At 36.3% G+C, this 127,852-nt stretch overlaps 1 protein-coding gene across 1 annotated transcript; it reads right to left on the bottom strand.

Annotated features, from left to right (window-relative positions):
* Positions 1-45,776: 45,776 nt before the first annotated feature.
* On the bottom strand, positions 45,777-127,581 carry FAM171B (family with sequence similarity 171 member B). The gene is made up of 8 exons (XM_036746936.1): positions 127,202-127,581; positions 64,196-64,429; positions 61,173-61,265; positions 58,479-58,637; positions 55,753-55,923; positions 54,368-54,484; positions 50,781-50,904; positions 45,777-50,464 (listed from the first exon to the last, which is right to left on the bottom strand). The coding sequence occupies exons 1-8, from the start codon at positions 127,443-127,445 to the stop codon at positions 49,111-49,113; spliced, it is 2,496 nt and encodes an 831-aa protein (XP_036602831.1). The 5' UTR covers positions 127,446-127,581; the 3' UTR covers positions 45,777-49,110.
* Between the last annotated feature and the right edge of the window lie 271 nt (positions 127,582-127,852).

Here is a 127,852-nt window from a genome sequence, read left to right as displayed (position 1 = left end):
AGTCGTTGACTTCTGCATCTTGTGTACCTATCCTATTCCACTGATCCACAACTCTGTTTCTTAGCCAGTACCAAGTAGGTTTGATGCCTGCTGCTTTATAGTACAGTTTAATATCTGGTATGGCTAGGCCACCTACCCTAGCATTTCTTTTCATTAATACCCTAGATATTCTAGACCTCTTGTTCTTCCAGATGAATTTTGTTATTATTTTATCCAGCTCTGTAAAATAATTTTTTAGTAGTTTGATTGGTGTGGCACTGAATAGATAGATTAATTTAGGTAAAAGTGTCATTTTTGTTATATTAGCTTGGCCTAACCATGAGCAACTGACATTTTTCCATTTATTTAGATCTGACTTTATTCACATGAAAACTGTTTCATAATTATGTTCATATAGCCCCCGGGTCCATCTTGGCAGATAGACTCTCAAATAGTTTATAGTGTCTACAGTAACTTTGAATGGAATTTCTCTTTCTATCTCTTGCCGTTGGGCTTTGTTAGTAATGTATAGGAATGCTGAGGATTTATGTGGGTTTATTTTATATCCTGCAACTTTGCTAAAGTTGTTTATTATTTCAAGTAGTTTTTTACTTGATCCTCTAGGATTCTCTAAGTAAACCATCATATCATCCTCAAAAAGTGATAATTTAGTTTCTTCTTTGCCTATTCTAACTCCTTCAATTTCTTTTTCTTCTCTTATTGCTACAGCTAATGTTTCTAGTACCAAACTGAATAGTAGGGGTGATAATGGACATCCTTGTTTCACCCCTGATCTTATTGGGAATGCATCTAGCTTATCCCCATTACAAATAATGTTTGCTGATGGTTTTAGGTAAATGCTGTTTATAATTTTAGGGAAGGCTCCATTTATTCCTATGCTTTCCAGTGTTTTATAGAACCTAGCCCTTGCACTTTCTTTTTTACTTATTTATTCATTTATTTATTATTTTTAGTTTTCAGCATTAATTTTCACAAGAGTTTGAATTACAAATTTTCTCCCCATTTCTACCCTACCCCCCACTCCAAGATGGCATATATTCTGGTTCTTGATTTCTCTTAAAGTCACTAGCTTCCACTTGCTCCAATCTAATTTTTAAGGTAGCATTTTCTTCAGTGGTTTTTTGGACCTTCTTTTTCATTTGGCTAATTCTGCCTTTCAAGGCATTCTTTTCCTCATTGGCTTTTTGGAGCTCTTTTGCCATTTGAGTTAGTCTATTTTTTAAGGTGTTATTTTCTTCAATATTTTTTGGGTCTCCTTTAGCCAGTCCTTTACTTGTTTTTCATGCTTTTCTTGTATCACTCTCCTTTCTCTTCCCACTTTTTCTTCTACTTCTCTTACTTGCTTTTCCACATCCTTTTTGAACTCTTCCATGGCCTGAGACCAATTCATGTTTTTCTTGGAGGCTTGGCTCTTTGACTTTGTTGAATTCTTCTGGCTGTATGTTTTGGTCTTCTTTGTCACCAAAGAAAAATTCCAAAGTCTGAGTCTGAATCTGAGTCCATTTTTGCTGCCTGGCCATGTTACCAGCCAACTTACTTGACCCTTGAGTTTTTCGTCAGGGTATGACTGCTTGTAGAGAATAGAGTACTTTGTCCTAAGCTTGAGGGGCTGCGCTGTTGTTTTCAGAGCTACACAGCAAGCTCTGCCACAGCAGGGCTCCTCCTCCCCCAAGAACCGCCAACCTAGACCATGGCTCAGATCTAAGCTGACTCTGCACTCCCACTCTGACCCACCACTTAATTCCTCCCACCAGGTGGGCCTGGGGCTGGAAGCAACTGCAGCTGTAGTTCTGTAGCTGCACCTCCTCTGCTCTGTGAACTCTTTTCACTCTGTCCCCCACAGTTTTTCCCACTAACCTTATCTGTTGTCTTTGGTGTTTGTGGGTTGAGAAGTCTGGTAACTGCCATAGCTCACTGATTCAGGGTGCTAGGGCCTGTTCCACCCAGCTCCTGGTCTGATTGGTCCATGGGGCCCACACTGGGCTCTGCTCCACTCTGCTCCCCAGCCCCATGCAATAGACCTTACCCCGCGACCACCCAGGCTGTCCTGGGCTGGAGCCCTGCTTCCCTCTGCTATTTTGTGGGTTAAGCAGTTCTAGAATTTGTTCAGAGCCATTTTTATAGGTGTTTGGAGGGTCCTGGAGAGCTTTAGGCAAGTCCCTGCTTTCCAGCCACCATCTTGGCTCCACCCCGGTGAATGAGCCCTTGCACTTTCACAAGACTTCCCTGCCCTGCCCCCACTGATTCTCTAGTTATAAATTCTTACTGGTAATTGATAATAATTGCCAGCATTCATACATACCTTATTGTGGGTGCAACTTTTTTAGAAATATGACCTCATTTTATCCTCACTACAACCCTAGGAGGTAGGTGCTATCATCCTCTCCATTTCAAAGATGGAGGTACTGAGGCAGAATGGTTTGCCCAGAGTCACACAGCTAGTCTAGTAGATGTCTGAAGCCATATTGGAACTCAGGCAGCTGCTTCTGCTTTGATGCTGTCTGGAGCAGCTCTGCACGCCAAGCACTCTCCCAGCCTACAGATTCATCCCATCAGCCTTTCAGACTCTCCTGTGTTGGAAATTTACCTCACTCAGATTGCTCCCAGTTTCTAACTCTCTCAAATCTGCTCAGATTCACTTTTTTATAGGAATCTGACAGAACTTGTGAGAGAGCTCTGGTAAGATGCTGTTTTCACGTGGCCATCTTGGCTCTACCCCTCCACTCCAGCAATCTTATTTTAAAGAAGACCATTATACTGTTTGTTGGAAAATGCAAAGAAGAGAACAGAAAATTTTTCAAAAGGAATTACAGGCAAGGACAGTTTCAAAAGTAATGTTTTGAAATTATTGTATGCTCTGAAAAAAAAGCAAGCAATACAAAACGGGGACTCTTGGTTTCTTATAAAAACTTTTTATATTCTTATCTGTGTGTGGAAATGTTCTTTTTTATTATTAAGTTCATTATTTTTTTATTTGTGTCATGCAGTCAATTTTTTTAGACTATTTTTAGCGGGGGTCATTTTTAATAGTATTTTATTATTTCCCATTACATGTAAATACAATTTCTTACACTCTTTTTAAATTTTGATTTCCCAGTTTGCTTCCTCCCTTCCACTCTTCCCCCACCCTAAAAATTAAGAATTTTAAATAGGCTATATATGCACAAACATGTAAAGCATATTTCCCTATTGGTCATGTTGTGAAAGAAGAAATAGGCCAAAAAGAAAAAGTATGTGAAAAAGATAAAGAAAATGAAAATAGTATGCTTCAATATGCATTCAGACTTAATCAGTTCTCTCTCTGGACATAGATAGCATTTTCCATCATGAGTTCTTTGGAATCATCTTGGATCATTTTATTGCATAGAACTAAATTATTCATAGCTAATCATTGAACAGCATTGTTGCTGCTGTGTACAGTGTTTTCCTGGTTCTGTTCACTTCCATAATTTTTTTTTAAAGAAGAAAAATTTTCTTTCCTTATCGTTGTAGAAGTGGTACCTATGGGTGTGAGGAACATAGCACATATTGTTAGAATCATTGTGTTGATTAGTTTGGATTTACTTTTCCTCCTTTTGTTTTTCTATTTTAATCTTTGTTACAAGGGAAGGCGTGCTGAGTAAGGGATGGGGTGAGGGATGTATTCCAAAATGAATGATGTAAAAACAGAAAGCATCAATAAAATAACCATAAAAAATAAGATCTGTGACAACCTGACATCTCTCTTCATATTTTCATTGAAATATGCATCTTTGGTATGTGCATACACCAGTCTTAGGAAGATTTTACAGTGATAATAAAGGGCAGTTAGGTGACACAGTGGATAGAGTGCTGGGTCTGGAGTCAGGAAAACTCATATTCCTGAGTTCAAACCTGGCCTCAGACACTTACCAGCTGTGTGAACCTGGACAAGTCACTTAACTCTGCCTCAGTTTCCTCATCTGTAAAATGAGCTGGAAAAGGCAATGGCAAACCATTCTAGTATCTGCCAAGAAAACCCCAAATGGGGTCATGAAGAGTCAGACATGACTGAAAATGATTGAACTGAGCTGAGTGATGGTAAAGTGGATTTATGGGTAACTACTTGTTGATTTCAAGTACTTTTTTGTTTTATTTCTCATGTTGAGTGAAAAATACCATTTTATCTTAATTTTTGTGACATCCTCTCTCCTGATCCTCTAACTACCTGTCTAACCACTCAGTCTCTTTTGCTGGATCTCTACCCAGGTCTCACCATCTCCCCAAGACTCTGTCCTGGGCCATCTTTTCTTCTTTTATATTATTTTATTTGGTCAGCTCCCATGGATTCGATTATCATCTCTTTTCTCATGATTCCTAGATCCACTTTCCCAGCCTTAATTCCTCTTCTCATCTCCAGTCTTACATCTACAACTACCTATCTCAGACTCAGTGGCCTATAGTCATCTTAAACTCATCATGTCCAAATTTGAATAGATTATATTTTCCTCCAAACTCTCCTTTATTAATAAAAAAGTGAAGGAACAGGTCACCATTGTTAGAGAAGAAAGAGTGCAGAAGTGGGAGAGATTAAAAATCATACTAAGACTATTTCATAATTTTGTCTAGAGCTCATTCTATTTCTCCACTCTTCCTTTCATGTATTGTCATTCAACAAACATAAATTTTTCTTATCTATTTTGGGTGCAGGGTACACAAAGATGAAAAGAGAAATAGTCTCTTTTCTCTAGGAGTTTGTCTTCTACTTGTGATAAGGACTGGAGGAAGAAACTACTACAGCTGCACAGATAAATGCTTGGTAAACCGAAGAGGGAGAAAGTATATATTGGGCTAATCAGGGAAGTCTTTAAGAAGGAGATGACACCTAAGCAGAACAAAGAAGGAAGATAATGATCTTGAGGGCTGGAGATAAGGAAAGTTTTTATTCTAGTCTTGGAGGATAGCATATGCAAATGTACAAAGGTTTAAGATAGCTACCTGATTTCAGGTAGTAGCAAGAGGATGAAGAAATTGAAGAAAATTGGGAAACTGATTTGGAGGAATTGGGGAATTATAAAGTCAAAGATAAGAGGACTAGAACTTTGGGAAAACATGAGGGAAAATTGAAAGACTGAAAGAGAAGGAGAAATGTTCCATCTAAAGGAGAAGGGCTCAGACTGTGAAAGAACCAAAGAAATATGAAAGGGATTCCAGGAAAATAAGATAAGGCAAAGGAAGTAAAACAAATTGGTAAACCAAAGTACAAGGTTAATAAGAAAAATGGAAACTAGTTGAGGTGATAAGGTGGTTAAGAACTGCTGAAGGGATTGTCAAAGGGTTACCAAGGTTGTGAAGTGAAGTACAATCTCCAAAAAGCAGTTTGAAAAAAGAGAACTGAGACTAGACATATTGTATTTGGCTCCAGAGAATAGAAGAGGCATTCGTGCCTGGAAAGTACAGGGTTGCAGATTTCACTTTAATATAAAAAAGAATTTCCTAACAATCAGTGTTATCCCAAAACAGAATAGGCTGCCCTCAAACAGTGGCCAGATAGCCACTTGCTAGCCAGATATATCCCTTTGTAAAGGGGACTCAGGCTTCAAATATAAGGTGGATTAAATAACTTCTAAAATACCTCTTAATCCAATGAATCTTTTACAGAATTTAGCAGTGTAGCAACAATTTCATTAGCAGTTTCTGTTGAGGTATATAAGACCCAACAAGAACAGCAAGAAGAGCTGCCAGCACAGGTTCTTTGATCTCCTTTACCAAGGAAAGCAACGTTAAGGGGTTAACAATCTTACTTTAGCCCAACATATGAATATCATTCACTTAGTTCAGAAGGAAAAGCCAGCACCCTGAACTTCAGAGTAAATACAAACAAATTATAAGCATACACAATATAAACAGACGAAATCACAATTCATAGTTACCAGGAACGCATCAACATCTGGGTTCACAAGCCGGGAGGCTCTTAGAGTGGCTGCCCAGAGTGTCACACCACTCTTTCAGTGACTGAGAGCCCCAGATAGAATGCCAACATTTGAGCTTTTATACTCTGTTCAGGGCTCAAAGGATTCACAACTAATCTGCAAAAGGGTATCAGCCTGGGGCTTTACACTTAGTTAGCAAAAGGGTGTATGCCTGGAGCTTTGCACCTAGTAAGACTCAATCACAGACACTTAATTTAGCATTCTAAAACAGTAAAAAAAAAAAAGTCCCACCTTAATTACCAATGCCAGTGGTTTTAATTTCATTGAGTTTTTTACCTTGTTCTCTTTTTCAAATATTAAATAAAGCAAATTCTTTTAAAAAGCTAATTCTTCAAGGCAGCTGGGTGGTAGAGTGGGTAGAATGCAGACCTGAAGACACTTACTGTCTGTGTTGCCCTGGGAAAGTCACAACCTTTCTCAGTCTTAGTTTCCTAATCTGTAAAATGAAGAAAGTATTTGCACCTACCCCACAGAGTTGAGGATCCAATGAGATTAACTATGTAACGAGCTTGACAAACCTTAAAACACTTTGTAAATGTAAACTATTATTTAAAAAAAAAGACAAGACCAACTAATGCAAATCTACAAAATCATTATCAAATGTTAGGTGACTACTGTAGAGTTATACTATGATATCATAACAAAAGTTTTCAGTGCATTTTTGCATGTGAATGTTAGGCATAAATATTTTATTGAAAGAAGCCATTGTAATGAAATATTCAGAGAGGCATGTATACAAGAACCTTTCCAATAACAATTAGAGGATTAAAAACTGTCTGACAGCATAATGTTTTTTACAAGTGAAGACTACAGGGAAAAACTACTGCCTTTTTAGCATGTTATACAGAGGGCTATCAAATATTTCACATTAAAATGAAATTACTAGTGAATGAATGACTACGCACTCTAAGGTTATACTCATGCATTTTTCCAACAAAGAATGAGGAAAGTGTTTCATGTCATAAATGATCATTTGGCATCTCTCAGTGTTTTCAAAGATTTAATTTCAGAGTTTTAATGAATTGGTCTGATACATGTTCATCTGTCTTCATAAACTAAATACTTTTCCAAGATTTGTGAACACTTGGAAAGTTTCATACTGTGAGAAAGAACTGGAAAACCTCCCATTTAAAAATCTGTGCCTGAGATATGCATCACCAACTTAACATGCATATACTACTGCATTGTTCTTATAGTTCAAACAAGGCAGTGAAGAAAAATCCAAGATAGTATTTCTTGAGAACTTCACTTCTTTCATAAATGCAGATAGTGGGCTAAGCATATTCTACTAATATATCAAAATGTAATACTAAGAACTACCAAAATAGAACAATAACATGTCAATAAAGATCTTACGTAATGTGTATAATTGCTAGAAGAAATGAATAGTTCTATTGTAATTAACTTTAAAATGCTATTGAACTTGTATGAAATAGTATAAAGTTAATTTCACCAAAAAAAATTTCATACAATTTTGAGTCAGCAAGATGGAAGAATCATTAATTTGACTACTACTTAAGTCATACTTTCACAAAAAAGTTCTCTTGATAAGTAGCACTTCCTTTGATTTTTAGAGCCTTTTTAAAGTTACACTATGGATCATTTGATGGTTTTCCCAATGCCAATATTTTTTTTTTAAACAAATACAGCATGGTATAAAAGTTACTATTCTTTATATAGCAGGAGCCAGAAAGCCTCAGTTATCAATAAGGAAGTATTACATAATTTAAGAACATAGAAAATTGCATGAGGAGAAAAATAATGACCAAGGTTCTTTGTAGGAGTAAATTTTTAATGCACTGTATGGGAATTTTACTACAAAATTCCATTAAGCCTGATGAGACTCACTTAAGTAGCTCTTCTTACACTGCAAAAGTTAGCTTTCTTTTTTCTATAAGGAGGATATCTTTCAAGTACTCTTCAAAATTCTAAACTGATATTTGGCAGGATTCTTTAATTTTCTCTGATTTTATAAAGGCTTTTTGCTATTAATAATACTATGGTTTCTTAATTTTTCATAGAAATATAACTGATCAAATACATATACGATTGACAAGAATCATACAGGACGGTCAGACCCAAACCTCTTCCTGTGCATTATTGGAGGTGGTATACACTTAAATGAGATCACAGATACATTGGAATATAAGAGTAATACAGAGTTGTCAAGAAAATTAAAATACTATTTAAACAAAAAATTATTTTCTGTTGTAGCAAATTTGTAATGTTTCTATGTGTAGATATTCCTCATTTCACTCTTGAGAGTAACCTCTCTTTGATAAACCAAAATGAAGTTTTTACTTAACCTCATAATGCTAATTGCTAACTTTCCAAATAATATAAATATCTTCCCCAAAACAGAGTTTTGATTTACTAAAGGCAAATCTTCATTTTCTGTTAAGAGGCTTCCATAAAGTATAATCCATAATTTCTTTTCTGAAAGACTTTTCATTTTACCAATCACAAAAAGATTCCATAATTCAGACATTTTGAGGTCAAGTAAAAACCTCATTTTGGTTTATCAAAGTACTTCAAGTAATGCCCATCACCCACCCTACCATCTTCTCCTCCACTATAATAGATCTTTCTCTCCTCTTCATGTGAAATAATTTACCACATTCTACCTCTCCCTTCCTTCTGCACCCATTGTACTCCTCTTTTTCCCATCTCTTGATTTCTTGTGTCATTTCCTCAAATTCACCTTATACCCATACACACTGTCTATGTATATTCTATCGGTACTGTTAGTGTTACAGTTTTTAAGTTATAAGTATCATCTTCCCATGTAGGGATGTAAACCATTTAGCTCTATTGAATCCCTTATGTTTTCTTTTCCCTTTTTCCCTTTACCTTTTACCTTCCCTTGGGTCTTGATATTGGAAGTCAAATTTTTGGTTTAGTTCTAGTCTTCTCCTTATGAAGGCTTGAAATCCTTCTATTTCTTTGAATAACTACTTTTTCCCTTGATGTATTATGCTTAATTTTTCTGGGTAAGTGATTCTTGGCTGTAGTCCTAGCTCATTTGCCCTCTGGAATATCATGTTCCATGACCTCCAGTCCTTTAGCGTTGCAGCCGCCATATCCTATTTGATCCTGATTGTGACACCCCACCCCCTCCCCCGCCGATATTTGAATTGTTTCTTTCTGGCCACTTGTAGTAATTTTTCCTTGACCTGATAGTTCTTAAATTTGCCTATAATGTTCCTTGGGGTTTTTATTTTGGGATTCCACTCCTGAGGTGATTGGTGGATTCTTTCAATGCCTATTTTGCCCTCCAGTTCTAGGACATCAGGGCAGTTTCCCTTGATAGTTTCTTGAAACATGCTGTCCAGGTTCCCCTTTTGATTGTGGCTTTCAGATAGTCCAATGATTCTCATGTTGTCTCTCCTTGATCTATTTTCTAGGTCAGTTGTTTTTCCCATGTGGTATTTTACATTTTCTTCTATTTTTTTTCATTCTTTTGAATTTCTTTGATTGATTCATTATGTCTCACAGAGTCATTGGCTTCCACTTTATTATTCTAACTGTTAAGGTATTGTTTTCCTCAATTAGCTTTTGTACTCCCTTTCCCATTACACCAATTGTACTCTGTAAGGAGTTATTTTCTTGAGTGGATTTTTGTATCTCCTTTTCCATTTGGCCAATTCTATTTTTTAAGTAGCTTTCCAAGCTCAATGTTGAGTCTTTTTTCACAATTCTCACAATGATCTCATTTCTTTTCCCATTTTTTCCTCTACTTCTCTTATATGATTTTTTAGCTGCTTTTTGAGCTCTTCCATGAGTTCATTCTAGGTTTGAGACTACTTCCTGTTTTTCTTTGAGATTTTGCCCATAGGTGTTTTGACTTGGTTGTCCTCTTCGGAGTTTGTTTCTTGGTCTTCCCTGTCACCATAATAACTTTCTATTATCAGATTACTTTTTGTTCTTTATTGTTCATTTTTTCAGGAGGGGTGCCTTTTCCTTTCTTTTAAATTTGATCTCTGCTCCCAGGATAGAAGGGGCTCTGACTTAGGCTTCTTGTGCCAGTGGTGACAGGTTCTAGCTATTTACCTGGTGCTGCACTGACATTATCCTGAGGCAGTCCCTCATGTCTGTGCTGTGTTGAGGGGGTTGGGTGGGGAGTGAATGGGGCTGCAGGAGGCTGTAGGGGTCTGGCAGCTTATTTAGTGCTGAGCTGGGGTCCTACTGATGGTATCTGGTGTGTGCTGAAGCCAGGTGGGGTTTTTCTGCATTCCTCTGGGTCTACACTGAATCACATGGAGGTCTGGCCCTGGAGGATGCCTGCCTAGCCAGTCCTACACTGAAGCATGTGATGGTTCTCTAAGGAATGTGGAAGGTCCTGGTGTTGGTATTTGCCTGCTTCATCCCACTGGAGCTCAGGATCTCCAATTGGCTTGCTAAGATCAGGTTTATTGGCAGCTGGCTAAGATGCTTCCTGTCCTTGAAAACACTCCCCTTTTACCTGAGTGAGATGAACCTTTCTTGCTGATCTTTCAACTCTCCTAGACCAAAAGACCACTCCACCTGTCTTTCTCCTGTCTCCACTGTTCCAGAATTTGTTCTGGGGTGCTATTTTGTAGTTGTTTGGAGGTGAATATAGTAGAGCTTCAGTGATTTACCGCTTACTCTGCCATTTTGGCTCCCGGAAGTCCAGAAAAGAAAATTAGCATCATGCTGTGATAACAAGCCAACCTCAAAGCCAAGAAGGCCTGAGTTGAAGTCCTGCCGTTAGCATATATTGGTTGTGTGACCCTGGACAAGTCATTTAACTTCTCAGTTCTCTAGTCACCTTTCTAAGACTCCAAGTTGCAGAGAACATGCTAACATGCAATAGTAAAGGTATTTTCCTTACCTGAGAGTTCCCTATACCAACGAAATTATAAATCTATTCCCTATGCCATACATTATCATTCTGATGCATTTCTATTCCTCATATGGTCTCTTTCACTATGGCAGTGAATTCTCCAGATGACAACTAAAGTGCCCAGCCACAAGAACATGAAAGGTCTAGAGGGTTAGGCAGAATTTAGTTTCTTGTAGGCAATGAGGACCCTTAAATGAGAATGACATGGTCAGACCTAATGTTTAGGCAGATTAATCTAGAAATGGAGCACAAAATAGATGGAGTTAGTGAAAAGACTACAGTTAGAAATGGTATTTGGCAGTAGTTGGTGAAAAAAAAAGTTACTATGAAATACTACCTGCGTCATCAGAGGCTTGTTCTAGGACCTAGAATCTATTTTACCTGTTATATTCTGTCCAAGGCAGTTGATGTCTTGTCTGACTTAACCTGATTCTCTGAAGCTTATATCTTTTATATTGCAATAGCTTGCATATCCACCACAAAATATCATTGATGTATCAACATGGTAGTATTCATGCTCCATCTGACTCAGTTGCAAGGCCTGTAGACTATCCCTTTCCTAGGAATGTCTTTCTGGACCTTGACACTATGACTTGTTGGGATGGCATTGGTGGAAAACCTGTACCAATTGAGGGGTTAGACATTAGATCCTGATTATGATGTCCTATCTTCAGACCCATATGTCTATAAATTCTAAAAATATTAAAGGTCATTCTGTCTTTAAGATTATCCCAAACAACACATTCTTCATGCCTATCTACTGTGACTACTGGTAGGTAGGGGCAAAATGAATTTGGTTTGTGGTCAATTTAATTCTGTCATAACAAAGAACAATTTAATAAGGGGTCAATATAGAGTGAGGGAAGTCTCAGTTAGCAGGTGCCTGGATTGACTAAGTGATAAGGAAAGGACCCACCACTGTTTCCACAAGTTTTAAAGAAAGTGTGCTGCTTGCATGAGGAAATTGTGAAAAAGTAGCCAAACTTGGTCCTCCATTGTCAAGGGTTCATAAGGGTGGTATAATAACAGTCAGGCTCTTAATCTGTAAGTCAGTTTGGCTGCTTCTAGAATATGCTGCAAGTCAGTTTGTGTGGCCTCTTTCAGGTACTAATCAGCTCTAGGAACTATAATGCATAGGGTGAATGCACATATAAGAAGTAAACAATTTGGCCATATTGGGTCTCTTATAATTGGTTCTTAATGTTTATGTTATATTACTCCTTGATGTTGTATGTCAAATTTTCCCTTAAGCTCTGATGTTCTTATCACATTTACCTGAAAGTCTTTCAGTTCATTAAATATTCTTTTTTTTCATTCAGAATTGTACTTAACTTTATTGGGTAAGTTACCCTTGGTTATAACCCTAGCTCTTTTGGTCTACAAAATATAGTATTTGAAGACCTACAGTTCTTCAGCATAGTAGCTGCTAGGCCTTGTGTAACTCTGATGGTAGTTCCATGGTATTTAAATGTGGTTTTTTTTCTTATTGCTTCCCATATTCTTTCCTTAACCTAGGAGCTTTGAAACTTGGCTATGATATTCCTGTAAGGTTTCCTCCTGGGATCTCTTTCAGCTGGTGATTAGTGGATTTTTTCTTATTTCTGCTTTGCCTTCTTCTTCTAGAACTTCAGGTTAATTTTCCTTGACAATTTCTTGTGATATTGTATCAAGGTTCTTTTTCAATCATAATTTTCAGGTAATCCAACTAATCTTATATTATTTCTCCTCTATCTGTTTTCCAAATCTGTTCTTTTTCTGATGAGTTGTTTTACATTCTCTTCAATTTTTCATTCTTTTGATTTATTTTATTATTTCTTGGTGTCTTGGAACGTCATTAGCTTCTAGTTTTCTAGGAATTATTTTTTTTTCTTTAAGTTTTTTATTCTCTATTTCAAGTTAGTTCTTTTCATAATATTCTTGACTTCCTTGGATTGATCTTTATTTCCTAATTTTTCCTCAATCGCTCTTATTTGATTTTTAAATTCTTTTTTAAGTTCTTCTAAGAACTCTTTTTGTGCTTGGAACAATTTGATATTTCTCATTTTAAAAAGAGTGGCTTTTTTAGCTCCATTATCTTCCTCTCAATATGAACCTAGATCTTCTCCGTCCCCATCCATGGTAACTATCTATGGTTGGATTCTTCCACTTTTGCTTATTCATTTTTTTTGTTTGTGTTAGTTTGATTTTAGCAGCTATTAGTGTAATAAAATGCTAGCCCCAAGCCTCAGGTCCTTCTTACCGCTATTTTTTCTTAGATCTGCCCCAGGGCTCAACCTTAGGCTGTACTGTCCACTACTAAGCCATGGCTAGAGCTTCCAGCCATGCTGTCCACAAATGATCTTGCTCTCTGTGGTCCCTCCAGTGCCTGCAAACTGTCCTCTCTGCCCTGGAACTGAAACCAAAGACTCTATTCTCCTACAAGTGTGCACAGCCATCAGGTCCCTGCCCCTCTGCTACAGCACTTACCAGGTGTGTGCTAGCTCCCTTCCCCCATAGTGGCAGTCCACCCTGGAATGTGTCTAGTCAACACAGCTGTGCTTGGCATCCCTTGACAATGGAAGGCCCTTCAGTCTTTACTCAGCCATCAGACACCCCCACACACTGTCCATGAGGTGGAAATTTTTAGTCTGAAGCTGCCTCCCAACCCCAGTTGCCTCCAGGGCTTATTGTTTGTTGATTAGGCAGAGTTGGCCTGGAGGTGTTTGCATTTCACTCAGACTGAACCTCTGCCCCTGGAGATAATGTCTTTCTGAGGTCTTAGGTTGTCTTAGAAAAACAACTGCTTATGAGGTATAGACATCTATCTTGTGGTACAAGAAAGTAAGGGAAAAAGGGATGGGGGCAGGGAGTGGGATGATAGAAAGGAGGGCAGCCTGGGGAAAGGGGCAATCAAAATACATGACATCTTGGGGAGGGAAGAGATGAGGAGAAAATTTGTAACTCAAAATTTTGTGGAAATGAATGTTGAAAACTAAAAATAAATTTAAAAAAAAAAAGAAAAACGACTGCTTTACCTTGACTTTTGTTTATTTCTGCTGATCTATATTCCCTCTGAGGCAACGTTCTGTCTTTTTCTGTGGAGGAAATTCGGGGAGCCAAAAGTTTTCTGACCTGCCCTGCCATCTTCCCAGAATCCCCTCCCAGAACCCCTGAATTCTTGCAGAAGCCAGGGCCTCGTGGTAGCCATCACATCAAAGAGGAAGACCCAGACCATATAGGATCATACGTAGGATAGGATCATAGGAAGGATCATAGTCAAGTTTAATCATAAAGTCCCAATCCAGAAACTGCAGCTGGAAGTATATATAAACAGAAGAAAACACAGAAAAAAATGAAAATATACCATGAATTGAGAGATGCCTAACAGGTAAACCCAGAAGAAGACTCTACTACAAGATCAAATGGAGCCTCAGAGAAAAGAATTCACTGGCCATGAGGACTATGAGAGAATAATGAAATAAGAATACAAAATAAGTGAAAACTAAGGAAAAAATAATGGGAAACAAAATTAATTGCTTACCAAAGAAGGTGGTAAGCATTATCAAAGAAATGGTCTCCCTAAAATTTATAATGTTCTCAATAGAAGGCAATGATTCCATAAGATTTTTTTTAATCAAAAAAAAATAGAAGAAAATAGAACATATACTATCAAAAACAACTGACCTGAAAAACATGTCAAGGAGAACATAATCTAAGAATCATCAGACTACCTGGAAATCATGACCAAAAGGAAAAAAAAAAAACCTTAGATACCATTTTCCAAGAAATTGTAAATGAAAAACTACCCAGTTCAATTAGAATTAGAAGGTAAAATTAAAATAGAACACATTCATCTGTCACATCTTTGAAAAAACCCTGAAATTTAAATTTCCATGAGTGATTGAGCCCAAATCCAGAGCTTCCAGATCAAAATAAATATCAGAATAGTATAAGCAACCAGAAAGAAAGAGTTAAAGTACAAAAAAAACCACAGTCAAGATCACAAAAGATTTGGAAGTTATAACAATAAAAGAAAGAAGATTTTGTAACACAGTATTACAAAAGGCAAAAGTTAAAGGTTTACAACCAAGAAACTGAGGATAATCCTGGTTGGGGAGGGAGGACCAGTAGGGAGTGGACCAGAATAAAGAACAGAATAGAATAAAGAATTTTCAAGAATACCTGATGACTTGGGAAGAATCTCAGAAATATGAAAACAGGAGCCAAGAGAAAACTAGAAAGGTGTGTGTGTGTGTGTGTGTGTGTGTGTGTGTGTGTGTGTGTGTGTGAGAGAGAGAGAGAGAGAGAGAGAGAGAATATGTACAGTTTATAAATATATATATGTATATATACACATATATACATATGGAAGTGGTTATACAATGATGAAGTGCTTACATTTTAATACTGATAGAAGAAACAACTGTTCTTTCAGAACCATAGTGTCTTCAAGGATCATAAAAGAAAATACAAAAGACAGAAGGCCTAGAGGTGGTTTTGTTCTGTTCTACTGATCTTAAGAGAAGAAAGAAAAGGGAAGGAAAGGGGAACATACCAGAAAATAGGAAGAGGAATGGGGAGAGGACTTACTAACTCACATAATATAAGTACAGGAAATTAAGAATATGTCAACATAGAGGAAGAAAAGGAAAAAAGGGGCATTATAAGAACTTCGTTTGTCATTTGAACTGGACAAAGGAGGATTAAATACACTTCTACATAAATGCAGAGTTTGGTATATAGGATATTTAACTCAACAAAGAAATTGGGAATAAGGACAGGGAAGAGAGTAAAGAGATCAGCGAGAGTTTGGTCATAAGCAGAGCAAAATAAAACAAAAACTCCAAAATTGGAGAATAGAACATTGTAACGGGGTGAGTTACAGACGACCCCTGCCCTCCTCAGACCTCCGCGACCACGGCCTGCTGAGGTAAACTCAGGGCTCTGCAATATGGGAGGAACAGGATGGAGTCAGTAGGAAGGGTCTCGCCTTTGCTGCCTACCTGGCAATTCCAGGTCTTTGTCTGGACTTGCCTGACCACAGGGAACTTCGGGTGAGCGTGGGGAGAGAAGGGGAGGAGAGTAGGTGGTACCAGGGCGGCCCTAATGCCTATGTAACCAAGATATAAAAGTTTGCTTCTAACCTGAATAAATCAGAGTTCCTTCCATCCATCCTTGGCTCCTGCCTCAATCATTGTGTCCCGAGACAGGTCCTTGCTGGTCAAGGACTACCAGGGATGAGAGGACCCCAACAGAACATGAAAGGAAGATTGAAATGAAAAAAACTAAAGAGTTTAAACATGTTATTAGGGACAGCAAATCAGAAACAGACTGCTTCAATTATAGATCACTAGTATTAAGCATACTCTTTCACCACTTTCTCTGAAAGAAGAAAAATTACAAGAAGATGGGACAGAGGGAAGTATTGAGTTCATAATCCTAATTTTAAATGTGAATGAGATGAATTAACCCATAATATTTAAGATAATAGTAGAATGGATTAGAAAATAGAATCCAACAATGTGTCATTTATGAGAAACATACGTGAAACATAAATATTTACATAGAGTTCAAATTAGAAGTTAGAGCAAAATCTACAATGCTTCATGCGAACTCAAAAATACAGAAATAAAGCTCATGAATTTACACAAGGTAACAGTAAATATGAACATGATAAAAAGTAACAAGCTGTTAAAAATCATCATGCTTAAAGTTAATATGGATGATGAATTGATATCAATACTTACCTACTGCATATGCTCTGAAAAGAGTAGCAATTAAATTCTTAAAGGAAAAGATAACTGAATTGCAGAGAGAAGCAGTAGTAAAACTATAATGGAGGACCTGTATTTATCTGTTTCAAGTTTTGTCAAACCTAATGAAAAGATAATGAATAAAGAAGGATATAAATAAACTTTTAGGAAATTAAATCTGACAGATGTCTGGTGGTTTCTCAATGGCAACAGAAAATAGTAAATATTTCTCAAAATTTTAAAAGCTAACCAAGTATTAAAGCATTAAATACCTCACAAACGTAGAGTAGCAGAAATATTAAACACATTTTACTGATTAAAATGCTTCCATAAAGAGCTTTTGAAAAAAGGATTAAAAATTAATTGAAGACTACATAATTTAATCTCAAGAATTACCAGATCAAAGAATAAATCATAGAAACAATAGAAATATCATCAAAGACAATTACAAGGTGAGACAACATAGCAAAACTTTTGGGATGTAGCTCAACCAATCCCCAAGGCAGGGATGCCTAAACTTTTTCTATGTTGTTGACCCTTTTGGCAATCAGGTGAAGCTTGAGGACCCCAACATATTGTTGCCTACAATCATAAGAATATTCTAAAATTCTATAAGCAAAAGCAACAGACCTAGAAGAGAGATCTTGGGGAGAGACTCTGATAATTACCTGTATTTCCCCAAAATAGTAGGGGAGGGGGGACTCTGAACGGCTAATTTCAGGAATTCATGAAAGAAAGTTTCTCTTAATTTTCAAAAAGAATCCACAAGATAACAGCAGAGATTAATCCTGGATGTGTTGTCATTAATCTCCAAAATTGTAATCACAAAAAGATAATTTTGCAAGCAGGGAAAAAAAGAAATATCAATTAACACCAGAATGTACATTTTTCATTCAGAATAGTAATTAACGGAAAGATATAAAATATTATATAATTTATATTAGTGGGATATTTCCCAGAATGCTGTCAGTCAAGGGTCCATGGCAAAAACACTGAGCAAGGACAACTGAGAAGATGAAATATGACAAATGAAAAATTTCTACATTATGATGTTAGCCTAGGAAGACGAAAGAGACCTTGCTAAGGATATTACCTAGGAAGTAGGCAAGCAACAAAGTGAGGGCTACTGCAAACCACAAGAATAGCTCTTGTTCCCAAAATTAATGCAGTTAAGTGCATAGTACATTGATTACCACATGATTCATGCAGCAGTGAAGTAAGTGAAGTTTTTTAAAGGTAAGGAAATCTAGGCATGTTTGAAAATGTCAGGGAAGCAACCAGTTGACAAGGAGAGGTTGAAAACTGGACTCTCCATGCAGCATGACAATCCTTTTCCTATGTTTCCCTGATCAACTCTCAATGTGCTCTGCAGATCAGTTGCTCTGAGCCTTCTTTTCTCCAACCACTTGCACTACCATCTCCCTTGAACTGTACAAAGGAGATAATGATAGCACCTAGCTCCTAACACTGTTGTGATGATGGAAAGAGATAATGTTTGTAAAGTACTTAGAATAATGTTTGGCATACAGTAGGTGTTTAATAAATTCTTGTTTTGTCTTTCCTGCTTCCTCTTAGGGGAATTCACCTCAACCTTCACTGAGAAAAAAAAATGAGACCATCCATCATGGATTCCCTCACCTTGACCTCACTCTTACTGTCTTCCTCTCCTTTGCTCCAGCCTCAGAAGAAGAGTTAGCCTTTCTTACCAAAGCCAGACTCTCTACTTCTGTCACTAACCCCACCTCATTCCATTTCTTTCTGCAGCTTGCCCATTTTTGATCATTGTTTCTCCCACCAGTGATCTCTTGGCTTTTCTAAATCCTCATCCTTCCTGGCCTCTCTGAAGCTTAATGTATTTTATCTACTTTTATCTCCTTATTGAGCTATAACTTATCTCAGCAGAGAAGTCTCACATCTACAACTTCCTACTAGAAATCTCAAACTAGAAGTATAATAGACTTTTTAAAGTCAACATATCCTAAATTAAATTCACTATTGCACTCCACCCCCAAGCACTCCATTCTTCCAAAGTTTCCTATTACTGTTGAGGGCACCACCATCTTCCCAGTCAGCAGGCTCATCACCAAGATTTCCTCATTCTCTCCCACCCTCCCCCCATCCTATCTGTTGCCAAGTTCTGTCTGATTCTACCTACATAACACCCCTTGCATACGTCCCCTTCTCTCCTCTGATGCTGCCAATATCCTGATGCACACCCTTATCACCTCTCCACTGGAATATTGCAATATCCTTCTTATTGGTTGGCCTGCCCCAATTTTCTCCCCATTCCAGTCCATCTTTTACTCAGGTGTCAAATTGCTGTTCCTAACATACAGACATAGCCTCGTCACACATCTGACTGATTCAACAAATTCCAATGGCATTGCAGGATCAAATATAAATCCTCTATTTGAAGGAGTCCTTAGGGAACAGGGCAAAATTGGAACAGCATTTTTAATCTCTACTTATCAATTGATTACTTTCCTGATACTTTCAAATATATCTAGATATTCCTCATCCCTAAATAATTACAAAGGAATGAATCTTCCTTTGGAAGAGACCTTCAATAATTTGTCTCCCTCCTAAAATTCCAGTCTTCTTACATCTCATACATCTCCTCTCCCCTACTGAAACAGTAAGGCAATAATAACAACGTAGATGATAATTGTCAAAATGCCTATGTAGTTCTGTATCACAAAGTATACGAGACTCTCCACATAGAAGGAAGAAGTAAACCATTTATTCAGACACCAGAGAACCATATCCCACAAGCCATTTATCCAGTGTATAAAACATTCCACACACAATATAACAACCTGGAGCCTTGCCATCCCCAAACCTCTCTGACCCACCTGTAATATTAAGGTGAGACTTTTTTACTGTTTTCTTTTTTAGCACTTATTTAATCAAGTGCCCTTGATGACTCCAGCCTTTGTTTCTTTGATTAAATTAGGAGTCTTTGATGACCTCCTTGCCTCAAGGGAAAGCCTGGTTTGCATAGGTTTCAGTGACATGTCTATGTCTCCAGAGGCTTTTAGGCCACTTGGGTTTGAGTCCCAGGTTTGTGCCACTTTTAGGTCACACGGGTTTGAGTTGCACTTTGTGACACCCTTTGACCCTGAACAAGATATATAAACCCAGAGGTTGGCATTCTCCCTTGGGGCTCTCAGTCACTGGAAGAGTGGCGTGGGACTCTGGGCAGCCATTTTAAGAGGCCCCTGGCTTGTAAATCCAGATGTTGATGCTTTCCTGGTAACTATGAATTGTGATTTGGTCTGTTTATATTGTGTATGTTTGTAATTTGTATTTGCTCTGAAGTTCAGGGTTCTGGCTTTTCCTCCTGAACTTAGTGAATGATATTTCCACGTTGGATTAAAGTAAGATTGCTAACCCCTTAATGTTGCTTTCCTTAGTAAAGCAGATAAAACAACCTGTATTAGCAGCACACCACAGTAGCTGCTAGCTAGATTGTTGATACACCCCCTGCTGGGGTCTTCCCCAAAACAAACTCACAGTACAGCTAAGTCAGCCTGTTCAGTTCTAATGATCACGAGGGCAGCCATAAGCAGCCATTAGCAGCCATAACTCCTCTCTCTCTCCCCATTTCCTATGGCATAACTTCCTTTTCCTGTCAGGAAGCTCCTCCCACCATATGTAACTTAGGCTTCTTGTGACATAGGCAGGTCACATGGTCTATTAATGGGTGGGAAAGATCTTCAAATCTAAATCGTTACTATATAAAGCCCCAAGATCTTTCACATCCATTACATAAGGCAATGGGAATTCTGGAATAACTGGTGTCAACAGAACTTTACACAACAATAAAACAGGGATAACATAAGATAAGTACAAAAACAATGTCATCATTTCCCCCTCAAATGAATGGGGCTCAAAATCTTGCGGTAAGGGCTGAAGGTCTCATCCTCCATAGCTTCTTCCTGCTGAAATTGGGTATAGAGCCATCCCTGCCTCAAGAGATTAAGAGTCATATTCGAGAGATCAGTTCTTTAGCAAGTTGCATTTGGAACTCAGTTTTCACCAGGTTTGGGGATGACACATCACAGTTGTGGACAGGTTGAGAGGTGATATCGAAGGGTATCATCAGAGGGTGACATCTGGCTTAAGTGATCAGGCATCTGCAGGTGGATGGTACTAAGCCTGCAGGAAACAGATCTCACAAATTTAATAGACAAAAGTCCAAAAAGAAACAAAGAGACTATTATACCCTCATTCACAATAGAATACATGAGTTAAGGTACAATTTCATAATTATTTTCTCCTGGGTAAACTACTGTTATAGTGTTATCTTTCCCATGTGCTATAATTTCTGCAGCCTTTGGAGCATCATCCAGCTTCCACTTTACCCATACTTTAGCTCCCAACTTTATTCTATCAGTAGAACCAAATCCTTCCTTTCCTCTGATAGTTATTTCGGAAGGACAGTCAGTTTTCATAAGAGGAATTGTTTCACAAGGAATAATCAATTGAACTGTTCTATCATTTTCACACAACTGCATAGGTTCTTTACCCAAATTCTGGATTGTCACAATAATTTCTCCTTGATAATTAGAATCTATAACTCCAGCCAATACATGTATTATTCCTTGAGCTGCTAATCCTGGTTTAGGTAATATCCATCCAAAATGATTCTTAGGGATTCTCATACATATCACAGTAGAGATTTTTCTTATCTCTTTTCTATCCAACCAAAAGTTCTCTAAACAATGTAAATCATATCCTGCCAAACCAGATATTCCTGGATACGGTGGTGGGACATCTTCCCTCACAGTCCAATACTCAATATTTTGGATCTTATGTATCTGCTGTTTTCTAATTTGTAGATTTGGGGTCATCATTCTGGCTAGAAGTGTACTTCCTCCTAATGGTCTATTATTCAAATTATGTAAAGCAGTCAACAAATTATCTTTTCAATGTTGATATGAATTATTAGAACTCAACTTTCTTAACTGTTCTTTCAACAATCCAATCATTCTTTCTATCAATCCAGATTCTTGTGGATAATATGGAATATGATATATCCACTCTATACACAATACACAATATCTCTTCATCTCATTACCTTTGAAATGTGACCCATTGTCACTTTGAATCTGCATTGGGGTTCCATAACATAGATGTATAATATCTAGAGTTTTACAGGTGTTTTTCTGGGTTGTATTCTTAAAAGGACAAGCCACTAGTACACCTGAATAGGTGCATCCTTTATCTTAGGGTAGTGGTCCAATATAATCTATCTGCCAAATCTGGGCTGGAACTTTTCCCCTTGTTATTTTTCCAGCTACTACCCAAGGACCAGTTTGTTCCTTTTCCAATTGACATATATGATATTCCTCTTTTACTTGCTTTAACAATGAATAAAAGATGCTTATACTTTGATCTTGTGCCAACTGGTGTATGGCTTGGACCCCTAAATGTCCAGCCATTTGGCGGACCCATTTTGCTAATACTGTATCATTAGCTGGTGTCAGAGTAGGGACAATATGTTCAGTAGCAATCTTTGCTAGTCGATCAGCATGTGCATTGTACTCATGTTCTGGCATAGTGAGGGACACGTGAGAGTCTACATGAAAAACTGACAAATTAGTAACCAAAGACATGTCCCACATATCTTCCCATAGTTCTTTGCCCCAAACTTGTTTACCATGAATTTCCCAATTTTGGTTTTTCCACATTGGCATCCATGTAGCTAACCCACTAGCTACTGTCCATGAATCAGTGAATATATGACACTGTCTTTCTTTCTCTGTTTTAATAGCTTGATGTACTGCCATAAGTTCAGCATATTGACTATCCACCTATCCCAGTACTTTCCAAAGTTCTCTTAGTACATGGGTTATAGGCTACTGCTTTGCAATGTCTTTTATGGCCCAAATATTTTGCTGTTCCATCAGTAAACCATGCATGTTTTTTCTGTTCTTCAGGCAGTCCATCACATCCATCATTCCATTTTACCAAGGATTGTACCAACTGTCACCTTGGTTCAGAGGGTTTGTTATTCCTATCAATGTCAATGCTTGCAATAGATTCATGTAGAGCAGAAACTCCACTTTTGCCTGTCTTTGATCTATTCGAATATACCACTTCTATTTAATTATGCTAGCCTCTTGCACATGTCCAATTCTGTGAGATGCTGGGGTACTCATTACCCAAGTCATAATTAGGATTCCAGGCCTTACTATCACTTCATGGCCCAGAGTCAGTTGTTCAGTCTCTACCAAATGCAGCTAACAACTGTTTTTCAAAAGGTGTATATTGTAACCCAGAAGAAGGTAGTTTCCTTGACCAAAATCCTAAGGGTACATTTTGGCTTTGTTGTTTCTGTCATAAACTCCAATTCACATAGTCATGTTGTACACTCACTTGTAATTCCACTGGTCCATTTTGCATAGACCATAAATCCAGAGCCAATTGTATAGCAGCTTTAGCTTCTTCAAAACCTTTACTCTGTTCAAGTCCCCAATCAAATTCATATTTTTTCCTGGTAACTTTATTTAAGGGTTTCAAAATCTATCCAGGATGTGAAATGTGATGCCTCCAACATCCAAACAGTCCTATGAACTTTTATGCCTCTTTCTTATTGGTGGGGATAGGAAAATCTTGAATCTTCTGCTGAGCTTGTGGGAAATTTTCTTGCAGTCCTTTATTCCATTGTATACCCAAAAATTTTAGTTTCAGCTGGTCCTTGAATCTTTGCAGGGTTAATTTCCCATCCTTTGCTTTTCATATGCTTAATTAAAAGTATCAAGACTCTTCTCCACTTCTTTTACATCTTCCCTCTGTATCAAAATATCATCTCTGTAGTGGGTAAGCTGTACACCAGGTAACTTCAATTCACCCAAACGTTCAGCCACAATCCTATGACAAATAGTTGGGCTGTGCAGATATCCTTGTGACAATCATGTAAAAGTATATTGTTGGCCCTGCCACATGAAAGCAAACTGGTCCTGTTGTTTGGAGTCTATTGGGATCATAAAGAAAGCATTGGCCAAATCAATAACTGCATACCAAGTCCCATCATATTTCTGGATCCTTTCTATTAAGGTAATAACAGTATCTGGAACAACAGCATACAAGAGTGGAGTCACTTTATTCAATTGTCTATAATCCACTGTCATTCTCCACATTCCATTTGACTTTCATACTGGCCATACAGGATTATTCCATCGAGTGGTTGTAGGGACTAACACTCCTGCTTCAATATATTCCTTTGTAGTGTTGGCAATTTTGTCTTGCCCACATGACACATGATACTGCTTCAAAGTAATTACTTTAGAAAGTTCAGATAAAATGATTGGGTTCATCTTTACTTTTCCCACCCAAACTGTAGTAGTTCATATCTTTCTTACTGCAAATTTATATCTCCCATCAGGCAAATTCAGAGTCATGCCTTTCAATATATCTGTTCCAATGATGCATTCAGGAATGGGTACAATGACCACAGTATATTCTTTCTTAGTCAATTGTCCAATTTTCATCATCAGTTTCACTTGTTTGGCTGAGATTTCAGCCCCTCTTAGTCCTGTGATGGTAATAGGAGTTCCATGCTTTGTCAGGGTTCCCATAAATCAAGCCGACCTCTGCCCCGGTGTCTATCAATGCCCTAGTCACAGTATTTGATCCAGTATTCCAATATACAGTCAAATTAATATGGGGTCTGTAATCCCGTCTGTGTGGTTCTTTAATCTGAGCTGGGCTTAGTCTATTCCCTAGTCTTCTTGAAGGTATGACTCCCTTGGATACAAGGGTTCAAGATCTGTAGGATTTGTAGGGGCAGTTCTTCTTCTTTTTTTGTTATTTTTTAAATTTAATTTATTTATTTAACATATTTAGTTTTCAGCATTGGTTTTCACAAGAGTTTGAATTACAAATTTTCTCCCCATTTCTACGCTCACCCCCACTCCAAGGTGGTGCATATTCTGGTTGCCCTGTTCCCCAGTCAGCCCTCCCTTCTGTCACCCCACTACCTCCCATTCCCTTTTCCCTTCCTTTCTTGTACAGCAAGATAAATTTATACGCCCCATTGCCTGTGTATCTTATTTTCTAGTTGCATGCAAAAACTTTTTTTTGTTGTTTTTGAACGTCTGTTTTTAAAACTTTGAGTTCCAAATCCTCCCCCCTCCTCCCTTCCTACCCACCCTCCCTAAGAAGTCAAGCAATTCAACACAGGCCACATGTGTATCATTGTTTATAACCCTTCCACAATACTCATGTTGTGAAAGACTCACTGTATTTTGCTCCTTCCCAACCCATCCCCCTTTATTGAATGTTCTCTCTTGACCCGGGGCAGTTCTTCTCCATTCCATTTGATATTAAGCCCCTTATCTCAGTACATTTTGTATAGTTCCTAAGTTGGAACACCATCTATTCTTCTAAAATCTACCCCTACTTTCAATACAGCAGCAAACATTTTTTTCCTCATCACTCCACTTGTTGGTCATTGAATCCATTGGCTATGTACTCTTCTCTTCTGAGGAAACTTATTAATTCCCCAGTCTCCTAAATCACTTAACTGTGAGATCTTATCCAGCACCTCTGAGAGAGGGTTCCCTACGTCTGCAATCAGCAGAGTCAGAATCACGTTTATAAGTGTGGGGGGGCATCTTAACTATCATATCCCTATGAGAGACTCCCAAGGGAGTTTCATAATAAACTTTGGTGTTCCCCAACATAATAGCAGTCTTCATTACCTCCTCCTTTAACTTTCTCATACAGTCCCTAATTGAACACCAGGGTCTATCTGCAGTACGATATTCCTCTTTACAGCCTGTGGCAACCAAAGCCAACAAATTGGTTGCTTGGTTAGTTCTTTGTGAATGAAAATCCCTAAAAGCTTGATGTACAAAAAAATTCTGACTAATACTTATGAATCTCATACAATCCACAGAATCTACAGACACTCCTGTGGCCACTTCATCACTGATTCTCACCATCCAAGATATTAATGAATCTCCCATTCTCGGGGTGAACCTACTGTAGATATCTGTGATTTTCTGCTGTGTAAAATCTTCCAAAATCTCCTTAAACTGAGTAGTATGATCTTGTGTTTCCTGTCTCCTCCGCCTTATGGGACGCACTTCTCTTTGAGAAGTCTAGTGTGATACTGTAACACTCTGTGGTTCAGAAGTAGCATCATAAAATGTATCTTCTCACCCCTGAGGTCCTGACAGTGTATCCTCCTGTCTAGCCTCTCTGACCCTGTTACCATGGTAACCAGACTGACCGCTAGGCTCGACTTTAGCTGAACTGAAGTGTACTCTTGACCTCCTTGGCTCCCTTTGTCTTCTAGCTGAATTTACAAGGTTGTTAGCTTCCTTCTGTTCTACCACCTGAGTTTCTCCGTCTTACTGCGGTATAGAAGAAGCACTCTCAGACATTTCAGTAATTGTCTGATTCCTCTCTTGCAATAGTCTGTCTCTACTTTCACATACAATAGCTGTGAGTGAAATCCAGGCTCATCTAGAGATCGCTTTTGGGATCCCTATTCCTGGCTCAACAGTAGCCTCTCTGAGACATTGCTCCAAATCTCTAGGTCCTCCACTCTGTAGCTTCTGCTTCCAATCTTTAGACCATTCCCTTGCTTGGGAGCCGTAAGTTACATCCTCCCGTCCCGGGACAACCATTTCTTCTTCTAAAGCCCTTCTAACTCTAAATAGAGATCTTATACCTTGTGATCCCATCCTCCAAGTCACCAAATGTAACAGTAAAGCAATAATAACAATGTAGATGATAACTGTCAAAATGGCTATGTAGTTCTGTATTGCAAAATATATTGTTTTTGAACGTCTGTTTTTAAAATTTTGAGTTCCAAATCCTCCCCCCTCCCTTCCCACCCACCCTCCCTAAGAAGGCAAGCAATTCAACACAGGCCACATGGGTATCATTGTTTATAACCCTTCCACAATACTCATGTTGTGAAAGACTCACTGTATTTTGCTCCTTCCCAACCCATCCCCCTTTATTGAATTTTCTCCCTTGACCCGGGACAGTTCTTCTCTATTCCATTTGATATTAAGCCCCTTATCTCAGTACATACATCTCAGTATCTCCACATAGAAGATAGAAATAAACCATTTATTCAGACACCAGAGAAGTATATCCCACAAGCCATTTGTCCAGTCTGTTGCAGCAGTAAAACATTCCACACACAATATAACAACATGGAGCCTCACCATCCCAAAACCTCTCTGACCCCCTTGCCGGGGTCTTCCCCAAAACAAACTCACAGTACAGCTAAGTCAGCCTGTTCAGTTCTAACAATCATGAGGGCAGAAATTAGCAGCCATTATCAGCTATGACTGCTCTCTCCCCATTTCCTGTGACATAACTTCCTTTTCCTGTCAGGAAGCTCCTCCCACCATATGTAAGTTGGCTTCCTGTCACATAAGCAGATCACATGGTCTATTAATGAGTGGGAAAGATCTTCTAATCTAAATTGGTACTACACCTCCCCACCATATTCTCTGTGATTCAGTGATACTGACTGACCTCTTTCTGTTGCTCTAACAAGACACTCCATCTCCCAACTCTAGGAATTTTTACTAGCACTCCCACATCCCTAGGACTCTCTCCTCACCTCATGTCTGTCTCTTGTCCTCTTAGGCTTTTTCCAACTTTCTGCAGGAAGCCTTTCCTAATCTCCCTTAATATTAGTGCCTTCATTCTTTCAATTATCTCAAATTTATCCTGTATCTTGTTTGTACTTAGTTGTTTATGTACTATCTCCCTCATTGGACTGTGAACTCCTTGAGAGCAGCAACTATTGTTTTGTTTTTGTTTTTGTTAATATCCTCAGTGCCAGATACATAGTAGATACAGAATAAATATTTGTTGACTGAACAGACATTCAAAATGAGATGATTGTACTAAATGAACTCTCATTGCCTTCCAGCTCTCAAATTCCAGGATTCTATAAAGTAAACAGTGTGTATCATTGCCTTTAGTGTGTTGTCTAAAGTGTGCTACCTCTCTTTCCCTGTGATACAGGCTAACAACACTCTGTTTTTCCTATCCATCCATCTATTTTTCTGTCTGGGTAACAATTGAAAGGGAAATGAATGAGATTATTCAGTGCAAGGAAGGGAGTGGATTTCTAGGTCACTGGATCTGAATCAAAGTTCTGTTGTAAAAGCAATTTCCCATGATTCCATATTCCACCCCAAATTCTAGAAAAGCAAAAATGGATAGTAATGTTCCCCAATCCAAGTGAAGACCAAGAGCAATGGAAGCCCAGAATAAGGAAGCTATTTCTCTTGTATTTCTTCTCTGCTCTGTCTTTGGCATGAGGCCAGTGATGAAGTTTGTAGTGCCTGAATAGTCTCTCTTCTCAGGTAAATAATGTTCAAGCTCTGAGCTGGAGCATGAGCCTATGTACTCTCTGCTTATGTCAGTCTTCAACTTAGCTCTTTAAAAAGTTCCTACTCCTGGAAAATCCAGACTCAGCTGATGCCCTGGGGCATTTCTTAACAGCTTAAAATCCTTTCGGTACAGACAAATGGTCATCTCAGCCTTTGGGATCATTTTATCCTTTCAGTAATATTATTATTTTATATAATTTTACCTCCTCACATATTTTATTCTATATATTTTCTATATTATGATTTTTTAAAAATCTTTTGAATGGGATCAAAAAATTCTACCACTTTTAGTAAACCCTCTAAAAAGATATATCTTCATGAAAAGTGAACTGGATTAGTGGCTGAAATTCTTCCCCTATTTCTGCTCTTCCCTACTTATCTGAGCAATAAGAGCAATAAACCCAGGCCCAAGAAAAGCAAACTTTTTGAAAGCAAGAACCCATTTATATTTGCCTGCATGTTGCTAGCAGTGTCATCTATATATTAAGCAGGTAATGAGTGAGTCACTCAACTATGATTCAAGTGCCAGGCAGTGTTCTAATTGCTGGTTACACAAAGGGGGGGAGGGGATGCTAAATGGATAAAGTCAGTGTAAATCATTTTCAGCCCACTAAAAAGAAAACTCCTTAGAGTAAATGTGAGCATCTTCAATTCCATCTTTAACAATGAGGTCACCAAAGCTTCATCTATAGAAAATTTGAAATGCAAAGATTGATTCCCATTAATTAGACATTACTCTAAGGATTACTGTCCAAATAAAAGAAAAACATACTGGGGGGGGGAGCAGAGCGAAGATGGCGACTGGAAAATATGGACTTGCCTAAAGCTATCCACCAAAACCCTCCAAACACCTAAAAAATGGCTCTGAACAAATTCTAGAACTGCAGAACCCATGAAATACCAGAGGAAAGCAGGGCTCCACACCAGGACAGCCTAGATGGTCACTGGGTAAGGCCTATCACACTGTTCTGGGAGGGGAGCAGAGCAGAGCCCAACGGGGGCTGCGCCTGGACCAACCAGACTGGGAGCCAGGCAGAACAGGCTTTACCTCCCTGAATCAGTGAGCTGTGGCAGTTACAAGACTTCTCAACCCACAAAACCAAAAACAACAGAGAAGGTTAGTGGGAAAAACTGTGGGGACAGAGTGAAAGGAGTTCGCGGTTCGGCCACTGCCCCAGGAGCAGCAGAAGTGGTGCAGCTCTGAGGCAGCTTACAGAGCTACACCTGCAGTTGCTTCCAGCCCCAGGCCCACCTGGTGGGAGGAATTAAGTGGTGCGTCAGAGCAGGAGTGCAGAGCCTGCTTACATCTGAGCCGCGGTCCAGGTTGGTGGTTCTTGGGGGAGGAGGAGCCCTGCTGTGGCAGAGCTTGCTGTGTAGAAATAGCTCTGAAAACAACAGTGCAGCCCCTCAAGCTTGGGACAAAGTACCCTGTTCTCTACAAGCAGTCATACCCTGACGAAAAACTCAAGGGTCACGTATTTGGCTGGTAACATGGCCAGGCAGCGAAAATGGACTCAGATTCAGACTCAGACTTTGGAATCTTTCTTTGGTGACAAAGAAGACCAAAACATACAGCCAGAAGAAGTCAAAAAGTCAAAGAGCCTACATCAAAAGCTACCAAGAAAAACATGAACTGGTCTCAGGCCATGGAAGAGCTCAAAAAGGATTTGGAAGAGCAAGTTAGAGAAGTAGAGGAAAAATTAGGAAGAGAAATGAAAGTGATGTGAGAAAACCATGAAAAACAAGTCAATCACTTGCTAAAGGAGACCCAAAAAAAATCAAAGAAAATAATACCTTAAAAAATAGAATAACTCAAATGGCAAAAGAGCTTCAAAAAGCCAATGAGGATTACCCAAATGGAAAAAGAGGTCCAAAAGACCACTGAAGAAAATACTACCTTAAAAATTAGATTGGAGCAAGTGAAGCCAGTGACTTTATGAGAACTCAAGATACTATAAAACAGAACCAAAGTAATGAAAAAATGGAAGACAATGTAAAATATCTCATTGGAAAAGCCACTGACCTGCAAAATAGATCCAGGAGAGATAATTTAAAAATTATTGGACTACCTGAAAGCCATAATCGAAAAAAGAGCCTAGATATCATCTTTCAAGAAATTATCAAGCAGAACTGTCCTGATATTCTAGAGCCAGAGGGCAAAATGGAAATTGAAAGAATCCACAGATCACCTCCTCAAAAAGATCTCCCCCCCAAAAAACTCCTAGAAATATCGTCCCCAAATTCCAGAGCTCCCAGGTCAAGGAGAAAATACCGCAAGCAGCCAGAAAGAAACAATTTGAGTATTGTATAAAAACAATCAGGATAACACAGGATCTTGCAGCTTCCACATTAAGGGACCAAAGCGGGGTGGAGCCAAGATGGCAGCTGGAAAGCAGGGACTAGGGTGAGCTTGCCGCCAAGTCCCTCCAAAAAACCTATAAAAATGGCTCTGAACCAATTCTAGAACTGCAGAACCCACAAAATAGCGGAGAGAAGCAGGGCTCTAGCCCAGGACAGCCTGGATGGTCTCTGAGTAAGGTCTATCCCACATGGAGCTGGGAGTGGAGCAGAGCCCAGTATGGGGGGCGTAGACCAACCAGACCAGGAGCCAGATGGAGCAGGCAGTACAGCCTTGAATCAGTGAGCTGCAGCAGTTACCAGACTTCTCAACCCACAAACAACAAAGACAACAGAGAAGGTTAGTGGGAAAAGCTGCTGGGGACAGGGAGTTCTTGATTCAGCCTTGGCCACAGGGGCAGCAGAGGTGGGGCAGCTACAGAACCACAGCTGCAGTTGCTTCTGGCCCCAGGCCCACCTGATGGGAGGAATTAAGTGGCGGATCAGAGCAGGAGTGCAGAGCCTGCTGAAGAGCTAAGTCCAGTCCGGGTTGGGGGTTCTTGGGGAAGCAGGCATGCTGCTGTGGCAGAGCTGGCGCATTCCCCCAAGCTTGGAACATAGAACTCTTTAGTCTACAAGCAGTCATACCCTGATGAAAAACTCAAGGGTCAAGTAAGTTGTCTGGGAATATGTCCAGGCAGCGAAAATGCACCCAGATTCAGTCTCAGACTTTGGATTCTTTCTTTGGTTACAAAGAAGACCAAAACATACAGCCAGAAGAAATCCACAAAGTCAAAGAGCCTACAACAAAAGCCTCCAAGGAAAACATGAATTGGTCTCAGGCCATGGAAGAGCTCAAAAAGGATTTGGAAAAGCAAGTTAGAGAAGTAGAGGAAAAATTGGGAAGAGAAATGAGAAGGATGCGAGAAAACCATGAAAAACAAGTCAATGACTTGCTAAAGGAGACCCAAAAAAATACTGAAAAATATACTGAAGAGAACAACACCTTAAAAAATAGACTAACTCAAATGGCAAAAGAGCTCCAAAAAGCCAATGAGGAGAAGAATGCCTTGAAAGGCAGAATTAGTCAAATGGAAAAGGAGATCCAAAAGACCACTGAAGAAAATACTACTTTAAAAATTAGATTGGAGCAAGTGGAAGCTAGTGACTTGATGAGAAATCAAGATATTTTAAAACAGAACCAAAGGAATGAAAAAATGGAAGACAATATGAAATATCTCATTGGAAAAACCACTGACCTGGAAAATACATCCAGGAGACATAACTTAAAAATTATTGGACTATCTGAAAGCCATGATCAAAAAAAGAGCCTAGATAACATCTTTCAAGAAATTTTCAAGGAGAACTGCCCTGATATTCTAGAGCCATAGGGCAAAATGGAAATTGAAAGAATCCATCGATCGCCTCCTCAAATAGATCCCAAAAAGAAATCTCCCAGGAATATTGTCGCCAAATTCCAGAGCTCCCAGATCAAGGAGAAAATACTGCAAGCAGCCAGAAAGAAACAATTTGAGTATTGTGGAAACACAATCAAAATAACCCCAGATCTAGCAGCCTCTACATTAAGAGATCGAAGGGCTTGGAATACGATATTCCAGAGGTCAGTGGAGCTAGGCTTAAAACCAAGAATCACCTACCCAGCAAAACTGAGTATCATGCTCCAAGGCAAAATATGGATTTTCAATAAAATAGAGGACTTTCAAGCTTTCTCAGTGAAAAGACCAGAGTTGAATAGAAAATTTGACTTTCAAACACAAGAATCAAGAGAAGCACGAAAAGGTAATCAAGAAAAAGAACAAGAAAAAGTAATTGCAAGGGACTTATTAAAGTTGAACTGTTTTGTTTACATTCTTACATGGAAAGATGATGTGTATGATTCATGAGACCTCATTATTAGAGTAGCTGAAAGGAATATGCATATATATGTATATGTGTGTGTGTGTATGTATAAATATATACATATGTGTGTGTCTATGTATGTATATATGTAGGTATATATATTATATATATACATATATATGTATATGTATATATATATACATATACATATATATATAGACAGAGGGCACAGGGTGAGTTGAATATGAGGGGATGATATCTAAAAAAATAAAATCAAATTAAGGGATAAGAGAGGAATATATTGAGAGAGGGAGAAAGGGAGAGATAGAATGGGGTAAATTATCTTGCATAAAAGTGGCAAGAAAAAGCAGTTCTGTAGGAAGGGAAGAGGGGGCAGGTGAGGAAGAATGAGTAAATTTTGCTCTCATCGGATTTGACCTGAGGAGGGAATACCATAGAACTCAATTTGGTATCTTACCCCACAGGAAAGAAGGAGGAAGAAGATAAAAAAGGGAGGACGATAGAAGGGAGGGCAGACAGGGGGAGGAGGTAATCAAAAACAAACACTTTTGAAAAGGGACAGGGTCAAGGGAGAAAATTCAATAAAGGGGGATATGTTAGGAAAGAGCAAAACATAGTTAATCTTTCACAACATGAGTAATGTGGAAGTGTTTTACATAATTATATGCATGTGGCCTCTGTTGAATTGCTTGCCTTCTTAGGGAGGGTGGGCGGGGAGGGAAGACGGGACAGAATTTGGAATTCAAAGTTTTAAAAACAGATGTTCAAAAACAACAACAACAAAAAAAGTTTGTGCATGCAACTAGGAAATCAGATACACAGGCAACGGGGTGTAGAAATTTGTCCTGCCCTACAAGAGAAGAAGGGAAAGGGGGATGTGAGGGGAGTGGGGTGACAGGAGGGAGGGCTGACTGGGGAACAGGGCAACTAGAATATACACCATCTTGGAGTGGGCGGGAGGGTAGAAATGGGGAGAAAATTCGTAATTCAAACTCCTGTGAAAATCAATGCTGAAAACTAAATACATTAAATAAATTAAATTTAATTTAAAAAGAAGAAAAAGAAAACTCCTAGGAATATTGTCGCCAAATTCCAGAGCTCCCAGATCAAGGAGAAAATACTGCAAGCAGCCAGAAAGAAACAATTTGAGTATCGTGGAAACCAATCAGAATAACACAAGATCTAGCAGCTTCTACACTAAGGGATCAAAGGGCTTGGAATATGATATTCTGGAGGTCAATGTAGTTAGGATTAAAACCAAGAATCACCTACCCAGGCAAAAGTTAGTATCATGCTCCAAGGCAAAATATGAATTTTCAATAAAATAAAGGATTTTCAAGCTTTCTCAGTGAAAAGACCAGAGCTGAATAGAAAATTTGGTTTTCAAACACAAGAGTCAAGAGAATCATGAAAAGGTAAACAAGAAAGAGAAATCATAAGGGACTTACTAAAGTTGAACTGTTTTGCCTACATTCCTACATGGAAAGATGATGTGTATAATTCATGAGATCTCAGTTTTAGGGTAGCTAAAGGGAATACATACAGATATATAGATAGATAGATAGATTGATAGAGATATAGATATAGATATATAGATATAGATATATATAGACAGAGGGTGAGTTGAATATGAAGGGATGATATCTAAAACAATAAAATCAAATTAAGGGATGAGAGAGGGATATACCGAGAGAGGGAGAAAGGGAGAGATAGAATGGGGTAAATTATCTCACATAAAAGTGGCAAGAGAAAGCTGTTCATTGGAAGGGAAGAGGGTGCAGGTGAGGGGGAATGAGTGAATCTTGCTCTCATCAGATTTGACCTGAGGACAGAATAACATACGCATTCAATTGGGTATCTTACCCCACAGGAAAGAAGGAGGATGGAGATAAAAAAGGGAGATAATAGAAGGGAGGGCAGACAGGGGGAGGAGGTAATCAAAAGCAAACACTTTTGAAAAGGGACACGGTCAAGGGAGAAAATTGAATAAAGGGAGACAGGATAGGAGGGAGCAAAGTATAGTCTTTCACAACATGAGTATTGTGGAAGGGTTTTGCATAATGATATACATGTGGCCTATGTTGAATTGCTTGCCTTCTTAAGGAGGGTGGGTGAGGAGGAAAGAGGGGAGAGAATTTGGAACTCAAAGTTTTAAAAGCAGATGTTCGGAAAATAGTTTTTACATGCAACTAGGAAATAAGATATACAGGCAATGGGCCATAGAAATCTATCTTGCCCTACAAGAACGTAAGGGAAAAGGGGATGGGGGGCAGTGGGGTGACAGAAGGGAGGGCTGACTGGGGAAAGGGGCAATCAGAATATATACCATCTTGGAGTGGGGGAGGGTAGAAATGGGGAGAAAATTTGTAATTCAAACTCTTGTGGAAATGAACGCTGAAAACTAAAAATATTAAATAAATAAATTTTAAAAAACATACTCAATTATAATAATTTTTCATCACACTTAATAATGCTAAATAATGCTGGCACAAATGAATGGGGGATTTTAATTCACATATCTAGCCAAAGGGCCTATGTTATTATTTATTAAAGTTAGCATTTATTTCCTTATCCATCTGTATCACTAAGATAGAGATTTTTGATATTCAATCTGATATTCAGCCAGGTTGAGATTGACCATCTTTTTGGTTAAACCTACTCTGACACTCAGTATTGTTCATTGTATCTGAGTCTGGTCATACATAAAATTGGAACAGTAAAATTATGTAATAAGAAAGTTAAAGTGGAATGTGGCTATTCCTAATCTCATGAATAAACTTTCAGTGTCTAAAAAATTACAGCATTTCCTTCACACTGTCTTCTAGACATTGACATGCATAAAGCATGGACTGGGGGTCCATTCTGGGGTGGGCATTATCTTTGTTCCCTCCATCTATATATACCTATGCTTCTGGAATAGGTTTTTCACTTCATAGAGTGTGTGTATACATATATGTGCATGTGTATATACATTTATGTATATATGTTTACACATATATGCATATATTACATTGCATATTGCAGACAAGCTAAAATTTTGAATGCCTGGTGCCAAGGCGAAGGATTAGCTATCTTTTGTTTTGATAAAAATTACCTGGAAGACACATACACACACACAGTCAAAGTTGTTGAGGCAAATAAAACTCAGATGAAGCTACCCAAAGACTCATTAAATTCAATATTCTTATAAACAAATTATCCTTTAAAAATCATAATAGATCCCAATGGGATGTTGTGGGCTCAGCTGTCAGGGATAATAACACATGCAACTTTTGGAACATTGTCATTCATAGTATAACACCTCTGAGAGAAATCATCATGTCTTAGGGCTAAAAAGATAACCCTTTAAAAACCTGAGATAAGGCCATAAAACCCATGCCAAACTGTCACTCCTATAGATCACCATAAGTCTGCAACTTGTGTTTTATTTGTTATGTGGCTGCTCTTTGTCTTATCTGCTTTGATGTTCTTCAATCCTGTGTTCTCAGCCTGCTTCCTCTTTGCTTTATTGAATCACTACCCTACCTAACCTAATCTCAGTTACCAAAATCCAGTCCAGTGTCTACAGCCTAGGCCCTGGGACCTCTTCTGGTTTCTTCAGGCACCACTGAAATCTACAGTTACTAACCCCTGCTTAGCTCTGTTTAATCTTGACTGTCATGAAGATCCACCTCAAATTAAGATAAGAGTGAGCATGCTGTTCCAAAAAGAATACCGTATTTGAATTGAGGACCTACTCTACTTACCCTTTGTGTGACCTTAGGAAAGTCACTTCGCCTTTCTGGGCCTCGATTTCCTCATTTGTAAAATTAAGGCATTGGATAAAATAATCTCTAAATTCCTTTCCAATTCTAATTCCTGTCATCCTATAAAAACCATAGGAACAAGACTTTTTACTGATGACTTAATACATCATTTTACCAAAATTTACAGTCAGATCTTTTGAAATTCTGTATATTCCAGACTTCTTCCTAGTTGGAATTCTATTGCTCCATTCACCATAAATATCTAATTAATCAACTAAAGCTCAAAAAAGCCCATCAAACTCTTATTGGCAGAGTTGTTCCAGGCCTTGTCAAACAACATTACAAATAAAGTTCTGAAAGGGTAGACTCAGAATTTAGCATATCCCATTTTCAAGAGACAAACCCTTTATTTCATATATATATATATATATATGTATGTATATATATATATATATATATATATATATATATATATCCACGATGGATATGATTACAAAGCACTATACCAAACTACATTCAACAAAGTATAGTAATGGATCTCTGTCTACGATGTTTTATGAGGAGAAAGCAAGAATAACTATTTCACTTAATCACCATTACATTTCATACTATCTTGCTGGAAGAACAGTTAAGAATAAAAAAAACTTTGAAGTACTTGATGTCTCATAAGCCTTTGAGCAGTACTAAACTAGTATGACCCCTAAATTATTCATTCTCAATGACTAGCCCAATTGCTGACCAAGGTGCTGAACTAGAAATCTCAGGATTTTTTTATTGTTATTGTAACAGAGTGGTAGCACATCTTCACCTCTCCTGATGACAATGAAGACTAAGTTTACCAGTAAAGCCCAGCAAGCACACCCTGCTCCTTGCTATTTGTCTTTGACACAGTATCTGATGAAGGAACCATGATACAGGGGAAATAGCACTGGTTTTGTCACCAGAGCACCTGGGCTTAAAACTATTATCATTTGCAGTTTCCTCATCTGTAAATGATGGTTAGAATAGTTTATTTTTTCAGATCCCTTTTAGTTCTAGATTTTTTGATCTACCTTCCACCACCACCCCAACTTGCACACGCAGCACACACAACATGCACATGTACGCAGAGTATACGGAGAGATTTTTTCAAGGTGATAACTGTGAGAAAATTGAATGCAAACACATTTAAAGAATATTCTTATCAATAATTAGGAATAATCAGGTTTTGTAGCCTTCTGTCCAATGACTGCAAATTTGGACTCATTGACCTTTAGAGATGATCTTTCTTTTTTTACTAAGAAATAAATACTTGATTACAATTGTTTAGCCATTATAATTTTCACCCAATGCAAAAATAATTCCTGGCTAGAAAAACAGTGCTTCCTTTTTCCTCATCCCCTGAGCTGACCACCGGAAAAAATACCAAGGCAAGACCTGTAATTTCCAATATCTTCAGTTATGGACACCATTCCTTTATGACACTAGATTCACCTAAATAGTCCCAAAGCCTGAGAGCTGGAAAGGACTTTACAGATCTAGTTTTTGCTTTAAGACCTCCAGTGAAAGGGAATCCACTACTTCCTTGTACAGTCCATTCCACTTTCATATTTAACTTTTATGAAGCTTTAACTATTAGGAAGTTTTTCCTTATCCCGAGTTAAAATTTTCCTCCTTTCAACTTCCAGATATTGCTCCATTTGGTGCCAACCATTACTTATCTATTTCCTCTCTGAATACTTATAGTCAGTTATCATGTACCCATAAGTTTTCTTTTCTATGTGCTATAAATTCCCAGTTCTTCCCACCAAATACCATGTGAAATAAACTTGAGATTCTTCACCATTCAGCTTGCAGTTCTTTTCTCTCTAGCTTAGCAATAAACTTTCTAAAAACATGTCACACAGAACCATATTATTCCAAATATATGACTAAGGCAATATATGACTGTAATATCACCTCCAGAGTCCTGCCTTTCAATGTAGCCTAAAATTGCACTCCTTCTCAGTTACCATATGTTATGACTTATATCGAGCTTGCAGTCTGCTTAAGGTCCCACATCTTTTCCAGAAAATTTTTTTCAGTCATGCCTTACCCATTGTGTACTTATGAAGTAATGAAGTGTAAGGCTTTATCTCTATTGAATTTCATCTTACTAAATTAGATTTGACTCATTCAAAAATGTCAAAGCCTGTCAAGATGTATTTGAACTCTTACTCTGTTGTCTAGTGTTTTAATGATCTCCTAAATTTTTGTCATATGTAGATTTGATAAGCATGCCATCCGTGCCTTTATGTATCGATAAATGTTAAATAGCAAAGGGTCAACACAGGTCACTGGGGCACTTCACCGAAGACCTCCTTCCAAGCTCACATTGAATCAATAGCAACTATTATTTAGGTGTGGCCATTCAACCAACCAGGAACCTACCTTAGTAATAACATCTAACCATCTTCCAATACCTAAGGCTGTAGTTTACCTGGGCTTGGTGACTTGAACTCATCAAGGAAAGTTCTCTTTTTTATCTCCTTATTGTATCAACTACCTATTAAAACAAATTTTCTCTGCCCTTTGAAGTTTAAAAATCATTTTCCTTGACACAGAAAATAGGGGGTAGCAGAGAAGAAACGAACAGCTCTGCCTTCTGTTTTCAATCATTCTCTAATCATGTCCTAAGCAGCAGTCCTAAACATCTTTGACATTATTTTCTGCCGTTTTGTTTCTTCAAAAACCAGTCCCATTTGTGCTATCCTTCCACTTCCCTTGCCACTTTCAGATCATCCCAAGTTTTAGCAGTACTGGAATTCTTGCAGGACAGTGACATGTTTTTTTTTGACTAATCCTCCAATGCCTGCCTTTGCTTCCATCTTCTATATATGTCTTTTTAAAATTTAATTTGCTTGTGACTTCCTACTTTATTCACAGTGATCTCTCTAGAAAATTCCCTATTTTCTTCCTCATTGAATTATCCTTTTGCATCCTATTTGCTATGAATTTGTACTTTATGAAAAGTACAAAATTGTTCAGACAGTCTCTATCCTTATTTTACATTTTAAATATACAAATCATTGTGCTTTCTGGAAACAAAAAGGTAGCACATGAGAATAGACTTTGTTTTGATGGAGTTACTCTGAAAGCTATAATTATGATGATTAATACAGCCTGTGATGAAACTGCTCAACTTTGAGTAGTCTGGAATCTCTTAGGGATGGGATTACCTTGTCTGTTTTGAAAGAGTCTATACTTGGCATAAGGTTATAATAGAGTCTACAGGGATTTCAACCAGTCTGTGACCTCAACATATTCATTCTGATGAAGTTGCTAGTCACCCAAAGGAAAATTACCACAAATTAAAACAAAAACAGCTCGATTTGTAAGTGGGATCCATGATATTCGCAATTAAAGGTTCACTATGTCCCATTTGCTGGCCTAGAAATTGGGAGAAAATGGATGACTAGGTGCTCATTACTCTATTCTAAAACCCATTTAGAAAGTAGGATCAACAACTTGACTAGTGTATAAATTAATTCAATGCGAAGTTATACATGGTAGTTATATGAGATTCCATGCCATCTTGGGGAGGGAGAGGGGAGGGAAGGAAGAAAATCTGGATCTCAAAATTATGTAGAACTGTGTGTTGTAAACTAAAAACAAAAATTTAAAAAAAAAAGAAAAAAGGAAGTAGGATCAACAGAGAGAAAATGAATTGAGATCATTCTTCTTTCATAGAGACCCATCTTTGAAGCTAGAGGCACTTAATCTTTCTAGGTCTGTTGTCTCATCTATAAATGAGCTTATTGGACTAGATCATTTCTAAGGTCTCTTCTAACTTTATATCTATGATTGAGTACAGCCACACATATATCTCACCCTTCCTGTTTTAATGGAAATAGAAAGTTCCTTGCAAATACTTTAGCGACTATATGAAGAAAAGTATTTCTGTATTAATAGCTGATAATTGAGAGAAGACTGAGACTTTTATGCCTGATTTCCAAAGGTCTTTACTTCTTGAATCCTATTAATATAGAAAAATGTAACTCCTTTGTACATCTTATTTCTCCATTCATGGTTCTCACCTTATCCCTAGCTTCTTGTCTTCCCACCCTCTGCATAGCCCCATCGAGCAGCATGGTCCTGACAGTGGGAGAGTAAGTGATCCACAGTAAAGAATTTGGAATATTTTATCAGTGTAGTTTGGATTAGTAAACATGGATCTAGGCTATAGATATATATATAGCCTATATAGCCTAGCTGAGGATGTTAAAGAAAAATTGTAGACAATAGAAGGAAATCTATCAGTATCAAAGATGAACCCCTAAATCAAGGAACAATATAATAAACACATCAAAGTAGAATAATAATAATAACTCTAATACTAAAAGCTTGAGGTTTGCAAAACCTGTACCACACACACACACATACACATACACACACACACGAAATGTAATAATCTTCTTGAAAGCATTAATAAGAATCTATATATGAATTAACTGTCTACAGAAAATCTTCCTACAATGAAATTTAGAGAGCTTGTTGATTTAATTTATTAAGTACCTTTTAGGGGGCGGAGCCAAGATGGCAGCTGGTAAGCAGGGAATAATGTGAGCTCCGTACCGAGTCCCTCCAAAAACTTATAAAAAATGGCTCTGAACCAATTCTAGAATGGCAGAACCCACAAAACAGCAGAGGGAAGCAGGGCTCCAGCCCAGGACAGCCTGGATGGTCTCTGGGTGAGGTCTATCCCACACGGCGCTGGGAGCTTGGAGCTGGGAGCTGGGAACGGAGTGGAGCAGAGCCCAGCCTGAGCGGTGTGGACCAACAAGACCAGCAACCAGGCAGAGCATGCCCTAGTGCCCTGAATCAGTGAGCTGCAGCAGTTATGAGACTTCTCAACCCACAAACACCAAAGACTGCTGAGAAGGTTAGTGGGAAAAAGCTGCAGGAGTGGAAGGAGTTCGCGGTTGGGCTTCCAGCCCCGGGGGCAGAGGAGGTGAGGCAGCTACGGCTGTTGCTGCTTCCGGCTCCAGGACCACCTGGTGGGAGGAATTAAGTGGTGGATCAGAGCAGGGGTGCACAGCCTGCCGAAGATCTAAGCCCAGTTCGGGTTGGGGGGTTCTTGGGGAAGGAGCAGTGCTGGTGTGGCAGAGCTGGCACCTCCCCTCCAAACGTGGAACATAGAACTCTGTAGTCTACAAGCAGTCATACCCCACTGAAAAACTCAAAGGTCAAGTTAGTTGGTTGGGAATATGGCCAGGCAGTGAAAATGCACCGAGATTCAGTCTCAGACTTTGGATTCTTTCTTTGCTGACAAAGAAGACCAAAACATACAGACAGAAGAAATTAATAAAGTCAAAGAGCCTACAACAGAAACCTCCAAGAAAAACAGGAACTGGTCCCAGGCCATGGAAGAGCTCAAAAAGGATTTGGAAAAGCAAGTTAGAGAAGTAGAGGAAAAATTGGGAAGAGAAATGAGAAGGATGCGAGAAAACCATGAAAAACAAGTCAATGACTTGCTAAAGGAGACCCAAAAAAATACTGAAAAATACACTGAAGAAAACAACACCTTAAAAAACAGACTAACTCAAACGGCAAAAGAGCTCCAAAAAGCCAATGAGGAGAAGAATGCCTTGAAAGGCAGAATTAACCAAATGGAAAAGGAGATCCAAAAGACCACTGAAGAAAATACTACTTTAAAAATTAGATTGGAGCAAGTGGAAGCTAGTGACTTGATGAGAAATCAAGATATTTTAAAACAGAACCAAAGGAATGAAAAAATGGAAGACAATGTGAAATATCTCCTTGGAAAAACCACTGACCTGGAAAATAGATCCAGGAGAGAGAATTTAAAAATTATTGGACTACCTGAAAGCCATGATCAAAAAAAGAGCCTAGATAGCATCTTTCAAGAAATTATCAAGGAGAACTGCCCTGATATTCTAGAGCCACAGGGCAAAATAGAAATTGAAAGAATCCATCGATCGCCTCCTCAAATAGATCCCAAAAAGAAATCTCCCAGGAATATTGTCACCAAATTCCAGAGCTCCCAGATCAAGGAGAAAATACTGCAAGCAGCCAGAAAGAAACAATTTGAGTATTGTGGAAACCCAATCAGAATAACCCAAGATCTGGCAGCTTCTACATTAAGAGATCAAAGGGCTTGGAATGCGATATTCTGGAGGTCAATGGAGCTAGGATTAAAACCTAGAATCACCTACCCAGCAAAACTGAGTATCATGCTCCAAGGCAAAATATGGATTTTCAATAAAATAGAGGACTTTCAAGCTTTCTCATTGAAAAGACCAGAACTGAATAGAAAATTTGACTTTCAAACACAAGAATCAAGAGAAGCACGAAAAGGTAATCAAGAAAAAGAACAAGAAAAAGTAATTGCAAGGGACTTATTAAAGTTGAACTGTTTTGTTGACATTCCTACATGGAAAGATGATGAGTATGATTCATGAGACCTCAGTATTAGGGTAGCTGAAGGGAATATGCATACATATATGTTTATGTATATATATGGGTGAATGTGTATGTATGTATATATCTGTGTGTGTGTGTGTGTGTGTGTGTGTGTGTGTGTGTGTGTGTGTATGGAGAGAGAGAGAGAGAGAGAGAGAGAGAGAGAGAGAGAGCGGACACAGGGTAAGTTGAAGATGAAGGGAAGATATCTAAAAGAGAAAAAATCAAATTAAGGGATGAGAGAGGAACATACTGAGAGAGGGAGATAAGGAGAGATAGAATGGGGTGGATTATCTCGCATAAAGGAGGCAAGAGAAAGCAGTTCTGTGGGAGGAGGGGAGAGGGCGGATGAGGGGGGAATGAGTGAACATTGCTCTCATCAGATTTGGCCTAAGGAGGGAATACCATACATACTCAATGGGGAATCTTACCCCACAGGAAAGAAGAGGGAAGAAGATAAAAATAAATGGGGGGGATGATGGAGGGGAGGGCTGATGGGGGTGGAGGTAGTCAAAAACAAACACTTTTGAAAGGGGACAGGGTCAAGGGAGAAAATTCAATAAAGGGTGATGGGTTGGGAAGGAGCAAAATATAGTTAGTCTTTCACAACCTGAGTAGTGTGGAAGGGTTATACATAATGATACGCATGTGGCCTATGTTGAATTGCTTGACTTCTTAGGGAGGGTGGGTGGGAAGAGAAGAGGGGAGAGAATTTGGAACTCAAAGTTTTAAAAACAGATGTTCAAAAACAAACAAAAATGTTTTTGCATGCAACTAGAAAATAAGATACACAGACAATGGGGTGTAGAAATTTATCTTGCCCTACAAGAAAGGAAGGGAAAAGGGGATGGGAGGGGAGTGGGGTGACAGAGGGGAGTGCTGACTGGGGAACAGGGCAACCAGAGTATATGCCATCTTGGAGTGGGTGGGAGGGTAGAAATGGGGAGAAAATTTGTAATTCAAACTCTTGTGAAAATCAATGCTGAAAACTAAATATGTTAAATTTAAAAAAATTAAGTACCTTTTAGGTAAACAGCTCTGTGCTAAGTGCTGAGGAAGATAAATGCTTTTATAAATTCACATTTAATAAAGATATAAAATTCAACTTCCTTACCATATGACAGTCATCCTAAAATGCAACCAATGTAAAATAACCCCAAATCTTAGTAATAATAATGTATTATGAATCATGTAATAGGAATTTGCCAAAATGATGAAAAGTGATGTAATAGGTACTAATAGAGGGTGGTAGCAATATAGTCTTAAAAAGGAGGGTTAGAATAAGAATTGATTAGTGTTTTCCAGCAATATTCAGGACCTGCTTATAATGCAAATCTATCCCTTTTAGTGAAGAATTCTCCAGGCTAGATGAAAAGATTATTGAAGATCATATCTTTAGCTACAGTCTCATATGTACTAAGAAACATTTTCATTTTAGTTCCTGTCCAAAGAAACCAATGATTTGTGGAGATGAACAGTGATTTACTTATATTTATATTTTATATATTTATATATTATTTTATATAGTTATATTTTCCACTGTAAATTATTAAATTGTCATTCTGGCAAATTTCTCTTCTCACTTAAAAATCTAGGTAGGATAAACTATCTACCCAAGGCTGGATCACGTACTAGATCTAGAGCAGAGATCTAGGCACTAGAGCAGAGATGCAAGAAATAGCCTGTTTTATTCTTTATAAGGAAGCATGCAAGCTTTTCAACATGACTCCTTTTTCTTGTCAGTATTACACTCTTTTAGCAAAGTGAGGTGGCAAAGGATGTGGATGGTTGGCAGGGTGAACACAGCTAGGTCTTCTGTAGCAGGAGAGTGCAAAAGCAATTCTGTACACATGAGAGCTATTATAGCCAAGATACTTAAGATGTAGTGTGGTATAGTGGATAGAGTTGTTCTGTGAGCCAATAAGGACTGGGTTCAAGAATAGGGTCTAACACATACAAGTTGAATTACCCTGGGAAAATCACTAAAATCCAGGAAATTCTCTAAGACTTTCAGTTGAAGAGCAAGTGGAAATTTTTATTGGCAGATTTGCCTTCTCAGGAGTTTCCTATACAAAAGAAAATCACAGGTCTGATTTTTTAAAAAAGAAAGGTAATGCAAACAATTATAGTTTTAGTAGTCTGCACCTTCCAAAATTGTGCAAACATAATCGAATAAAAATGAGGAAGATTCAAATAGGGCTATGCTTACAGTGTGATCATAATGACTATGGCAGTCTTGGGTTTCTGGAGATCTGTTTTGTGTGTATGTTATGGTACCTGGCTCATATACTGTCCCTTGGGGAAGGCAGCTTAAAGAAAAGTTACATGGGGGCAGCTAGGTGGCACAGTGAGTAGAGCACTGGTCCTGGAATCAGGAGGACCTGAGTTCAAATATGGCCTCTGACACTTGACACATTTACTAGCTGTGTGACCTTGGGCAAGTCACTTAATCCCAATTGCCCTGCCTTCCCCCCTCAAAAAAAAAAAAAGGTTACATGACTCCTATCAACCACTTCTCAAAATCATATTTTTAAATGCATAACATAAAATATATAGGATCACAAGGAAAAAACAATTATATCAAAATATTAAAAGAACAAATTTGTAGATTCTAGGCTGAGAACCTATTTAATGCGTCCTTCATGTCACTGTACGAGAAGTATAGAAACAAAAAGAATCACATGGAGGTATTTGTGATGACTTTCCATTTTCAGATACAGCCTGAGTAGTATTTATTCCTATTAGGAAATGCTCAATAGAGACTTCAAGAAGCTATGCTATTTACCATAGTTTCCATTTATTTTAAACAAAAGCCAGTTAGCATTTGACTAGCTCACAACTGAATTTATTTTAGATTTGACCAAACTTCATGGCATGATCCAGGATTTCATGGTAATCTGGACGGTCAATGGAGACAATGTCTACATGTATGACACAGAACTACTTAGAGAACCATTCCAATTAAAACCTTCAGCTGAACACATTAGTTGGATCTTCCTATGTGGAAATATCATGAAGAGTGCCTGATCTTTCAAGATATACACGGGCTTAACCAAGTCACCCTTAATAATTTCATCTAATATCCCACCTTTATGCAATTTTGATATATACCTGGTGAATGAATCTCCTTTTCATATGACAAAATCTTTTACAGAGGGATCTAAAAGGAAGGGAATTGCTAAAAATCAACTTATAAAATGTAAATTTTGAGGAAGAAAAGATACAGAAAAACCAAATTTATTTAATAACTAAGGATAATAAGAAGTACAAAGTTTATCTTACTTTTTAGGCAATGGTGAAAACAGGGATAGGGCAGAAATAATGGCAGTAACATGTTATCCAAATTATGTATGAATTCTTATATGATGATATAGTGGGTATTTGTGTTGGGGAGGGTGGGGATTACCTTCATTTATTATGAGGTAATGTAAAAGAAAATGATGCATTTATAATATTTTCAGGTTATTTTATTGTCTTTAATGAACTGCTTGACATGTTACAAATCTTCAGAGTTACCATTTTACTGTCAATACCATATTATTTATAATAAATACACTGAAATGTGAAAAGACACCTCTGATAAAAATACAAAAGATAGAAACACTTAGAAAGTAGGATGCATAACATCAATACTAGGTCCGAAATGGAAGGACAGTGAAACCTTTTTTATAACACTGGTATGGATGAACAGAGATAACTGTAAACCGAACCATGTTATATCAGGCTTTTACTATATGATACAATTATGATTTAGGGAACATTATTTGACCCATGGCATGTACCAATCTATGTAATAATGAGCCATATTGTAAGAGGGTTATATCACACACAATGATTTGAAAATGATTGCCAAAGCAAGGAACTGTTTTTTTCTGAGAATTTGGTGAGCTTCGTGCTTCATTGTGCATTAAAAAAGGGCCTAATCCCCCATTCAACTTCAAAAATGTTGTAAAAATATATTTTATAAAGGCTCAGGATCATAATATGTATCAAAACAATACATATTACTGTGCTTATTAAATGAATCCATCAGTCAATTGAGGGATAGTTTTACTTTTTAAAGATATATCCGAAGTATGTACAAAGGTTCCATAAACATCAATAATTTGTGACCAAAATTCATTAGTTTTACATTTGCAAAAATCCCTGGAGATTTTCAATTTAAAAATTTAAGAAAGTTATAAGTATCACATATGGGATTGGTTTTTTGTCATTTGGAGTAAGAAAGGGTAGATGGCTTCAGGCTTGATTTTTTTGTTATTTGTTTTTTAACAGATAAGTATGGATTGCTCTCAAATGAGAAATTACAAAGTTTTGATCAATAAAAGGAATAAACTGCCAAGATCTTTAGAAATGATTAATTGCCAATATTCAAACCCAGACCAGAATGTGCAGGGTACAAAAAAAAGATACAAATGTATCTCCAAAACAGATAGTCTTTCAAGAAAAGCCCTTGAGGTAATTCTCCTCATTGCCCTTACAAACAAATGAACAATCTGAGTGATTGTCTGCCTGGTATGATCCTTTAAAGAAACTCAGATCCTGAGTTGAGTTCACCCAGACAGCCTGTTGATACTTTCAGTCAACATTCTGTTGCTAAAAATGGGATAGTAGGCTTTTTGGCTGAAAAAAGGAAAAATACTTCTGCTCAAATGATTGAAAAGGTGCTATTTTTTCTGTATAATTTTTAACTTCATTCCAACATGAACAATCTGTCAACATTTATTAGATCAGAAAAAATAAGCACAGGAATAATTTAAAAAGAGAGTTAAATATTACCTACATGGAAAATTCACTGTTCCAACATGAAACATTAGATTTTGTCTTTTTAAAAATTAGCTTAAAAAAAGAAAGAAACTTTCCAGTTGAGTGATGATATTTTGGCTAACAGAAAAAAAAATGTGCACTTTTAAGATTTTGCTATGTTCTTCTGATTAAATGTATCCATATTAAAGGCACTTCAGCATAGTATTAACTCCTTGACCTTCTCCATGGCATAACCATTAAGCCACTTCAATGTATTTCCCAAATGGGTGACAAATGATGAACATTCACTAACTGTGGATCTTAGTCCACTCCAAAAGTTAAGCTTAAAGATTATCCAAGGCAATTACCTCTAGAATTGGTTGGAACAATTAACATCTATGATAAAAACAGATATCAAACATCTGCCAAGAGCTTTAAGATATTCAGGCAAATACATCAAAATTAAAGATATTCAGGCAAATACATCAAAATAAAATTATCAGAAAGTTGTTTCACAAGTGTGTATGTATGTGGAACTATGTCATTCTGGAACATGTTAATGTTACCCATTTCATTTAAATCTATAATTTTAACAGTCCTTATCCATTCTGCCATACTCTTTTATTTTGTTGGTTAGAAGAAAAGGAATTCCAAATATTTTATTTTCTCAGAGAATGAATAAAGAAAGAATTCAGTTTATGGTACTTGACACATATCATCTCATTTTATGATGGTTGATAACTGAATTAAAAGATAGCTTGGGCTAGTTATAAATCAATTTGTTCTATCACACTGAAGGATAAATCCTTTCAAATAATGGAAGGCATATATATTGATATGTTACTTCTAAAATGGTAATTTCAGTTTTTGAAAAATGTATTTTGGATTTTTGATGATTCAGGGTAAAAATTCCTCTACCTTTATGAAATTTGTATTTTCCTCTGAGCATCTTTGATGAATATCAACTAAAATTTTTGAATAGATAACTAGTATTTTGAAGATTTTTTTAGAGCATATGGAAAACTGCATTATTTTTCTGCCAGCCAAGATACAATATCCTACTCTGAGAATACTAGCTTTTCCACAATATTTCAAAACGTTATTTTCTTCTTTTAAAGGTAATTTTAAGTTAAATTTATGGTGTTCATGAAAAGTTTTTCATTTATTGAGACTATAACTTGATGACCTCACTATGGCTGAGTTCAAAGGAACTTAAATAATACATTCTTTCAGAAACTGATTTTAGCACTGATAAACAAACATACTAAAAGAAAAGAAAATTTGAAACTGCTTGGGTTGGATGAAAAGAAAATTCCTTGACATTTTCCTCTATTCACTCATCAAGAGAAAAAGAGAAAAAAATCATAATTATTATTTTCAATTATCAGAATACAGGGCCTTTTCCTCTCTAAGCAAATTCTACCAAGTAACCACTGGCCCAACTTAGGTGAGTTAGGGTTGGGATTATTTTGAGGAATAATACACTATACATGCTGTTAATCACACTAATGAAAAATCCTGTTTCACTTTTAAACTCTAGAATAATATCAGTCCAAAACATCTATCAAGTTATTTTAAAGCATAAGCAGAGAACAAGGTGATAAGACTGTGGGCATCTCACAAGAAAGCTATGACTGCAGAAGAGACTATTTTAAAATGTCATTCCAGGCAAGGGCAACATTTTGGGAATCACTTTAGGAGCACACATTTGTTAGCCTCAGCAAAATTACTGTGATACAAATATGTTGAGGCTATTTCGTAATTTGAACTTCCTCAAATTCATCACTAACAAAAGAGGAAAACAATTAGAAAGTAAAACACATTGCACAAAGCTTTCCTCAGTGGTTTTCTCTGAGTAGCAAATTAATATTGTACACTTTTCATCTGTTACTCCTTTGAAGTCAAAGCTACAGTTCTTACCTCAAACTATACCTGTTCCTAAGAAATAGCTCAGCTGCTCTTTACAGAATTCACATTTCGTTTTACAAGACTTAAGACAGCTCAGGAGCTGTCAGGGAAAGCAAGCATCTTAATGGGTTAGTTTATGGGAATAAGTGGCCTTTCCTCTCTCTTCTTCCAGATATTAGTTTTACTATCTTTTTTAGCCAATGGGGTTCTGACTCTTTTTTTAGTAGGGGACATATTGGCTTCTAAATCTTCAGCTGTGCTTTTTCTTCTTGGTGACTCTTCCACAGGCTGTTCCATGATCGTCCCACTCCCTCCATCCAGAATGTGCCTTAAAGCTGGATCCTCAGGGGAACAAACAGTGGTTCCACTTTCACTGCTGCTGAGATCTAAATCTTCTAAATAGAGTATCTTAGGTTGATGCATGCTTTTAATGAATGTTTTCTCCCTCTCAAGTTTTCGATTGGAGTGATGCTCATTCATGTCCACTCCAGAGTCCAGACTGGTGTCATTACTTTGGGTTCTTCGCCCCTTTTTCAGATCTATAAAGGAATGCCTTACTTGAGCAATTGGCTTTCCATCCAGAGAAACAAACCAGGCTCTGGGATGTGGTGAGGGCTTTCCTTTGGACAGCTCTAATAATGTCTGCTCTGAAATGCCCTGAAGTTCAGATGAAAATGGAGTCATTACGACAGCTTCATTCAGTGTCCCTGGAACAGAGACTGATTCTAATAAGCTATTAGAATACCGACTCCAGTCTGAAGTTTGGGATGGTAAGCTTTGTTGAACTTCAGGTGTAATTTTCTCTTCTCTTGTGGTAGGGGGCTGCAAATGAGAATGTACTGGCATTTTAGGTAATGTTTGGGTGTAGTTTTCTCGGTTTACTGGCTCCATCAGTTGGCCATAGACTACCTGTCCCTTTCTGGGCAAAGTAGCTGACTTAGCAGAATGCAACTGTTCTGGTGAGTGAAAAAGGTCAGATGTTTGAAGGATGGCAATTGGCTGGCTGTAGATATGCATCAGTTGTTCTGGTATATGAGAAAGTCCATACATTTCTTCATTTACTGAAAGATACCTGTTTTGGTCTTGAGTATCACCTGTAGATGGAAAGACATTGCTATTACTGTGTTTTGGTTGCACTGTCTGTCTGGATACAGCATTGTGTTCTAATGACTGGCTTGAATTTCTTGAATGACTTTTCTGATTGGCTGACAGAAAGGAAACTTCTTCATTGTAGATTTTAAAACTGTCCCGAGTTTTCACTGTAGAGACTCTGTCTTCAGGTTCTGACTTTGTAGAATCCTTTTTGCGAGGACTATATGGGGAATTCTTAGAGTGATACAACTGTAACCTGTCTTCAGCTTTTAATGAACCCTTCACAGAACTTATATGGTTTATATGACTTGTTGATGTGGTCTGGTCCTTCTTAAGTACCTCAAGTCTAGTGGCATTTCTTTCCCTTTTTTGTGATCCACCACATTTATCTCTATTTTGAAAGAAAACACAAATAATTGTTTAGAAGTTATCAAGCAAAATCTCTGCTATTTAAATAAGAATCTTTAAAATAATATTTATTTTAAAAATTGAGGCATATTTGGAATCTATCCATTTTATATTAGAAAATCATACATTAAAAAATCAACGTATTCATTGTATTTCTGGTTTTGCCAAAGGTCCACATTTACTAACATACCAAACATGCTAAAAGCAAAATGAGCAATCTGCAAAGAACTATTCAAAATAATGGTTTTTCCTGCTTGTTTATTTCAATACTCACACACATTAATCAAATTTATTCTTACCTGCAATAACAAAGAAGAACGACAAAAAAGCCAATGAGAATGACGACTGTACCTCCCAATATGGCTGTCAGAAATACCGTGTGGTAGGCAGTGATATCCTTGGAGACTTCACTTACAAGTGAACCTAAAACATTCAATACAAATATACTCATGCAAAAATGATTTTAACAACAAATAACTCATTTAGTACCAATTTCTCAAGTAGACCATCTCCTATGACCTGAAACATTTCTGATATAAAGTTTCTCGTCTAATCTTTCTACTTAATCTTTCGCTATCTTCACTTCTTCCCTGTTGTTAAGAAATAACAAAACAGCACACTGACATGCCTGTGTCAGTGTAGGAATTGCATTAAGGTTATATTTAATATGTATTCACTGAGTCAGACCATAGCAGGAATGTTCTATCTACCCACTGCCCTGATGTATGCCGTCTTCACAGAGAGCTATAAATGACCTGTCTTGCAAGGATCTTATGAAAAGAAACAAAGATGATACGAATTGCTTTGCTTTTCAAGCCAACTGATCAGGTATGGTCTAGTCACTATAGGTACTCAGATAAGGTTAAAAATGGTTACTCAGAGAAGTAAATCTCAAATGCTAACCAAGTTTGAGAGGGTCGACATCATCACCTCACCAGTCAATAAGTATTTATTTATTAAGCATCTACTATTTGCCAAGCATTATGCTAAGTGCTAAAGAAATAATATACCTTAGGAGGGAGATTCTTTATAGAGGAAGAGGGAAAGGAGCAAGCATTTATTAAGCACCTACTATTTGTCAAGCACTGTGCTAAGTGCTTTACAAATATCATCACATTTTATCCTCATAACAACCTGGTAGCTAGATGCTATTATGATTCCCATTTTACAAATCAGGAAGCTGAGGCAGGCAAAGGTTAAGTGACTTGCCCAGAGTCACACAGGTAGTAAGTGTCTGAGACCGAACTGAAACTCAGGTCTTCCTGACTCTATCCACTATACTGCCTAGCTATCACCAATTATCCAAACCAAGGTAAAGACACATAAACTCCTCTATACTTCAAATGCTTATCTAGGTCAAGTGCTACAGAAGAATGGATTTGTTTATGATTAAGCAAATTCAGGGGTGGGAGAGGGAGGAAATATGACTCTTGTAAGGTACACACCACATGGCCTCTCCTATGCCAGTGTTCATAATTACAAAATTAATGTAGTGACTCAATATTTTCCATAACATCAAGTCTAACTCCCTCCATATGATCCCTAGCACATTTAAGGAAGTGATGAAGATGAAGATCTACCCAAAATCTGGGCTAGGAAAACACTGGTCAGAAACTGCTTGCATGATGAAGGGGAAAGTAGGCAAAATGTAGGGAATGAACATAGAAAGGATAGAAGTAATTAAGTAGAAAAATGAAAATACATTTTATGTTCATTTTATGCTCATACCAGTCAGCTCCAATCTAATGAGAGAGAAAATAGGTCTCAATACTTACTAAATTTACTTATTTAAAAGACCACCTACTCTTGAAACCTATTTTAACCTAGTTTATTATGTTTAACACTTATTTTCAGTTTCAGGAAAATTTCTAATTCTGGTAAAAGACAGAATTTAAGGCAACTGACTTTTAAACTATTAGTATAAATACAACTAAAGCGATGTTGAACACATGAGCACTTATACCAATACTGGACTGATTTTTATTAATTCAGTTATTGGTTTGAATGTTAAAAGTAAATGCATCACAACATATACTCTTAGAACTAGAAGGGACTTTAGATATCATCTAATGAAAAACCCTCACTTCACAAAGAGGTGAAAGGCCATGAAAACACTGGTAAATTTCTCAAGTTTATACACCTGATTAGTAGCTGAGCCAAGGCCAGAGTCCAGCTTTCCTTACTCCTTCAAGTTCTTTTCACTAGATTATGCTGAATGTAGAAGGAAAGTAGAATAGAATAGTGGAGAAAAGCCCCAATTTGAGAGTCAGCATTTACATCCAGGCTGACACCTACCAGATGTACAATATTGGGCCAATCAGGTCACCCCTCTGGTCCTCTATGTCCTGCCAACAGTAAAATGAAGGCACTGGACTTGCTAATTTCTAAGTTCTCTTACAAGTCTCAATCCTATGGGGGCAGATTAAGTATCCTCTTACTACTACTGATTTGCACATAGTGGGCATCTGACAAATGTTTATTGAATTGCTTAACAGAAATGATTTTTCAAATGACAAGCAAGTTAACATGAATTAAAAGGAAATGTTTTGCTTTTATTCATAGTGCTTAAACTCCCACAAAATCATCCCACAAGGGATAAGCTGAAAACTACATTTAAAAATGAATACTAAAATAGAACTTTCACCTACTTCAGAATAATATAATAATAATCTTCTATAATTCATAACCTCATCTTCTTTAAACTGACTATTTTAAATCTGTTTTTAGTTAGTGTCATATTTGTCTACAAGCCTTGACTATTTCTCATGGTACTTGTATTAAAAATTAAATGTCTCGGACCTGGACTAGTAATGATATCAAATGAAATATTAATTGCTCTTTTCATCAATATTTCATTACACTGGCAAATTAGGATTTGTGTATGGCCAGACAGCTGGGAAGACTTCATGTTGTTTTGCATAAATAAATACAAAAGAGAACCACCTTCTGGGTTTGGATTAAATAGCTTTTTTAAAATTCTGACTTCAAATGATGAAAAGAAAGAATATCCCTTTTGATTGCATTAGGTTAATGGACAAATCTCAACAATTAGGCTGATAACTGTTGACTTCACAAAAAAATGTTTTTGCTTTTTGTGTTTTTTTTTTAGTAGCAATTATGTCTTAGTTGTAATAAGCTGAATCTTTTATCTTGGTGCTTTTTCTTCTCTTTCCTTTTTATTGGAAACAATGTCAATATACAGTAAGAGTAAAAATAAAATAGAATTTTTATTTTTTAAAAAGTTGTAGAAGGCCCAAGGAAAGCCCTCTACATAATTGATTACAAAATAATTATTTGGTATAATGCTTTAGAGATAAATAAAAAAATCTTACGATTTTTTCTAACCTTAGCAATTTTTAAATTTGTTGTTCTCCTTTTTGTCACACAAGCAGATTTGAATGTGAGAAGTAATATTTTTTTCACTTTTAAAATTTATAACTAAGTGAAATCTTCTTAAGACAGATGCCACAGAAACTGAGCTAAAAGTGGAACAGGTAGCCTTAGGAGGAGCAAATGCCCCATTACTGGAGTTCTTCAAGCAGAGACTGTATTATTGTTACAGTTTTATAATTATTTTTGTTAACAATAAGCTACTTGATTGAGGTCAGACAGCTAGTCATTGGTCAACCCAAGGCTAGAACCCAGGTCTGCTTCCAATTCAATGCCCTTTCCTCTATACCATGATGACTTTTTTAATGTTAAAACTACACTGAGTATATTAAGTCAGATTATGTTCAATCTAAGGTAATATTTGTTTCACCTGGAAACAAACAAGCTTTAAAACGTGGTTTATTCATGAAAATTCACAAACAAGGAACAACCAACTTGAACAAGTATAAAGATGATTTGTTAGCACTGAATTCCTCTTTGCTTTTTAAAGTATTACCTCTGGTTCCAGGAAGTGGTGCTGCAATCCAGTAGCCTAAATGGGGAGCCACATATGTCCATACTAAATGGTCATTAAATTTCTTGACCATTCCCAAACCACGATTTGCCCAAGCACCTAGAAAAGAAACCAAATAATTGCTAATTAGGCAGGAGCCAGATGTAGAGCCTTTTGCTTTTAAAGCATCTCTTTCTAAATACAATAGCTATACATATTCTAGGGTTGATAGAACAAATTTTCTGATATCTGGGATTAAATACATGTCAATTTAATATATCAAAATATTTTTTCAACAAATATTCTGAAAAACTCAAACTATACAGCATGAGATTGGGAGCATAATCTCGAATTTGGAGAAATTACCCTTGGACAGATGAGGCAATGAGGCTTTGGGGAAAAGCTTCAGGGACTTTTAGCTATGCCTAAGAAAAATCCTAATTTATCACCTACATAGCATTTAAATTAGCCCTACTTAGATGTCAGAAGATTATAATTATGGAGAGAATATAGTTATAGATCTTAGAGGTCATCAAATCTAACTCTCTGATTATGCAGAAAATGAAACTGAGGCACAGAGGGGTTAAGTGACTTGCCCAAAAGGTCACAGAGCTTGAAAGTACCTGAGACAGAATTTGAACTTAGGTCTTTCTGACTCCAGTTGCCATGTTCTATGCACAAAAGCCAGTTAACTACCTATGTTTGGTCATGGTTAGACCAGCCAATCTTTGTTTTTTGGAGATCTCAATAAGCTGTCCCTTGAGTGGGTGGCAATTTGCCTCCTTGCTACAGAGTATATATCTAGGTATTTGTCTAAAGATCTTAAATTTACTATTTTGTTTCATTCTGATAATTATATAAATTCTTCAGGGAAATATCTTTCTGAGGCCATCTATATGCAATGAGGTTTTTCTGTATTAAAGGGAAAATTTTATATATATACACACATATATATATACACACACACATATATGTATATATATACACATATGTATGTATATGTATACACATATTTGTGTGTATGTATATATACATATATATACACATATATGCGCATTTTTTCCTCCATAAAACTTAGTGACAGGGGGAGATGGAGGGTTAATAATTTTTTTGGAGTGGGGAACAGATATGGAATATAAATGCTTTTCTTGAATATCATGTTACATGTTGACAGCATTTAGAAAAAATAAATAATAAATAGCTATTTTGTGAAATGATAATTTGCCCTAATATCCCCTAATCAATTTACAAAATACTATGATGGCCTAAAATTATGTACTGAAAATATGATAAAATGTATAATATTACTGAAATGTCATGCTATAGTCTAACCTGTTTAAAAAAAATATCCAATGCTCCACATTTCTTAACCTTTAGAGTCCACATACCAGTTTTCATATCAAATGTCCAAGCAGGTAACGCATCCCCTGCCTTTGCAGTGCTTGGGTCCAGGAGGGGGAGAGTAATTTGAATGGAGCCATCCACATTTAGTTCTTTTCCACCAGAATATATATTCACACATATTGCAGCAAGAGGAGTCAACTCAATGCTTTTGAAACCTAAAAATAAAAAAGATTTTTTTTTTGCTTCAGAGAATCAAACATACAGTCAGTATTAAGGTGATGTGGAAAAGCAAAGTGAAGAACTAAAACATCAGATCCTTCTAATTTGTCAAAAAGTGTTGTTTTTATCCCAAATAAGTACATACAGATTCAACTTTTATCCTTTCATCAGAGGGGCATGTATGCATATTTATATTATATTTGAAATTTAAATGTCAATTTGCTAAATTCAGTAATTTTAAAAAATAACAGTGGGCTATAATGAAACCTGATGAACCTCTCTCTGACATACTGCATCTTTGACCATTTTACTATCCATAGAATTGATACTGGTATATACTGAGATTTTAAATTCTAAAAAGGGATTAATAAAACATTTGCCAATATACTAGTGACATTCTACTGTGTCAGAGGTTTTTCTATATTTTATCATAATGATGCCTCTCAAAAACTTTGGAAGATACATGTTAGTTCTATACAGTATGTAGAAAATAAGTTTTCCCTCATTATTCTTCTTTGATCACTCACACTGTCAAACAGAATAGCACTATATACTTCAAATTTTAAAAATAAATTATATGATAAGATTCTTGAAAAAGACAAAATTTTCAAGTACCTTCATAATTAGAAATGTCTACTCAGAGGCACCTTATACAGAAAACTGATTTATATTAAACAGAAATTAACTTCTACTTTCTCACAGAGCCAGAACACTCTAAATTTTAACACTTTAATCAAAATCATAGAAAACTTTTAAAACAGTTTCCTGAAATAAAATTATGCATTTTCCTTTCTTAGCTTAACTCTTGTCTTTTCAGCTCAAAAAGAGAGAAATAACTATTTAGGCCATGAGGTTTTGAATGTCTATAACATTGACAATTGTCTAAAACAGAAAATATGGAAAAATGCCAATCACAAATGAAAAAAATCAATAATGAAGTAAATTTGATTTTTTTAAAAAGAAAATGAAAAAAATGTAAAACACTATATAGCCTACTGGCATCGTCATACATTTTAATATTTGGAAAAGTTAGGTATCTGACTCTAGGAAGGGGTCCCCCCTTTTCCATCTTGGCTACATCTAGACAGTGGTTTCATGCTCTCCCTGAAGCATATCCTAGGGAGATTGCCTTACCACAACTCTCAAGCTATAACCAACCCAAAGCTGAAGCAAGGAGTTTAGAATAAAGGAGGAAAAAAAGGAAAAGTAGATACACAAAGGGGAAAAAAGTGAAAAAAGGGTACATATCAAGTAATATGTCTCTAAAGTGTACAAAAGTAAGCAAGTAAGTCAATAGTGATGTTCATTCATTTGCCTTTATTCAGTATTAAGGACTGGGATTTTTCCCCCATGCCTTTGGTATTTTCACCTCCTGAATATTGTATTACCTCCAACACTAATTTCCTCATTTCACTATTCACTTGGTCTATACATCTGGTTTAAATATCTTTATTCTCTTCTGTGTCACCGTTAGTGCTATATTTGACCTCAAGCATGGTGAAATATTATCCTTGCTAGTAAAAACAGTTTATTATACTAACCTTTGCTAAACTTTTTCATTTTTCTTCTGTTTATTATTCTTTATCAATTTTTTTTGCTTTAAATGTTTTTGAGATGATTCTGCTTCGCTGAGTCTCATGTCAAGCTTATTTTAAACTGCTTTTACTCTCTACTGCTTCTATCTGCTTCACAAGATTACACTTCTCATAATTATCCATCATCCTTCTTTATAAGATTTTAAAAACAAGTTTATGTTGTAAACTAATGTTGCCTTTGGCTGACATCTCTCTGTATGCAAAAGAATCAAATATTTGATTTCTTTTAGTAAGAGAAATGTGTATTGCAATTTACTCTAAAATATTACAATCCATGAATCTCAATTACATCTAAACATAACATTTAACTGCCTTAAGAGATTTTACTGTCATTGTACAATTGCAAAGTTTGAAATTATTTCTATAGATCCATGGTCTCAACAATGTTATTTTCCCCCATCAATGTAGACTACAAACCATTTGTGTCTTTTCATCCTATGTGATTCCTGACCATGTATTTCCATAGGAACTTCATCAAGGATTTAACTAAAATATTGGAGGACTTCAAGAAAGTCTTTTTTTAAATAATTCACTATTTATTTTTTAACATTCTTTTCTTTTTAAATTTTGAATTCCAAATTCTATCATTCTCTCCTACACCTCCCATAGCCACTAAGAAGGCAAGCAAAATGATATCAATTATACATGAGAAGTCATGGAAAACATATTTCTTTCTTAAGGTATTCTTTGGGCATAATAAAACTACACTGTAAATGAAATGCACATTAATTTCAATGTAATTATAGCAAGTACTGTAGGGAGCCAATTGTACTTTTAGAGAAAAGGAAGGCAGACAGAGACATCTTGATAATAGATATGGGATTCAAGGAATTAATCAACTTCAAATGTGTACCTAAGCATCACATCTCTACATTCAGTTAAAAGTCTAGAGGATATGCTTATGTCCTTATAATACATTTAAATACAATTACAAGACTAAGAAGAACATTGAATACCTGATTTGTTAAGAAGAATTCCCGTCGTGTACAGAAAGTTGTCTACTTTCAGAAACTGTTGTAGTACTGTAAGATAGCCCGTGACATTACTAATATGATGGCTGCTTGGAAGTTTAATCAAACCCTTTGGAAACTGTACACTTGGTTGAGATTTGGCATCTGGAAAATATTTTTTTAATTTAACTAACAGTAAAATTAAGTAAAAAAAACCATTGAGTTGGGAACAAATGTAAAACAATGACATGGATTAGTGTTTGTACTATAAATCACTCTTCTCCAAAATTTCTTTTCTCATTTGTAAAATTAGGAAAGCAATAACAAATGCCTTCTAAAAGGGGGTATAGAGAAACAATCTTTCCTGATTCCTAATTCAATCCAACTGCACATATCAGTGCTTTCTGGAGTAAATGATGGTGACTTGCCGTTTGGATATTGTTGGGCCAGGAATTAGAATTTCATCAATGTTAAGAACTCACAGTGTAAGGGAGGGAAAAACTCCTTCCCATGAAGATTGTCAATATGTCTGTAGTTTTGTAGTCTTAGGAATTACCTGAGAGTACTGAGAGATGAAATTGATAATCCATGGTCCTAGAGTTGGTATGTGTTAAGGGCAGTACTTGAATCTACATTTTTTGACTCCAAGGTTTTGGGGTTGTTTTGGCTCCACTACTGCACACTGCCTCTCTGACTTGTACTTATGACCTATCAATGCCTACTCTTATGTTCACTTTTGTAGTTCCCTGACTTTTCTCTGATTCTCAGGTCCCTTCATTGTAGAAGCTTTATTGGAAGCAGTATGGTATAATGAAGAGAGGGTTGGCCTTAATTAGGAAGACTTAGTTTCAAGTCCCGCCTTTGACACACTAGCTGTGGGACCATGGTTAAGTCACTTAATTTCTCAGGGTCCCAGGCAATTGGCTAAAACTATAAGTAACAGAGAAGTCACTCATTTGTATCGGTGAAGGGTGGTCCCCAGATTGTGACTTTTGCACATTGATAAAAATCACAGGTCCAGACCCAAACAAATCCCTAAATCCACAAAATACACCCCCTCTACACATCTAAATGTAGACTTATAGATAAATAATTCTCTAAGGCTAGAAGCTACAGACAAGTTGACAATCTGCTTGGAAGGATTTTGTTTCCACACTGTGAGTTGTCAGCACTGATGAAATTCTAATTCCTGGTCCAAGCACTCCCAAACTGCAAGTTACCTTCAGTTACTAGACAAAGCACTAACATGTGCATTTGGATTGAAGAGCAGTGGAAAAAATTGGAAGAGACCCTAAAGGCTTTGGGTCTACCCAATTTGGATAATCTAACTAGAGAAATGTGTATTTGCATTGAAGAGCTGTATGTTTATTTCTGTATGTCTATTTCTTTTCTCTGACAAAAGCAATAATAATTTTCATACTTAAGTAATGACTAAAAAAGCAATTGGTGTGCACTTTCTTGGCTTACCTCACAAAGCAAAACCACAGACCTTTAAGAATACTGGATAGAAACTTTATCAGCATTAGTATATATGAATTTTTTAAAAAGATATTCATGCATTTCTTAAAAATGCTTCATCTATAGAGCTTACAACAATTTCAAAATTCAATTTAGAAATAGGTGTTTGGAACTCAGAACAAAGTTTACCTTGGAAACAGTGTTATACATGGGGTTTAGGTTTTTAAGAAAGTTCACAAAATCCTATTTAACCCACAGATAGATGGACCAATACTTAACATTACTGTAGGACATAAGTACCATTTACCATATTGTTTCTACATGCAAACCCATTCAGGTATATATTATGGGACCCTAGAAACATATCTCCTATCAATGTAGCCCTATCTCTTTCCAACTAAGCTTAGCAGTGGAAGAAGAGACTATTTTCTGCACAAGTTACAATATGGTTATGGGCATCCTGATGACCTATAGTAAGGAGAGAATGAAGGAGGGAAGAAAAGAGAGTTGCAGACATCACTGGCATCAGCAAGGAGGATCTCCTATGCTTCTAGGAATAGCGGAGAGGGGACTTCCAGGTAGTTCAATACCAGTCAAGAGAATTATCCGAAGGTACGTGGTTTTCCTTAATGAAGTGTTTTAAAGTCAGGATCTGTCTCTATTCAGAGGTGGTGGGAGACAATATACTTAGGGAAAAATAGGCAGCTTGCTATTTGGCATACCAAAATGTGATGAAAACAATTTTTAAAGCTTCTAAATTTCCCATAGAACTCTACTGTGTGGCTATCTTAAATGCCTAGGTCATTCCTCTTGATCCCTCAATCCGGCTTTTTTTTGGGCAGGGCAATTGGGGCTAAGTGACTTGCCCAAGGTCACACAGCTAGTACATGTGTGTCAAGTGTCTGAGGCCAGATTTGAACTCAGGTTCTCCTGACTCCAGGGCCAGTGGTCTACTCACTGTACCACATAGCTGCCCCTGATCCCTCAATCCTGAACATTTGCCACCTTAGGAATGGAGTCAATTTCAACTAACCACTTAATATTTATTCCATATATCATAAAATGTACACTATCATCAGAATATAGATTTTTTTAAATATGCAAATGTCAATGAATATATCTAGTCCTAGCTCCATGATTAGATGATTTCCTAGATCTAATTAACCTAGTTTGTTAATAAAGAATTTTTAATTACATAATAATAATCACTTTACATAATGGATTGAGGAGTGTTGTACTTACCAGATGATTTTCCGGTAACTAAAACAGTATCTTCAAATAGCCATATATTAGCTTGACTTTGAGGGAACAGTGAAAGTGTCACTGATGAATATACTGTGAAATGTAACACATTTAGAATATTTTATTAAGTGCAAGAAAGCTGCAACAAATTTAGTTCTGTTCCAACAGCTCTGAAAAGTGTTGAACAGCACAACTGTATGAGAAGAAAGTCAGGCAACTGTAAAGCCAGGAAAAACAAGAATGGAAAATATGATGGATGAAAATGAAATAAAGAAAAAAAACAGAGTAGACATTATGATGATGTCCATTAAAGTTTAGTGGCTTACTTACTGTGATATATAAACTTATTCCAAAGTACTTAAGGCATGTTATTTGAAATAGGACTTCCTTGTGTGGAGTGGATAAGGTACTGGACTTGGAACATGAAAACTGGTTTCAAACCCTACACCTCAGAGATTAATTAACTATGTGACTCTGGGCACTTCACTTAATCTCACTGTACCTCAGAATCTTTAACTGTAAAATGATGGGGTTAGACTTTTGCACATAATATCCTTTCAAATACCTGAGGAAGGCTATTATGCCCCACCTAATTCTTTCCTACCTATTCTTTCAATCAATATTCCTGTGGCATCTATCATTCTAAATGCTCTCCTTTAGATAATATCCAGACTGTCAATATTCCTCCTAAAATGTGGCACGCAGAACAGAACATAATACTCTATTTTTCCTAACCTACAAACCATATACCAGCACTGTCATAGCCCTCTGGATTCTATGCTTCTATTGATAGGTAGGTGCTAATATGATATCTATTTTAAATTTGAGGAAACTGAGGCACAGGTTAAGTGATTTGCCTTGAGTCACACAGCTAGTATTTAAGGCTGAATTTTAACTCTGATCTTCCTGACTCCAGGCCCTAACTCTACCCACTGTACCATCTAGCTGCTCAAGTCATACAACTCACAGATATCTTGAAACAAACAAACAAGATTCCTAGAGTCCTTCCTCCAAGTTGACTTTAACTCTTCCTTTGGGTTCAGTCTTTCAACCAGTTCTGATATATTTTAACCTATATTTTTAGTTTATCCACAAGGATAGCTCAGACAATTTTATGTAACATTCTGTTGAAATCCAGATATACTATATCTCTGGCATTCCACTGACAAGCCTAGTATTCTGTCAAAAGTGGAAATGACATTAGTTATATAACTGAACTAGTCTTGACCCTTTATTTAGAGCATAGATTAGGAACTAGGAGAGAACTTAGAGATCATCAAGTCTAGGCCCATTATTTCACAGATGAGGAAACAGAGTTATGTGACTTGTCCAGGGCCAAACAATGAGAAAGTATTTGAAGTGGGATTACAGGGACTCTTCCTCATTCTAAATTCAGCACTGCATCTACTACCCCAAGATGTTGGCTCTTTAGGAATCACATAAATGATTTTTAGTCTATAACACACAAGTTTATTAGTTAATTATATACTGCTATTTTCTAACTATTTGAATTTTATTAGTCAAAACTCGATAAAACTCTATGATGTTTATGGTCAATATGAAGTCCTACACAGCTTTTGAATCTTAAACTGTATCAGTATGGTATTTGGCAAATGGCAGATTTTCAATACAACTTAGTTTATCTCCCCAGTCCTACCTAATATCTGTTCCTTGTCTTGATTGTTACTGAGACAAAAATATAGCCTCTTTAAGCTAAGTGGTTTGGCTTTTGTTTCAAAATCTTCTGAGATGAAAATATAGTTAAAATTCAAGTTAGGTGCTATGGTTTTGGTTTCAATAGTATTCATAAACAGCAATATTTCTGGCCTCATCCACTCAGAATACAGCCCTAAGAAAGAAAAGGAGCTTTCCTAGTCTGTTAATATCTATCTAAAGCAGCCAGAATAAGTATATTAAGTAAATAACCATATTTCATTATTTTTATTTTATTTATTTACTACATAACTACCATGTACCTAATACTATAAAGTATAAAAATGATTATAGGATGTTTCTTGTGTTCATGTATGTATACATGTAGTTGTTTCCCTGTTGTCTCTCCCAATTAGAATGTAACCTCCTTGAAAACCAGGACTGGTTTTTTTTTCCTTTATATATTCAATGCTTAGCAGAGGACATTACATATGGTAAGTGCTTAATAAATGCTTGTTGACTTGACCTCAAGGATTTATAATCTTGTTGGAGGAAGAAAACTAACTCTTGTAAAACAATCATTAGAAATTCAAGAATAAGCAAATGGATTTTACTTGTGATTTCACAGGTATAGATCTCTCTGGTGAAGAAAATCAACCAACACAAGTTATCACCTTCTCTGTAACTTGGAGTCTTAGAGACTTGCCTAGAACATTGAAAAGGTAAGTAACTCATGTCCAGGATCACACAACTGATATGTATCAGAGATGGAATTCAAACCCATGGCTTCTTGGCTCTGAGATTGTTTCTCTATTATATCACAATTACTCACAAGCAATCAAAAACAATATATAATTACACCCTACATTGTATGGCATAGACTATAAATACTGAAGGAGTTTAGAGCAGATAAAAATAGATCAATATAGGTTAGAGCATTTCAAGAAAACTTGTTGAAGAGGTGCATGAAAAAGGCCTTGAAGAATGAGAACAAATATTTATTATAGAAGGCATTTACACATTGTTTTAAACAATTTTATCAATAACTTGCATCATGCATGCCAATAAAGTAGAAATTGCCATTTACTGCCCCCAAATGGACAATTTACTTAAATATGCACTTCCTTGTAATTTGCATCTACAACTATAAGCTTTTTATATGAATTTTACTAAAAGTTTTTTAAAGTCTTTTCAAAATAGCATTTAAACAAAAACATAATACAGGGTAAAAATCCCTCCTGTTTTGCTTTAGACTAGAATTCAGTCCTGACTTATTTAGGTTAGTTTTGTGGAGTTACATTCAGTTGACAAGAATAAAATGGATTTTCAAAGATAAAAAAATTAATTAGTAATATTTTTAAAGGGCTTACTTGGCATTCTTCTAGTCTTCCAAGGCAATGGTGTTAGCAGGTAGCCATCTTTGTAAGCTGTGATAGTCAAGCTGACACCTAATTTATAAGGAACTTTTATTAACACCGCTCCATTATTTCCAGTTACAGTAGAATTTGTCTTTGTGTAGTTCACATACACTTCTACAACTGCTTGGCGTAGATATTGACGACTGATGATATCATTCACATGGACTTTCAGTAAAAACAGAGATACTAAAAGAAAAAAGATGCCAGATATTAGTATTGAAGTATGTTCTATAATGAAATATATTTGTTGTAAAATACTATCCAAAATCATTTCTTGTACATTAGCACAGAAAAATTAATTTGTGGAATTTGAAATATTTGCTCCTATGTCTATTCATAATATATTTATATTAACCTAACAAAAATATTTGTCTAAACTGGAATCCCTTTTCAAAAGGAGATTTGATATTTTCTCTTCAAAAACATGCAATTTTACAGCATTTCAATGAGCTTCATAAAACTGAGCCAAGTTAATTCCAATTCTTGCCAACAAGGAATGGGGCATACCTCCACAGAAATGTATTCATTTATGTTTGTGGCCTTTAATGTATTCATTTGGTAATATTCTCTAAGAGACCAAAAGGAACTTTCTGGTACTGAATGTGAGAAATGTAAGGCTGTGTTTGCCTATGATACAAAAATACATAAAAGTAAGCACTGACTAATGCCAACAAATTAATTTCACATCATTCTTTTCAATACACATCTTAGCACCATGGCTAATGAGGCTTTCTTTTCAACTAGAGGGGGAAGAAGAGTTTCACATTTTTAAAATACTTCATAAGCCATGGTTACATGAAAATAGGATTCAGGGGGAATTTGATACCTTTAAGTATTTGAAAAGTCACCATGTGGAGAAGACTAGACTTATTCTGTTTGGCCCCAGTGGGACAGAATGAGGTGAAAGTTGTGAAGAGGCAAATTTAGTCTCAGTCAGAAAAAACTTCCTTAAAAATAGTCCTGTCCAAAAGCAGAATGCAGTGCTTGGAGAAGTAGGTTTCCATTTCATTAGAGGTCCTCAAGAAGAAGCTGGATGATCACTTACAGAGTATGCTATAGTGAGGGTTCCCATCTTGTATGGATTAGCTAGCTGTTGAGATCCTTCCCAATTCTCAAATTCTCTGATTCTATAACAGAAGAGTCGATTTTATCCTGACTGCTTATTGTATAAGAGCTCACATTCATCTGTCACAAAAACTCTTTGAGGTAGGTGATATAAGTACCATCATTCCAATTTATGGAGATCATTAAGTTGAGTCTCAGCAGTCATGGCTTAGTACTGTGAGTAGATTTTGTTTCAATCATTATACTTAAATTCTAAGACTAGCACAGTAGCTGACACATAGTAGGTGCTCAATAAATACTTGTTGATTGATTATATACTCCTCATAAATTGCAAGACCAGGACTTGAGCTCGATTTCCAATAAAATTCACTGTTGTTTCCCCTACACTATGCTGTCTCCCCCATGGTGATGTTGTAAGAGTGAATTGACCTTTTTTTCCCCTTTAAAACCATAAGATAAGCAAATTACTGACAATCTTGACCAAGGAAGACCCTGCTGGTAAATTTTTGGTCACACTTCCTTATTCTAAATATTTTATTGGCATAAGGTAGATAATTTATTTTTATTGAATGAGAATTATTGTTGTTTTTAATGCTAAAAATATTTATCTACCTGTCCCTAGGAAGATATAAGCCAGCAAGCTTGAAAGAAGAGCCCAGCTCTCATTCTTTTCATGGAGAAAAGAAAATGTCATGCAAAACAATGTTCTCTATATGCACATAGGAAAAAAAATTTGTAGTTACAGGATGCTAATTCTTACATATAAAAGTTGTGAGGCAACTAGGTGGCTCAGTGGAAAGAGTACCAGGACTGGAGTCAGGAAGACTCCTTTTCATGAGTATGAGTTCAAATCTGGCCTCAGACACTTACTAGCTGTTTGTGACCCTGGGCAAGTCACTTAATCCTCTTTGCCTCAGTTTCTTCATCTGTAAAATGAGCTGGAGAAGGAAATGGCAAACCATTCCAGTATCTTCATCAAGAAAACCCCAAGTGCAACCATGAAGAGTCAGACATAATTGAAATAAGTGAAGAACAACAAAAATAAAAGCCCATGCTTACTTTTTAAATCTAGCAAAAAGCTGAATCTCAATTTGGAAGTAAATTGTAGAAAGAAACTTATTAAAGAAAGAGGATCCATAACCTGTATAGTCAGGCCTTTACAATGAGGTTTCATCATTCTACAGGAAGCTGTACATATATTCTGAGCTTATCAAACATGCACACTCCAAAATAAATATAGAAATTGCCTTATAGAGCCAAAGAAAAATAATCCTTGTGCTCCATTCCATTATCATGGATAATCAAGACAGGACTACAATTGGCTAATCTTAATAGCTTCTATATATAAAATGTCATTTACTGTGTCACTATTTTGTGATGAGAAAAGATTCTATGAAAGAATTTGGAAATGTGATATCCATAGGCTGTCAACTCTATCTGTTCCTCAAATAATTTGATCTTACTTTTTAGACATTTATCATTAACTTGACATAATATAGTTGGTTCATGGTAAAACAAGAGATATCAAATTTGTAACAATTTTAAAATTCAAATAGCATTCCTTAAATCACTATTTTAATATTAAATAAATTAGTTTCATAAACAAAAACAATATTAAGGGCTTATTCAAAACTAAACCTTTAAATAGCAACTGTTTGTCCAATTTAAAAGAATCCACATAAGGAATTTTTAATTTTTAATCACAAAGGGGGAAACAAAGGATATGAGCTAATTGGTCCATAAACTAAATGTATTCAAGCAAGCTCATTCATTAGAAGTAATATGTGTACTATATGTCCACTGTAGTTTTTGCCTTCATTTTTAGGCTTAAAAATTATTTTTCAGTAGACATATTTTTAAATAGAAGAAATAGACCTGATTAAAAGAGATAAAAAAGGAAAATGCATTTCGCTGAAAGGTACTATACACAATTTCAATAGGTAACATACATGAATCAAATGACACAACATCTAAAGACTTAAAGGAAAAGACAAAAGAGGAAAAGGGAGAAATAGACAATAAAATTATAATAGTGGAAGACCTCAATGTACTGCTATCAGCCCCAGTTTATCTAATCAAAAAAATTTAAAGATAAGGATATGAGTACAATTTTAGAAAAATTAGATATGACAGATTTCTGGTGATAGAATTCTAATAAATGGTAATATAAAAGAGTATACACATGCCTCAGATGTGCTTGGCCCTGTTACAAAAATTTACCATATAGTAGAACATAAAAATATCACAAACTAATGCAGAAAAACAGAAATATTAAATATATCATGTATTGGCCACAATGAAGGAAAATTATATTCAATAAAAAGGCTCTTAAAACAAGGATTAAAAGTTAACTGGAGACCAAGTAATTTAAGCCTAAACAATTGGTGAGTCAAAGAATAAAACACAGGAAGAGGACTTCATTAAAAGTAATGACTTCAATGAAAAAAATATCAAACTCTGAGCATACAGCCAAACACTCTTTAGGAAGAAATTTATATCACTAATTTTTTTCAACCACAGAAAAAGAGAAAACAGATCAATCAATCAAGGATACAATTTTTAAAAGCCTAAAAACAACAATTAAAAACTCAATTAAACACTAAAATAGAAATCTTGACAATCAAAGAAAAGATTAATGATATTGAATTTTTAAATTGAACTCAAGAGGTAGAATCAGGACACAAATTGCAAATATGGAAATGCTGTTTCCTTACCACAAAAATGGAAAATTTCATGGGAAAGAATTCTGTTCCACTGGAACCTGTTGTTTAAAAAAGTGATTTACCAAAATAAAGAAATGGATAACATAAAGAGAGTCTTTATGTCCTAAGGATATCCACAAAGATATTTTTAAAAGATCCTAGATCATTAAACTATTCCTCTCAGTTTCTTCTTGCCCTCCACAAAACCTAGTTTCTTAATGTGATCCACTGACATGAAATAACTCTCCTTCAAGATCTCAGAAATCTCTTTATACTCATTATCATTTATGCTCACTTCATAAGCTCACTTCTGGCTTTACCTCCCTGATTCCTTATCCTCTCCCAGCACCACCTATTTGTCCTCAGGTAGCTATGTGGCACAGTAGATAAAGCACTGGGCCTAGATGCAGGAAAGCCTGAAATCAGATCTTGCCTCAGACACTTACTAGCTGTGTGACCCTAGTCTGTTCAAATGTAAACTTCCCAAGATTATTGTGAGGACTAAATGAAAAAATAATTGTAAAGCATTTAGTGTAATGGCTGGCACATAGGCACTTAATAAATGTGTGTACCCTTCTCCTTGTGTTTTTAACAAGCATCAATCATAGTCACTGTACATTATACTTAACCTTCCAACTTTAGGAAGTGCACGTCTTAGTAGCTTTCAGTTCTTGGTTGAAACATCATTCCTATATAAGAGTGAAAGTAGAACTACAGTGACAAAAAGTAGCATACAAGGACAAGCACAATATATTTAGCTTTGGAAGGGACTTGAAAGTTCATCTAATCTAACCTCCTCATTTTACAGAGAAGGAAACTGAATCTCAGTGGGGTTAAAAGCTTTCCCAAGGCAGTCATTGGAAGAGCCAGGATTCAAACACAGTAATCTAATTAAATCTAAAGTCAGTGTTTTTTCTACTATACTTTAATGACTCCCCTTTATTAATCACTATGCTGAACTGATCACCCTACTCGCAGGAGGCTATCATGAGGCTGAACAAAAGAAAATTTTTTTAAAAATTGATGTGAAATCATTAAGTCAAAAATAAGGGGGAAAATAACATTATAATACTGCATAACCTTTAGAGAAGTAAGCATGTAAAACGTATTTATGTACTATTAAACATTAAATAATAAATCATATCAGAGACAATGTTTGGAGAAACAATTTGTATAATTAATTTTCTCTATTATTATAATTGAAGTAATATTTATAGTTTTAAAGATACAATATTTATAATTTTATATTAACTAATAATGTTTCCATGCCTATTTATATCCTTTAATATTACATGGACAGGGCAGCTAGGTGGCGCAGTGGATACAGTGCCATGCCTGGAGTCAGGAAGATTTATTTTCATGAGCTTAAATCTGGCTTCATACACTTACTAGCTGTGTGACCCTGGATAAGTCACTGAACCCTGTTGGCTTCAGCTCCTCATCTGTAAAATGAGCTGGAGAAGGAAATGTCAAATCACTCTGCCAAGAAAACCCCAAATGGGGTCATGAAGAGTTGGACATGACTGAGCAACAAAAATTATACAGACATAGCAAATAAGGTACTTGAAAGTAAATTCTATTGATTGTAGAGCAACCAAAAATTATACATAAATGTAAAAAAAGGGTGAGAGACTTTAACTATGACTTCATTGGCATAGAGAGTTCCTAGGTAAAGAAACACTCCACCAAAGTAGGTCAGTACCTTCTTTACAACTTATAGTCTTAGAACACTGATTAGTGAACTAAGAGATTCAATGACTAGTTTATGATCACATTGTCAGGATGTGTCAGAGGTATAACATCGACCAAGTCCTCCTAGCTTCAAGGCTGACTCTTTATTCACTGTTAGATTCTTACAATGAAACGTAACTCTGCCATTTAAAAAAAATAAGCAAATACTACTAACTCAGAGAATCTTGAAGAATCTTTATGAACTGATACAGAAAGCAGAAACAAAAAAGTTTACATAATAACTATAAAAATTTAAGGTAAAATGCCAATGAAAGATATTAGTTCAGTGACTACTTTTACTTCAGAAGATGAGTAGTGAAATGTGCCACTCCCTTCACAGCTCAGGTGGTAGACTAAGTGGAGAAAGAAGAATATATTTTTAGATGTGGCAAATATTTTGGTTCTACTTTGCTATTCTTAGTTATAATGACAAGTCCCGGGGATTAGGATTTATTAGGAAATTAAAGTATTATTTTTAAAAAAACAATAATTATTTTATGAGTATAGGGAAACATCAAATAGACAATTTTAATCCAAAGAAGTGCCATGAGAATAACCTCTCCCTCACTTCTCTGCAGGGGTGAGATGTTAAGGATATGGAATTTTGTATATAATGTTTAACTTAGTTGATGTTTTGTTTAGTTTTGCTTAACTATTTTTTTCTTTTTCTCTAATAGTAGGATAGAAGGATATATTGGATAATGAAGACAATGTAAAAACAGGAGATAAAGACAATTTTCTTTTTTAAGTTAAATTGTTTTTCAGTTTCAAATTCTCTCCCTCCCTCCCTCCAAGCCCTTCTCCAGCCATTGAGAGGGCAAGAAATTCCATAATCATTACACACAGGAAGTCATGCAAAACATATTTCTTCACTAGCCATGTTCCCCTCCACCCAAGAAAAAGGAAAAAAAAAGAAAATAAAGTGAAAAAATAAGCTTGAATCTGTTCTTTTTGCCAATCATTCTATGTATAGGTAGACAGCTTTTTTCATGAGTCCTTTGTAATTGTGGTAGATCATTGTATTGCTCTTTCACAGTTAATTGCCATCTTAATACTGTTATTACTGTGTAGATTGTTCTCATTCTGCTCACTTCACTTTGCATCATTTCATATAAGTCTTCCCAGGTTTTTCTGAAAACACCCCCTACATCATTTCTTATAACACAATATAGTGTTCCATCATCTTCATATACCATAATGTTCAGCTATTTCCCAAATAATGGACATCTCCTCAGTTTCCAATCCTCTGTCATCACTAAAAGAGCTGCTATATCTACTTTTTTACATATAAGTCCTTTTTCTTTGATATCTTTGGAGTAGTGGAATTTCTGAGTCAAAGGGTACAAAGAGTTTTATAGCTTTTGGAGTATACTTCCAAGTTGCTCTCCAGAATGGTTGGACTAGTTCACAGCTTCACCAAAAGTGCATCAGTGTAACTATTTTGCCACATCCCCTCAAGCACTTGTCATTTTTCTTTTCTGTCACCTTAGCCAATTTGATGAATGTGAGGTGTACCTGACAGTTGTTTAATTTGCATTTCTCTAATCAACAGTGATTTAGATCATTTTTCATATGGTTATTAATAGCTTTGACTTCTTCCTCTGAAAACTGACTGTTCATATCTTTTGACCATTTGTCAATTAAGGAATGGCACTTATTCTTCTAAATTAGGCTAAGTTCTCTATATATTTGAGAAAAGAGACCTTTATCCAAGAAATTTGCTGAAAAGTTTTTTTTCTCACTTTCCTATTTTTCTTCTAATTTTGACTACATTGATTTTGTTTATGCAAAAATTATTTTACATAATAAAAATTATCCAATTTACATTCCATTAAACCATCTCTTATGTGGTCATGAACTCTTCCCTTACTCATAGATCTGAAAGTAATTTCTTCCATGCTGCACTAATTTGCTTATGAAACCATTCTTCACATTTAAATCATGTACCCATTTTGAACTTATCTAGATATAGGGTGTGAGAAGCTGGTCTATGCCTAGTTTCTGCCAGACTACTTTCCAGTTGTCCTAGCAGATTTTGTCAAATAGTGAGTTTTTATGCCTATAACTGGGATTTGGGGGCTTATGAAAAGCTAGGCTACTATGTTCATTTGCCTCTCAATACTGTGTACATAATCTGATCCATTGATCAACTATAATATTTCTTAGTAAGTACCAAATTGTTTTGATTATTACAGCTTTGTAGTATAACATGGGTTCTGGTACTGCCAGCCCCATTACTTAGCAATTTTTTCACAGATTCCCTTCATATTCTTGACCTTTTGTTTCTTCAGATGAATTTGGTTATCACGTTTTTCTAGTTTTATTAAGTAATTTTTGGTAGATTAATTGGTATTGCACTGAATAAGTAAATTAATTTAGGTAATATTATTATTTTTAATCATAACGGATTGCCCTATCCATTAACAATTAACTTCTCTCCAGGTAGTTAGATGCTTTCAGTTGTGTGAAAAGTGTTTTGTAGCTATCTTCATATAATTCCTGTGTGTGTGTCTTGGAAAGTAGATTCCTAAGAATCTTATATCTGCATTCATTTTAAATGGAATTTCTCTATTTCTTCTTTCAAGGTTTTGTTAGTAACGCACAGGAATGTTGATGGAGTTCATTTTATATTCCGCAACTGTGCTTAAGTTATTAATTGTTTTAACTAGTTTTTTTTAATGGACTCTCTACGGTTCTCTAAGTAAACTACCATTATCATATATAGAAAATGTGAGTTTTGTTTCCTCATTGCCTTATGATTATTACTTATTTTTCTGGGTTTATTGTTACAACTAGCTTTCCTAATATGATGTTGTATTATAATGGAAATAATGGACATATTTACTTTACTCATCTTATCAGGAGAGTTTTTAGATAATCCCTATAACAGAAAATGCTTGCTCTTGGTTTTAGATAGATACTAATCATTTTAATAAAAGCTCCATTTATTCCTATACTTCCTAATGTTTTTGATAGGAATGAGTGTTGTATTTTGTCAAAAGCCTTTTATGCATATATTGAAATAAATATATGTTTTTTGTTGTTTTTGTTGTCAATTAGGCTTATGATTTTCCTAATATAGAACCAATTCTGCATTCCTAGTATAGATCCAGCCTGGTCACATTACATGATCTTTGGGATATTGTTCTGATCTCCTTGATAGTATTTCATTTAAAATGTTTGCATCAATATTCATTAGAAAATTGGAAATTCATTAGGAAATTTAGTTTTCTTTCTCTTGTTTTTTTCTCCTTGGTTTAAATATCAAAATCAAATTTATGCCAAAGGGGGAAAAATGGTAGTTCTTCTTTGTCTATTTTTTTTCAAACAGTTTATATAGTATTGGAATTCATCAATCTTTAAATGTCTGGTAGAATTCGCTTGTAAATCCATCTTGTCCTGGGATTTTTTCTTAGGGAGTTCATTTATGGCTTGCTTGATTTCTTTTTCTAAGATGGGATTATTTGAGTATGATATTTTCTATCCTGTGAATCTGAGCAATTAATGTTTTTGTAAATATTCATCCATCTCAATAATATTGTCAGTTTTATTGGTATATATTTGGGGAAAATAGCTCCCAATAATTGGTGTTATTTCACTTTCATTGGTTGTATATTCACACTTTTTCATTTTTGAAACTGGCAATTTAGTTTACTTCTTTTTTAAAATCAAATTAGCCAATTGTTTGTATATTTTGGTTTTTTCCCAGAAAACCAGCTCCTAGTTTTATTTATTATCTCAATGGTTTTTTTAATTTTTCAATTGTGTTAATCTTTTATTTAATTTTCAGGATTTATGCTTTGGTGTGTAATTGGGGGGTATTAAATTGTTGCTTTTCTTGTTTTCTTTTTAATTGCATACCTAAATTCATTGAACTGCTCTTCTATTGATATAAGCATTTAGAGATATAAATATTCCCTTAAATATTATTCTGGCTATATTCCACAAAGTCTGGTATGTTGTCTTGCTGTTATCAGTATCTTTAAATGAAATTATTGGTTGTTTCTATGATTTGTTTTTTGATCCACTCATGATTAAGGATTGGGTTATTTAGTTTCCAATTAATTTTTCATCTTTGCTTCAAAGATCCTTTATGCAATGTATTTTTATTGCATTATGCTCAGAAAAGGATACATTTAATAGTTCTGCTTTTCTGCACTTTTCTGCGAGATTTTTATGCCCTAATATATGGTCAATTTTTGTGAAGGTACCATACGCAGCTGAGAAATAGGTAAACCACTTTCTAGTCATATTCAATATTCTCCAGAGGTCTATGATATCTAACTTTTCTAAAATTCTATTCATCTTCTTAACTTTTTTCTTGTTTATTTTATGATTACATTTATCTACCTCTGAAAGGGATAAATTAGGGTTCCCCAGTGGTATAGTTTTGGGCAACTAAATGGCACAGTGGATAGAGTGCTTGGCCTGAAGTCAAGAAGACTCATCAATCTGACCTCAGACACAACTAGTTGTGTGACCCTGGGGAGTCACTTCTACTTGTTTCAGTTCCTCAACTATAAAATGAGCTGAGGAATGAAATGGCAGACCACTTGCATGTCTTTGCCAAGAAAACCCAAATGGAATCATGAAGAGTCAAACAAGAGTGAAATGACTGAACAACAACAAATAGTATGGTTTCATAATCTATTTCCTCTAGTAGGTCATTGAAATTTTCCTTCAAGAATCTGGATTTTATCCTATGTTATTAAGTGCATATATGTTCAGTATCACTACTACTTCATGTCTGTCTTTTAGCAAGATGCAGTTTTCCTGATTATCTCTTTTAATTGGGTCTACTTTTGCTTTTACTTTCTATGAGATCATACTTGCTACTCTTGCCTCTTTTTTTACTTCTGCAAAAGACTAATAAAATCTATTCCCACCCTTTATTTTAACTTTCTCTGTGTCTTTTTGTTTCAAGTGTGTTTCTTATAAATGACAAATTGTTGAATTTTGATTTCTAATTCATTCTGTTATCCTCTTCTGTTCTTTAAATAAGTAAGGCTCCTGCTTCCTTGTAACTGCAGCTGTTCCCCTTTGCCCTGGAGCTGGAACCTGGAACTGAATAATGGGCAACAAAGTTGCTAGATGGTGCCCATCTGGTTCCCAGTGCTAGTTAGGGTTCTTCTAGGATTACTTTCTGTCCACGTGTTCAGTCCCTTTATTGTCTCTAGTTGCTGGGCTTCTCTCCACTGCTGATGCCACTGCTATGGCCTGGTGTTCCAAAACTGAAGACCTTACTATCTATCTTCCTAAGTTACCCTTTCTTGGAAAAAAAAAGTCTCACTGTGACTTCAGGGCATCTAAGTGGTACTTCAGACTCTAGTCATGTGATTCTGGGCAAGTCACTTAACCTCTGTCTGCCTCAGTTTCCTCATCTATAAATGGGAATAATAAATAACACCTACCTCCCAGAGTCATTATGAGAATCAAATGAGATAATAATTTAAAGCACTTAGCACAGTGTTGGCCCCACTGTAATCACTTCATGAATGTTAGCTATTTATTATTACTATTATTATTATGTATTTTGGATTTCCCACTCAGAATTCATTTTGGTCCACTTTTTAGGTTGTTATGTAAGTGACTTGGGGGAGGGGAGAAATCTGTAGCTAAGTTGCTAAGCTCTAACTCCACCCTTGACTTCACCTCCCAATATCAATAATTATTTTGAAGAACAGCATGTACTATCCTCAGCGGCAATATTAGTATTGATCCACCTTAATTAATGGTACTTAATGAGTGTATTCAATACATAATTACTACTTTCACTGTGGGCTATTGTTGTCATAACTAAACTGGTCACAGTACCCTATCACTTAGGCTAAGAACATAAGGGTCTACCACTGTATAGACCAGTTAGTTTACTCTGCTCCATCACCACACCCATAACACCAGTCATCCCTTTCATAAATAAATGAGTACAAGAGAGTTTGGATGGACCAGTATAATTAATAAAACATCTCAAATAATCAATATTGATCCTGGAGATTATACAATGAAGCATACTTCCCTCCTATCACAGTGCCTGGCATATAGTAGGTACTTAATAAATCCTTGTTGACTGACTCTTATCAGAGGACAAGCGAGGGATCACAGGGGGAAATGTTGCCTCCACTGTGAGATGCAGTCACCTTAACAATTCTTTTTCCTTTACTGATTTTTTTCAGTACTGTATAAGGAAAGGTTTCATGTAGTTGAGGGAAGGGGAAATTATTATTGTAACTTTTTAAAAGATGTCAACAAAAACATTTTTAATGATTATATGAGAACCAATTACCCTAAATCAAATTATCACTTTATCCTATGATAAAAAGCTATAATTATTTAACTCTGGGTGCATATAAATGAAATATTATGATGTGCAATTGAAACTAATACATCTCAATTACTTGAAATGGCTTTTTAGCATTCATCTGCAAAAAAAAAAAAATTTCAGTTAGCTCTCAACAAAAGCGAGAGCTGTAGCACTAGGAGTATTATATACTGCAGCAACCACAGATACCTACTTAGAAACCTTCTAGCAAAAAGAATTCCTTTCACAATTTAAGCAGCTTCTAAGCTTCCAAGAAGTGAACATGTTCAGACTATGGTGCCCACTTATAGCCACAGTTTCCCATTTTAGCCAGAATTTTAAATACATTATGCTGAGTATATTCTCTCTTGTGATCTCCAGTCACCCCATTATCAGTTTGCTAGATGGGTTCACTTTCCTCTCTCTTCTATCTACAATCAGCAAAGAGGGATATATGGAATTCAGGTTCTAAAAAACACCCTAAGATTTAGTCACCCTCTGAGTTACCTCAGGAAAGTTCAATTTCAGGAAACTGAATCCACTGTGGAGAGAAGGGACTTTAGGATAAATTAAAATGTATAAGACATCTTTAGCATCCTTTCCAGATCTAAAATCACCTTATTAGTTTAGATATAGAAAAATGCATTAACTTTCATTCAATACAATTATCACATTTAGTATGAGGAAAACATTTTTCCCTGAAATTTTCTGAGTTGCCCTTTTTAATAATATTTTGTTAAGTTTAGCTCTTTAAAATATAATAATGATTTGTAAAATGTATATAACATATGTAAAAGAAATGCTGGATTAGGAGTGGGTTTGTGTTTGGAGATAATACTAATCAAATATAAAAGCCTCTAGCTCATAAGGCCCTCCAAAAACTCACCTCTTCCAACTTCTCCAGTCTTCTTACAACTTACGGCTTTCTCATCCCATATTCTTTAATCCAGCAACACTGGACTCCTGACTATTCTTTGCACATGACACTCCATATTCCAACTCCAAGTGTTTTCATGTCCTGTCCTCCATGCCTTGAACTGATTCTTTGTCACTTCCTTCTGACTTCCCTGGCTTCCTTCAAGTCTCAGCTCAAGTCACCTTTTACAAGAAGCCTTTCCCAATCCCCCATAATGCTTTTGTCTTCCCTCTGTTGATTATCTACAATTTATCTGACATACGTCTTATTGGTACAGTTATTTTCATGTTGTCTCCCCATTACATGGTAAGCTACTTGAGAGTAGGGACTGAGTTCAAGTCTGTCTCTGACAAAATTAGTTCTGTGACCATGAGCAAGTTATTCCCTAAGTGTCCTGGGCAATGTAACAAGGCTAAATAACAGATAAATTATTGACTTGCAAAATGATTTTGAAGGGGAAAAAATCTATAGTGAGAGTTCCCCGCACAAAAGGAAGTCATAGGTTCATCCAGACCCCTATCCCTACCCAACCTCTCCCCTCTCCAAAAAAATTAAGACATAGAGGAATTGGGATCTGCATCAGTTTTTAGTACAAATATCAATGAACTCGTGGGTCTGGAATGAATAAATAGGTTGAAGTTTACCCAATCTATAGCAATATTTTCTTATGTCAAGCCTAAATTTCTCTTTTCAGCTCCACCTACTGCTCCTAGTTTTGCCCTCCAGGACCAAACAGAAACATCCAAATTCTTTTTCTACATCAAATCCCTTCAAATACTTTATGAGCCTCACCTTTCACATGGAAACATCCTGAGGACAAAATGAATACAGGTCTTCTCTTCACCTGGCCCAGAATTTTTTCCTGGACAGTTCTTTCCAATATTGACTTACAAGCAAAGACAAAAACAAAAAAACACTGCAATTTATAGCACATTTTCTGTATACCTGGTTCTAATGGGTGTATAACTTTTTGTTTTATCAAATACAGGACCTAGAAGTTCAGCAATACCCATAGATAGTTTACCCTACCTATCTTATTGGTCTAACTTTATTGAAAACATCATGCAAATTTTCCTGAGTCATACAGTCTACAGTAGAACTACAGTACTATGCTAGAAACATACAGTACTATGAGAAAATCTAAAATCTAGAAGTACAGTGACCACCTAGTCCAACATTTACTTATACAGGAATCTCCTTGATATCATGCCTGAAAAATGGCTAACCAACCTTTGAAGACCTCTAGTTAGGGGAACCCAGCTCCTCCCAGGACAATCTCTTCCATCTTTGGATAGACTAATTGCTAAAAGTTTCTTCTTTACACCAAGTCTAAATTTCCACTTGTTCCTAGTTCTGATTGCCAGGACCAAGAAAAACAGGTCTATCTCCTAACTAATACCTGATGATATTCTCTGCAGTTTTATTCCAGTGCTTCAAGGTGACAGCTGTTCAATTATTTGAAATTCTCAAGATACCTATCATGTTTCTCCCAAGTATTCTCTTCTCTGGGTAGAAGATGCCCATCTATTTAAGCTCTGTATATGTGGGTGGGAAAGCCACAGGCTAATTTAGCTGGAATCCAAAACCCTACTTATTTTTCTTTCCCTTTTTCTTTCTTTCCTTATTGTTTCCCATTTTATTTTTATACTTTTAAAAATCTTCTTCAATAACCACATAAATGTCCTTCCAACACACAAAAGGAGTCTACTATATCTATTTGGCCAAGACTTGGTAGAGCTGCCATGTATGTGATATCTCATTTTAGACTCCCAAAGAGGAGACTGTTATCTAGTGCTAATTATCTGAGAGATATTAGATAAGTCACTTAACCTGGCTGGTTCTCAACTTGTTCATTAGTGAAAGAGAGGATTAACCTATTTGATTTCTAAAGTGCCTTTCAGCTCTATAATTCTATGAGAAAAATGCAAAACTAAAACACTTTAGTTAAAATGTTAAAAATCTGAATATTTAAATGTCATAACCTTAAACTTTATCATTGTTTCTGAGGGTAAAATGGAAATGGTATGATTAAGTGATCCTAACAAATAATGCATACAATGTAGCCACTAATCATTCTGACCAGTCGATTTTTTTAAAAAGATGAAAAATACATTTTATTAGGGAACAGAAATGTCCAACAAATTCATTTTAATGCTTAACAAGAGATGAAAAGAGATATAGAAACCGGTATGATACTGAATGGGTCTAATTCAATTGTGTGAAACTAGATATGTAGATACATGTGGAATTACTCATCCCACAAACAATCAGAAAATTACTGGCCCATTCTTGTGTTGACACTCAGTTGTTAACACAGTACAAAAAAAAATCACAACCAGAATGTTTAGCTACAGAATACTCTAGTTCAGAGGCATCAAATGTGGGGCCACCCACAACACTCCTAAGTGAAACTGAAACCATGTTAAAATGTAATTGGGAAATAAATATTTAACAAAAGAAAATAAAATGTAGATAATATTACATCTCAAAACTAAGTCAATATATGACCCACAGCAATCCTTGGGAACAAAGCAGTGCCCCATTTCTGTTTGAGTTTGACACCACTTTTCCAATTGCCCATGTGATCTAGTTAATTGAATGTAAGAAATCCTTTTTGTTTTAACTTCTGTCAAAAATCTTTCCAAAATATGTTAGGGTAGATATGTAATGGAGTGGGAGGGTGTGTGTTTGGTATTTTCGGGCTAGTAGATCTTAAACTGCAACTAGTCTGCAATCCGGACTAGGCTTACTGGGTATCCAGACCAAACCCAGCACCAACATAGTAAAGGAACAGGAGCATCATGTTGTCAAAAGAGGTAGGAAGCAGCTCATGTCAGAAACAAGCAGGTCAAAGCTTCTTTGCACATCAGAGTGGGATGGGCCCATGATAAGTCCCTGCACTTCCAACATAATTTACATAGGGATAAAGAAACAAAGTCCTTTTTTAAGTGTTAATTTGTCTTTCTGTCTGTCCCACGCTCTCTCTCCATTTTGCCTTTCCTCTCATACACACAGGAAAAAAAAAGGTATTTGGCTTTAAGAAGTAAAATACACTGAACGTGATTTACTACTCTTGACAAAATGCAGCATCTTGCACATATGATGGACACACAATAAACAGTTCTAACTGTATGATACTGTAAATCAGACCTACACAACTTGGCAGTAGGTAGGGGCCAAAATTTTAAAATGCTAAACTTCTTTGGGCTGCAGATAGATTTTTAGATGCTCGCTTTCAAAGTAAAGGTAACTAATTAAAGACAGACTGATCATGATTGGTTGCCTCGGGTCACATGACAAATAGGAGCAAGTGCACAGTGGCAGGTCTCCTGAAATCCTTTGGCTGGCCACAAGCTGCAGCAGGCTGTATGTTGTGCAGGCCTGCTGTAAACGTACAAAAACTAAGCAACTGAGCTATAATTACATAATATCAAATACAAATAAATTCCAGGACATACGCTAGAAGATAATTTTTCAATGAATGTATTTTTTTTAATCTCATGTGTAAGTTGGTTTTCTTGTCATTTGTCTCTTTTGTCACTGAAAAATGCTGGGGGAAAAATATCTGGTTAATTGAGAGTGCTGACTGGTGGTATGCTAGTTAACGGGTTTTAATGTGCTAAAGTATTGTCATCTATGTAAAAGATAGTGTCCCTGTTAGGCTGTGAGTATTTCAAATGTGACTGCTGAACCTGAAAAAGTGTTAAATTTCTCCAAAGTGTACCTTTTGTTTCTGAGGTTAATTGTCAGATTAGTTCAGATTTCAGAAAAACAGTTTTTTGATGTGTTAAGAGCCTCTAAGAAGCACAACAGTTAACTGAAGTTAACTTGGAAACGAAAATAACAACATAGGCATGATGAATTAATTTGCTGACTTGAAGTAGATATTACCCAATAAGCTTTATCCATAAAAATTTAAAATAAAATTCAGTATAGAAATATTTGCCTATTGAATAGAGAGCCTCTCTCTCCATCCTCTGCAGACTAAATGTATTTAAATCAATGGAGTGAAAATGGATCTCATTTAGAAGCCGCCAGACATATGCTTCAGCATGTTTTCTCGAAACTATCAGCACCATATTGCTCTTCTGCTCTTCAGTTAAGCAGATCAGACTACCCTGCTGTGAGAGTGTTTGGGGATTTAAATTGAATGAGCCACCATCATTTTCTCTGCGCTTCTCTGACTCCTTTGGAAAATGCTGGTTTTATCTAAAATCTGATTAGGGATCGGAAGGGAATACTGACCTGTAAGCAGAAAAATCACCCAGAATGTCAGCATCAGTACCCCAAAGCATACAGCATACAACCTCTCAGTGGGGCACTTAATCTATACAATTATTATAAAATTCAGTTTAATACCAAGGCTTCATTTTAAAGCAAATGATTTATCGATTTCTTTTAGTTTCCATTTTTAAAGTCAATTCAATTCAACAATCACTTCTTTTTAAGAATAAAGAAAAAAGCTCCTAATAAAACAAAGCAGGTAATAATTAAGTTTCACCTCCTATTTATAATATTAACGTGCTTTTTTATAGGGAAATGCATCCTAGGAAATTTCACCTTGATTTCTTTCGAGTGTTCTGAACCTTTTCAGTCTTATTTCCCAGAAAGGTATATTGTGCTGACATTAACATTGGAAACCTAACAAAATATTTTATGCCTATTGTAGAAAGATTTTATATTAAGTAGTCATCAAAACCATTTGGTACTAATTTAAAAATTGAAAAGTAGCTCCATGTGATAGAATAGACTAGGAAGATCCTGAAATATAGCCTACAATAAACCAGTGCGTTCAATAAACCAAAAAACATAAATTACCCAGAAAAGAACTCCCTATTAGATAAGACCTCCTGGGAAAAGTGGAAAGCAGTATGGTATAAATTAGACTTAGACTGACATCTTAAACCATATTCCAAAATTAATTCAAAAGGATACATGACCTGAATGTTAAAGAGCATACCATAAAAATTTTAAAGAGATACAGATCACACATAATAGATAGCATTTATATAGCGCTTTAAAGTTTCCAAAGTGTTTTAAAAATAATTATCTCATTTGATCCTCACAGAAACCCCAAGAGACTGGTACTATTATTATCCCCATTTACAGAGGAGAAAATTGAGGCAGACAGAAGATAAGTGACTTGCCTATGGTTACACAGCTAGTAAGTCTCTGAGGGCATCTGAAGAGTCTTTCTGACTCCAGGTCCAATGTTCCATCCACTGTGCTACCTAGCATTCATTTATCTTTCATAGTTGTGGGTAAGGAATGAATACTTTCTTAACCAAACAAGAGATATGGAGGTAACTATAAAAGAGAAAAATTAATAATTCTTATTATATGAAATTGAAAAGCTTTTACACAAACAAAATCAATGTTTCTATGATAAGAAAGAAAGCAGGGAATGGATAGACAAAGTTTCTATCAAGTATCTCTGACAATGTTTTGATATCCAAGATATATAACAAATATGTATGTGTGTATATATACATATGTATATGTGTGTGTTCATATATAGTTCATATATACATGAGTATACATACATACAGTTATATATGTGTATGTATGTCTGTATGTGTATACGTATGTACATAACCAAAAGTCATTCTCAAATTTTTTAAAAAATGGTCGGAGTATGTGAACAAATAGTTCTCAAAAGAATTCCAAGATGTTGGAGAAGTTGGGGAAAGACATGCCCTAAATGCAAAATGCATTGTTTGCAGAGCTGTGAATTAGTGCAACCACTGCTGAAAATTACTTGTAATTATCTGAAGAACGTGAATGAAAGGTCCACACTCTTTGACCCAGGGATTCCCCTGCTAGGAAAAAGACCCAAGGACATTGCTGATAAAAAGAAAGACTCCATATATACCTAAATATTTATTACTAACACTCTTTATTGTGGCAAAGAACTATAAACAAAGTAGATACATACCAACTGCGGAATGACTGAAAACATGGCAGCACATAAATATAATATAATACTACTTACTGCTGAGGATATGAAACAATGGGCATGACATATACAGAGAAACAGGGAAATCTATATAGGAACTGATGCAAACTAAAAATAAACAGACCAAGAAAAAAATATGCACAAATGACTATAACAATGTAAATAGAAGGAATGACAATCACAAAAAAATTGAAACTGAATGTTGTGAAATCATTTTTTAAAAATAAGGTTGACCCAGAAGAAGAAAAACAACTTCCGCCTTTGGAGAAATGGAGATCAATGAGTGTAAAAAGCTGCATTTAATGCCATTTTTCAATTATTAGTTTTGTTTGTATTTTTTTCCTCTTACTCTTTAAAAAAAATATTTGTTATAAGGGATGGTTCCTTGGGAGGCTGGAGAAGGATGGGTAGCTGGTGTCGTTGTTGTTGTTGTTTTGTTGTTATTGTGGCTGTCAATCATTTCAGTCATTTCAACTCTTTGTGACCCCCAACTGGGGTTTTCTTGGCAAAAATGCTGGAGTAGTTTGTCATTTCCTCCTCCAGCTCATTTAACAGATGAGGAAACTAAACAAATGGGGTTAAGTGACTTGCCCAGGGTCACATCTTAGGTCACAAGCATCTTAGGCTAGGTACATTTGAACTTAGGTCTTCCTGACTCCAAGCCTGGAGCTCTATCTGCTGTGTCACCTACCTGCCCCCCGGGAGGCTGGCAGGGTAGGGAGGGAAGTTTAGGCAATGTGAAAATAAAAGATATTAAGAAAAGTTTATTTTTAAATATCAGTTTTTTAATTCTTCAATGAGAAGTATATAAAACACGTGTTTTATTTCTTGATAAAGCACCTAATACAGCAAGAACTAAGTTACTAAATATTTGAAGAATGAATAAATGAAATAAAATTTTAAAATAAATTCACAACAATCAAGGGCACAGATTATTGTCTGAAGGAACTGACCACCCAATATGGGGGGAAAAGCATGCATAAGTTAGTATGCCCCAAGGGAGAATGTATGAAGTGCAATGAAGAAGATGAGGCAAAGTGCTGTTATGAGAAATCTAAGGAATGAGAGATTATTTTCAACATAGGTTTTAGGTGCAGAAAATAATAGCAGAAAAGACTTCATGGAAAAAAAAATGTCACTACAGTCAGACCTGAAGCAAAGGGGTTTAAGGAGAAGATATAAAAGAATTCATTCCAGGAATCAGGGATAGTATAGACAAAAGTACAGAGATGTTGGAGGACAGGATAATAAATTAGATTTATGCTGCTTTTATGTAAAATAACTGTACATTTTATCATTATTTGGGAAGTTGAGAGGGGAAGGGGAGGGGAGAAGGGAAGGGAATCTGGCTCAAAAGTACCTTATAAAATACAAAATTCATTTTTTTAAAAGCATGAGTCTGAGCCATCTGCTTGACTTGACAGCTTTTTGGCTACTGTATTGTGCCAGCCTTACACTATTTCCCTCAATGGATGAGAAACTTTGGATACATTTTCAACTGTTTTAATAAATGTGCCCAAACTTCTGTGTGCATATTATGTCTTTTAAATTAAAACTCTAAAGGGTGCGACGTAATGTTATTTAGTTCCTTATGGATCACATTCAATTTATAGACAGAATCTCAAACTCCACAATTATTGATAAGCTAATATTGCCTCAGACATAATAAAACTTCTAAGGGAAGGTAACATATTTAAGTGAGAAATGCTGATGCACTGGAAGAAATGCTTATGAATGTGAATTTTAAAAAGAAAATTATATATAGATTGCATGCCGAACCTGATGCTACATAGAGCTTTTGACAGAATAAAGTCACCAATGTAATGACTCCAGCAAGGGTTTCCTAGATTATTTTGGGAAATCATTGGTGATTCATCACAATAAAAAGTCAGAATGGATACTCTAGGGGAAGGAAAGGGAGGGTGCATTTATTAAGCTCCTTACTATGTGCCAAGAAATTTACAAATATTATCTCATTTGATCCTCACAACAACCCTGTGAAGTAAATGTTATTAGTACCCCCATTTTACTGTTAAGAAAACTGAAGCAGACAGAGGCAAAGTGACTTGCCTAGGGTCATGCAGAGAGTAAGTGACTGAAGCTGATTTGAACTCAGGTCTTCCTGATTCCTCTCTACTTGTACCACCAGCAGTTTCTATTCTAGTGTATCATAATAAGAATAACTGAGTTATGTAACAATTTATAAATACAAAGCAAGGCCAATCAGTAAGTGAGAGATCTTTATTGCCCATTGAATAGGCCTCAGGTGGGAACAACAAAGGGAAGCCTAATTAGAGGCAGGCCCACACCTCTGTGAGGGCCATCAGGTATTAAAGATTCTTCCCACCCACTCAACAGACCTCAGGTGAGAGGCCTGATTTGAGGCAGGCCCAACCTTTTTACTAATTAGGTGTGAGGCCCCAGGCCACACCCTTTTGCTAGTTAGGCCACTGTGGGCATGAAGCCCTCAGGCCCCTAAAGGGAGTTGCTAAGACCAGAGTCAACGGGTATGTGCACTGAGTTCTAGTCAATCAGATGTCCACTAGTACTGTATAAAAAGAGAGCCCAGAACTGAGAGCACCAGGATTCAGAAGCAGACATCAAGAACACATTGAGGCAGCAGACATTGAGGGAGAGCCAGCATCGAGAGAGACTGCAGAGGGGAGAGTACAGAACAAAAGAGAGTGGCAGAGATCAAGGAACTCAGCAGAGCTGCAGGAGAGAGTACTGAGTGGAGTGTTAGGATTCATGAGTGATTGTTTACAGTAAGGCCCTAGGGGGCAGGAGCAAGGTTACAGGATGGCTTGGCTCCTTGCAATAATACTTTGTTATAATTCCCTTGTTGTTACATTGAGGATTTACTGGTTTGGGAATATAACTGCTACTATATGGAATTGGAATTACTGGTCCTGGGATTGGATTCTCTCATGTCTAAATAAATGTTATACTTCCGCTGCCTTCTAGTTAAGAGAATTTCTTATACTTTGTGATTCCAAACCATTCAGGCATGTTCATGGTCATCCTTGAGGTCATGAATCTTGTCTTACTGCTATAAGTCTCTCATTTAATATTAGAAACTAAGGCATAGTGCAATTACAATTTATAGAGAGAGGAAGTATGACTCTTTGAATGGGATCTTTGCCATATTGATTAATAATAATTGAAGGCAATTATTTGTAGCAAAATGGGGGGTTTAGGGGAAGCACCCATATATAAACTGAGTATTTAACTATAATGGAAAGTATTAATGGAAGAGTGCCTGATGGAGTCAGGAGGCTCTGCGTTCAAGTTCTACCTCTAACTTTACTGGAAAATCACTTAGCCTTTCAGCTCTCTATGGCAGGGGTTCTGAATTTTTTTTTCTGTCATGGACCACTGTGACAATGTAGTGAACCTATAGACCTCTTCTCAGAATGTTTTTGAATAACTTAAGGAAATGATAAATTTTGGGTAGAGGTTAGAAAAGAATTAAAATGTAATTTTTCCCCATTCAAATTCTTAAACCCCTTGACATCTATCTACAAACCAGTTAGGGAGACCATGGACACCAGGTTAAGAACTCCTGGAAAGCTTCTCTGAATCAAGGGAAGAAATTTCTGCAGAGACACCTAGACCATTGAAAAGAATTTACATATCTAGACACCACCCAATTTCTATATAAATAAAACCCTACCTGGAATCCCTTACTCAAAGACTTTGATCGAAAATGTTTTAAAACACTCATATATCTACAAGCTCAAAACCTTTTAAAAGAAGACACTTGCTTTCAGAGTGAGCCCATCAACATCCAGAAGACAGCAACTGTACTGGGGCCCAGGAAATGAGGCAACACAACTGGTGCTGCTTAAGGTTAATTACCACCATCTTTATTTAGGTCAAGTATTCTCCTTAAGCACCCTTTAGTTTACTTGATAACAGCTATGCTTTCAGGATTTGTCACTCCCTCAAATCAATCTACCTACTCACCAGCCAAAGCTCAATAGTGAAAGCCTAAGGCAGGAAGCAAAAAAAAATGATTGATTTGACAGGCTGGTAGATCTGGAAGGGACCTCAGAAATTTAATCCAACCCTTTATTTCACAGATGAGGAATTAAATAGAGAGGTGAAGTGATTTCCTCTAAGTCAGTTAGTTCTTCTAGGTATCTAAGCCACAACTCAAGCTATCTGACTCCAAGTCCAATGCTCTTTCTTCTTTTTACCATAACTGAATTTCTTATTTTCAGACAAGATATTGGAGCATCTTAATGACCACAGAATATATTTTCCAGCTATAACATAACTGTTTGTAACACAGATCTTTGATTAAATGAACAGCAGTATGTTGTAGTGCAGAGGTGTTAACTCTCCCTCTCGCCCAGCAAGGATCTCAAGTGCAACCCAAACCAGTTTAAAATGTAATCGGGGATTGTTTAACAAAATAAATAAAAATAGAACACAGATGATATTAATTTGTAATGTTCTAAGTCAAAATGCAGCCCAGAAGGATGTGTTTCTATTTGTTTGTAATACTGTTGTAGTAGCTAGAAGACTGGGCCTGGAGTCAGAAAGACCCAAATCAAATCCTGCCTTAGATAAATAATAGTTACACAACCTTGAGCAAATCTCTTAATCTTTCAGGGTTTCAGTTTCTTCATCCCCAATAATAATTGCTCCTAACTCACAAGGTTGTCAGAGGAGCAAATGAGGTAATGTACATAAAGAACAATGAGCTAGTGTTATATTCAATGTTCAACAATACATACTAAAACCTAATTCAACTTTATCCCATTTCCCTTCCATAGGAATAATAACCCTTAAGAGCCTGTGCCAAACATTTCTTAAGATGCTTCTGCTAATTTTCTTCTTCTCCCATTCAATCTTTTAATGACAGCTTGAATGGCTACTTAAATTACCCTTATGCATTATAATGAGGAATTTAGAGGAGTTTAGCTGCTAGAGTTAGAGGCAGTTGGTGGTGTAGTGGATAGTGCTGAGCTGGGAGTCAAAAAGGCCTAGACTCAAATCCTACATCCTGTAAGCATCTCCATAGGCAAGCCACAACCTCTTCAGACTGGGTTTCCTCATCTGCAAAATGGGAATAATAATAACACCTAAAGGTTTTGTATATAATATAGGCAAAGTGTTATATAAATGCTAGCTATTATTGTTAGAGTAACAATAAAATTTTAACCAGATGTGAAATTCATATTCCAATCTTCTTCTAGCATAGATCTAATTAATATCCTTACCAATCAGCAATATTCCTTTGCAAGGATAATGCCCCATTCTGCTATAAAAAAGAAACTCCTACAAAGGACTGCTCTAATCTACTACTACTTTGAGATAACTATAAAACACAAAAGTAAACGTCAAAATACATTCTGCTTTGAGTCACAATTATTTTCCAAGGATTGTATTCCAGTATATTCACTTGACTGGAAAATAAAACACACACACAAAAATGCCAAGACTAACCAAAAAGACAAAAGTAAGGTCCCTGGGAGGAGAAGGAAAAGAGTTTAAAAACATTCCAGTTTTTCTTTTAAGGGAGAAAAATCACTTCAAAAGGCAAACTCTCCAAAGGACTCCAGCCAGTTTTAGTTAGCCTATTTGGTATGCTAAATGCATTCTGGGACACGTAAAGATTTTGAACAAACAAGAAAGAATATTAAAGACTACTGTTTTCCAATATGCTTCTTAAAAGCTAAATTGCCCTCTCAATAAAATAAAAAGTATCGATTTGTGAAAACGTGATGCTGTCATTTGAGTAACTTGATTTTTTTGAACATTCAAATACATTTTTCTTGTTGTTACTTGCTCCAAAGACTGTATTCTTTCTACATTGTTTTATAAAGAAAACAGTAATTTTCTTCTACAATACGTGATGATACCTGTCACCATAAAAACATATGGTTTCTGGGAGAGTCAAAAAGAAAGCGGAGGAATATAAACAGAAATCAAAACACACTCAGGCTTACTCAATGGGACTTTTCCATACTAGATTATGTTACCTTTCTTTTCCCTATACCAGCTCCTAAAATAAACAATGCCTTACCTATTAAGTGAAATCGAAGACATTAAATGCTTTTGGATTATACCCCTCATGAATATACATATTTGAGTAATTTCTTGGTACTAATAACATTCTGAATGTAGCCTAAAAGAAAATACTTGTCCAAATGTTAAATTCTGTCCTGAAGTTTTTGTTTTAATTCACACACACACATGCATTGCAAAATGAAAACTATAATATTTATTTACTCTGCAACCTTGTATCACTAAAAAAAAAAAAGAAAACCATTGTCTGGCAAAATGGTGTTCTAAGGGAACCTTAACATCATTTATTTAAATATGATAACTGCTGATTAATAAATAATACATTGCCCAGGGTGAATAAACTATGCCAAATAAAAAGCTTAAAATGCTTATTTCTCAGGCTCCTCATTATCTTCCGTGAGGAAGAGAGGATGGTTAAAATATTTTATAAACATTAATTTAAGCCACATAGTTGCAAAGCAGAATTATATTTTTCCTCTCATTTTTGCCAGCCTGAAATTTTTATTAGTCAGCCACGCAAGGCAATATTTTGAGAAAAGCACTTTGTAAGAAAACAATTCCAATGGTATCAATTACTTTGGCATAGAAGAGGGAAAGAGAACTTTAGGAGTGATTATAGACAAAAATAATTATAAAATGATGTCTAAAATATGAACAATAAAAGTAAAAACTAAAGAAAGCATGAAATAAGGAAAGAATATGACTGAAAAACTGGTTTATTGTTCTTTCTTGTTTTTTAAGGCTCTGAGTGTCCCCCTTTTCACAGTTTGTAATTTATTCCTCGAGTCAAACTGATAACTGAAGAATTATCAATAAGATCATCTTAATGAATTGTATCAACTTTGTAAGAATGTCACACAAAACATAATTAAACCTGTAACAAAAGGAAGTCAAGAAATATTACTATTTAAATTACTCTTTAAATTTAGGAGGGTTTCCTCCCCCTCAGAAAAAGACAAATAAATATAGAAGAGATAAACTTGTTTTAATCTCAGAAATTTCTATTCAGATATACGTTGTATTTGATCAACAATTTTTTGTTTTTGTTTTTACTGTACATCTGCTATATTGCCTAGTACTGTGCCAAATAGACACTTCAGAATACAAAGAAAACTGTAAGACAATTAGACAAGCTTTGTTATCAACAAGAAATCATAATGTAGCATGAAGAGCATTTGATTCAGATTCAAAGGACTTGGGCTCTAATTCACACTGTGCCACCTACTGTCTATAAGACCTTGTCACTTAATCTTGCTGGTCTTCAGTTTCAATCTGTAAAATAAGAGGTGCACACTTGATTACCTATAACGACCCTTCTTATTCAAAATCTATACTTCTTTTGATCTTTGCTAAGAACTAAAAAACTGGGTAGAATAGATTAACATGGGAAGAGTTAGAAGAAAGATACTATATAAATGTTGTCATATAGTGGAGAACATAACTGAGTAAATGAAAATATATTTATTAAGTGCCAAGTATGTGTCAGGCACCGTGCTACACATTACACAAATAAAAGGGACAGTCATTGGCACATGATCCTGATTTTGTATCTACTTCTCTAAATTCTCCTTTTCTGATTCTTTTTCTGGCTTTTCTGACATTTCTCATCTCTTAGATTTGATGCTCAATCCACACTTTCATGTACGCTCACATGTGTACAAGATTGTTCTCTCTCATGCTCTACCACTGCCATTAGGTACATGTGGTTTCCTGTAGCAGCTACATGGCCCTTAATAAATGCCTGCTGAATGACCAGTTCTTTAAGTTCAAGCCTGATACACAGTTCTGGCACGTGAACATTATCATTACTGAGGTGATCTTCACTGCCGCTATTTGAAGAAAGGCCATCTCAGTGGAACAATGATAACCCAAGATAAACAGAATCTAAACATTGTTCTGGGGATTTCATACATTGTTCAATTCAATTCCAGCAATATTCAATGTAGCAAGCTTTCATTAAGAAATTTCTTTATACAAAACAATGAACTAGACTTTGGAGCTACTGAGACACATGAAACAGTCCATAACATAAATGTACTTCCATTCTAAAGGAAGGATATGATGTGTACAGAGATAATTTAACAGAAGATAATTTTAAGAAGCAAGGAGCACTAAGTGTGAGGGATTCAGTAAAGGTGCCACACAGGAAGAGCTGAGCCTCAAAGGAAGCCAGACACCCCTAGAGAAAGTAAGGAGATATTGCATTACAGAAATGGGTACCCACTTGTACAAAGGCATGAAAACAGAAAATAGAATGTCAAGTTTAAGGAACAGTTAGTAACCAACTCTAGCTAGGAAAATAATATGAAATATGTCTGGAAAGGTAAGTAATGGTCAGATTATTCAAGCTTTTAAATCCCAGACTAGATTGCTTGCATTTTATCCTAGAGTCAATAGGGAGCCACTGATTATTTTTGAGCAAGGCAGTAAAATAGTCAAACCTGTGCTTTAGGATATTATTTTGGTAGTTGTGTGGAAGATGCACTAGACTGCAGAAATACTGGAAAAAGGGAGACTTGTAAAGGGAAGCAAGAGAGTTCAGAACACAGGTGATAAATTGGAAGAACAGAGAAGGATGGAGGGACCAGAGCTCACTCTAAAGATGAGAAACAGGAATTCTATTTACTTCACTCTGCATCAATTTATATAGATCTTTCCACATCTTTTAAAAAAATCTCTTTCCTCATTTCTTACAGTATAAATGCACTCCACCACATTCATATACCACAATTTAATTGGTCATTCTTTAATTGATAAGCATCACCTTAGTTTCCAGTTTTTTTACCACCACAAATATAGCTACTATAAATATTTTTTTGTAAATAAGGACCTTCCCCTCTTTCTTTGATCTCTTCTGCATATAGGTCTAGCTGTGGTATAGCTGGATCAAAAGGTACTATTTAATAACCTTTTGTGTAAAATCCTAAATGTCTTTCTAGAATGGGTACCATTCCACCAACAGTGTATCAATGCGCCTCTTTTACTACAACCTCTCCAACATTTACCATTTTCCTTTTTGGCATCTTTGCCACTCTGAATCACGTGAAATAGAATCTCAGAATTGCTTTAATTTGCATTTCCAATGCAGAGTGAAGTAAGCAGAACAATTTATACTATAGTATATCATCAATTTTATAATGACTTTTATAAACTGATGAATAGCAAAATTAGTATAACCAGGATAACAATATATAGAATAACAAACACTATAAAAACAAACAACTTTGAAAGCTGTCAGAATTATGATCAACAAAATGACCATTCACGATTTCAAGACTAATGATGAAACATACTATCTATTACACAGACATTATAGATTTGGAGGACAGAATGATATATATATATACACATATATGTATGTAGGCATGTATGTATAATTTGGTTACAGCCATTGAGGGAATTTGTTCTGTTTGACTGTGCATATTTGTTATAAGAAACTTTTCTTTTTTTCCCAATGGAGAGGAAGATGAGAGGGAGAGAAAATAATTCCTATTAATTTTTAAAGAGGTGAGAATGTTACAAATGTGAAATATCTAATATACTTTCAGATAATATCATTGTATTAATAGTTTTACCTAAATGTTTCATTGTGTTATGAAAGACATTTCTTGTGGGAGCAATTTGTAACTGTACCGTCAAAATATCAACAAAATTTTATTGTAAAGAAATAGGAGTAACAGCAGTAATGTGCAGAGAGAAATGGAAGGATGTTATGATCAAAGAAAGAAATTTCAGAGTTCAAGCTCATGAAGGCAGCCTAGTTATAAGTACAGGTGAAATCTAAAATATGACTACCTCTATGAGTGGCTGAGATGGAGTAAAGATGTAGATAAGAAGAGTTCAGAAAGTTGATGACCTCTAACATCAGTGTGTTTGAGGGGACTTTAAAATGTATTTTAAGATAGCCAAGTATGAAAGCAGAGGTTGAGGTAGAGAGATAGATGAAACCTTTGGGAGGTACTAAACTTTATTAGGAGGGCCCAGTATATGACTGAGACAAAGATGTGAACCAGGTGACACAAATGGATGGAGTAAACTGCAAAGAAGGGATGTTCAATTATGGTGAGAAAGCGACAGTCTGGAAGTAGAAATAGGAAGCAAGACTTATATGCTCCTCATAGTCCAGTGTGTTGTAGTCATGGTAGGAAGACCATGTATTGGAGTTCTAGAATTGAAGAAGAGGAATAAAGGTGTGGTCTGTGTCTTCCAGAGGAAGCCAGGTTTTTAGGAGTACCATAAGATATTCTCTAGATACAATTAAATTGCACCATTTTTTCCTGGCATATGGATTTTCTCTTCCTGGAAGTAAATCACAAGAAGCATAAAAGATCATTATAGTTTGGGGTAACTGAGTCAGGGATTGGAATTTATAATCCTCATCCCCTTAAAATGTCTGAAATATAGTGCATAAATGATTGAACTCATAAAAGTAAAAGACGTTCTGCTCTTGAAGGAATTACAAGATTATTGCCAGGCCTTATGAGTGGTGGCTATGTATTTAAAATACTGTTTTTTGCTCAATACTGTACTTTAATATCTCTGTGATCTCATCAAAGTAGGTACAATCTCTATTGATAAATATCAAAACCCATCAAGTCCTTCTCGTCCTATTTGACTTTTGTCTATGTCTGCCCAAAAGTCCTCATGGGGGACCCTCCCAACATGCTAGGTATGCTCCTCTAAATTTTTTGACATTATGAGGCTACCCATGTAACACATGGTTGTTCCACTGATCCCTCATTTTCCCTATGTGACATTGTTTTCCACTTTTATACGATGCTAGCTTTTTATATCATGTTAGCTCAATATAAAAACCTCTGTATATCCTGCATACTTCTTCATTCATAATATGCTGCAACTAACATATGCCTACCATATGTGACCAACAAGTCTAGATATCTGAGTGACTATCAAAATGGTGGAATTCTACAACATCCACTCATATAGCACCAATACGGAATAATGATTTTTTTAAAAAGATAATCCTTTGTTCAGGAAGAAATCTGGGGTCACTAAAAGCTTTGTACAACTTCTCAAAGATAATCTTTCTGCTCTCCTTCCCCTAGACAAACCCAACCTCTGTTTACTTTCCATCCTTAGCCTGTCAAAGATAACATGCACTGATGGATCAGTTCTATGGGCTAGCTATCCAACAACATATCATAATCAAAAAAATGAGCATTCTGATCCCTTAGGTTAAGCTTTTGAATGATTATGGATCTCAATTAGGATGCTTTGTAAAAATTTCAGGGTTTTATTCAATTAACAGTATGTCATTTGCTAACAGGAGCATCTGGAGAACGTCATCATCTACGAAGAATCCTTCTTGCATTTGGACATCCCTCATGACAAGAGAAAACACCTTTGACAAGCATATATCTCCCTGTATCATGCCTACCTAAATATTAATAATTAGAGAACTGATTACACACTATTATAGTTAGCTCTGTGGTTAGATCTTTCAAAGAACCTTTTGTGATTTTAGCATATTCATGGATCGTATCTTGTTGAAAGACAGCCTTTAAGGCAACATTTTGATTGACCAAATAAAACGTTTTTTTTAAATAATCAACAAACAATAACGGTGGGATGCTATGCTCTCTGAACCTTTTATATAGTCAACCATGACTATAAAGATGAAGTATGCTATAAAATATCATTAGCGAAAGGTCTTCCTGTTCAATTCCCATGCCTTAAGCAAGTTTTTTTTATAAAGATTCAATAGAGATGGTAAAGTAGGAATGTGGGTCAGTAATTGCTGATATTCTTTTAATTTCCTTGGTTATTCATCTTTCAAATATGTTAAGAAAATTGTGTCACCTACATCATGGATCACTTCTGTATATGCTTGGTTTAGATCAGTTGCTCTTAGTCTATGTTAAGTTCTCTCACTAACTATACAAAGATGGATTTTATCTACAATCCACAACCTTTTGGCCACATTATTTTTTTCTTTTTTTCTCAATTATCTTTAACATAAGCATGAGACTTCTTCATAATCTCTAAGTAGTTCGCCTCTCTTTCTTCTAACTCTGAACCACACTTTCCAATATATTTTTCACCATCCTCCCTCATGTACACATTTGAAATAAGTTACCAAATATTAAGAAATAGCTTGACTTAAAGGCTTTTATTGAAGTCTCCATAAAAATACTCCATCAACTCATATTGTCTATAATAGATGTTGATGCATGGGCTATAATTATCTTCATGGTGGTCTCTTTATAAATGTTCCTCATAAGCACTGCAATATGAGATGATTGACCACACCATTAAATAATGCTTCTTGTTGCCTTTTGTACACATATGGAAAAAAACAATAGGTGTGAAATTGGAAATTGATACCCCACTTTATTTTGTATCAATTATTGATAGAGAATTATATCTAATCACTGGAACCAGCGTTTATGGATTAAAGTTAGATTTAACTGTATAGACTTTAGTAGTAGAGTTGATAAGAGTTTAACTTCCCTATTCCTCTGGGCTATAGCTTGGACTCAATCTGTCTTACCCAGGAAGTGAGGAGGCAGGAGAGGGAGAGTGAGGGTACCTGGTCCTAAGATGTTCTGCCCGGTCATAAGTCTAGCACTGGATCACTCTGGTGTAGGGGGTTGCCTGACATGGCACTTTCCAGAGAATGTTGTTCAACTCTGTGTTTTCTCCATTGTCACAGATCCTAGAAATCCCCTCTTATGAATCAGGCCAAAAGTAAGCCTGCTGTTTCTCTATAAGCCCACCCCTGCCTCTCATATAGACCAATTACAGTCTTTAGTTTTCCTCACAACACTGTGTAAAAAAGGCTACTCTAGCTGTGAGAGGCATCCTTGGCTATTAGAGGATCCAGGGATCCCACTTATTAGCAATTGCTAGCCTTGCTAATAAACTTATCATGCTTAGAACTGTGCCTCAGTTTCTCTTCATCATAGATTTTTACCACCACATAGGCTAACCACTTTATTTGCCTCTCCAAGGAAGTTTTCCATTTAGGTGCAACTTCCTTCTCTCTTCTACTTTCATTTATAGAAACAATGTCAAGATTAACATGAATTAGTTCCTATAGTAATATACCTACTCAGTGGTCTCCAAAAAAGGATATTACACTTGAAGTATCAAGAGCTAAGTTAATGCTTACAGATCATCTAAAATTTTTGTGATTACTGGCATTCTTTCCCTCCCCCCAATTCCATCACCCTCACTACAGAAGTGAAAAGGGCTGCACAAGACTAAGAGTCATTAGAAAACAATGCTGACTGGGTCCACTATAAATTTGTGCTCGATGATCTCAATTGGGCCCTCACTAATGCAGGGCAATCCTTTTACTGACCAATAGATTGACTAGCCCACAAACCAATGTAGATTTTACAAATTTCCTTAAACCTCCTATGGCTTACCCTCCACCCACCCTTTCAGCATATTGCCTCATATGGCATAGACCAATATCTTACACCATATACCAAAAGAAAGTCAAAATGGGTTCATGATTTAGGAATAAAGGCTGATACTATAAGCAATTGGGGAGAGCAAGGAATAGTTTACCTGTCAGATCTACGGGAAAGGGAAGAATTCATGACCCAACAAGAGATAGAGAGTGTTACAAAATGCAAAATGGATAATTTTGATTATGTTAAATTGAGAAGTTTTTGTATAAACAAATTCAATGCAACCCAGATTAGGAGGGAAGCAGAAAATTGGGAGAAAATCTTTACAACCAGTGGCTCTGATAAAGGCCTCATATCTAAAATATACAGGGAACTGAGCCAAATTTATAGGAATACAAGTCATTCCCCAATTGACAAATGGGCAAAGGATATGAACAGGCAGTTTTCAGAGGAAGAAATTAAAGATATCTATAGGCATATGAAAAAATGCTCTAAATCACTATTGATTAGAGAAATGTAAATCAAAACAGCTCTTAGGTACCACATCTCTCCTGTCAGGTTGACTAAAATGATAAAACAGGAAAATGATAAATGCTGGAGAAGATGTGGGAAAATTGGAACATTGTTACATTGTTGGTAGAGTTGTGAACTGATCCAGCCATGCTGGAGAGCAATTCGGAACTATGCCCAAAGGGCTATAAAAACGTGCATACCTTTTGACCCAGCAATACCACTTCTAGGGCTATATCCCAAAGAGATCAGACAAGTGGGAAAGGAACCTGTATGTACAAAAATATTTATATCAGCTCTTCTTGTGGTGGCAAGTAATTGGAAATCAAGGGGATGCTAATCAATTGGGGAATGGCTAAACAAATTGTGGTATATGAATGTAAGGAAATACAATTGTGCTATAAGAAATGAGAGGCAGATGGACTTCATTATAACCTGGAATGACTCATATGAACTGATGCTGAGTGAGGGGAGCAGAGCCAGGAGATCATTATACACAATTACAGACACACGGTATCTGTAAGGACTAACTTTTACAGACTTGACTCCTTTCATCAATGCAAGGTTCGAAGACAGCTCCAGAAGATGTTGGAAAAAGCTATGCATATCCAGAGATGGAGTCTGAATGCAGATTGAGGCAAACTTTTTGCTCTTTTTTTTCCTTCTTTTTTGGGTTTCATCTCTCCTTTCTCATAATTCATTCCATTGATTTTAATTCTTCACTACAATTTGACTATTATGTAAATAAATTCAATGTGAAGGTATATGTAGAACCTACATTGGATTACATGCCATCTTAGGGAGTTGGAGGGAAGAGTGGGAGGGAGAGAAAATTTGGAACCCAAAAACTTGTGGAACTGAGTGTTGTAAACTAAAAATCAAAAATAAATTTATTAAAATTTTTAAAAACACACATTGCCTCATATTTTAGTGTAAACAATGAAGCTCTTTGCTGAGAGTTCCCTCCATAACCCTCTTCATCATCTCACATCACTCAGATGCCTTCTGTCACTATTTACTCCTCCATGCCTGTCTCAGAAGTGGCACTTCTTCCCAAGATAGCCCTCCTTCTACAGGCATAAGTGACACCATTTTATTCCATCTTATCCAGCAGTTTGCCCCCTTTATCATCCCTGCTCTCTCACTAATCTTTAATTTCTCTCTGACTATTGATTGCCTACAAACAAACCCATGTCTCCCCCATCCTCAAGAAACACTAGATCCATCCATCACCACTAGCTATCATACCATATTTCTCCTCCTTTTGTGGATAAATTTCTAGAGAAAGATGTTTATTATCTGTGCCTCCACTTCCTTTTCCTCTCATTCTCTTCTTAACTCTCTGTAATCTGTTCCCAAATCATCACTCAACTGAAACTGCTCTCTCCAAAGTTACTAATGATCTCTTAATTGACAAATCTAATAAACTTTTCTCAATCCTCATTCTTCTAGAACTCTTTGCAGACTTTGACACTGTCAATCACCATCTTCTCCTTGATATTCTCTTCTCTCTAGGTTTTCATGGTGCTACTCTTCCCTGGCTTTCCTCCTACCTGTCTGACCCCTCCTTCTCTGTGTTTTTTTGCTGGATCTTCCTCTAGCATTAACAATAGGTGTCCCTCCAAGGCTCTGTCCTGAGTCCTCTTCTCATTTCCCTCTATATTATTTCACTTAGTGATCTCATTAGCTCTTGTGGATTCAATTATCATCTCTATGTTAATGATCCCCTGATCTATTCATCCAGCCCTAACCTCTCTCCTAACCTCATCCCACTTCTCCAGCTGACTATTAGACATCTCAAGCTGGATTTCCTGCAGATACCTTCAGCTCAACATGTTCAGAACTGAATGAGTATCTTTCCCCATCAAGCTTTCCCTTCTTCCTAATTTTCCTATTACTGTTGAGGGCACCATCATCATAAACCTAGGTGACATCCTCGACTCATCACTCTCTCACTCCTCATATCCTATGTGTTGCCAAGGCCTATTTATTTTACCTTCATTATATGCCCTTTCCTCTTCTCTGACACTTCCATCACTGTAGTATGAGACCTTATCACGTCATGCTGCTAGTTGGTTTCCCATGTCAAATCTTTCCTCTCTACAATCAATCCTTCACTCAGCTGTTAAATTGATTTTCCTATTAATTCCAAATAGGTCTGACTGTGCCACCCTCCCATTCAATAAACTCCAGTGCTTCCCTAACACTTCCAAATATAAAATTCTCTGCCTGTCCTGAAAAGCCCTCCATAATCTGACCCCTTCCTACCTTTCCAGTCTTCTTACACCTTTGCCCCCACATACTCTAAGATCCAGTGACTTGAATGTTGTTCCTCAAAAAAGACACTCCAGCTCTGATTATAGACATTTTCACTGGCTGTACCTTATGCGTGGAACTCTCTCTCTCTCTCTCTCTCTCTCTCTCTCTCTCTCTCTCTCTCTCTCTCTCTCTGCCTCCCTGGCTTTCTTCAACCCCCAACCAAAAATCCATCAGCTACAAGAAAGCTTTCTGGTCTCCCTTAATTCTAATGCCTTCTCTCTGTTGACTGCATCTAAATCATCCCATATATATCTTATTTGTAAGCAGTCATTCTTAAACTGTCTTCCCCATTAGATGGTAAGATCCTTTAAAGAAGAGACTGGTTTTTGTTTTGTTTGAGAATTCTGCTTTCTTTGTATCCTGGCACATAAATGCTTGTGGAATGACTGCATTTTTTTATCTCATAGATTGACATATTGCCAGCTTACTGGTAATGATCTTCAGGCAGCATATTTAATTTGTTGTGGGAGCAATAGTAAAAAACCTTTCCAGCATGATAAAAACTATCCAGAGCTTTACTTCACTGACAAAGCCTTACAAAATTCAATCATCCAAGTGAGACTTTATGAAGGTATGAATAGGAGGTTCCTATGAAAATATTCTACCACGTATATAAAAAAATAAGGGGTAAGAGAGGAACATATTGGGAGAAGGAGAAAGGGAGAGATAGAATGGGGTAAATTATCTCACACAAAAGTGGCAAGAAAAAGCAGTTCTAATGGAAGGGAAGAGGGGGCAGGTGAAAGGGAATGAGTGAATCTTGCTCTCATTGTATTTGACTTAAGGAGGCAATAACATACACACTCAACTGGGTATATTACCCTACAGGAAAGTAGAGAAGAAGAGAATAAGAGAGGGGAGATGATAGAAGGGAGGGCAGATCAGGGGAGGAGGTAATGAAAAGCACTTTTGAAAAGGGAGAGGGTCAAGGGAGAAAACTGAATAAAGGATGGAGGGAAATATAGTTAGTCTTTCACAACATGACTATCATGGAAGTGTTTTGCATAATGATATATGTGTGGCCTATGTTGAATTGCTTACCTTCTCAAGGAGGGTGGGTGGGGAGGGAAGAAGGAAGAGAATTTGGAACTCAAAGTTCTAAAAACAAATGCTCAAAAAAAAGTTGTTTTTACATGCAACTGGGAAATAAGATATACAGGCAATAGGGTATCCGGCCCTACAAGAAAGTAAGGGGGAAGGGATGGGAGGCGGGGAAGTGGGGTGACAGAAGGGAGAGCAGACTGAGGAAAGGGGCAATCAGAATATATGCCATCTTGGGGGGGAGCTTAAAATGGGGAGAAAATTTGTAACTCAAAATCTTGTGGAAATCAATGTTGAAAACTAAAAATATTAAACAAAAAATTAAAATATTCTACCATGTCATTTGTTAATTCAGCACCACCAAAATTTTAGTGACTGCTCGTTATCTACAAGACACCCTCCTTAGTTTAGGGTATCCCCTCTGCATTATTCATCTTTGTAACTCTTTGCCCCTCTCTCCCAGGTCTCCTGAACAGCACAGTCTTTATCACATGATAAAACCAGCAAGTACCTGAAGAATACATGAATGCTGGGTACTGTTGATATAAAGAGACACAGTCTTTATCCTCAAGAAGTTTCCATTCTAATTAAAAGATGAGAGAGAGAGAGAGAGAGAGAGAGAGAGAGAGAGAGAGAGAGAGAGGGAGAGGGAGAGAGAGAAGGGCATGTATGCTGTAATATATAAAGAGAAGGGGGGTAAAGATATGGAAAACACCAGCTTCAATAACTTCTGTCACAGAGATTATAGATACAGATCCTGTAGTTTTAACAGATTTGAGAATATTGAGCAGTGACAATTTAACATCCATTCCTGAGGATTGCAGTTTAATCGTGATTCTAGAAAGGCTGCTGTCGTTGCTTGAGAGAAAATAAGATGACCGAAAGAAATTTAAAAAAAAAATTTCCTGATAGAACTGAGAACTCCTATCTTGTGGAGATAAATTATAAATAAAATTTCTTGTACAGTCTTCAAGGAGATTAGAAAATTTTAACTAATATTTTGGAGAATTACCTGTCATCACTATAGAAACACCGTGACAGAATGAAAGAAATATTTCCTAAGAGAGTGAGTTTAGTTCTTACGTTATGAAAAAGTAAGAAGAGGATTCTTGGGGGAATTGGGCTGCAATCTTGAGACCTGAATGTTGAGATTGTATCTACAACTGAAGAGTCAACTGTAGCAGTGACTTTTTTGCATAGCTAAAGCATTATAACTATTTATGCCTTTGTGTTATTATTATACTATTGATAAATTGTACAGGCAGTAACTGTGATATATTTTTAAACCTAAGAGATCAGGCATTTAGATAGGTGCATATAAAAGTTAAGAACTGCTTATGGGAAAAATATTAATTCAACTTATTAAATAAACTTAACAAACTGGGATGGGAGCTCACAGCAAATTGATTAATTAATATGAAAGATGAAATTTTAGTAAGGAAATTACCCATACTCCTGGCTTGTGTTAGAACTCAGGATGATGACAATTAATATGGTAATGATTCAAGTAGAAGGCTAGAGGCTAATCACCCCACCTAGGCTACACTGGATAGTAGTCAACTCAAAACACTGTTACAAGGGTAGCATGAGCCAAATTCCAAATAACTGTCAGAGACAGTAAATATTATCAAAGTTCAGATGAGAAAGGGTACATTGATGGCTGAAAAGGTTGAAGAAGGATTCAAGGACAAGATGGAAATTGACCTGAGCCTAAAAGGAAAGGAAGGAAACAAGCATTTATTAAGTATTAAGTACTTATTAAGTGTGTGCCAGGCACTATGTTAAGTACTATAAAAATATTATTTGATTTGATCCTCACAACAACTTGGTAGCATAGGTGCTATTATTATCCACATTTTCCAGTTGAGGAAACTGAGGCACATAGAAATTACATGACTTGCCCAAGGTTACATAGATAGCATGTGTGTGAGGCCACATTTATATTCAAGTCTTCCTGACTTCAAGCCCAGCATTCTACCACGGTGCCACCTAGGTACACTGGGGAAAGACTGAATTCAAATATGATGGAGGACGCTACAGAATCACAGAATCTCAGAGAAGAAAGGGACCTCTGAGGTCTCTAAGCTAAGCCCTGCTTAAACAATTATTCTCTATATATTATCTGCAAGCTAGTGGTTAACCAGCCTTTGATTAAAGACCTCTAGTAAAGAAGAGCCTATTCCACCTTTGTTCAGCTTGAATAGTTAAATCATTTTTTGGTACACTGAGATGAAATCATCTCTCTACAACTTTCAACTATTGCTCATAGTCATTCCATCTGGAACCAAAAAAAAAAAACAACTAATCCTTCTTTCACACTATATTGCATCAAGTACTTAAATTATGTCCACACAAGATTCCTAAGATATCTATAATGTACACACACACACACACACACACACACACACACACACACACACACACACAGTAGAATGGAAGTTCCATGAATCCAGAGACTGACATTTGTTATCTCTGTAACATCAAGCATGTGCTAGGTTCTTAAGCTGCTTCATGGCAGCAGCATGTCTTATACTTTTCCTTGGGTTATACTTCCCCTCTACCTTGTAAGACTCTTTACTTCCTTAGACACAACTCAAGCTCTAACTTCTACATGAAGCCTTCCTGTCCCCCAACCTACTGTTTAAATAACTCTAAAATAATGCCTCAAAATAAAATTGGGAGTAGCAGAACCAACAAAAGGACAAGGTAAAACAATTTCCCAGCCCAAGGCAACTTAGAAAATTGACAGGAAAGATCTGTTTCAATGGAGTGAGAGTGGAGGGCAGACCAACACAAGTCACCTACTGTTCCTCCCTCCCAAAACCTTCTTGTATTCTATATTCATTTATATATGTAACTGTTATGTCCATAAACAAAAAGAGAAGCTCCTTGAAGGAATGGACCATTTCATTTTTGTCTCTGTATCCTAAGTACCTAACAGTGACTGGTATAAAAAAAGGCACATATTGAGTGTTTGTTGATTGACTAATTCTTAGTAACAATTATGGGAATGAATTTAATTTAGTGTCTACTATGCATTAAACACTGTGCTAGGCATTGGAGGAAAGTATAAGTTGAGATAAGCCACCACTATCCCTGGTTAGGATAGAGCTTAAAACCTAGTAGGAGGACAAAACATAAATACAAATAAATATAATGCAGAATACAATTTGATAACCACATTAGAGAAGTTCAGAAAAAGGTAGTTTTAAGAGGTCCATGGGGGAGAGGTATTTATTAGAAAGTATCAGAAGGGAGTATCAGCTAGGAAGTGTCAGAAAAGGTTTCATTTCGGAGGAGGTGTTTTAATTAGAAGAAAAAAAAACAATATTCAATCTCTGATTCCAAGGGAAAATATGCCAGGCAGAAATAGAAATAAAGGGAAGAAAGCAAGAGATATCATGATGCAAGGATTGAAAGGATTTGGTAACTGATTAGGTATGGCGAAGAAGGAAAAGGAGGAATTGAGAATGGTCTGAAGTTTGAGGCCTGGGTGATTGGAAGAAAAAAGTACTGTTTCCTGATTTGGGAAAACTGGTTAAATGTTTATGCATGTTGCCCCATCAGTACATATTTTCCATAATGAGTTGCTCTGTCACAATGAAATAATCTAAAAATAAACATACTGAGAACAGAGCTAAAGGGAAGTATGCCTTACCAAATTCTGGCCCTACATAATAAATAAGTTACTTAACTACCTGTTTTTTTCTTTGTAACATAAAGGGTCAACCTAGATGGTCTCCAATATCTCTTCTAGCCTAAATCCAATGATCCCTTTTTGGTTCAATGTCTTAGCTCCCAATCCTTACCTTCCTACTCTGGAAAGATTGTCAGGAACTAGTTCTGTTGAAGTGAGAATACAAGAGGGAAAGGGGAACGGAAGATGGAGGGAGTCATTGGCAAGAGAAAGAACAAAATATAACTGAAATGCAATATAGATAGTGTCCTTCTTGAAAATTCAGCAATCAGCACCAAGATGGTAGCATAAAGGCATGTACTCATCTTAAACCTTCCAAACTCCCCTCCAAACAACTTTAAAATATGCCTCAAAATAAATTCTGGAGTAGCAGAACCAACAAAAGGACAAGGTGAAATAATTTCTCAGCCCAAGGCAACTTAGAAAATTGACAGGAAAGATCTGTTTCACTGAGGTGACAGTGGAATGTAATTCAGCACGAGCCATACCCAAAGAAGCCAGCAGCAGGCCTTAGGGTGACAGAATGCGTCATGGTGGCTGCTGGAGTGGACAGTAAGTGGGTCAAACAACTATTCAGAAGGAGAATATAGGAAACCTTTTGCTGGAATTAGATGCAGGACTCTTGCCTTGTTGACACACTGTTCTGGGTTGCAGTCCCAGGGCAAGAAGGAGTACTAGTACACTAGATTATGCAGCCACAAAGGAGAGGGGACCCTCATCACAGTTTGAGGGTGGAAAAGAGTTCTTGTGGCTACTCATACACCAGAGCACAGGCCAGGAAAGCAGTGGCCACACTTCTTCTTAGATTGTACCACCCTGGAAGAACTAAAAACTTACAGAGCCCCAGAACTAGCTCTGAAAACAGCAGCACAAAAAGCCTGAAGTGTGAGGCAAGGTTCCCAACACCTCAGGAGCAGAGTCGAATTTTAACATTAACTTAAAAGTCAAGAAATAGACTGGAAAATAAGCAAACAAAAAAAAGAACCTGAACATAGAAAGTTACTATGGTGACAGGGAAGATCAAAACACAAACTCAGAAAATAATAAAGTCAAAACAGCTATATACAAAGCTTCAAAGAAAAATGTGAAGTGGTCTCAGCCCCCCCCCCCAAAAGAATTTCTGGAAAATCTCAACAAAAAGATTTTTTTTTGCATGCAAAACCTTTTTTTTGGTTTTTGAACATCTGTTTTCAAAACCCCGAGTTCAAAATTCTCCCCCCTCCTCCCTTCCCACCCACCCTCCCCAAGAAGTCAAGCAACCCAACATAGGCCACATACATATCACCATGCACAACCCTTCCACAATACTCATGCTGTGAAAGACCAACCATACTTTGCTCCTTCCTAACCCAACCCCCCTTATCCAGTTTTCTCCCTTGAGCCTGTCCCTTTTTGAAAGTGTCTGTCTTTGATTACCTCCTCCCCCATCTGCCCTCCCTTCCATCATCCCCTCCCCCCTTTCTTCTTCCTCCTTCTTTCCTGTGGGGCAAGACGCCCAACCAAATGTGCATGGTACTCCCTCCTCAGGTCAAATCTGACAACAGCAAGATTCACCCATTCCCCCTCTTCTGCCCTCTCCTCCCCTCCCACAGAACTGCCCTTTCCTGCCACTTCCACACAAGACAATCTACCCCATTCCATCTCTCCCCCTCTCCCCCTCCCAACACATTCCTCTCTCATCCCTCAACCCGATTCCATTTCCCTTAGATATCATCCCTTCATCTTCAACTCACCCTGTGCCCTCTCTCTCTCTCTCTCTCTCTCTCTCTCTCTCTCTCTCTCCATATATATATATATATATATATATATATATATATATATATATATATATATATATATATATATATGTATATGTATATGTATATACACACACATATATATGTATATATACACATATATATTCACATACATATATACATACATACACACACGTACATATATATATACATACACATATACATATATATGCATATTCCCTTCAGCTACCCTAATACTGAGGTCTCATGAATCAAACACATCATCTTTCCACGTAGGAATGTAAACAAAATAGTTCAACTTTAGTAAGTCCCTTGCTATTTCTTTTTCTTGTTCTTCTTCTTGATTACCTTTTCATGCTTCTCTTGATTCTTGTGTTTGAAAGTCAAATTTTCTATTCAGCTCTGGTCTTTTCACTGAGAAAGCTTGAAAGTCCTCTATTTTATTGAAAATCCATATTTTGCCTTGGAGCATGATACTCAGTTTTGCTGGGTAGGTGATTCTTGGTTTTAAACCTAGCTCCATTGACCTCCAGAATGTCCTATTCCAAGCCCTTCGATCTCTTAATGTAGAAGCTGCTAGATCTTGGATTATTCTGATTGTGTTTCCACAATACTCAAATTGTTTCTTTCTGGCTGCTTGCAGTATTTTCTCCTTGATCTGGGAGCTCTGGAATTTGGCAACAATATTACTAGGAGATTTCTTTTTGGGGTCTATTTGAGGAGGCGATCAATGGATTCTTTCCATTTCTATTTTGCCCTGTGGCTCTAGAATATCAGGGCAGTTCTCCTTGATAATTTCTTGAAAGATGATATCTAGGCTCTTTTTTTATCGTGGCTTTCAGGTAGTCTAATAATTTTTAAATTATCTCTCCTGGATCTATTTTCCAGGTCAGTGGTTTTTCCAATGAGATATTTCACATTGTCTTCCACTTTTTCATTCCTTTGGCTCTGTTTTAAAATGTCTTGATTTCTCATCAAGTCACTAGCTTCCACTTGCTCCAATCTAATTTTTAAGGTAGTATTTTCTTCAGTGGTCTTTTGAACCTCCTTTTCCATTTGGCTAATTCTGCCTTTCAAGGCATTCTTCTCCTCATTGGCTTTTTGGAGCTCTTTTGCCATTTGAGTTAGTCTATTTTTTAAGGTGTTGTTTTCTTCAGTATATTTTTCAGCATTTTTTTGAGTCTCCTTTAGCAAGTCATTGACTTGTTTTTCATGGTTTTCTTGCATCCTTCTCATTTCTCTTCCCAATTTTTCCTCTACTTCTCTAACTTGCTTTTCCAAATCCTTTTTGAGCTCTTCCATGGCCTGAGACCAGTTCATGTTTTTCTTGGAGGCTTTTGTTGTAGGCTCTTTGACTTTGTGGACTTCTGGTGGTGTGTTTTGGTCTTCTTTGTCACCAAAGAAGGATTCCAAAGTCTGAGACTGAATCTGGGTGCGTTTTTGCTGCCTGGCCATGTTCCCAGCCAACTTACTTGACCCTTGAGTTTTTCAGCAGGGTATGACTGCTTGTAGACTAAAGAGTTCTATGTTCCAAACTTGGGCATATGTGCTGCCACACCAGCACTCCTCCTTCCCCAAGAATTCCCAACCCAGACTGGACTTACATCTTCAGTAGGTTCTGCACTCCTGCTCTGATCCACCACTTAATTCCTCCCACCAGGTAGGCCTGGGGCCAGAAGCAACTGCAGCTGTAGTTCTGTAGCTGCCCCACCTCCGCTGCTTCCAGGGTGGTGGGCAAACTGCAAACTCCTTCCACTCCCCTCAGCTTTTCCCACTAACCTTCTCTGTTGTCTTTGGTGTTTGTGGGTTGAGAAGTCTGGTAACTGCCACAGCTCACTGATATAGGGTGCTAGGGCACGCTCTGCCTGGCTCCTGGTCTGGTTGGTCCGCGCTGCCCATGCTAGGCTCTGCTCCGCTCCGCTCCCAGCTCCCAGCTCCCAGCTCCCAGCTCCGTGCGGGCTAGACCTTGCCCAGAGACCATCCAGGCTGTCCTGGGCTAATAGCCCTGCTTCCCTCCACTATTTTGTGGGTTCTGCAGTTCTAGAATTGGTTCAGAGCCATTTTTATAGGTTTTCGGAGGGACTTGGTGGGGAGCTCATGCTGGTCCCCACTTTCCAGCCACCATCTTGGCTCTGCCCCCTCTCAACAAAAAGATTTTTAAAATCAAATAAGAGAGATAGAGGAAAAATTGGAAAAAGAAATGAGAGTGATGCAAGACAATAATGAAAAAAGAATCTATAGCTTGGTAAAGGAGGTGCAAAAAAATACTGAAGAAAAATAACACTTTAAAAAACAGAATTGGCCAAATGGAGAAAAGAGGTACAAAAATTCACTGAAGCAAAGAATTCCTTAAAAAGCAGAACTGGACAAATGGGAAAGGAGTTACAAATGCTTACCAAAGAAAATGATTCCTTAAAAATTAGAATCAGGCCTGTGGAATCTAATGACTCTGTGAAACATCAAGAAACAATAAAACAAAATCAAAAGAATGAAAAATATAAGAAAATGTAAAATATCTCATTGGAAAAACAACTGACCTGGAAAATAGATCGAGGAGAGATAATTTAAGAATTTTTGGACTAACTGAAAGGTATGATCAATAAAAGAGCCAAGACATCATATTTCAGGAAATTGTTAAGGAAAACTGCCCTGATATCTCGGAACCAGAGGGCAAAATATAAGTTGAAAGTATCCACCAATAACCTCCTGAAAGAGATCCCAAAATGAAAACTCCCAGAAATACTATAGCCAAATTCCAGAGCCCCCAGATCAGGAAGAAAATATTGCAAACAGCAAGAAAGATACAATTTAAATATCATACAGTCACAGTCAGGATAACACAAGATTTAGCATTAAAGGATCGAAGGGCCTGGAATATGATATTCCAGAGGGCAAAGGAATTAGGATTGCAACCAAGAATCACCTACCCAGCAAAACTGAGTGTAACGAAATGAAGGACTTTTAAGCATTCCTGATGAAAAGATTAAAGCTGAAAAGAAAATGTGACTTCCAAATACAAGACTCAACAGAAGTTTAAAAAGGAAAACAGGAAAGAGAAATCATAAGTGATTCAATAAGGTTAAACCGTTTACATTCCTAGAGGGGAAGATGATACTTGTAACTTCTAAGATCTTTATCATTATTAGTAATTAGAAGCATACATAAACAAAGGGCATGTGTGTGAGTTGACTATTTTGAGATGATATCTAAAAAAAATAAAATTAAAGTATGAGAAAGTATGTACAAATTTGTACTGAGAAAAGGGTGAAAGGGGAGGTAGAATGGGGTAAATTATCTCATATACTTCTGTATTCTAACGCTAATCATTAGAATTAACAATGAATAGCTTTATCGAAAAATAATTTATTACCTTTCAGAAATTATCTATTTCATTTATCAAGGAAACCTGGGAAACATCACTTTGGTGCAGCCACATTTTGAAGAATAGTCTGAATTAAGATATCTTAGCCACAATCACACCCAACTAAGAAAGAATTACTGGTTTGTTGTAGACAATGGGAGAGACTGTTTGGTTTGGGGGGGAGGGGAGGGTAGCCCAGTATGTTTATGGGATTGGCTGGTTGCAAAGATGGCTGGCACAGATGGGAATAGAATGAAAGTTTATATGAGACATCAAATAACAGTTGGTCTGTGTTGCCTTCAAAATAGTTTCTTTTCTTTTCTTTTTTTAAAAAAACATTATGTTTAGGCTTAAAATGCAAGGAAGCTGTGGTGATTCAGCCAAAATACAATTGCCCTAGTGCTTTCTTACAAATAAGAGCTATATACTGCTATAAGGATTACTAATATATCATAACAAAAAGTGACATACTCATAACAAAAGTGACATAGGCACTCAAGTGATTTACTGATATGGGCAACTAAGACTGAGCTGCAAATGAAATTCATCCTTCACTTTGGGGAAAGACACATTTTCAGTTAATCTACTGTGCAGAAGTTTCATTGCAGGGGCCTCACTCAGAGCTCTGGAGAAAGCTGCATATACAGGGACTCATTTCAATTTAATAATACAGGGTGTCCCAAAAGTCTTAGTGCAATTTTAAGCTCACCAAAACTCAAAACTGTACTAAGACTTTTGGGATACTTTGCATTAGTCTTATCAAATAATGTTGTTACTGGAGCATTTTGACATGAAAGAAAAGGATAACAAATATTAAAAATCCTCAAGGACACAAGTATAAAAGAGGATATTATTAGGTGGTCAGGCTGCTAGGTAGCACAGTGAAAAGAGTTCTAGGACTAGAGTCAGGGAGACCTGAGTTCAAATTCAGCCTCAAACATTTATTTGCCATGTGACCCTGGGTAGGTCACTTAACCCTGTTTGCCTCAGTTTCCTCATCTGTAGAATAAGCTGGAGAAGAAAATGGCAAATTGCTCTGGTATCTTTGCCAAGAAAACGCCAACTATGGAGTCACAGAGTTGGACATGCCTGAAAAGACTGAACAACAATCTGTACTCATTTAAAACATTTTTTTTCTTGTGTCAATCAGGTGATGCAATGGATAGAGCTTTGGGTCTGGAGTCACGAAGACTCATCTTCCTGAGTTCAAATGTGGCCTCAGCTATGTGATTCTGGGCAAGTCACTTGACCCTGTTTGCCTCATCTGTAAAATGAGCTAGACAAGGAAATAGTAAACCACACCAGTATTTTTGCAAGGAACCAACAACATAGCATTGATTTAAATATGATCTAACGGAATAGAATAGTTTACAAATTATGTTAATATTTATTATCGATTTTGTAACCAGAATAATATTCTGAGGAGGGTTTATCACATTTTACACATAAAGAAGCTGTGGTCCAAGAAGGCAGTCTCACAGTGCATAGTTAGTTAAGTACCAGAGCCAGAACTCCCATCTTCTGTCCACTGCTTTTTTGTTGTTATTGTTGGATCACTTCACTGTTTCACATGAAAACCAGAGAGGAAGAAAAAAGACCAAGAGCCAATCAATAAAAAACTAATTAATATTTTTGTTCTCTCCCTTTACCCAAGCAACCCAGCAACATGGGAACTTCTCCATTTCACTCATCTTTTTTTTAATACAGCCTTCATGTTGTACTAATTATCTCATCATCCTTCTCCATTTATGCTTAAGTAAATTCTGTTTCTCCAAGGATTTCTCAGCTCAAGTTTATTTCTTCAGCATTCTTATACCTATGCCCTAGTATTAGACCTTGCTTGTTTTGCTCCTACTATATCTTCTCTCCTATATTTAAGATTCCCCACATGAAATCTGCTCTTTCTTGTCAGTCAAAAAAAGAGAAACTGATGGCTTTAGCTATTACTTTCCGAGAAGTAACCTACCCATCATGCAAGGTATTTAAAAAGAGGTGGAAATTTTGTCCATTTTTATGTCTTAGAGTTTTATTTCAAAGTACCAAGAACTCTGCTGCTATTGCTTTTAAATGAGCTATACATTTTGAGATCCAGCACAAAATGCTTACTAAGTATTAAAAGTATGGATTTTTAGGTTCAAATATTTAATAGATGTTATATTACAAAAGGCATAGGCAAAAATGCACTATTGGAATACTAACTTGGGATAGAGATGATGGGGCTAGTAAATCAGGATGCCGTCATTTGTCTTTGAGATGTCAGAATCTATTATAGTAAAAATCAGTTCCCTGACTGGAGTTTCAAAGAAGGTGGGGGAAGGAGATTTCCTGAAATAAGAATAGCCTCCTCCCTTGAAAACACAGCAGTTTTCAGAATAAAACTGTTACCTACCATGGCCCTAGAGCAAAGAAATCTTTATTCTGCCACTTGAAACCAGAAGATTTGCAAAGATTTCTTTTTTAAACAACAAAGAAAATTAAAGTCTTCAGTGAGCTTTAAATGGAATTTTATTTCTGAAAGTCTAGATGACTAAAATTTTACAGAGTAGGGAGCACAGGAATAGTGTTGAAAGATGATAAATTAGGAATTAAAATCAAACCCAGATGATGCTGACTCAAAGATGTTAAAATCCCAAAGTTGTTTCTGGAGAACTGCTAGTGTTCTATATGCAGTAGAGAAATGGCTTGGGATATATAATCTTCTCTAGAGACTGTTAAGAACCAGGGATATATCCTCCCACCCCATCTGCTAGGGGGTGACATTTGCAGTACTATCTGGGAAAATGGCATCTCACTTTCAGCCCTTGTTATATATTCCACCTTAAATCTATTACACTATTGGATGGGTTGACTGCCAGAGGATTCTGGGCAAAGACTGTTTCAAGTACAGGAAAGCCCAAAAATTTCTGGTATCATCTGAGTGTTAAATGCATATGGAATAACTTAAGCCTAGGATTTTACGAGAACGTGCCTATTGCTTATTGACTTGCTTTTGAAAATTCATAAGAAAAGTCAAAAATTTAAAGAGTGACTGGCCAAATTACCCTCTCAACTCTAAGGTTTCTACACAAAATCTTATTTTAAAAAGAAATCTTCTGGGTCAAGTCCTTTAGACAGTTGGCACATATTCCACAGCTTCCCAAATGACTAAATTACACAATTTTATCATTCTAAAGTATTTGTAGCCTATATTAATTTTGTTGTCCCCTTACCTAATCTATCACTTCTTGATGGATATCTTGAGATAGATTTCCATTACAGAGTATCATTTTTTTTTTACTGACAGATAAACAAACAAGAGCCTTAAAACAATGTAGTAGAAAAAAAAGAGGAAAAAAATCCTTATGAGATTAGTTTCCCCTCCCCTAACGGCTATCAGATTACTTTGATTCATCTCATAATTCCCAGTGAATTACATTACCTTAGTCTCTATTCTTTGATGCCTCCAATGTATTCTACAACTGTCCAGTTCTACTGACTTAACAATATGTGATTTTTTCTTCCCTGCTTGAGCCACTTGTGGAACTGAGGCTATTTAGAGAGAGAGAGAGTAAGACAGGGAGAGAGAGAAGGGGGGAGGGAGAGAGGGAGAGAGAGATCTCCTTGTCACCTATCTGCACAGGAGGAAGGTGTTTCTACACTACAGTTTTCCCTGAACTTATGAAAGAAGAATCTGATTCCAGCCCCATCCCTTAAAAGTTTGTATAGCTGAACAGAGGTTTAAAAATTTTTTCTGATATGTTTTGTGGTTTTACTCTTAATTGAGTATATTTCTTTTTCTTTAATTTTACCTGAGTCTTCACAACAGAAAATGAAGCAAAGTTTATTACATACATACACATTAGATACACATGCACTCTCTTGCCACTTGAAACAAGAGAATATTTTGAATACAAAGAAGCTTGATCTAACCATTTTATGCTATACATAAAGGAAATAATTAAACCCCCCTTGGCCAACAGGCTGACAATTTTACATTGCCTAAATCAGTCTTGAGTCCATTTTAAAACAGGGGCTGATTTTATTTGATGAACCTCCAAAAGTACTCTTCATTGAAGAATATTGGACAAAAGGTTGGATCGATGCTCTCTATGGTCCCTTCTGTCTCTAAAAATGCATACTCTTACTTTAAAGTACTCAAAGTATATTCTAAGAGCATTACAATTCTAAGAAATCTTGGTGTAAAGGAACACCTATGACACAAAAAATCAATGGGAAAAGGATCCATGTTGCCCTGATAAAGAACAAGAGTTTTAAAAACCAGGGCCTGCTTATTTAGCTTATTTAGCACGCAATGATTGATAAGTTGTGAAAATACATCAAAGTGTTATTTTTCAAGGATTTTAAAAGCACTCCTCACAGATGAGTATCCATTGCTTTGGACACTCAAAGTATAAGGTCAGTTTGTTTGCTTAACCTTTTAAATAAGTACTAAATGTCCACTGTGAATTGTAAATAAGAAAACAACACATGCTTTCCTAGCATCTAGCTATGAATTTACCTTAGAGTTACCTGACTACCAAAAATACTGGTTGTATGTCTCTGGACAAGTCACTTCACATCTCTCTGGCTCAGTTTCCTGAACTACATAATAGGAAAAATTATAGCAACTAACAAATCAAATGAGATTTGTTAAATACTCTGAAAATAATAAAGTGTAAAATGATTATTATTATATTTGACATCTTGTGAATTGCTAAAACAAGGAATTTCAAAAGGCAATATAGTACATATAAAATTATATATAAATAAAAATTATCTATGGGATATCATCTATATAATATTCTCATATCATATATGGGAATATAGGCCAAAGTGTATGTATTTTTGCTATAAATCTGTAATTTCAAAAAGGTTAGAAAATACTTTTAGCACCTTGCTCTCTTTGCAGATATACCAGAATGTGGATGTGAAATGCTGTGTATATAACATTGTATTTAATATGTTGGCTTTGCTTCACTGCTTTTCATTTTTCTTTTTTTTATTCTTTCTTGCAAGGGGTGATTATCTGGAGAAGTGAAGGCATATATTAACTTATGAAAAACAAGCATAAAACAAGATTTAAGTAAAAATGCTTGAAAACAATTTTTGATGAATCCAAAGTTTCACATATACTACTGAGAAAACTGCAAAGCACTCTGACAGAAATTAAGTATATACCAACATCTTATACTATATGCCAGGATAAATCTCAAAGTTGATATATTACTTAAACACAAAAGGTGGCATCCTGAGAAAACTGGGGAAGTGAGAAGAAATTATTTTCTAATCTATTAATAGCAGAAAATTTCAAAAGGATCACAGGAGCTAAAATAGATAATTTTAATTATATATAAAGTCTGAATTATTATGGTATTAAAAATAAAATATGTTGATATTATACAATACTATACATATATTTTATGCATTTTTGAGTTTCTAAACTTTTTCTGTGTGGTCTACTGGACTTCATGTGTCATCTGCAGCTGCTACAAGACTCCCAAAAAATTCCCATTTAATTTTTTATGCCAACCCGTGATATATTGAAACTCCAATGGGGAAAATCATGCTGTGGAAGGTTAACTACAGTTAAAATTAAAAGGGAAAAAAATAATTGGGGAAAAAGTCTTTACAGCAAGTTTCTCTAATAAAGATCTCATTTCCAACATACATATATAAAGAACTTATAGGGTAGACCTGGGTAGGCCAATGTAATAAAAATGATAATCCTACCCAAATTAATTTACTTATTCAACACTATGCCAATCAAATTACTATAGAATTATTCTGTAGATCAAGAAAAAAATCACACCAGAATCCATCTGGAAGAACAAAAGGTCAAAAACATCAAGGAAATCAATGAAAAAAAAATATGAAGGAAGGTGGCTTAGTTGTACCAGATTTCAAACTATATTACAAAGTAGTCATTATCAAAACAATATCTTTTGGTTAAGAAATAGAATGTTTGGTCAGTGGAATTGATTAGGTACACAGTGTACAATAATAAATGACAATACCAATCTAACATTTGATAAGCCCAATGATCCAAACTTTTGGGACAAGAACTCACTATTTGACAAAAACTGCTAAGAAAACTGGAAAGCAGTCTGGCAGAAACTAGGCATAGACTAACATTGAACCCAGTATACCAATGTAAGGTCAAAATGGGTACATGACTTAGATGTAAAGGGTGATATTATAAGCAAATAGGGGAGTATAGAAAAATTTATCTCTCAGATCTATAGATATGGGAAGAATTTATGACCAAACAAGAGATACAGAGGATCACAGGAGTCAAAATGGATAATTTTGATTACATGAAATTAAAACAGTTCTGCACAAGCAAACAAGAAAGTAATAAACTGGGGGGAGGAGGGTTTTACAACAAGTTTCTCTGGTAAAGGTCTCATTTCTCAAAGACACAAGGAATTGAACCAAATTTATATAAATAAGAATCATTTACCAATTGATAAATGGTCAAAGGATATGATGAGGTAGTTTTCAGAAGCAGAAATCCGAGCTCTCAATAGTCAAATGAAAAAATGCTCTAAATCACTTATAATTAGAGAAATAAAAATTTTAAAAACTCTGAGGTACCACCTTACACAAACATCAGATTGGCTAAAGTGACAGAAAAGGAAAATGACAAGCACTGGAGAGGATGTGGCTAAATATCACAGTAATGCACTGCTGGTGGAGTTGTGAACTGGTCCAACCATTTTGGAGAATAATTTGGACGTATGCCCACCTTTTAACCCACTAATGCCACTACAAGATCCGTATCCCAAAAAGATCAAAGGAAAAGGACATACAAGTACAAAAATAATAATAGCAGTTCTTTTTTGTCATGGCAAAGAATTGAAAATTGAGGGGATGCCCATTAATTGGGGAATGGCTGAACAAAATGTGGTGTATGATAGTGATCATATACTGCTGTGATATAAGAAAAGATGAGGGAGCTGGTTTCAGTAAAACCTGGGAAAACTTATATGAGCTGATGTAATGGCAAGTGAGCAGAACCATAACAGTGTATACAGTAATGGCAATATTGTAAGGATCATTAACCATAAAAACTCAGCTACACTGATCAATATGGATCCACAAAAATTCTGAAGGACTCACAATAAAAATGCTATCCGCCTCCAAAGAGAAAGCTGGTAAACATTAAGTGCAGATTGAAGCATATTGTTGTTCACTTTATTTTTCTTGCTTTTTTGTGGCAACATGGTTTATACAGAAATATGTTTTACATGACTTCACATGTATAATGGGTATCATATTGCTGAAACTCTGAGGTTCTACCTCACATCCATAAGACTGGCAATGATGACAAAAAAAGAAAATGATAAATATTAGAGGCTCTGGATGAAAACTGGCACACTAATACACTACTAACATAGCCGTGAATTCACCTAGCCATTCTGGAAAACATTTCAAATAACACTCAAAAAAACATTAATACGGACATACCCTTTGACCCAGTGTTATCCCTAGTAAGCATATACTGCATAGAGATCAAGAAAAGAAAGATACCCGTATGTACAAAAATATTTATGGTAGCTCTTTTCTAACAGCAAAAGCTTGAAGCTAAGTGCATGGGGGTGTCTACCTCCCAGGGAATGACTAAACAAATTATTGTATATGAATGCAGTGGAATATTATTAAGCTATAAGAAATGACAAAATGAACACTTTCAGAGGAAACTGAGAATACTTGTATGAAATAATGTACAGTAAAGGAAAACAATTTTGAAAGTCTTTAGAAGTCTGACAGATGCAATGTCAAACAAAACTCCAGAGGACTGATGATGAAGAATGCTACCAATCTTCTAACAGAGAAGGAATGGACTCAAAATGCAGAATGAGACATATTTTTTTATTACACATATTGGTCATGAGGGCTTTCTTTTTCTTTTATTTTTCTTTTGCTCAACTGTAGAAAAATAGGAGGAAGAGAAAATAAATGCTTGTTAACTGAAAAATAAAAAAAAGAAAAGAATGTTTTTAAAACACTTATCCATATTTAAAGCCAATTGTACCCATTAATACTGATGACAAATTCTTTGCAAAAAGTTACCTTTCATTGTATCATTTTACTCTAAATTGATACTCTCTTAGTAATTGCCTCAGACTCCATTTTACTTAAGCAAAATAGATCAAAACTATTAGCAGTATATTCAAAGACTTCAAAGTACAATATCATTTAACAGTACAGAAATACATTTTGACAACTTAATTCTTACTCTCTTCCAAAATACTAAGCAAAACTCAGTGAGTCACCAAAAAAAAAAAAGCAAGATTCTGCCAGACAGAAGGTTCACATCTTGTTCACATCCTGACTACAGTTAATCAATTAGAAACTCATCCATCCATCTATTCATTTATTCCCTAAAAATGTCTGTCCCTCATCCAAATTCAAGTATCACTTGCTTAATCTAATAGGGGAGAGGAAAAAACAAAGTTTGGAGATACAACCGACCGAATTCCCTCCCTCTTTATACAAAGCAGAAATTTGGAAGAAACTCCATCATCCTAAAGGATTACTAAATCTGGAAGTTATTGTTGTTGACTCTAGAGCCATTCCACATGTTCCCATAACTTTTGCCCAGGGTTGAAGCTGCCAATCAACCAGCCTTCTGGTCAGCTAAAGTCTACACAGAACTTGGTTGAAAATTTAGGATTAGTTATTTACAAAGTTAAATGAATATTCTATATTTTAGTAGATCATTTTAAAAAATATTCTCTAAAATAAAATGCTGACCTTATAATGTGACCTTAATAATAAATGGTTACTATGCTGACAAAATATTGGCATAAATCTATTTTAATTTTAAAAATGATGAAATGAATTAGTAGTCACTTGAAGATTATGTTTTATTTTACTGTGTATAAATGCTTCAATAAAGTCCTGCTCTAATGCCTCTTTGTGGAAGGGAAGTGGTCCTAGGTTCATGACAACTACACCAACCGAGTACAAGCTAAACTGGCTAACTCTGCTAGAAAGACTTTGAGTATACCATCAACAGACTATGTCTGCATTCTGAAGTCCAACCTAACTAAAGACAATGCGAATTATCACTGGTAGGATTGCCATTTGATGATGCATTCTTTTAGCTTAGCAATATACTATGAGCTATAGAGAGATAACTAATAGACATGTTCTACTGCTGTCCTTGTTCTTACAAGACAACTCAAGAATGTCCCTAGCACGTTGAATTCCCTTTCCCTCTATTTTGGAGGACGTGGATAAGAATCATATAAGACAAGCAATCATGGACAAGTTGTAATCTGTATCCCTGAAGGGAAAAACACCACACCAATAAAGCCATAGACCCACTGAAGAGTATATATGAGTGGATGGAATAAATTTATTAAGTACCTACCATATGCCAGGAACTATGCTAAGTACATTACAAATATTTCATTTGATTCTTACATCATGAATACAAACATCTTTGAATTGTTCAAATTTCTATAGAGACCAGTAAAATAGATATGTATTACCAAATTTGAGTGATTCAAGAGGAATAAAAAAAGAAGGATTTTTTTAAGCTTTAATTGGTCAATATCAATTTGGCACATTTCTTTAATGACTGAAAGTTATTACTATTTCATAACTACTTAGTAGTACCCTATGTGAAATGACAAGCAGATTCACTCACTCCAGGCCCTAAAGAATTGGTATTCACAGCAAACACATAATATCAACTACTATGCAAAAATAACTCCCAGCTGATATTACAAAAAAGAAAGAGACATGGATTGAAATAACATAAAAATCTGATATACTAATGCTAGCCTTGGCCAAATGTGAATAATACTGTATGTGTGTATGTGTGGTAACATGTCACACACACATACATATATATAATATATAGAAGATAGATGTTAGATAGATAGATAGATAGATAGATAGATAATCAAAAATTTCAAAGTCAACAGTACAATTCCAACACACTAAAAGAATCCTTGGCATCATCAGATATAGAACTGGAAGAGAGTGTAGAGATCATCTTCATATCCTTCACATCCCAAATAATCATAGCACTTTTCTGCAAATCTTGAAGGACTTTATTAACAAGAATCAGTTTGCCAAAGTACCTATTTTAACAATAGCTGATGGAAAATACTGTAAATACTTTTTAACTCAAGGAACTTGAGCAAAAGGTTTAAAAAACTGGCTAAAGCTACATAGTAACAATGATGATAGTGCTTGAACCTCAGGAAAATCTTGAGAGAAACAAATCTCTTATTCAGATACCTGGGAGGACATTGTGCTGTGAAAACATTTGAGAGAAGCAGGTTAAACATATCGAAAACATTGAAGATTAACTATGAAAAGGGGTGTTTCTCAAATTGAGCAAACCCTCACAGGCTTGCTCTCAGTATTTTTTTTTCCTTAGTGTATAAAAAGTATCTGATGCAACCCAAGATGACAAGTAGTGAGGATAGCTTTCTTTATGTTAAAGTCTTAGAGAAAGAAAGAAGTGGTGATAACATTAAAAATTATCATAGGGGCAGCTGGGTGGCGCAGTAATTAGAGCACCGGCCCTGGAGTCAGGAGGATCGGAGTTTAAATCTGGCCTCAGATACTTGACATATTTACTAGCTGTGTGACCTTGGGCAAGTCACTTAAACCCAATTGCCCTGCCTTCCCCCCTCAAAAAAATTCATCATAAAGAGCAGTGTAGCATAGTGGAATGAATGCTGACTTGAAGTCAGAAGACTCATGGGTTCAAGTTCTGGTTTTGACATTATCACCTTAGCCTCTAAAGTGGGAACAGTAATACTTTTACTAATTTCACAGGGTTGTTAGAAAGAATATGTTTATATACTTTAAAATGACACATAAAGGTGAGTTTTTATTATTGGAATATACACCTTAAGTATTTTATACTTAGGACAAAGTATTCATTCATAATTCTACTTATTTTCATAATTTTGCTTGTTCTTCTGGAATCACATAAGCATTGATTGATATACTATGGTGTACCCTTTTTTTTTTACTAATTACTACTTTACTAATATTAAGTAATTTAAGTAATTTTGTGTAATTAGTAATTTTACTAATTTATTACTTTACTAATTTTAAGTCCAAAAAAAGTATATAAACAGCTTTGATTGCTATAAAGTCCAGTGTTAGAAATAAGATTTCCCTGCAAATTTCTTCAATTCTCCAAGCATATGTTAAATGCTTATTATGTGCAAGTTATTGTGTTAGACTTGTGGATAATAAATCAAAAAAAAACTCTACCTTAAGGAGCTTATGTTAATAATATCACTGTAACAAGGTATGTAGATAGATACACATATGCACATATATACACATACACACATGCATATGTATATATGTGTATATACATACACACAACATGAATATGCTCTATACTATTGGTTTATACATTTTATAAAAATAATATAGGATTTCATATATCAGAGGAAAGTTACTTCATTTTCATTTTTAATTTTCCCATATTGTATATTCTTTCCTAACTACACACACATGAGTGCATGAGCGCATGCGCACATGTGTTCGTGTAACAAAATACAAATAAAATTTACAATAATCTAATGGAATATTACTTCACCATAAGAAACAATGTATATGAAGAGTATATAGAGGTCTGGAAAGACTCACATGAACTAATGAAAAGTGAACTAATTAAAACTAGGAAAACAAAGAATATATACTGATTACAACAATGAAAATGGAAAAACTCCAACAATAAAAACTAAAACTGAACATGAATAATTATAATATCTGCCCTTGGACCAGAAGAAGAGAATATGAAAATATAAGACTATTCCCTTCCTTCTTTGCAGAAATGGGTGACTATTGAGTATATACTCCCATATTTGGTTAATATGGTGTGTGTATGTGTGTGTGTGTGTGTGTGTGTGTGTACAGAGATACATACACAGATATATAGCTATATAGATATATACTTAATTAGCAAATAAAATAAAATATGAGAAAATTAAAAATTAAAATTAAGTCATTTTCTTCTAAATTACAATATATTAAAAATAATTTCCCATAATGTATTAATGAAACATATAGTCAATAGTATGTAGCATATGAAAACATAATTTTCAAGACTATTTTAGTATTTTTTACTAATTTTTTTTATTTACTAGGTATAAAAGAGTTAGAACTGGGAGAGACCTCAGAGATCATCTAGTCTAATCTCCTTTTACAGATAAAGAAAATGAGGCTCAAGGAATCAATATGACTTTCCTAAGATTACACAGGTAATCAACAGCCAGGCTGACATTAGAATCCACAGCCTCTGACCTCAAATACAGTTCTTTTCCCTCATACCATGCTGCCTCTCCAATCCTAGGTTATTATCTTTATATGTGGTCAATGAAGAAAACACTACTCTTTCTCTCACAGAGAGCTTCCCTAGGTTGTCTTGGCTTATTGCTCCGCCCACCCCCTTTGAATTTTCTGGGTGATCTAAGTGAATAGAATGTGGTTGTGGTAATTACTACCAGCCCCAAAGCTGGTCCTGGACATCTTAAACTTTTATTTCCACCAAAAGCTAGCATAGTTACACAAACCAGAGCTCTGCAAATCAGAGAAAATAAATTTAACTCAACAAATATATACATATTAATTACCTACTGTGTGAAGACCAGTGTAGTAAGGAAGACAAAAAAAATGACTAAATTAGTCCTCTTCCCTTGTTGGAGGAGAGGGATACATAATATACACAAATAACTACGATACAAATAATACATTTTTAGTACATTAAAGAAATGTTTTAAAATACTACGTAGGGCCCAAGAGGTAAAAATTATTTATTGATTAGGAACAAGGGAAAGTTTCTTGGAGGTGGTAACATTTGGTATGTCCCTTTACAGGAGGACTAGGAACTGAAATAGGTATGACACACAATTCAACAACAAGAAAGGGAAAGACTGGAAGCATAGGGCACAGTATGAGTAAAGGCAATGAAGAAGTGAGAATACAGGTTATAAACTTGACAATAATATGGAGTGTGTGGAAGGAAATAATACTAAGAGATAGTGTAAAGGAAGAAATGACAGTGCTTGGTAACTGATCAAATATGAGCAAGCTGGATATTTTCCTATCTTATCCCTTGCTCTCTCTTCTTAAAGGAACGGCAAGTCATCATGGCTCACTAAAAGTGGCAACACTAGGTGACACAGTGAGTAGAGCATCGGCCCTGGAGTCAGGAGGACCTGAGTTCAAATGCAACCTCAGACACTTGACACACGTACTAGCTGTGTGACCTTGGGCAAGTCATTTAACCCCAATTGCCCTGCCAAAAAGCAAACCAAAAACATGTAAAAAATGATAGTGTCATGAGATAGAAACTTAGTTTTTACTTTTAAAAACTTAGCTATTCATCAACTACTTACAATTTAAATATAATTCACCAAGATACTAACCATTTTTTTTACTTACCACTTTTCATTTCTTAATATTTTAGAAGAGTATTGAGTCACATATATTTATGGTTTCAACGTATTTCATGAAAACTGACCAATGACAATGGCTATAAACTAAGTAGCTAATTTCTCCACTATAGGTGAAAAGATAAGACTGCTACTGATGACTTATTGATCCTCAATCCTATCTAACCTTTCCTTCATCATTCTGCCCAGGTTTTTAACTCGATACACCTTGAAACAATAACATCGTCAGCACTTCTTAGCCTGACATTCAAATTCCTTCACAATCAGGAGGAGGAACATGATGTAATAGAAAGAATCAAAATCTTTTATAAGGAAAATGGAAATAAAAACTCAGCAAATTAGCAGTTGACAAAAGATGGACACAAATACATTAATATGCTGTGAATTGTTTGAAACATTCTAGAAACATTCTAGAAACAATCTGACATGATGACAAGCAAGTGATTCAAATGTCCATACTCTTTAGCATAGTGCGGGCACATAGTAGACATTTAAGAAATTATTATCCATTCCCTATCTACTTCTCTCCTTCCTTTTGTCCAAGAGATCCCATGGCTAGACATATACCCCAATAAGATCAAAGGTAAAAGGAGTCATTATATTCCAAAATACTTGTAGCAGCACTCTTATAGTGGCAAAAAAAAACCCGAAAAAATGTCCGTTAATTGGTGAGTGGCTAAACAAAATGTGGTAAAATAATCTAATGAAATATTACTTCATTGTAAGAAACAGTGCATATGAAGAATACATAGAGGTCTGGGAAGACTTACACAAAGTAATCAAAATTAGGACAACAACATATATATTGATTACAACAATGAAAATGGGAATAACAACAATAAAAACTAAACATTGAATAATTATGATGACTGATCTTGGCCCAGAAGAGACTATAAGACTACTCCCTTCTTTGCAGAGGGAGGAATCTATGGAGTATATTTGATTAATATGTTGGCTAATTTTGCTGAACTGCTTTTTCGTCCCTTTCTTTTTTATTCCTTGTTATAATAGTAGGGAATGGAAGGAGATACACATCAAATCCTCAACATTCCTGCAGTTAACTTTCATGCCTGCAAGCATTAACATGATTTTATTAGTAACATCATTTCCACTTTTCCATTATAATGAGAGGCATGATGTGCACAAGTTTGTAGAACAGCTGGTATTCAAAGTTCAAAATTTGGTGTTACAATTATGTCTCCAAAGTGTAGTGCTAATCCTTTGAGTTCAAAGGTCAAGCATGCAAAGTCAGAGATGCAGCTTGGTGAGAAAATAAAAGTGTTAAGCGAACTTTGTGCCAAAATGTCTGCAGCCACTATCATTCCAAGTTTGATGTTAACAAATCAACAATTGGTTTTATTCACAAAAAAGGAGGAAAGTATTTCATGTGTCATGAAAAGTGAATATTGTCTGAAATGAATGGGATTTTTTAAAAATTAAGATGTTAGTACAAAAAGTCACAGAATTCTAGAGAATTTCTAGCAAGAAAAATGTTTTGCATGTTACCAGTTTTATTTTATGTACTGCATTTTATGAGTTATTTCATGGTTACTATGTTTGGAAACGTGTATGTTATCAGAATTAATATTTTGTTATAAAGAATCACATGCAGAAAAGTGTATTTTCAATAATCCCCAGTGAAAGATTACAATTTTTGGTGGTTGTGGTAACTTGATGCTCTATTTTCCATAGGTTCAATGTTTCAACATTCAGATTTTTTTTTACTTTTGCACCATTTTCTAGGAACGCTATCCCTGTGAAAGTTGAGGATTGACTGTATTTGGAAATGAAGGTTATATATAAACAAGATATCAACAAAACACATTTTTTAAAACATCAAGATATTTTATAGCTGAAAGGATCCTAAGAAATAATATATTCTATCCATCTCACTTTATAAGTGGAAAAACTGAGACCAAGACAGGTAAAGTTACTTGCTAAGGGTAGAGTAAGCCTAGAAAACTGGGTCTCCGATATCCAAGCCCAATATTCTGGCCTCCACACCATCAAGTCTGAAGGCCTGACAAGACTAGATAAATAACCTTGAACAAGTCAATTAAGATTTCTGAGCCTCAGTTTCCTCATCCAAAAAATGGAGATAATAATAAATTTCTTAACTCACAATAAGGACATTATTAGGATCAAATGAAATAACAAATATGAAGTATTTCATATATCAAAAAATACTATGAAAATATTAAGCTATTAGTCTTAATTATCTTTCCAACCTCATCTTATGCTATTCTTTCTCACATACTGTTTACTCTGTCCAACTGAACTACTTACTATCCGATCATTTCCTGTTTCTTTGCCTTTACTCACAGTCTATTCCCTAGACTCAAAATGTCCTCTCTTTCCTGCGCTCAATTTCATTTATTGATATCTTATCCAGCTTCCAAGCCCAGTTCAAATGCAACTTCTTCCATGAAGCCTCCTCTGATCCTCTCAGATAGAAGTACTCTCTCAGACCTCATCTGATCTCATGACACTTTGTATTACTCTAATGTATTAGTTATACTCTAATTTTCATTTCATCTGTGTGTGGATCTTATCAATCCTATTAACACAAAAAGTTACTTGAGTACAGGAAATTTGTTTTTTCCATCTCTCTACTTCTCTCAAGAGCTTAGAACAGTGCTGAGTACAAAGTTGGTACTTGATACATTTCTTTGTTCATTGAGCGAATTAGTAAATGAACACAGAAGCAAAAAAATCAGATACAGTGAAAGCTATCTAAGGGCACAGTATATTAATATTCAATTAAAATTTGAATATTAGAATATTGTGGCAAAGTGAGGAAGGTCAAACAAAGCCACAGATCTGTGAGTCACTTACAAAGAACCTAATGAATGAACCTGGCCATAGCTATCAATAAATTTTTAATTTTCTGTTCATTATGTATGGCTATTAGCTAAAAATACAGAACCAAGACTTATAAGCTTGCTTTATAACTACCATATCCAAATATTTTCTGAGCTTTTGAGAAGAAAAAATTAAATTTTTCCACAACATAATATCAGTCAAAGATACTTAGTATTTAAAAGTTAACACAAAAGTCAGCAGCCATACTTTTAATTATCTAATGAGATATTAGACACTACAAATATATTAGACATAAGGAATAGTAAAGCCTTTATTTTTCCCCCAGAGGTTTTTGATGACCTTACATGATTCTATATTCCTATTAAGAAAGACATCAGTTGAATTACCCTTTGTTCACCACTGGTTTCAAATTCTAGGGTGATAAAGAGAGAACCCCTCTGGATACAACCATACAGGCCCTTGACATCAATCTGTTGAACTGTTATTTTCCTGGCGCCTGATAATTCTCATCTTTTAATAGGAAACACTAGTAATGTTATGGGGTGCACTGGTGATGTTTTCCTAAATATATTTTTAGTGAATCCTTTCCAAAAGATATGTGCAGTAAAAATACAAAAATTTTCATATTTTAACTGTTGTTCATATTCGTGCAGCTAAAATAAGCTTGACTAGTGAAAATCCACTTACTGTTTAATGACTACATAATTCCAAAAAAACCATAATTTATGGACAAGGAAAAAAACTCAATAATCAGTTCTTCATTCACAGACTTAGCTTCTTATTTTTGAGAGCTTTCAAAGATATTCCCCTTCATAAAGCATATCAGAATAGCAATCATGTTTCCATTTTAAGACTCTTTTCAATTGCTTTGGTACCATCCCCAGATACAAGGGTTGGGGAAAGGAGAGTGGGAAATCCTATCAAACACATTTCTTTCAAGACATTTTTTATCCACAGTATAATGACAATCAACAATTAGGTTTTTGGAGGCACTGGATCTACACTTTATAGAATACTTTAAGGCTATTTCATTCTATGCACAAAACTTTGACAAATTAAATCATCCTGGATGTTTCATAATTTTCAGGTGGTAAACCTGAGTGGTATGCTTTGAGGATTCTTTCAAAGCAGGACCGTGTTTCTGTCTCTTTGAAACCCTCATTTTCAACATCATGTAGAAGGGTAGCAGGCAGTGATTCAAAACATCATCACCATTAACACCAACAAAACCCCATTGTAACATAATTCCTAACAGTTTCCATAGAAAATGAAACCTAGGAAGACAGCATTTCAGCAATCAAAAAGTGGGGGTGAGGGAGGTACGTGTTATTGCTAGAGGCAATTTTGCTCCTGGCTTACAAGTGGAGCATTAATGGATGTAAAAATAGTAAGAACCATAATCCCCTTACCTCTATAACAGCAAAGTAACCCTCTTTCCCCCTCTCCTTCAAATGCCTGGCTCATTTAAGTTCACCTTATAAGTAGGAAAGATTGGCCTGTACAACCCTAAATTTAAGGATCCTGTTTTAACTGGGAATCAGATAGAAGGGAGAATCTTTTGCAAGGTTGCTATGCCTCTAGGACAGTAAAGGTAGGATTTGGAAAGCCTGTGTGTGCGTCAGGATGGGGGATTTGGGAAGACAGGAATTCATTCTTGAGAGGCAGAGAGAATTCGGGAATACAGGAGGGCGGGGGAAGATTGTTAAGGCAGCTATCCACCCCCGCACCCCCAGACTGCAGTGTAATGCGCTTAAAAGAAAGCCAGACTCTGAAGGGATCTTTCTCAACCACAAGGGAAGATCAAGGATCTGAACAAGCAATAAGAAGGAGAAAGAGGGGAACAGGGAAACGGGGCGGTGGAGACAGAGCTGGCTAAAGAAGCGAAAAAGCATCCTGGATCAAGCAGGAGGAACGGGGTGGTAGAAAACCCGGCAATAGGACCGTACCTGAACTGGACAGGGTAGAGGATGCTCCCGGCACCTCTGGCCTGTCTTCCTCCTCCTCCTCCCGCTGCTGTTGCTGTTGCTGTTGCTGCTGCTGCTGCTGCTGCCGCTGTTGCTGCTGGATCAGGCTCAGGTCGGAGCGGCTGGGCTCTGCTCTCGAGGCTGCGGGGACAAGCCTCCCTTTCAGCAGCACCGCGGCCAGACCTAGGAGCAGAGTGAAGGGAAAGCTCCCGCAAATTCTCGACATGGCGAAAAGCCAGAGGGCAGCGGAGGCATATTGCGACAGAGGGGCTGCTCTCGGGGCGGAGGCGGCAGAGGCAGCCACAGCGGCCGGGCTGCCTGCTCCCCCGCCTCACTGGCCCGCTGATACTCGGGCGCCCGTTCACACACACATAGGCAGGGACTCACACACACACATACACACACACACACACACACAAACACACACACACACCAAGACACGCGCACCACGGAGCGGAGAGAGGAGGAGGTGGCTAGGAGGGAAGAGGAGGAGAGAGGAGAGGAGGGGAGGGGAGGAGAACGCTCGGAGCTCAGCACATGTGACGGGGGCGGGTGAAGATGGGAAGGTGAAGGAGGAGGAGGAGGAGGTGGAGGAAGAGGAGGACTGCTCGCCGCACCCTGGAGGATTAACGG

Source organism: Trichosurus vulpecula, chromosome 2, assembly GCF_011100635.1.
Source record: "Trichosurus vulpecula isolate mTriVul1 chromosome 2, mTriVul1.pri, whole genome shotgun sequence".
NCBI classification, from domain to species: Eukaryota; Metazoa; Chordata; class Mammalia; order Diprotodontia; family Phalangeridae; genus Trichosurus; species Trichosurus vulpecula.
The sequence above is the reverse complement of the archived record's forward strand: the minus strand, read 5'-3'. Positions and strand labels throughout refer to the sequence as shown.

Bases quoted from the DNA above. Each gene is read 5' to 3' on its own strand.
- FAM171B (XM_036746936.1), bottom strand. From the start codon at position 127,445: ATGTCGAGAATTTGCGGGAGCTTTCCCTTCACTCTGCTCCTAGGTCTG. The intron at 58,638-61,172 runs GTAAGTACAACA...AATATTTTCCAG, and splicing joins AGTTACCGGAAAATCATCTG to ATGCCAAATCTCAACCAAGT. The intron at 50,465-50,780 runs GTAAGAATAAAT...CTTTCAAAATAG, and splicing joins GTTCTTCTTTGTTATTGCAG to AGATAAATGTGGTGGATCAC.